Genomic DNA, 131,418 nt, shown 5'->3' on the forward strand with positions numbered 1-131,418 from the left:
GTCAAAATTACAAAAAAAAAAAATATAATACTATGAATTTTATTTAAAAATAGTTTTAAAATTTTATCATAGGTATAAACCTATATCACAAAAAATATATATATTTCATGTTTTAATTTATAAAAATTGATATTCTTTGAAAATTTTATTTTTAAAAAATATTTAATATTTAAAAGTGAGGGACATGGTGGGGATTTATGAAAATATAGAAGGCCGTTTTGAATAGTAAAATTTTAAAATAAGATATTTTTTAAAAAATTAGGATCACCTTAGCTTTTTAAAAACAGTTTATAAGTTGTCAAACAAATTATTTTGACCACTCATAAGTTTTTTCACCAAATATTATTGTCAAACAAATTAAAAAAGCTTATAAACTCAGTCAAACACCCTCTAATTTCATAAAATGAGATTAGGTTTATTGAATATAGCCTTCTGGTTGTGTTATTGTTATTATTTTTATTCAGTGAGTCTTACTTGAGGCGAGGCGTGAGATCGGTCGGTCCAACTTGTATTTACAATGAAAAGTAATACTTTTGGCATAAAAAATAATATTTTTCATGGGTCGAGTAAAATAGGATATCACTTTCACAAATTTGATTCGTGAAACCGTTTAACATTTGTTTGTTTTAGATTTTAGATATAATTTGTGTTTTGTTGTTGTATGTCGGGATTATTAATTATTTATTTGGAGGAAATGCTCACACACTCTCTCGTGTTGTTGGAAATGTGGAGACATATATGAAAATAGAGTTGGGATAGAGTCGGGACCCGTTTCGTAACCCTTCTACCCAATTTCCGTCCCGATAAGAATTGAAAAATTATTTTTCTCACGATCTCATATCCGAAAAGTATCGTGATCCGAATGTTCGGGTTCTCGAACATTCGGGATCCTGCCGGGTCGGGAAGCGAGATCCCAAATAAATATTTTTTCATAATTTTTTGAGATTCTCAAAAAAGTTATTGGTACAATACAAATAAATTAAAACAACTTATTGGTTCATAATCATTAAAAACTAAAACATCTTAGTACTTTACAAATAAACTAAACACAATTAATCCAAGCAAATCCAATCCAAAAAATAACATATCAAGTCATTGTATCATTAATGGTTAAACCATTACATCAACGAGTCATTCTTCCACCATGAAACCATTTGAGCTTACACTTGACGGTGATGCATTACTTGTACTTGTGCACAAAGGTACCTACAAAAAACAAATATCATTTAATCATAATATATAACAAAATTAAAATTTACAAATATATACCTGAATCAGAATCTGAAATTACATCCTTCATTCCTTCAATAGAAATTATCCACATTAAATTTTGAATTTTTTCCTTTGAATTGAACTCGACATTTTTTCTCTTCAGAACCAATTCATATATAGGTAAAGTAATGAGTTTCGTTCCAGATTCTTTTATAACAATACGTCAATTTATTTTTGAGTTGGGACTTAACTCCTAGAATACAACCCCATAAGGAATCCTTCCTCAAAATCATAACTAAAAAACCCGAAAGAAAATCAAATGACCCAAAAACTTACGACAACAGAAAGTATAAACAACAAGAAAACGACAGAGCCGCAGTATTCTCGGGTTGTTTTATGAGTAACTAGAAATGCAAGCATTACATAAAACTCAACAAATTCAACAAGAAATCAACTTAAAACTCAATCAATGTAGTAATCCAACCCGGATCCACTATTAATCAGAGTTTAAAGCTTAATTAAGCATGCAATTAATACTAATCAGAGAAAAGTTGCAGAAATTAAATAAATACTGGATCGGCGGAATACAACCGATTAAATAAATCCAATATACATCTCAATCGAATTAAAATACAACCTAACAACTAACCACGCTGCCTCTATGGTATCTGACTACTCCGAGTCTCTGGGCGCACTACCTGCACCTGCTTCGTCGAATGGGGTGTCCAGAAATACAGAAAATGCCGGACATGAGCGACTACGCTCAATACAGAAGCAATGATATATAAACAAATATGATGCATGCAAATGGATTTAAAATCCAGTAAAACAAGTCTGCTCAGGGGAGCCAACGAATATACAGTATCGTGCTGGATAGCTAGTCCGCGGGGTACTCGTATATTCCCCTATCACCGTAGCGTCAGTCTCCGCCGTCGCGGCGTCTCTTGGTGATAGACCAAACCATGGGGGCTGAGCCTCCCCACTTGACCCACATCTCACGAGATGCTGTCGGATATAAATTATGCATATGCTAAAGCAATAAAACATGGTATATACAAAGCACATACAAATGCAACATATAAGATCATATATCATGACGGCTATCTCGGTCAGTATTTACGTACCTTTCTAAGGCATTCCTAGAAGTATCCATCTAGGTTCCAAGCCTACCATCCAGTACTACAATTCTACAATGCAAAATACTCATGCATCACTAAACATGTTTAAAAAGCCTTAACTAAGCTAATAGATATTCTTTAATATTTTTAGAAAGTCAAAGCTATACCTGCATCCGTCGTCAGCCCGCTGATGGCGACTGCTCCACAACTTGGGCACAACTCCGCTACTTATGGTTTTCCAGTAGGATGCCTAAAAATCACTAAAAGCCTAAAATACTAGCTAGAATTGGAGAGGGAAAAGGGACTCGGTGCACTCCAAACTGAGTCTCTGCACCTCTATTTATAGAGCAAGTTCGGACAGTCCGATCCCACCTTTGGATCGTCCGATCTCTGCATGTGTGACATGTGTCACTGCCAGCACTTTGGACTATCCGAAGATGCACTTTGGATCGTCTGATCCCAATATTATGTCATCCATGACGTCACCAATTCGGACACCTGGCTTGACCCAGTTCAGATCGTCTGAACCCTTACTTCGGAGCGTCCGAACTCCCACACCTAGCCAATCAGATTTCATTTCGTATCTTATCTTATCCTATGGAGATCGTATCGTTCGATCCTATTCGGATCGTCCGAACCCTGCCCCTCCGAACTCTACCCCTTCGGACCGTCTGATCCTATAGTTCGGACTTTCCGATCTCTCCGAGAGCTTGGACTCTCCCGGCCATTTTTAAGTGTTCTAGATTCATTTTTCAAATCCTTAGACCCGTTTGGAAATTTTTTTAATCATGTTTTATCTAATCTAAACATGATTACTTAATTAATTACCACTTAATCGTAAATTTTGGATACGGGTCACTACAATCAAACCCATAAAAAAATCAAAGTTCTCGTTCAAGCATAGAAATCCATATTGAATACTCGAAAAACAGGACCTCAAACCCAAATTCTTAAAAAATAAATGAAAGAGTCGATGATGATGATGATTATTATTATTATTGTAGTGACCCGAATCCAAAATTAGTGATTGAATGGTAATTAATCAAGTAAACATGTTTAGAATTGACAAAACATGATTAAGGAGTTTCCAAATGGGAATAAGAAGTTTAAAATCAGATTCAAAACGTCTGAAAATGGCCCGAAAGGTTCCAAATAATCGGGTGGATCTAGGGGTGAGCAAAATATCGGTCAAACCGATAAAATCGAAAAAAAATTTAGAAATTCAATTCGGTTGATCGGTTAATGTTTTTAAAAATATCGGTTTAATCGGTTCGGTTTCGATTTTTATAAAAAAATATCAGTTGAATCGATTAAACCGAAATTCATTTATATAATTAAAAAAAATTGGGCTTTTCAAAAAATAAATATTGGGCATTAAATATTAACTATAATTATTTATTTATTTTTGAGTTTTAACTAATCCAACTATGTTTTAAGTCTAACCCACCCAACAAAAAAACATCTCATACTTTCAAAATATATAACCTAAAATTTATTTTTTAAAAAAGTAATAAGAAAACTTAAAAATTAAAAAAAAAACAAATAAAAATTGGTTAGTTCGATCGAAAACCGAAATAACCAATTTTTTTTCGTTTCGATTTAGTCGGCTTTATATACAAATTCAGTCGGTTTGGTTTTTACAAATATCGGTTCGGTCGGTTCGGTTTTGACCGATTGCACACCCCTAAGTGGATCGGAGGATTCGAACCCTAGGATCGGAGGATCCGAAGGGTAGAGTTCGGAGGCCCTGATCCAGTTCGAAAGTGCAGAGATCGGACGATCCGATTTGGGCTGGGATACCGAACCAAAATACCAACTTTTCGGGATACCGTGCCGAAATGTTTTTGATATATAGACATTTTTTGGGATGTCGAATTTTTTTTCGGTATCTCTACGATATCAATATGAATTTTTTTCATACCAAATTTCAGAATTTTGATATCGGTACCGGTATGAATTTTTTCATATTAATATTTTTGATACGGTATACTGAACCCACCTAGATCCGATCGTGAGTTTGGACGATCCGAACTATTGGGAGTTCGAAAACATTTGTTTGAAGATATGAGGGTTCGAGGAGATCGGATGATCCGAAGTCCAGGTTCAGAAGATCCAATCTCCATTGGATAAGATAAGATAAGGGACGAGATGTGATTGGCCAGCTATAAGAGTTCGGACGATCTGAAGTAGGAGATCGGACCATCTGAATTAAGCCAGCCAGGTGTCCAAGATGATGTCATCATAAGTGACGTCATAGATGACGTATTATTGAGATCGGACGATCCGAAGTCCAGTTCGGACCATCCGAAGTGCTGACAGGGACATGTGTCATGCATGCAAGTTCGGACGTTCCGACTGGGGAGATCGGACCATCCGAATTTCGGCTACAAATAAAAGGTCCGAGAGACTCATTTGATGCACCCCTCAAACTTCTTTCTCTCTTCTTTTACAGAGTATTTTAGGTGTTCTAGTCACCTAAGTGGGTCCAGGATTTGGCGGAATCGTCTCTGGAATAGTAGCGAAATTGTGCCCATGTAGTAACCCAGATTCCATTTTAAGATAATAATATGTTAAACATGATTTAGGGTTGATAATTAACCAATTCCGGGGCTTAATAGGACTTCAGAATCAAGAATTGGATTTTTTTTTCTGAGCCAGTTCGGATGGTCCGAAGAGGACTTCGGACGGCCCAAACTCAGCACACCGGGGGCTCCGAAGGTGAGCTTATTGACTTCGGAGTTAAGGCAAGTTCGGACGATCCGAATTAGGATCAGACGGCCCGAACTTCACCTGTGCCAAGTAGGCAGGATTACTCAGCCATGGTTTTTGACAAGTGTCGAATTTAGGACACTTCGGACGACCCGAAGTGGTGATCGGACGATCCGAACTCGACGTGTCTCGCATGTAGGCAGTGAGTTGGATCGGACGATCCGAACCCCAGTTCGGAGGGCCCGAACTCGACCAAAAATTTTCCTATAAATAGGACTCATTCGATTTCAATTTGAATTACAAATTTCCGAGTTTTCTTCTCCAGTTATATAGTGTGAGTTATACACTTGAGGGTCCTATCGGTTATAATCGAGGTTCTGAAATAACCAAGGTGTGGTTATAGTCATTCGGGACCAGCGACTCCAAAGGGATATCTACGGATGAAGGTATGGTTCGGGAATCTATTTAAGTTTTGGGAGTACTTATTAGCATAGTTAAGGCTTATAGAACTTATGTAGTGATACGGTGAACTTTTGAATATAGGCTTGGAACCTAGGATCTACTATACTTGAACTAGCCTAGAGGTACGTACACATTGACTGAGATTACCAGCGAGTATACATGTTTATATGTTGCATTTATTTGGCATTATTATATGGCATGATATATGATTTACCATTTTCCATATTCATATGTCATGTGCATATACGCGTTGAGTCTATACCTTGTTTTATGTGATTATAGAGCCGCTCAGCTCTATACTCGATAGTCTGTCACTGAGAGTACCACGACGGCGGGGACATGTATGTCTGACTACTCTGGTGTACTAGATGAGTGTGGTTGCACCCAGAGGTTGATCCGTGTGGTGGTAGCACTCATGTGGCACCGGTACTGAGCATGACTTTTCAGATGACCTTTTACTAGTCATCATGTTGCATGCATTATATACATATGTTTACTCATGTTTATGTACTGGGCGTTAGCGCTCACGTCCTAGTTGTTATATTGGGCACCCTATTCCACGGGGTAGGTCGCAGGATGGACAGAGCTGGTTGTTCAAGGCAGGACTAGGGATCAGGAGCCTTGAGGAGTTTATTATACAGCAGGATTCGATATAGCTGTATAATGTTTACTTTTAAGTTTTTCGATATGGTTGTATCACTACAGTATTAAGCCTGGATATATTTTACTAAGCTGATATGTAATTTATGGATTATGTTTCCGCACGTTTTACTCTGTTAAGTATTTTGCTGTATTAAGTTTAATGCATGCTATTAGTTGTCAGTTAGTAGGTGATTCCATGCAGGGTCACAACATTTTTTTGGTATTTCAACATGCATAGATTTTGGAAATTAGTACTTGGGATTTAGTTTAGTCTTTAGTAATTCTTGCGCATTTGGGATTTTAATGTGCAATTCTTTTCAGGATATGGCTAACGAGAGTCACGGTAGTGTTGGCCAGGGAGGTGGTCATCATCGTTATCATTGCCATCATGATAATCGATATCGTCCTCATGAGGGTAGACGTCGTTACTCTATCAATAAGCTCATGCAAGAAGGACTGAAACCCTTGTTGGGAGGTAAGAATCCTGAACAAGCAAGAGGCTGGATGTCTAAACTTGAGAGTGCTTTTCGAGCTTTCGATTGCACTGAAGAGCAGAAACTGAAAGTTCTAGAATTCGTTCTAGAGGATCGAGCACGCTTATGGTGGGATGCCAAAGCTACTCAAGCACGTACTGAGAGAGGACAGGTGACTTGGGGGGATTTCTGTCAGCAGTTTTAGAAACTGTATTTTCCTCCAGCAGTTCGACAAGCACGATCTATGGAGTTGCTGACTCTTAGGCAAGGATCAATGACTATTGATCAATATCAGCAACGATTTCTTGATCTGCTACCTTTTAGTTTTCATATCAATGGCAGTGATGCGTCCAAGTATGATATCTTTCTGCAAGGCCTGAATCAAGATATCTACTCACAAGTTGTCGTATGTGATAATCCGACATCTTATGAGACTTTGGTGAACCGTTGCCGTCAAGTGGAGAACAACAATAGGCGGGCACTGTTGATGATGCCAGGACAGCCTAGTGGATCTCTTGGGCCTAGGGCTCAATCTGTTGTGCAACCTGGACCTATGTCTGCTTCTACTACTACTTCGTCTGGTTCTCGTGGTTCACGAGGTACTTTCCGTTTTGGGAAGAAGAAGAAGAAGGAGGAGTTTTGCAGTCACTGTGGTGGGAAGCATCCTGCAGCTTCGTGTCGGAAAGCTACTGGTGCTTGTTATATTTGTGGTGAGCAGGGACATCTGCGTAGAGATTGTCCTCAGTGCATGGGTTCTGCTAGTGGATCGGGATCATAGGTTGGATCTCATGCTTCTACTTTTTCACGCGCCTCAGGCTCGATTTTTCCACCCCATTTTATGCGTTTTAGAGTCCTAAAAATCATGATTTTGATATTTTAATGTATTTAATTTTTTTTTTTTTCAGAATTTCAATGAAGAAGTTTAAAGTTTTCAAGGTCCGAAACGGACGAAATGCCTCACGTGGATCGGTCAAGTTATGTATTGCATGATTATGTGATTTTATCATGAAAGCTAATTTCTCATGAAATGTTTTGAAGGAATTTAAACATGTAGCATCACGAGAAATTTTATGAGCATGTTACGAGGGTTATGAAAATGATATGATATGATTTGATAAGATGAATGATATGATACATGAAAAATATTTTGATGAATTATGCGTCTTGTGGTGATTATATGGGGTATGCACTTCGGGATGAGCTCCGGAGCGGCTATCCAAACATGGCTCACGGGATGGTTATATGGGGTATGCACTTCGGGATGAGCGCCGAAGCGGCTATCCAAAGAATGAAAGTTTACGGGCATAATGCCATATGCTTGTTGATCAACAGGAAACCATGAATGACTCGTTATGACGGTTACCACACTACTCATACTTCATCACCTCAAATATTTTTATGTTATGTCTACATCAAGTTATGTTTATTGCATGAAAGTTTAAGTTAATGTTTTTCTTTTAAAGTAGAAAATCCTTTTTTTGCCTGTTCTTGCTGAGTCTTTCGACTCACTATACTTGAATGGTGCAGGTAACGATTTTGTGGATGCTTATATTGATGATTATGTGACCGGACATGAAGAAGAGGCCGGGGTCGGTCCAACGGGCAATGCATGAGTGTGAACGCTTTAGCTTGGGAAATGTTTTAAAAATATTTGTTTTATTTTTTTATTTGATGAGAGGCAAACAAGTTTAATTTTCTTTAGTTGTTGCTGTGTTATTTGTCAAGAAGAATGATGAATCGATGCGATTATGTATTGATTACAGGCAGCTGAATCGTGTTACCATCAAGAATAAGTATCCTTTGCCGCGGATTGATGATCTGTTCGATAAATTACAGGGTACTTCTGTTTACTCGAATATAAATCTGAGATCTGGATACCACCAGATGTGGGTACGAGACTCAGATATTTCTACGATTGCTTTCAGGACCAGATACGGCCATTATGAATTTCTGGTGATGCCATTCGGTTTAACGAATGCACCGGCAGTTTTTATGAATCTGATGAATCAGGTATTTCGATAATATCTGGATAGATTTGTCATGGTCTTCATTGATGATATTATTGTCTATTATCATGACAAGAATAAGCATGCACAGCATCTGAGAATTGTTTTACACACGTTACGAGATAAGCAGTTGTATGCGAAATTGAGCAAGTGTGAATTCTGGCTTGATCGGATAGTATTTCTCGGTCATGTGATTTCTAGTGATGGAATATCTGTTGATCCAAGTAAGATAGAGGCAGTGCTGAACTGGTCTCGTCCGACGACGGTTGCTGAGATTCGAAGTTTCTTGGGTCTAGCGGGTTATTACCATCGGTTCATCGAGAATTTTGCACAGTTGGCCAGGCCTTTGACACAGCTTTCACGAAAAGATATTGCCTTCATATGGTCCACGGATTGTGAGGAGTCGTTTCACGAGCTGCGTAGACGTCTTACTATTGCACCTGTGTTAGCTCTACCTTCTGGATCAGGAGGTTATGTTGTCTATACTGATGCCTCTGGTCAGGGGTTAGGATGTGTTTTTACACACCATGGACATGTTATTGCCTATGATTCTCGACAGTTGAAGATGCATGAAAATAATTATCCAGTACATGTCTTGAGTTAGCCGTCATTGTATTTGCACTCAAGATTTGGAGGCATTATCTTTATGGCGAGAAATTTGAGATATTCACGGATCACAAGAGTTTGAAGTATTTATTCTCTCAGGCGGAGTTGAATATGCGACAGAGACGCTGGATGGATCTTTTGAAGGATTATGATTGTGAAATCAAATATCATCCAGGTTATGCTAATCTTACTGCTGATGCCTTGAGTCGGAAGGTGAGACTTTCTGCACTTCAGACTAGTGAAATATCTCATTTGGTTCAAGAGTGTTGTTCATTGAGTTTTACACTCAAGCACAAGAAAAGAAGAAATGGAATTCGTTTGTATACTATATTATCTGAGCCAGCATTGTATTCTCGGATCAGAGATGCTCAGATATCTGATGTTAAGACTAAGCGTTTGGCACGTCTAGCCAATGGGGGTAATACATCTGGATTCCATTTTCAGGCAGATGGTTTATTGTGCTTATCAAATCGAGTGGTTGTACCTGATGTTACGAAGCTCAGGAATGATATTCTATCTCAAGTTCACATGAGTCGATTGTCTGTTCATCCTGAAAGCATGAAAATTTATAAGGACTTGCGAACCAGATTCTGGTGGAAAGGGATGAAGCGAAGTGTATATCAGTTTGTTTCAAGATGTTTGGTTTGTCAACAGGTCAAGGCTGAACACCGACGACCAGGTGGATTACTGCAGAATCTTGAGATTCCCGAATGGAAGTGGGAGCATGTGACTTCACCCACTTGCCTATGACTTCACGTCAGTGTGATGCTATCTGGGTCGTTGTTGACCGTTTGACGAAATCAACACATTTTATTCCTTACAATCGGGAGTATTCTTATGATCGCATGGCACACTTATATATCCAGGAGATAGTGCGATTACATGGGATTTTAGTGAGCATAGTTAGTGATAGAGATCCGCGATTTACCTCACGTTTCTGGGGTAGTTTTCAGCAGGCGTTGGGTACCATTATGAGTTTGAGCACTGCATATCATCCGGAGACTGACGGGCAGTCAGAGCAGACGATTCGTACGTTGGAAGATATGCTCCGTTCTTATGTCATGGATTTTAGCTTATCTTGGCAGGATCAGTTACCTTTGATCGAATTTGCCTACAATAACAGTTATCATTGTAGTATTGATATGACACCTTTCGAGGTATTATATGATCGACGGTGTCTTACTCTGTTATTTTGGGATGAAGTCGGGGAACGACAAGTCGAGGGTCCTGAGCTGGTGTAGCAGATTGTAGACAAGGTAGATTTGATCAAGCGAAGGATCAAAGCTGCTCAAGATAGACAAGCCAGTTATGCTAATATTCATCGCAGGCCATTGCAGTTTGAGCCTGGTGAGTATGTATTCTTACGAGTATCACCTTTCAGGAAGGTAATGAGATTCGGTGTGAAAGGCAAGTTGTCACCTCGTTTCATTGGGCCTTTCCAGATACTGGAGAAGATTGGAGATGTTGCATATCGTTTGGCGTTACCACCATCTCTTTCCAGTATACATAATGTTTTTCATGTATCGTTACTTCGACAGTACATAGCTGATGAATCTCATATTATCCAGCATACTGATATTCAGCTAGAACCAAATCTGTCTTTTGTTGAACGACCACTTCGTATCCTAGACATGAAGGAGAAAATTCTTCAGAACAAGACTATACCACTTGTGATGGTACAGTGGCAGCGCCGAGGCATTGAAGAAGCAACTTGGGAAACCGAGAGCTATATGCGGGCTGAATATCCTGAGTTGTTTGCTTTGTAATTTTGATTACCATGTAAAGATGTAATTACAGTTGTTGTAATAAAACATGGTTTGATGTTTCATATTGTTATCTTGATTTGTCTTTAGATTTTATTTCGCGGACGAAATATCTAAAGGTGGGGAGAATGTAGTAACCCGGATTTCATTTTAATATAATAATATATTAAACATGATTTAGGGTTGATAATTAACCAATTCCGGGGCTTAATCGAACTTCAGAATCAAGAATTGGATTTTCATTTCTGAGCCGGTTCGGACGGTCCGAAGAGGACTTCGGACGGCCCGAACTCAGCACACCGGAGGCTCCGAAGGTGAGCTTATTGACTTTGGAGTTAAGGCAAGTTCGGACGATCCGAAGTAGGATCGGACGGCCCGAACTTCACCTGTGCCAAGTAGGCAGGATTACTCAGCCATGGTTTTTGACAAGTGTCGAATTTAGGACACTTCGGACGACCCGAAGTGGTGATCGGACGGTCCGAACTTGACGTGTCTCGCATGCAGGCAGTGAGTTGGATCGGACGATCCGAACCCCAGTTCGGAGGGCCCGAACTCAACCAAAAATTTTCCTATAAATAGGACTCGTTCGATTTCAATTTGAATTACAAATTTCCGAGTTTCCTTCTCCAGTTATATAGTATGAGTTATACACTTGAGGGCCCTATCGGTTATAATCTAGGTTCTGGAATAACCAAGGTGTGGTTATAGTCATCCGGGACCAGCAACTCCAAAGGGATATCTACGGACGAAGGTATGGTCCGGGAATCTATTTAAGTTTTGGGAGTACTTATTAGCTTAGTTAAGACTTATAGAACTTATGTAGTGATACGGTGAACTTTTGAATATAGGCTTGAAACCTAGGATCTACTATACTTGAACTAGCCTAGAGGTACGTACACATTGACTGAGATTGCCAGCGAGTATACATGTTTATATGTTGCATTTATTTGGCATTATTATATGGCATGATATATGATTTACCGTTTTTCATATTCATATGTCATGTGCATATACACGTTGAGCCTATACCTTGTTATACCTGATTATAGAGCCGCTCAGCTCTATACTCGATAGTTTGTCACTGAGAGTACCGCGACAGCGGGAACATGTATGTCTGACTACTCTGGTGTACTAGACAAGTGTGGTTGCACTCAGAGGTTGATCCGTGCGGTGGCAGCACTCATGTGGCGCCGGTACTGAGCATGACGTGTCCGAGTAGATACTGTTACTTTCTCTCGAACCATAGTAATATTTTTTTTTGATTAAATTTGAATCATTTATTTCTCTTGTTTCTTTTAAAATTTATTGACTATTCATTTCCTACACACGTCTTTTTTTAGGAGGTCTACAGTTTCAGATGACCTTTTACTAGTCATCATGTTGCATTCATTATATACATATGTTTACTCATGTTTATATACTGGGCGTTAGCGCTCACGTCCTAGTTGTTATCTTGGACACCCTATTCCACGGGGTAGGTTGCAGGATGGACGGAGCTGGTAGTTCAAGGCAGGACTAGGGAGCAGGAGCCTTGAGGAGTTTATTATACAGCAGGATTCGATATAGCTGTATAATGTTTACTTTTAAGTGTTTTGACATGGTTGTATCTGTAACACCCGGAAATTTTAATACGTAAATTCGCATGCATAATTAGGGAAATTAATTATTTAAAAAAAAATTTATATTTGGGTAAAATGACATTTATGTGTTATTATGTGAATTATATGCATGATTTAAATTTATTTTATCATTTAACCCGCAGTTATTGTATTTTTAGATTTTTGAGAATTTTATTGAGTTGATCGCGTAGACGGGATCGAGGACGGACGAGATACCAACTTTTGAGCCAAAAATATTTTATGAGTTTTATGAGCCTTAAGATATTATTTTAAGGTATTTTTTCAAGAAAATTTTAGTATTTAGTTATATATTTATTTAATAATTGATTTTTTGCCAAAATAAGTTATTTTATTAACTTTTATTAATATTTAAAAATCCCTCAAGTCTTAATTTCGGGATAATGGTTTTAGTATCAGATTATTATTAATTTTAAGAGTTTTAAAGATTTTGTTTAAGGTATAATATATTTATTTTGAGTAATATCTGCTATTAATATATTATCTCATATAATTTAAACCTAAACCTACCCTACCCTATCCCCACTCAGCCGACAACTCCCTTCCCCCTCACCTCCATTCTCACGCTTCAACAGAAACAAGCAGCCACCATAGCCGATCAGTTTTTCTTTGAAGTTTTCGGTCCGTTCGTCGTCCCGGAGACCCGTACACGCGATATTCTTCGTCAATAATTTAAAAGGCATGTCTAAAACTTTTATTTGGCCACCTATGAGCTATTATTCATGCATGATATTTTTATTTCAGATTTTTATCATGAAAACTTTGAATTTATGCAAGCATGTACGGTTTTGTTGCATGGTTGATGGTTAATGGTCTCACTCACATTTTTCCTAGCATGGCTCGGTCCAGGGCTGGTGACTCACTGTTAAGGGGTGTCTTAGGGTCCCTAGGAGTCTAGTGTTCAAGGTGGCTTGGTTGTTAAGGGCTGGGAAATCCATGAACGATCGGTTTTGTGTTGGTTGCAAAGCAGATTACGGTGGTTTTTGGGATTCCGAAAATGGTTCGCTAGGGCTGTATAGGTATCGGGTTAAAGCAAGGGATGGCTCGTTGGAACCGTATTGACGTTGGCTAGGTCGAGGCTGTGGAGCTCCGGCCGGTGGGTGGCCGGAGCTGGCCGGCAGCAGGCCATAAAGGCCTGCTGCTACACGACCGAGACCTGCACAATTATGTGCAGGTCACATATGTGGGGAAGGGGGCTACGGGTTGGGGTTTTGGGTGGATCCGGGTCGGGTCAGGGTAGTGGGTCGGGTCTGTAGGGTATTGGGTCGGGTCAGGTGAGTCCGGGTCCGGGTTAGGTGGGCCGGGCTCGAGTGTTTTTAATGTTTAGGTGTTTAATGTTTTAATTGGTTTTTGGGCAAATTAATTAGAAATAAAATTATTTGGGCCTCCAAATAATTTTATTTGGTCAAAATTATTTTTAAGTTAGCCCGATGATTTTTATGGGCTTGTGGGCTCATAGGAATTTTTGGGCCAGTCAGTGATTTTATTGGGCCAGTCCAAGAATTTTTATAAATTAATTAGTTAATGGGCCTAAATATTTTTAATTAAGCCCAATAATATTTAAGTAATTTATTTTAGTTAAAATTATAATTTTTAAATTTATTTATTTAATCATGGGCTTTAAGTTATTTAATGGGTTTTAAGTCAGTTAAGAGGCTTAGTAGAGAGACCAGCAGTCTGGACCAACCCATGAAAAATAACTAAGTCCGGAATATATATTTAATTATTTTTATGCATGAAGTTTATTTTAAGTATAAATATATTTTATTATAAAAAAAATTAATTAAATATATATTACGGACATATTTTCAATGCATGCATACATGAAATAATTTTATGATGAATGTTATGTGAGCAGAAAAATATTTTTATGGAAATTGAAGTGATGTGACAGCATAGAAGTGGTTTTACCACTGACACATAGGTAGTTCTACTACCGGCATAGAAGTGGTTTTACCACTGGCACAGAGGTAGTTTACTACCAGCATAGAGATGGATTTATCCACCGCCACGTACGATGGTTCTTTAGACTGATCAGTCGGCACAGTTATTAGTCACATTCATGGATATGACCATACTCAGTTTTTATGTTTATGACATGCTCAATTATGTTATGTATGATGAAGAAAGTTATGTTATGTTTATGATTTATGATTCAGCATTTATGTTATGAAAAATGTTTCCATGCATGCTCATGTACATGTATATTTATTAGTATCTACGTGATGCATTATTTTTTAACCTTGTTATAAAGTATTAGACATGTTGAGCCCCTAGGCTCACTACGCTTATATGGTGCAGGTGAGCATGATGACATTTATGTAGCTCCTACCGGTGGTGAGGACGTATGAGCTCACGGAGCAGTGGACCCCGTGACCGTCGCAGTTATTTAGTCTATTATGATGGAATTTTGAAACATGTTTTATTTTATTATTATTCCGCATATGAGATTTTTCAGCAGCATTGTTTATCATTTTAAATTGATGCATGAAACATTTTTAAGGATTTATTTATTTATTTAATATTTTTCAGGTTATTTAAGAAATATATGTTATTTTTATATACATATATGTATGGGCGTATATGTATAGTATTATTTTTTTCGAAAAAAAAAATGGTTTTTCCGCATTTTATTTTATTAGTACTAGGCGTTTTAATTGGTATTAGAGCGCGGTTCTTGGAGGGTGTCTACTGTCACGTGAAGCTCAGAAATTCTGCTACCGGTCTGTAAGTTTTAAATGCTTTATTAAGATTTAGAAGGAGCTTATGTATTAATTTTAAGTATTTCATGTTCAGTAAGACTTTTGAAACCCTTAGTTATGCATTGCGATTTACGTAAAGAAATATGTGGTGGTACAGAATGCCTCCCAGACAGATGAATAGACGCGGAGGACCTCCACCTCCACCTCCACCTCCGCAGAACCCTCTCTCAGCATTGGAGCAGGCCAATTCTAACATGATGGCAGGGATCACTGCTTTGTTAGAGCAGCAAGCTACTCGTCCTAGGCTCACACACGATGAGGATGTAGTTGAGCGGTTCCAGAAGAAGGGACCAAAGGAGTTTACAGGCACCACTGATCCCCTCATTGCTGAGGGGTGGATTCGATCATTGGAGTCTATATTTGACTATATGGGGATTACAGATGCTGATAGGGTCAAGTGTGCGGTGTATATGATGAGAGGGGATGCAGCCTCTTGGTGGGAAGGCGCTGTTAGGGGCATGAACCTACCGACTTTGACGTGGATAGAGTTCAGACGTATGTTCTATGCCAAGTATTTTATTGAGGATGTGCGCAGACGCATGATCCGGGAGTTCATGAGTCTCCGCCAGGGGGACAAGTCTGTGGTGGAGTACATCACACAGTTCGAGAGAGGGTGTCGCTTTGTGCCCCTTATTGCTGACAGTGCACCGGATAAATTGAGACAGTTTGTTGATGGGTTACGGGCTGACATTAAGCATGACGTCCGCATGTTGGATGTCGCTACTTATGAGGCTGCAGTTAGTAGAGCATTGCGCTCTGAGGAGGGGAGAAGAGATATACAGAAGGAACAGCAGCGTAAGAGACAGTTCCAGCTGGAATCTTATCAACCATCTTCGCTACCACCCATAAAGAAACAGTTCACAGGGCCATCTAAGGACCTTAACCAGCAGAGTCAGCAGGGTCAGCAGCAGCAGCAACAAAGGGGCGGGGCCCCTAAGTCAGGAGGAGTACCACTTTGCCCGAAGTGTCAGAAACCACATTCGGGTCTGTGCCTGAGTGGGTTGAATGTGTGTTTCCATTGCAAGGAGCCGGAGCACATGTCCATGAATTGTCCCAGGAAGAAGAACACCACAGGGAGGGTGTTTGTCATGCAAGCAGCTGAGGCGGACCCAAACACCTCTTTGATCACCGGTATGCCATAACTTATTCTTTTAAGGGACCTTTGGTGAAGTTAAAAATATTTTGTTTATCAGAGTACGCAGCAGAAGCATGACTTTTGGAATACCGAAACTTGGGAACTAGCTAGATAGGCGTGGATTTAGTAAATAGGATTTTGAGAGACTCCGCTATGGATTTTGATCAGTCGAATTTCGAGGACGAAATTCAATTTAAGGGGGGGAGAATTGTAACACCCGGAAATTTTAATACGTAAATTCGCATGCATAATGAGGGAAATTAATTATTTTAAAAAAAATTTATATTTGGGTTAAATGACATTTATGTGTTATTATGTGAATTATATGCATGATTTAAATTTATTTTATCATTTAACCCGCAGTTATTGTATTTTTAGATTTTTGAGAATATTATTGAGTTGATCGCGTAGACGGGACCGAGGACGGACGAGATACCAACTTTTGAGCCAAAAATATTTTATGAGTTTTATGAGCCTTAAGATATTATTTTAAGGTATTTTGTCAAGAAAATTTTAGTATTTAGTTATATATTTATTTAATAATTGATTTTTGGCCAAAATAAGTTATTTTATTAACTTTTATTAATATTTAAAAATCCCTCAAGTCTTAATTTCTGGATAATGGTTTTAGTATCAGATTATTATTAATTTTAAGAGTTTTAAAGATTTTCTTTAAGGAATAATATATTTATTTTGAGTAATATCTATTATTAATATATTATCTCATATAATTTAAACCTAAACCTACCCTACCCTATCCCCACTCAGCCGACAACTCCCTTCCCCCTCACCTCCATTCTCACGCTTCAACAGAAACAAGCAGCCACCATAGCCGATCAATTTTTCTTTGAAGTTTTCGGTCCGTTCGTCGTCCCGGAGACCCGTACACGCGATATTCTTCGTCAATAATTTAAAAGGCATGTCTAAAACTTTTATTTGGCCACCATATGAGCTATTATTCATGCATGATATTTTTATTTCAGATTTTTATCATGAAAACTTTGAATTTATGCAAGCATGTACGGTTTTGTTGCATGGTTGATGGTTAATGGTCTCACTCACGTTTTTCCTAGCATGGCTCGGTCCAGGGCTGGTGACTCACTATCAAGGGGTGTCCTAGGGTCCCTAGGAGTCTAGTGTTCAAGGTGGCTTGGTTGTTAAGGGCTGGGAAATCCATGAACGATCGGTTTTGTGTTGATTGCAAAGCAGATTACGGTGGTTTTCGGGATTCCGAAAATGGTTCGCTAGGGCTGTATAGGTATCGGGTTAAAGCAAGGGATGGCTCGTTGAAACCGTATTGACGTTGGCTAGGTTGAGGCTGTGGAGCTCTGGCCGGTGGGTGGCCGGAGCTGGCCAGCAGCAGGCCATAAAGGCCTGCTGCTACACGGCCGAGACCTGCACAATTATGTGCAGGTCACGTATGTGGGGAGGGGGGCTACGGGTTGGGGTTTTGGGTGGATCCGGGTCGGGTCAGGGTAGTGGGTTGGGTCTGTAGGGTATTGGGTCGGGTCAGGTGAGTCCGGGTCCGGGTTAGGTGGGCTGGGCTCGAGTGTTTTTAATGTTTAGGTGTTTAATGTTTTAATTGGTTTTTGGGCAAATTAATTAGAAATAAAATTATTTGGGCCTCCAAATAATTTTATTTGGTCAAAATTATTTTTAAGTTAGCCCGATGATTTTTATGGGCTTGTGGGCTCATAGGAATTTTTGGGCCAGTCAGTGATTTTATTGGGCCAGTCCAAGAATTTTTATAAATTAATTAGTTAATGGGCCTAAATATTTTTAATTAAGCCCAATAATATTTAAGTAATTTATTTTAGTTAAAATTATAATTTTTAAATTTATTTATTTAATCATGGGCTTTAAGTTATTTAATGGGTTTTAAGTCAGTTAAGGGGCTTAGTAGAGAGACCAGCAGTCTGGACCAATATATTACGGACATATTTTCAATGCATGCATACATGAAATAATTTTATGATGAATGTTATGTGAGCAGAAAAATATTTTTATGGAAATTGAAGTGATGTGACAGCATAGAAGTGGTTTTACCACTGACACAGAGGTAGTTCTACTCCCGGCATAGAAGTGGTTTTACCACTGGCACAGAGGTAGTTTACTACCAGCATAGTGGTGGATTTATCCACCGCCACGTACGATGGTTCTTTAGACTGATCAGTCGGCACAGTTATTAGTCACATTCATGGATATGACCATACTTAGTTTTTATGTTTATGACATGCTCAATTATGTTATGTATGATGAAGAAAGTTATGTTATGTTTATGATTTATGATTCAGCATTTATGTTATGAAAAATGTTTCCATGCATGCTCATGTACATGTATATGTATTAATATCTACGTGATGCATTATTTTTTAACCTTGTTATAAAGTATTAGACATGTTGAGCCCCTAGGCTCACTACGCTTATATGGTGCAGGTGAGGATGATGACATTTATGTAGCTCCTACCGGTGGTGAGGACGTATGAGCTCACGGAGCAGTGGACCCCGTGACCATCGCAGTTATTTAGTCTATTATGATGGAATTTTGAAACATGTTTTATTTTATTATTATTCCGCATATGAGATTTTTCAGCAGCATTGTTTATCATTTTAAATTGATGCATGAAACATTTTTAAGGATTTATTTATTTATTTAATATTTTTCAGGTTATTTAAGAAATATATGTTATTTTTATATACATATATGTATGGGCGTATATGTATAGTATTATTTTTTTAGAAAAAAAAAAAAAGTTTTTCCGCATTTTTATTTTATTAGTACTAGGCGTTTCAGTATCACTACAGTATTAAGCCTGGATATATTTTACTAAGCTGATATGTAATTTATGGATTATGTTTCCGCACGTTTTACTTTGTTAAGTATTTTGCTGTATTAAGTTTAATGCATGCTATTAGTTGCGAGTTAGTAGGTGATTCCATGCAGGGTCACTACAGCCCAAGTTGTGGGGCAGTCGCTATCAGTGGGCTAAGGACGGACGCAGGTAAGGTCTGAGATCCCTAAAAATATTAGAGAGTATATATTAGTAGTTAAGGATTTTATAGCATGAATAGATAATACATGGGTATTTTGCATTGTGTGTTGGACTATAGAAGTAGAGACATATAGGATTGAGTTGATATACATAAGTACTGACTTAGATTGCCAGAGGCTATGCATGCTTATGTGTTGCATTTATGTGTCATGATTGCAAGTTATTGCTTTGAGATATTATACTGCATATGCATATCATATTGAGCATGTGTCTTTTTTAGATGAGCTAGTGTAGCACTCGAAATTTTTAATACGTAAATTCCGATGCATAATTATGGAAAATAATTATTTAAAAATTTATAAATATGGGTTAAATGATATTTATGTAATTTATGTGAATGGTTTAAAGTATTTTAGCTTTTAACCCGCAATTGCGTGATTTTTGGATTTTTGAGTAATTAATTGATTTTATCGTGTAAACGGGACCGTGGACGGACGAAATATTAGTTTTTCATCTAAAATATTTTATGAAATTTTTAGGAGCCTTAAAATATTATTTTAAGGTATTATTTCATTAAAATAGTAATATTAATATTTATAGATATATGTAAGCCTATTTCTTTCCAAGATAAACCATTTTAATGACTTCTTAACACTTTTAAAAATTTTATATTATAATATTTTGGGATTATATTCTTTATATCAGAATTATTAGTGTATTTAAGTTTTAATTATACTTTTTAAACTGTGATATTAATTTATTTAGTATCCTAAACAAAAATTATCTTAAAATCTCTACCCTAAACCATCCCCAAAACTCACGTTTCTCACCTAGCCGCCACTTTCATCACCTTCCTCACCTTCATCAGCCGTTTCCTCCATCAGAAGCAGCCCCCATACCGAAGCTTTGAATTTTTTAAGTCGGTTTCGTGATCCGTTCGTCCCGGAGCGTCGTACGCGCATCTAAAGCCCTGTTTTGATCAAAACTTGGTGAAAGGCATGTCGAATTCTATTTTTCAACGCCATATAAGCTATGTACATGTTTTTATGTCAGATCCATTACTTTTTGAACTGATATTTGTGAATTCATAAATGATCTTGAATGTGTTATTGAGCAGCTCACGTTTCTTTCATGTTCATCCTCACGTTTTCTTGGCATGGGATGCGTTGGCTGCTGTTCCGAGGTTCAGAGGGTGTGTTAGGGTCCTTAGACTCTGGTTGGCTCGGTTGTTAAGGGCTGTCAAAGTCATGACCGATCGGGTTATTTGTTGGGATGTAGCAGATCGCGGCAGTTCAGGTTTCCCGGAAGCGAGGTGCGGCCGGGCTGTGTGGTGATCGGTTGGGGTTGGGAGTGGTGTCGTTGGAACCGCCCAGACGTGGGCTACGTCTGGGCGGCGGAGCTCCGGCCGGTGGGTGGACGGAGCTGGCTGGCAGCAGACCACGACCATGACTTGCACGAGAGTGCAGGTCATGTTCGTTCATTTCGGCTAGGGGTATTTATATTTCGGATAAAACCGAAAAAACCGGAAATTCAAAATGAAAAAATCAAAAACCAAACCGAAAACCTTATTTTTTAATTTGGATATAAATATTAAAACCGAAGTTTATTTGGTTCGGTTTTGGATTATATATGTCAAAACCGAACCGACAGAAAAAACTGAAATTAAATTAAATTAATAATTTTATATAAATTTTTTATTTATATTATATATCTTATGAGATGATATTTAGTGAATAAATAATTATTTTGAATAATTTTTAGTTGATATTTGTTTATTAAATTCATTGTTGTTGTTTATGTACTTTATAGTTGATTAATTGATTGTTGTTTATGTAATTTTTAGTTGATTATTGTTTATGTAAGTCATTTAAAATTTATTTTTAAAGTTTTTACTAAGAAATCATGTAAAAAAAACATATTATATTTTACATTGTATTTATATTATTAATTTGTATCAAAATCGGAATAACCATATGTCCGTATCAAAATTTGTTTTGTTTTTTAAAAAATATTATAAGATTGTGGTTGGATGTTTGTTCTTGTATTGTTTGTTCTTTTTTTTTATTCATTATATGACTATAACTTCAAGTTGTATTTTGGGGTATTTAAATTACATGATTGATGAAATTTATGTTTATTTTATTGTGTTGTATATTATTAATGATAAAAACCGATCAAACCAAACCGTATAAACCTGTTTTTTTTAGTACAAAAACCAAACCGAACCGAAGTAGAACAGTTTGACTTTGGATTATATTTTTTATAAACCGAAAACCAGAAAACCGAACCGAAAATTAGACAAATTAAAACCGAACCGACCGATGAACACCCCTAATTTCGGCCCATTGAGTTTTCAATGGGCCGGGCTTGGTTTCGGGTACCGGGTCGGGTTAAAAGCATGTCGGGTTAAGTTAGTTGGGTCCGGGTTCGAGTTAGATTAGTTGGGCTCGGGTATTGTTATTTTTAAGTTATTTATTTGTTTAAGTGTTTTAATAGGCTAATTTAGTTATTTAAAAATTTATTGGGTTTTTAATTATTTTAGTAGACCTTAAAAATTAGTTAATTAAGTAAGCCTCATAATTTTCGTGGGTTTGGAAGCCCATGGAAATTATTGTGTCAGTCTGAAAATTTTTGGGCCATCAGTAAATATTATTGGACGGTATAAAGATTATTGGGCTTAAATATTTTTATTTGGGTCCAATAATGTTTAAGTAAATTATTTGAGTCATATTATGATGTTGAGGATTAGAATTAAGTTAATGGGTCAGTCTAGTAATTTATGAACTTAAGTCTAGGAGACCAACAGTCCGGAACATCCCATGAAAATTTATTAAGTCCGGAATATATATATATTTAATTTATTCTATGCATGAAGTTATTTTTAATTATATGTATATATATTAAAAAAATTAATTAAATATATATTTCGGACATATTTGAAATGCATGCATAAATCAAATGATTTATTTATGAGATCGTGATTAAGAGTTGAGCAAGAAAATATTTTTTTTATGATGAAAATTGAAGTGATATGACAGCACAGTTCAGAGGTGGTTTACCACCAGCATAGTTCAGGAGGTAGTTTACTACCGGCATAGAGGTGACTTGTCACCGGCACGTACGTTGGTTTAAGATACTGATCAGTCGGCACAGATTTAGTCACACTCACGGATATAACCATAGACCGTTTAGAAAATAATATGCTTAACTATGTTCAGTAAGTTCAGTATGTTTAGTTATGATTATGTTCAGTCAGATAACCATGATATCTTTATCATGCATGCATGTTCATGTACGTATATGTATTAATATGATTATGTGTTTTGCATGATTTTAAACCTTGTTATTATGGGATAAAACATGTTGGGCATCTAGGATCACTACGCTTATATGGTGCTGGTGAGTATGATGATTTTGTTGATGACATGGTTGCTCCGACCGGCGGTGAGGGCCTATCAGTTCACACGCAGAGACGACACCTGTGACCGATGCTATTAGTGTTTTTATGTCATGAGATTTTATCAGTTCTTTAAACAAGTTTTCCGCATTTACATATTTATGGTGATATGAAAATGTTATTATTATTTTTATTATGTATGCATGACATATGGATTATTGTTTTTTTGGGATTTTATTTTTTAGTACTGCATGTTGCAAGGGTTTTACTATATATTTTGACGGTTGTAAAATTTTCGTAATATTTATTTAAGTTAGTTGTCAAATTTTAAATTAAATGTTTATTTTAAATGTTGTGCATATATGTATTATTATTATAATTATTATTATTATTATTATTACAAAAAAAAATTCTAGTATTTTATTAGTTAGAGTCGTTTCAGCTAGTGTAGGGTTGCTCAACTCTTGTTAGGACGTTGTGACACTGAGAGTCCTGCTGACCGACGGGTTGCGCTGACTCTAGTGATCCATGGACATTCTCGATCCACGTCCAGTAGGAGTGAGTGGTTGAACCCAGTGGTTTGATTCCCCGAGGTTACAGCTCATGTCCTAGGCGCCAGTCTGAGCAGTTATATTTATATATCCCTGATATGGATACCCAGACATTGTATTTTGCATGCACCATATTTGTATGTTTATCCGCACTAGCGTATTGAGTTTTAGCGCTCACATCCAGTGTTTTCTGGACACCCCATTGTACGAGGCAGATACAAGTGTTCCTCCAGGACTTGAGATTAAGTTGGTGTCCAACCAAGAGCCGCATGAGTAGTAGCTAGATTATTGTATTATTTCAATTGAGTTGTATATTGGTTTTATCCGGTTGTATTCTGTCGGTTCAGTATTTATTTGGGTTTTCCGCAACTTATCTCTGATTATATTAATTGCATCTTAATTAAGCTTTAATCCCTGTTTAGTAGTGGATGCAGGTTGAATCGCTACAATTATTATTATTATTATTATTATTATTATTATTATTATTTAAAACTCAGCACCAAATGTAAGATTATAGGCCAATTATTATGGTTATTTAATTAATCCAAAACGTAATAAAGGAAAGACGAAGATATATAATTCAATTTCCGACGAATGAAAGGAACAAAATATTGTAAAACAGACTTTAAAAATGTTGATGCGGAACCAATTTGACAAATAGAGACAACCCTTAACCAAAAGAATAAAAATTATTTTGAAATCGTGATTATATTCAATTCCAGAAATTAAACAAGAAATTAAAACATTGCATCCATGGATCATTTGAACCAAAATTAAACAAAAAAAAACTTGAAATAAGCAAGAAATAGAAAATTCTAATCGATGGATTAGATGCAACGAGCATGGATTTTGCAATCGTGAGACTGAAAGCATTTTTCATGTACTCTGTAGATAGCGGCGAAAATGAAAAATGAAATCTGAAGGTAAACATTTACCCTATGTTGACTAATAAAAAATTACAAATAATATTATTAATATAAAAAATAATAATATTAATATAGTCTGGTCGGAATTCCCGTCGGGTAAAAATTATTTACCCGTTCTCTCTCCCGATATTGATCGGGACGGGAGAAATCCCCACGTTCCGGGACGAAAAAATTTCGGGTCGGGAAAATTTCGGGACGGGTTCGAGATGGAAAGCGGGAAAGGTCGGGATTTCGGATATTTTTTCCAGCCCTAAATGAAAACACGAGGAGCTGATAATTTCGATGATTAGTACTCCATTCATTCTGATTTTGGTTATTTTCAAGTAATTTGTGGCAATGATCACCTTGTTGATCGTGGTTAGGGGATGAGTAACAAAAGTAGGAATTGGTGTCTTAGAAGATGGTGGATCAATCTTGCTCATATTTATAATAAAAAAATTATATTTTTTGCATAAAAAAATAATATTGTATCACGAGTAACTCAATCAGAAGATCCGAATTACAAACCTTACCCATAAGATTGTCTCACAAATTTTTTGTACAAAAGTAATGATCAAATCAAACTTCGACTACCAGTTGAAAATTTCATTTATGCTCGTGGGAATTACATACCATTAACAACTTAGGATAATGGTTGGAATTACTTGCATGTGCATTTGAGCATTTCCTTCACAAAATTTGTGAAAAGAAAGCTCAAAAACACTTTTTGAAACAATCCAAACATTACATTAATCTATAATTAGTAGATAAATATTTAACAAAAAATGTTTAATTGAATTGATCATTTCAAATACAAGAAATATATGATGATAAATGGTTCTGAAGTCTTCTAAAAGAAATTGATTGTGATTCAAATAAATGTAAATTACCATGATCTTCTTGGCCCTATTGAGTCAGTTTGGATACATAAATATTTTGTTTTAAAATGTGTTTTTTTTAAGTACAAAAAATATAAGATGATACATGGTTCTGAAGTCTTCTAAAATAAATGAATTGTAATTCAAATAAATGTAAATTACCATGGTGATCTTCTCGACCCTATTCAGTTTAGATACATAAGCATTTTGCTTTAAAAGAAGTTTTTAAGCTTAAAAGCTTGGATACATAAGTATTTTGCTTTAAAACGTGTTTTTTAAGTTGAATTTAAAAGTATTTTTTTAAGTAAAAATTATAATAATTTTGTGTTTAAATAAATAAACTGAAAGCACTTTTTTTAATTTGAGTGATTAGAAAAATATTTGAAAAATTATAATATGGACTTTTAAAAAAGCGCTTAATCGGCTTAATCAAGTGATTTTAAAAGCATTATAAATTTATCCAAATACACATGAAACAACAAAAGCACATAAAAAACACAATTTTTTTCTTTTAATCTAAACGCACTCATTATTTTTCGACAAATGTAATCATAATTCTCAAATAATTTTTTACTGCTACCATTTATTGCAATGTCTCGTGCAAATACATGCATAATTCGTTCATATATTTGTGTAATGTGTTATGTGTTAAACATTTTCTTCATATTTGTGTAATGTGTTCAATGTTTATCACTAATAAAAAAGATTTGGCTGCATTTTATTGTTTGAAATAATATATTATTCAAAATACGTCTCAACTTTCAAGCTTAAAACATGTGGACTTTTCTATAGATCTCATGGTCATAATTGATCCAAAGATTTGGCTGCATTTTATTGTTTGAAATAATATATTATTCAAAATACGTCTCAACTTTCAAGCTTAAAACATGTAGACTTTTCTATAGATCCCATGGTCATAATTGATCCAAGTGTGTGATATACAAATTTAACCTCCACATATATTTTTTTTATTTTTTGAAACAATAATGACCACCATTGGATCTACCATTGGGGTCTGTGACGTTTGTCTATGTTAGTACATGGGCTGCTTCTAACGACCCTTATTTTTTGCATTTGAGATGTTCATGGGCAGTGCCCATATACTGCATCCAACGACCCTTGTTTTTTGCATTTGAGATGTTCATGGGCAGTGCCAATATACTGCATCCAACGACCCTTGTTTTTTGCATTTGAGATGTTCATGTGAACATCTAAAATGCAAAAAAAAAAAAAAAAAAAAAAAGGGACCATTGGATCCCATTCGGGTAGTGCCCACATGGGACAGCATAGACAAAACCCTACGATAGTTAGACAGAACTAAACCCAATTTTGAACAAATATTATAGGGTTGGTTTGGTTTGATGGATGATTTAAAATTACTAAAATTTTCAAATTAACAAATTTTAAATGGATTTTTTCAACTTCTCTTAAGCAATTTCAATAGTAATTATTGTCGGCTTCCTCAAATTAACACATTTTATCTTGAAATAATTCAAAAATTTATCCGAAAATTATTTCTTGGAAATATATTTCCGAAGATTAACTTAGAACCTAAAACGATATTATGATATACCGGTGAAATATCAAATTTTAAAACATGATTATACAAAGAAACGTTAAAGGAACATTTGAATATATTTTTTATGTTTAGAAAAGTCATTTTATTTCTTACTTCTTGCATCGTACCTTTGTAGTATTCGCTGATCCGCCATTTGAATATATTGAAATTCATGAATTTGATTCTTTCGTCCAAGCAGGACCAAGGTATTTTGTGATTGGTTCTTTTTTAAATATATATTAATATCAATATTAAAAAATTAAAGGAGCAACAATCAATTAGCACGAATTTAAAACGCTATAATTTCACATCAATGACTTCTTACAGTCTAATACTACATGCAAATTACATGTATGTCTCTTTCACCATACTATTTTAAATATAAAAAATGTGTAAGATGGTCATCAAGATCCTCAAAGAAATGAAAAATGTCTCTCTAGTGGATGATTAATATGCCGAGAAACTCGTATCAAGGCCGGCCAAGCATGCCATGCCGTGAAAATTAATAATGACGGGAGCCAGTGTCATACGCACGGCCCCTTGGGTATGGAACTCTAGGCTCAAAGCCATGATCCCTGGAGTTACCTTGAAATCTACCCCGCTCTCTCGATGAAGAATCATAGTAATCATTATTGTAAGCTCGGTGTGGCTCCCCAGTGGGCGTGTGCCCAGAGTTGTACCCACGAGGATCGCCAGGGCCCATCACGCTATTGGGATATTGCTCTGTAGCAATCTGGTCATACTGCAGTTTTCTAGCTTGAGATTCTTTTCGGAGAAACTCTTCTTTAAGATTGGCATGCTGGGCTCGAAGAGCAACAAGCTGCTCCTGATACTTCTCGTTGATGGCATTTAATCTCTGAGGTACAACATCACATGAGTAGATTAAGTGCATTTATAATAAATTATCAAAGAACATTTCGAATGCATCCAAAAACCGTATCATTAAATTGAAGGAGAAGAGCTCACGTGCAGCTGAGATAAAGACTGTGAGTGCAGAATTTAAGAGTGCCAAGAATGGTTCCTGAACTAGTGAAAAATGGTGTGCACATCAACCTTGAAGACACTACTCGTGATTGGGATTCTAGGAAAGAAACATATTTCTATCAGCCAACTATGAGTATCCAAATGGAGAGTGTCAAGAATAAATACTAATCTACACACCAAAAAGCCAACGCAACCAACTTCTAGTTGTGTAAATGTGGCATAGGTCCTTTAGTTATGAAATATTGACGCTGATAAGAAACTCGTTCATAGATGGAATAAACTCTAGATCCAAGATAGTCGACTTTTCAACAAAGAATACAGAATGTTTTCTTGTTGGCTGAGATTAGAATTGTGAAAACAACAAAAGTAAATTTGTAACAGGTATTAGATCACTGTATTGGGCGCAGAATCAACCCACTGTTAGATTATCCAGATGATCAATTTGAGAAGAGTTGTCATTAATCATTAAGAAAAATAAACTAACTACTTTGCCAGGTGGTAATCCTAAGAATCCAGTTCCATTCTTCATTGGCACCCAATTCATGGAAAATATGATAGGAGAAAGCATAGAAAAACAGGAAAAAACCAAGTCTAGTATTCCGTTCAGCCAGGATTAAAGGAATTTATTTGGAAATCACTCCAAAACAACGACTCAAGTGAAGAAAATCCAAAACAAACCTCTCTGTGCCTAGCATTTTCTGCATCCTCCGCATCATTTTGTTCCTTGCTCAGTTTCATGAAATCGTCCAAGAATATCTGCTCAAGACCATCAAAACTCTGTATCGTGCGATTATCTTCATAGCCTATGTCCATATCCTCTTCACGGGCCTGAGATCTGGGATCTCCACCACCTTGCTTCTCAAATGGCATTCGAGGATCTGACCTCTGACCCTGGTAATAGGTTCTAGGCGCTTCATGCTCACGACCTTTACCTAAAAAAAAAGGCACCAATGAAAACAATTTAGGAAAGAATGACTATTTGTTCTTGTGCCTCGGAGTAACAAGGTGGAGGAGGTGCAGGGTTTTCAAACTTGTCACGGGCAACAAGTGGATGTCGTAGGGCGTAAAGGAGAATGTAATTCCTAAGATAACTCATTTTTTCAAATATTTAAAGAATATATTATGGAGGTACGTCTAGAAGTTGATAGGAGCACATGAATAAACTAGTAGACGCGTCCACAGATTTCATTGACACCAAGAGAGGAAACCAGTTTACCAGTTTTCACATATCTATTACTATTAATAAAGCAAGAGCATGTTAGAATAACTAACTTTTGGTATTTTCAAGTGAACTTCCAAAAATAACCCTATCCAATAAATAAATATACTATTTAACAATTTCAATTTATTTTCATACAAATTTCCCATCATTTCATACTTCACGTGTGACATATTTTAATTTCAAAATTCAAAAACTAACTCACACATATATTACCTACATGACATAATTGATTTCTAACTTTTTTTTAAAAAATACAAATTTTATCATAAATTATTTTTTAATATGATAATTTGATAAACACACGCATTGTGTTTGCAAAGCGCTAGTTCGTTTAACATCAAGACCTGCCTTTTCTCCAGATTAGATACGCCACAGGATCAGACATAGGATATAATGGAGGAAGCCAAATCATAGTGATTCCAACAAGAAACTTGAATGAAATAATACAAGATAACAGAAGTTATGGTTCAAAATATCATTCTGTTGCACTTTCAGTAGAGAATGATAAGAAAAATCTCATTGGTCACGACATAATTATCAATAAAGTAATAAGCACAGCTTCATATAAAGGTATACCGCTAGACTTTCAGAGAAACCAACAATAGCAGCCCGAATTTTCCTATTTCCTGTAAAGTCAATCGTTCATTTGTAAAAAAGCCATCAAGTTGAACCCTCTCAAACCAAAGGGACTTCAGACATGACAGAACCGTTTGGTTAAACTTTTTAATCACAGTGGACCGAGAGGTACAATGCAATGTTTTGTATCATAACCCTTTTTGCACTGATGAACTTCAGGTTACCACAGAGCTAGATAGTTGCAGTTTTTCACTCACTGTTCAGTTTTATGGTTTCAGAACTCCTGTTTATTGAAGATTCAATTTATTCTGTGGGGCTTCACACACCTAAAATTTATCCTATACCACATCAGCTTCTCGAATATGGATACCCAACGAATACTTCATTGGATGTGTTTATACTAAAAATTACAAGAATACTGTAACTGACAAGGTCAAATATAACATTCTGGCAAGATAACGATCATTCTCCAAACTATATTGAATATCGTGGATGCTACTTTTCAGATTTTAAAGATTATCGATTTATCTTTGTTGAAAACAATAATAAAAAAATCATAAAATATGAAATTATACATATGAATCGAGTATTGGAATTCAATCCAATGGTAATATGGTATGAATAAATTGTTCTTAATTATATACAATCATATTTATGAGGATCTATAGATAAAGAAAAAGATCAAAACATCTCACTGTCATATCTTTTTTTTTAATTGCTACATATTTATATCCGAGTTGTCATATCAGTGTCCTCCATTTCATGCATCATAGGTTATGCCATAAATTCAACATGCTGGTTAATGAGGGACTTCGGAGTCTTACACTTCAGACAGTTTCTGTAAAAAGAAAGACAAAGAACGGAACATGTGAACATGTGCACACTTAGCAACTGTCAGTTACGAAGTGCACATGTCTGTAAGTTTTAAAAGCGAACATGTCTCTTTCAAAAAAACAAAAAGAAAAAGGAACATGCAGTATCATGCACCCACTGAACAGTATTAACGTACGCCGTTGTTCCATCTCCCTGAGACGAAAATCTTCAGTTGATTGGTTGATAAAGAAAGTGAAAAACCCAGGCTTCCAACCCAAGCAGCATTGATTGAAAAATTTAAGTACTGAAATTATCTAATGTCGTGTATTTTGTCAAGGTCTAAATGAGAATGTAGATTTGGCACATGTATGAAATACAAATGAAACCCATATTAAAAAGTTAAAACTGATGGTGCCTATGGTAGGGTGTAACAGGTTCTCTCTATCTCTCTCTCACACCAACATATACAGAAATAGGACCTTTGTAATCGAGCTCAGCAACTTCACTTGCCTCTATGGGAGACGCGGATGCTAGCAAATAAACTAATAAAATCCCGCATAGGATTTAGCTAATGATGATCTTAAGCAGACCAAGCAATTAAACTAACAAAATCCCTACTTATATTGGGACGACCAACTCTTTCATATATTTGAAAGAATTAACTTTGGCAAAAAAAGAACTTGCCTTCGGCGAAGGGTGCAGTGGGAGACATCGCAGTTTGAGGCAATTTAGGCTGGCCACCACCATCTCTTTCCCACCGCCATTGATTTTCATTTTGATGCCGCTGGCGACTCTCATTCTCTCCAAGAGACTGCTGATCTTGGTGACGCCCCTGGTAATATCCGGACTTGCTGTTTGGATGCTGCTGCTGATGCAATTGAGTGGCAGCAGCGCCGTATGTACGGTGGCCCCCGCCGCCCGGCTCACCGCCGTAATGGCCTTGCCTTCTCATCTCAATGATTCAGTATAATCAATCGAGGATTAGAAATCAGTTTCTATGAAAATCTAGGGCTAGAAATTGGGGTTTGTCCAAAATTCCTCATCGACGTGAAGCTTCGGGTGGGATGGATATGCAATTACAATAATTATCATTTTACCCCCAAATCTTAATGCCCTTGCACTATGACCCTCTAGAAATCCTAATTTCCAAACAAACTCAAAAAAAAAAATGAATTTATGGTCGAGATATATTGATCGGATCGGTTCCACCCAGATAGCAACGTGTCTGGATTGGCTGATCACACGAATTCATCGATTTTGGGTAACGAATTTTCTTACAGCATCACTTCAAAAACTTTCTCCGTAACTTTGTAGAGTTTTTATGTGATATTTTCATTTTTATCTTATATCAAGTTTTGTTTAGTATTTTTCTTTCAACTTTTACATCTTAGTAAATATCATTTCTTCTTCTATGTCAGTTCATTTAGATGGTGTTTGACTAAACTTATTAAAAAGAGCTTATAAGCTGTTTTACGAGCTTATAAGCTGTTAGAACTTATTTTAAAAATAAGCTGTTAAAGTGTTTAGGTAAACTTAAAGATGTTGATATGTTTGGTATTATAAGATCTTTTTATTGTCAAAATTATCAAAAAGGGTATAATTCTATGAAAATAATATTTTGAGTTATACACATACGAAAATAGTTTTAGAATAAACCTATATTAAAAAAATAAAATTGTTTTAATATTTTATTTTTAGAAAAATTTATGTGATTTGTAATTTTTTAAAAATAATATTTAATATTTAATAAGTGGATGATAAGATAGAGATTTATTAAAATATTCAAGGATATTTTAGAGATATGGAATATTAAAATGAGATCTTTTTTAAAAAAGTACCTCCCCCCTTACTTTTTTAAAAACAGCTTATAAGCTGTCAAACAGCTTATTTTGACAGCTTATAAGCTGTTTTTAAAAAATTTTACCAAACACATTTTCAGAGCTTAAAAGCTCTAAAACAGCTTATAACCTATTTGAAAGAGCTTTTAAGCTCTGTCAAACACCCTCTTAATCATTTTTAATTTGTAAATATGTTTACCGTCTGTCGTAGGATAAAATGAAATTTCATGTTTTTTCCAAAACAATTTTCCAACACTTTTCTTTGTTTCACTGTTTAGTTTTTTGCCTAGGATCTTGGCCTAACGGTAAGAGTAAAGCCCCGAGAACCAAATGGTGTTGGGTTTTAGAGTCAGTGCTAGTGCTACACCAAAATTTATGCCAAACATTGTTATCTACTCAATTTAAATATTTGAATAATTATTTTTAGTTAATTGGAAGTGAAGTAAAACATTTTCATCTCGATCGACCTTAAACGGGCAAGATCCTAAAAGCCCAACCCATCGCAATAAAATCAAGGCCCGATATCATTCGAACACATGGACTACAATTTTGCAACTTAATTTTGGGGTGAAATGTAAACATTTTGTCCTTTTGGTAATCTATTAAACCAAAACATATAATAATTACCCAACTTATTAATGAACAGCTTATCAAACTGACTATAGATATACATAAGTTGCGGAAATCAAAACCGAATTCAATCGAGTCTAATGTACTGTTTGCAAACTCTAAACTTAAGTTATTATCGATTTTTTCGTAACAAATTTTTTAAGAAATAAAATTCATAAACACTTATTTTTAGAGGTTGCAAATACTTCATAAATTATTAAAAACGAAATCGTGTTAATCGCATCAATTTGATAAAATGGAACATTTACAAATTAAGTGCCATGAATATATAGTGTTTAGCCCTGTTTATTACCTTTTGCTTTTATATAAGAAATGAGGAGAAAAAGATGAGAACATATGCAAATTAGTGATATTGGATAAGAACATAGTGAGTGGAGGTTTCTTGTGCTGGGCTGGATCCCAGTGTGAAGGAATCCAAATGGTTTCGCACTTGCAATAACTAAACAAAAGCCTAATTGTTGGCATTTGCCTTTATAAATAATTATGTATGATTTTTTTTAAAAAAAGTTTATGCTTATAATTGTTTTTTTGGTATATTGTATTTTTATCTTTATACCACAGCACAAGTGGTTATTTCTCTGTCAAGATTTTCAAGTGTACCGTGCATGTTTTTAACTTGATAACGCAAGTCGATATGTTTTAAGTTCGAAAAGTATCAAAAGAACATGATGTTTAGATTCCATAACTCAGCATACCAAACATTTTTACTCATCAATTGACAATTGATGAGGTGTTGAATGATAAATAATATAAAGATGACAAATTAATATGTTTGGATAATATAATGATGCATGATACGGATGTTGGATAAAATAAAGATGTGTAATTAATCAATGTCTTATCTTCCACACCAAACAGTTATACACTTATATATGTAATTTTTGTAGTGCTTTGTCCTTTCTGGAAGCAAAGTTAAAACTTATGGAGCCATGTTTGGCATAACTTAGGGAGGAATGCGAGTTTAACTCAACAGCGACTCGAGTAAAAATCAAATCAACACACACATACATACATACATATATATATATATATATATATAAAAGTTTTCAGCTGCCCAACAATTTCTCCTCACTTTATATTCGACAACTAAAATCCGGTGGTGGGTTTTAGTGGTGCAAAAAATCAAAAACAAAAACAACTAAAACTCATCACCGTGATTTAGTGGTCGGAAATGAAGTGTGAAGAATTATTGGTCATCTGAAAACTTTTATATATATATATATATATTATTTGCAAAATACGTAGATGATGTTACTAGATTAGTAGATTACACATGTATCACATATAACAAGTTTGTGCTAAAACGGTAGTAATCAGATGATTAAATCGAGTCAATATATATGTCTGAACTAGAAGCTCCTCTGCTAATGGCAACAATTCAAATATGTACTCATTTTGTTCGACCACGTGGTGGAACTTCATTCGTCAATTCTTGTCTCTAAATATATCATGTGCATTATTGCGAAAAGGAAAGGAAAGGGAAGATTCTTCCTCGCATACTCTAACATGAATTTACATCTTTCATTTTCCATGTCTATCTTTTTGTGCCAAAAGAATAGAATACATCATGCATCAAATCAAGTCATATATGTATTCGAAATGACGCCAACAATAATGCACCATTTAGTTATTTATGTGGACATATTTTGAACACCATGTTTCAATATTTTTACATGCCTTACATAAATTAGAAATATATTTCATAACATATTTACATTATAATATTATCAAACATGTCACTTACCTCTGATAATAATATTAAGCATAACATAGGTCAAATATATATATATATATATATATATATATAGTTTTGCTATCCTGCCCACCCACCGTGCCTACCTAATGTGCCCACCATGAGGTGGCACTCAACTATTGGATGCACAATTCATCACATCCAATAGTTGAGTGCCACCTCATGGTGGGCACATTAGGTGGGCACGGTGGGTGGGCAAGATAGCAAAATTGTATATATATATATATATATAGTATTTCTTTCAAGTGCCCACCTACTATGCCCACCACCATGCCCACCAATGATGTGGCACTATTCTATTGGATGTGATAAAGATGTGATAAACTGTAGGTCCAATAGAATAGTGCCACATCAGGCACTATCCTATTGGATGTGATAAAGATGTGATAAACTGTAGGTCCAATAGAATAGTGCCACATCATTGGTGGGCATGGTAGGTGGGCACTTGAAAGAAACTCTATATATATATATATATACATATATATATATATATATACACGTGCAACATAATATATATATATATATATATATACATAATTTTTTTTAAAGGTGGTTGAGTTTTTTTTAGTGGAAAAGTTATGTATAAATTTATATCAGAGAAGGGAAAAATACAAAAGAATTTTTGGTATATATATATATATATATATATATATATATATATATATATATAGTCTTGATCCCCCGCACGAATTCTCCGCACCCTAGGTTACCTTAGGGTGCGGTGGATCAAAACTGTTATTTGTATATATATATATATGTGTGTGTGTGTGTGTGTGTATATATATATATATATACATACATGTGTGTGTGTTTTAGATATCGTGGGTGATGCCAATGCAATTCAGATTACTTATTTAAGGGATACTTGCATTTTACCCTTATATAATTACAGGATTGCTACAAGATCATATGATTATTAACTCTTCGTCTTTTCGAATTTTGAGTACACATACCCCTCAAAACGTGTACAAACAAAAATATGTGTGCTTGAAATTTGAAAACATGGGGAATTAATATATCATTTATTTTTTATAGGATATTTTCAGTAATTTTAAAATTTCACAAGGTTGGTGTATGCAATTAATCTTTAATTTAAACAAAAAAAATCATATGAGACGATCTGAGAGTTCAATTTTGTGAAACTGATCTCATATTCAATCAAAGTCATTAAAAAATATTATTACTTTCATTATAAAAATTAATCGGGTCGATCCATCTCACAAATATAAATATATGAGACCGTCTGACAAGAGACATAACAATGTAATACAAACGCTGTATTTTGATTATTGCATCAATAGTATGTATCAATTAGTTATATACGCAATATAACTTTAAGTGAGTGCTAAGTTGAAAGACAATTCATAAAAGGGATCTTTGTTGAAGGGGGAATAAACTTCCCTTTTCCTCCAACTTTCTGTTGTCCCCTCTTTTCCCTATGATTTATTATTTTAACAAAATCCCACAAAAATGTTCTTCCTTTCCTAAATGGACTACTAGTATACTACATTCCGCGAATTATGATGACGTCTCGACTCGATGGCTCCAATAAACGCGGTCAAATTCTCTCTCTCTCTCACACATCTATATACACACATCTATATATATATATATATATATATATATATATAAACAAAACTCCTTATAGCAGCTAATATATTCAAAACCAAAAAATAGAAAGATTATAACAAAAACTCTTAAGATATCATGATCAAACACGTACAAATATGATTATAATTTGACGATCAATTATGTACCAATTACGTATATATGATTGATCAAAATTATTTTAGGTTGTGCTTAGATGAAAAAACTTCAAATCTACTTATTTCATGATGCGTAAGTCTCACGGATAAAACGGGTTAACCCGGCCCTACCCATATTTATAACAAAAAATAGTTTTTTTAGCTTGAAAAGTAGTTATTTTTAATGGGTAACCAAAACAGAATATCTGTCTCATAAAATTGATCCGCGAAACCATCTCATATGAATTTTTGTGTTTCATATTTATATAGTACTCCGTGTTATTTATGATGTATTTCAAATTCACCTAATAATTATGTCATTTGAAATATATTCTACTTTATATAACTAATGGGTAAATATTTAGTGATGAATTTATGATTAATTTGATCCATCGTTTTATTTTTACCAATAAAATTATAATCGAAATTCATTGATTTGGAATATTTTAATCCAAGTACAGTATTAATATTTATGAGCACTATTTTCCTTGCTTGTTGAGTTATTGAGTAACTCTATTTGCTCATCGTCTCTCGGCTCACACAAGATAATGATCAATATTGAAGGACAAATTGAGGAACCAAAACAAACTCAATTCTAGGGTTGGTGGATGATATTAGATGTTGATGATACTAGCTGTTTTAGTAGTAGATTTTATTCCGCAACGTTTGATACGTCATTATTGATGTTATTAAATTTTAGTTGTAAAAATGATATTTGCAATTTTATGAAATGAATGGATCATTTTTCTGAATTTTATTTCACCGATTGTTGTTTTCGAATGTTTAATTTGGAAACGTCTGTGTCACTCTCCGGGGCGTCACATATCCTATCTAGTCTACATGGACTACGAACACAAACATCGACAGTTTTCGATGAGTATTCGAAACTATGTTTGATCAAAAGCATAATGACCTAACATACCTATAAGTAATTTCCATTCCATTCATGATAAATATGAAAAAATTGAAGTACAAAATCCAAAATGATGTCCATGGTTAGAATGTGGTTTAAATCCCAAGCTTCATGGTTAGATTCTTTAATGCAATAAAATCAAGGCAAATAATCCATTTTCATCTAGAGAAAAATATCGTGTTGTTGATATGTTATTGTACGCTAAAAAATTATTAAATAAAATTTTAAATTTTAATATCATATCTGTTGATGTATAATGTATTCAACTTATATTTTATTAATATTGTTACAAATAATACTTGATTTCTTGAATCAAATTTGATTGGCAGTCAAAGTTATCCTACTGGTGACACTGTTTAACTTTATTAGCTCGTACGTGCTAAATTAGGTCATATTGTTGTTAGCTAGTAAATATATGGTTATAATAATTATAATTATTATAAATAAATGTATGATGAATGAATATATATTTTAAATAATATATAATAAATAAAAAGAATAGTGGTGGAAGACGGAAGCCATATGTGTAGAATTTCGATAGGGGATGAAAACAAAAATCTGTATATGATTGAAATCTTTTATAATTATGTATTATATTATTATTCATTATTACTTTTTATTATTAATATATTATTATTGTGTGTGGTGTGTTTATATGTAGCCAATTAGGGCTATGACATCCTGTCAATCATTGGGACTTGTAACGGTGATATTTTTCTTTAAAATAATTCATCACAATGGAAACTGTCCAACTTTGCTTGCGGACACACTTTGTGTAAATAAATAAAAATAATGCGGAAATCTTTTCAATCATTTAATTATATGTCCAGAACTCCAGATATTTATAGTGAATAATATATTGTTAAGCTATGTTTGGTAGCATTATTAATAATCTATGTACAAATTTATCATTTTTAATCTTATGTTTTTTTCATCATATTATTTATCTATCTATTAATTATAATTTTACATCAATCAAATCATTAATTATTTATCATACATCAATCAAATCATTGAATTTAGATTAATATATTACCCCTTATAAATAATATTATTTATATTTTATTTATTTTTTAAAAGGATAAAATAGTAATTTATAATTTTTATATAAAATTTAATCAATCAAATCAAATCAACTATAATCTATCAATCAAATCAAATATTTTATCAACTATCATTTTTTATTTATTTTTTATTGCAATACATTACTTATCTATATATTATTTATCTCATCATCCGTACCAAACATACCTTTAGAATATACCCATTAAATAACTAAGCGCAACCCAAAATGGAAGAATTGTCCTTGGAAAAAAAGATCAGTGATTATCACATCATAATATGGAATTTTTCAATGGTAATGTTTAAACCACTATCTATATATACTAATGCATCGACATGTGCGTTACTTGCTATATAATTAGTTTATTTTATATTCATATAAAATATAGGAGTAATATCATAGTTATAATTGTAACAACGAGAGATTTTGAAAAATGACCTTGGTCAACTAAATTTTTTGATTTATGACCTTCCTTCAAAAAAATATTTGCAAAATGACTTTCAAATACAAAGAAAATGCAAAAATAAAACAAAGAAAAAAATTGATAAGGTTATATTTCCAAATCATGGTCAAACAGAGCTTATTTAGTTAAATAAATCCTTGTAACAACTAACTATGATATGCAATTTAAATTGATTAAGTTATATGAGATCATACCATGCATAATTATAAATTTATAAGAATTAACGAAATATTAAATTACAATTTGAAATAATAAAATAAAATTAAAAAAGGTAAATACAAACTACCATGATATCAGTTTTTGCTATATTAGGCCTAGAATTAATAATAGTAACTTGATATATATATATATAATATGTGTGTGTGTGTGTGTAATAAAATCGATAAATAAATACAATAGCATACAAAAAATGAAAATAAAGAATTATAGAATAAATATAAATTTTTAAAATATATATTTACAACCATATATAGGATATTCTGTTTGGACGAGACATTAATTTTTTTTAGTTTTATATAATAAAAGCAAAATTATAATTTTTAAAGAAAAAAATTGAGATGTATTTTTTTATATATATTTTTGGATTGAAAAAACATGGGTCCGTCAAACGAGAATTAAAAAGGTTTTTTTCAGAATATTTGTTCAAATATCTGCTTAATAGTTTTTAACGATAAAATAGTTTTTTAAAATAGTTGTTCATACACATTTTCAACTGTAAAAACATATTTATAAAATAGTTATCAAAACATATATCTATTTTCTAAGACAATTTTTTTAATCTATAATAAAATTTTGTTTAAAACAGTACTTTATATATTTTAAAAAAAAGAATTAGACTTTGATTTATATTCCAATTACATTTGCAACTTTAATTAATAATTAATTTTGATTTATTTGCAACCCTAAATTTCAAATTACCACATGAAACTCGGAATCGAAAAATTTAATTCATACATGTCTTATTTTTCAACATATATAAACGCCAACAGAAATAGACAATAAAATCTTGTCGCATTCCTATGAGAGATGAACATAAATTGAGGGCACACGGTTTGCCAGGTCGTGGATCAAGTTCCATTTTATAATATCCAATATTCGATGTCACTATATAAATACAAATTATGGAAATAAAATGTAAAATCATGTTCAAATATAATTTTTTTTTATTACAAAACGTTATATTTTTTTTAGAATTTGAAATGGAAAGTAACAACTTGTAAAAAATTATCCCGTAAAAACCTTAATTTGTGTCTATATATTTGCATAAAACCCAAATAGTAATTGTTATTTAAAAATGAAAATTTTATCCATACCCAGTCAAGTTGATGCACCTCTGGTGCAAAGGGTATCACACAATAAAAAGGTGCATATTGGAGTTGAATCAATCTCCCATGTATGCTTGTATTTGTAGTGGACAAAACTTCATATACATTCATTATTTTTAAAAAAAAAAAAAAAAAAAACTAATAAATATGCTTTCCACAACATTTGGACTTGTTTCTTTCGGCAACTTTTTCTTTTTTTTTTTTTAGAAAAATAATATATTCGGGATTGGGATAAGACGGAAGTTTTCACTTTAAATGGAGTAGGATTTGTAAAATATAAGCTTAACGAATGGGGGAAAAAAAATGGGAAAATTAGCATTTTGGTCCTCTATGTTGGCTTCTTTTTGGTTTTTGTCCTGTATGTTGGCTTATTTTGGAAAAGATCCTGTAACTCAATTTTTTTTTTGAATTTAGTCCTATATGTTGGCTTATTTTGGTTTTGGTCCTGTAAGTTGGTTTGTTTTTTGATTTTCGTCCTGTATGTTATCATGTTTTGGAATTTAGAAATTGATCTCTAATTATTTTTGTAACAAATATTTTTTATTCTTTCATGTTTTATCTGCTTATTGTTTTGAGATAATTACAACTAACTAATAAAAAAATATTTTTTTACGCTTAAACTTTTTTTAATCTAAATAATTTAATAAAATCTAAAATATGTTAATTTAATGTATTAAATGTAACATACTTTTGTTTTTTTAAAAAGTAACAAGCAAACATTCATTTATATCGTTCTCAACTGTAACTTCGATTTTTTTTATTTATTTGACACTAAGTGTTCGCTCACTTAGTACCTATTAATGATCATATAAATAAGTTACAACCTAAATTAACAAAATTAGCTAAAAAACTAAAAAATATATTTAAAACATACTTTCGTTCTTTTAAAAAGTAACACTCTAATATATTTTTTATCGTTCTCAACTATGGTTGACTTTTTTTGTTCCGCTTTTCTCGAAAGCAGAGCTTTTTAGGTATGTTTCACTTTTATCACGCTTAATCGCCGCTTAAGCGTGCTTTTTAGAACACTGCAAATAAGAAAAATTTTGCTGCTCCCTCCAGTTTCGGCGACGGAGGAAAAATACAAAAAAAAAACCAAGTTATTGTACCTTTTAGAACATAATTATTATTTTAAAAAATAATTAGAACGTCAACATCTAAATTTTAAACCTAATTTATTTAATTATAAAATAATAAAAAAATATTTATTATAAAAGCTTAAGCGGTGAAGTTGAAAAGTCAACTTCTAAATTTTAAATTTAATTTATTATTTTTTTTAAAAAAAAACATAGGCGCTTATTCTAACTTAACCGAGCTTAATTTGGTCAAAACCGTATCTTTTCCATGACCAAAATAAAAAAAAACAAGTCAACTAATAGGACCAAATCCAAAAAAAATCCAAATTTCTGTATTTTTTTTCAAAACATAACTTTGTATAGGACCAAAATCAAAAAGTAAGTCAACTTATAGGACCAAAACCAAAACAATCAACATCATGTAGGACTAAATCCAAAATAAAAATAAAGTTACAGGATCTTTTCCAAAACAAGCCAATATGCAGGACCAAAACCAAAATAAAGCCAACATACAAAACTAAAATGCTAATTTTCCCAAAAAAAAATAAGCATCCACGAAGATTCAAATTCGAGAAATCAGAACCGTGGACACAAAACAACTAAAAGTCGACTTTGTACTCCGTGTATAGTTTACTTTGTTTTTTTTTAAAAATAGATTAAGAACATGTTTGAATATAGAAGGTGTAGTTTTGTAAAAATGACTTAAAAAGTTTGTTTTTGTTAAATCCTTTTTATTAAATAAATGACAACTGGATAAATGCTAAAAAAACATTTTTAAAAAATATATAATTGTAAGGAAAAAACTTTTGTGATCGAACACAATTTTTTTTAAGAATAATGTTTGTATTTTTTTTAAAACAAAAATATTTTTTATCCATTGACTCGTCCAACCAAATGAACTCTAAAGAATACTATCGAGAAAACAAAATAGACAGACAGATTTCTAATACACCTTTAACTGAGATATTGAGAAAACAAATTGAATGTTAGTATAAGTAGAAGAAGGGAGTAAAATGTATATCATGATCAAAGTTTAAAAAAAAATACTACAAGTGTAGTGGGATAAGGCAGTAGAATATGAGTGGCATTGCTTTATAGGGAAGGAGGTAGCTAGGCAGACAAGGAGCATATGCGTCCATTTACTTCCTTTGCTTTCCGCCATCTTCGGCAAAGCAACAATAGTTATTTATGTTGGATTTTTGGCTTCGACTCATCAAGAATCTATGTGCGTAGCCATTCAATCATAAAACACACACATAAATATATACATGATGTTCGTGTGCACCACGTGATGTTCGCGCGAACATCTAAAGAAATAAAAATTAGATGTTCGGCGAATATCACGCGGTGCACATGAAATTCCTGCACACTAGTGTGCAGTAGATCATTATTATTAGGGCTGATCAAAATTTTTCAATAACCGTACGTCCGAACCGACTGCACCGCACCATACAACATAGTTTTTTTTCATTTTTTTTAAATAACCGCAGTTTTTAAAAAAATATGAAACCGCAGCACCGCCTCCACGGTGCGGTTTTTTTTTACCCAAAATCCTCCGCACCGCACCACCTTGCTTATATAATTGTTTTAAATAATGTTATTAACGACATGCACCTTAATATATAATATATCTTTATTTCTAATTGTACTCCGTCACTTTCTCTCGCAACATTCCTTCAATATTTTATCTTCTTTTTTTCTTAGCACGACAAATCTTCTTCAAATTTATTTTATAATCATGACTAAAAATGAAACATATATAAAGGAACCATTTTAACATTATTTTGATGATTTATTTTTCTATGTTATATATTTTATCTAATTATGTTTTAAACTATTTGTGATTATATTATCTTTAAATATGCTATTTATTATTTTTTTCTATTATTGTTTTAAATAATTTGATAATTTTTTTTCATTCTACTTATCATTAAAAAAACCACAAACGACTGCAATTGCTTAAAACCGCTCAAAATTGCAAAACCAATTTCATATGTAAAACCGCAATTAAAAAAATAGTATAACCGAATCGTAAAGGGCAATTTGGTTTAATTTTTTTTAAAAAAACTGCAAAACCGCACAGTGATCATACATACATACATACATACATATTATATATATCTGTGTGTGTATTTGGTCATGCGAAAATCCCTCGTTAAAGTTTAATACTTTAGAAGAAACTTAAATGTATGCATTATAAAATAAAAAGAACATTTATTTAATAATGTATCACGCAAGTTGCAAGCGAGTTTACGAAAAGGTTGGGAAAATTAAACTGTATTATTTTTTTTGATACAAAAAGGTGGGAGAATCTCCTATCTATCTAAGACCGATATGGTGAGATTTGAACCAAAATAATTTGGTTCTTGGGACTCGGGGTGCAAATTGTAGAAATTAAAGGAGAGAAATTAGGTTTTTTATATCATGATAAATTGTGTATAAAAGTTAAACAACAAGATGTTTATATATTTAGATTAAATACAAGCAAACAATAAAAAAACAACTTTATCTTTATTAGCTAATAAATAGAAAAGCTTAATAATAATAATATAATCTAACACAAACGAATCGAATCGAGCCGAATAATGATAAAATTTTAAGGCTCGAATTCGGCTCGTTATACGTATATTCGAGTTCGATCTCGATTCGAAGCTCGATAAATTTCAAATTCGAAGATATACGTGATAAAGTTCAATAGTTCAAAGACATCACGTCTACTGTCAACCAGTGAATTACTATGCTTTCACAAGGGAAGGTTCAAGGGGTAATACCTACCTATCCTATGCAGGATTCAACAGTTGAACTTTATCACGTATATCTTCGTTTATCTTTAAATTTCCATTTATGTGGGGGATTGTTGGACTATTCATTCATTAATGTGAATGGAAATGGGCTATTATTTTACCCTACCCTCCATTTGCATTTATTAACGTCAGGCAGTGGGATGTCAACATAATTGGCTTGTTCCCTACGCATTTATTTGGCCAGTTGTTGTGAAGGCTCTTTGTCCGGCTGCTGTTTGACCTTTCATTTTCAAATTGCATGCAAAATGCTTGCATGATTGAGTTGTTGCTATAAACTCTCGGTCTTGGCTTCTACTGAGAATAATTCCATTACCTCTCACTTACGAGCCTCTTCATCTTCGCAGACAGAGCATCTTCATCTTCTAATACAGAGCCTCTTCATCTTCGCATACAGAGCTCTTCTTTCATGTCCTGAGCTCCAACTAATGTGTGCTCTTGTTCATGATGTCCCTGTGTTCATGCATGCTTATTTAGTGCATTTGTAGAGCTTCATCTACTACGTGATTCAGCTCCTGTGTCCCTCACAACTCGTTCATAATCTCGTGAATTTCAGTTTATACGTGATACCGTGAAGGTATATATTCAGTTCGCCAAAGTATTACCTTGGTGCCAGGTGACTACAGGGTTCTACCGTTGTATCCTGAGAAACAGACGTCCGTTGTGATCCTCCGAGCACATCCGGGAGGGGACGAATCTGTTTTAAGGAAACTGTAATTTTACATGCCTCGGTTGTCTGTTATATGTTAACAGTGGTTTCTGGTTTATTCAAAAGGTTCACGTGACTATATTCTTGATCTAAAGGAAAGTTCACGTAATAGTTTTTGTACTACAAACTTAAAACAGAGTCTTCGACGTTTCGTTACGTGAATCAACTTCAGTTATGGAAGCTTATTATACTCACTCAAATTCTACAAAGATGACTCTTCCTGCTGCTGCTACGGTGCCTCTAAGACATCTGACAGGCCGGAAATATTCGAGGGCTTGAATTTCAAAAGGTGGCAACAAAAGATGTTGTTTTAATTGACCACCTTGAATTTAGCAAAGTTCCTATCTGAGGATGCTCCCAAACTTGTTGAGGGAGATGTGCAGACTACTAGTGCAGTTGATGCATGGCACCATTCAGATTTCTTGTGTAGAAATTATATAATGAATGGTTTGGCTGATTCACTGTACAACGTGTATAGTGAGAAAAAGACGGCCCAAGAGTTATGGGAGTCTTTGGATCGGAAATATAAAACCAAAGATGTCGGGGCTAAAAAGTTTATTGTTGGTAAATTCTTGGACTACAAGATGATTGACTCTAAATCAGTGATCAGTCAAGTTCATGAACTACAAGTGCTCTTGCATGAGATACACGCGGAGGGCATGGTGCTTAGTGAAACTTTCCAAGTGGCTGCTATTATTGAGAAGTTGCCTCCGGCTTGGAATGATTTCAAGAATTATCTGAAGCACAAACGAAAGGAGATGAATGTTGAAGAGCTCATTGTTCGACTTCGTATCAAGGAAGAAAACAAGAGTTCTTAAAAACGAATGTATTCTTCAAGTGCTGCTAAATTTAATATTGTTGAGCAGAAGAAAAATTCAAAGGCAAAGAGGTTTGTTGGTGGAGGCTCCAAGTTGGGCCCAAAGAAAGACACGTTCAAAAAGAAGTTTTTTGGTAAGTGCTATAATTGTGGCAGTCTGGGCCACAAGTCTTCTGAATGCAAGAAACCGAAAAGAAACAGTGAGACAAATCTCTTGGAGGACATATCTAAAGAGGTTTCAAACATGGACCTCTGTGCTGCCATTTCTGAAGTAAATATGGTTGGATCAAATCCAAGGGAATGGTGGATCGACACTGGTGCCACCCATCATATTTGTTATGACAAGGACATATTTGCTACTCTTGATGAATCAGAGAATGGTGAAAAATTGTTTATGGGCAATTCTGCTACCTCTGATATCAAAGGACAAGGAAAAGTGATCTTAAATACGATGTCTGGGAAAGAGCTGACTCTCAACAATGTGTTGTATGTGCCGGAGATTCGAAAAAATTTAGTATCCGGTTCGCTTTTAAGCAAGCATGGTTTTCACATTGTCTTCGAGTCAGACAAAAATGTTTTGTCTAAAAATGTAATGTTTGTCGGAAAGGGTATGTTTGTAATGGCTTGTTTAAGCTCAATGTAATGTTTATTAAGCCGAAAATAAATAAAGTAAATGCTTCTATTTATTTGCTCGAGTATTTCAATTTGTGGCATGGTAGACTAGGACATGTTAATTATGATACAATTCGTAGATTAATTAACTTGAAAAACATACCCACATTTCATATTGATAAAAACCACAAATGTGAAATTTGTGTTGAGGCAAAACTAACAAGATCATCTTTCAAATCCATTGAAAGAAATAATGGACCCCTTGATTTAATTCACACTGATATATGTGATTTAAAAGGAGTGCAAATACGTGGTGGAAATAAATACTTCATTACTTTTATTGATGATAGCATAAAATGTTGTTATGTGTATCTTCTTAAAAGTAAAGATGAAGCTATTGGAAAATTTGTCCACTATAAAAGTGAAGTTGAAAACCAACTTGATAAGAAAATTAAAGTGCTAAGAAGTGATCGTGGAGGTGAGTATGAATTAACCTTTGCTGAGTTTTGTTCTCAACATGGTATTAGACACGAAAGAATTGCACCTTATTATCCTCAGCAAAATGGTGTTGCAGAGAGGAAAAATCGCACTTTGAAAGAAATGATGAATGCACTGTTATTGAGTTCTGGTTTATCACAGAACATGTGGGGGGAAGTTGTAATAACAACTAATTATCTTTTAAATAAGGTACCCCGAAAGAAGCAAGATAAAAGTCCATATGAACTATGGAAAGGAAGAACACCTTCATATCAATATTTGCGAGTGTGGGGTGTCTTGATAAAGTAGTTGTACCTACTCCGAAAAAGTTCAAGATTGGACCTAAAACTATTGATTGCATTTTCATTGGATATGCACACAATAGTAGTGCTTATCGTTTCCTTGTATATGAATCTTAAATACCTGATATTCATAAGAATATGATAATGGAATCGAGGAATGCTTCATTTTTTGAACATGTGTTCTCTTGCAAATCTAAGGAAGAACCAGGTTCATCCAAAAGATCTCACGAGACAATGGAACAAGAGGTTAACCATGAGGTTGAACCTAGACGTAGCAAGAGAGCTAGAATTGAGAAATCCTTTGGTCTGGATTTCATCACTTTCATGATGGAAAGTGAACCTCAAAGCTTCAATGAAGCTGTGAATTCATCTGAAGAACCTCAATGAAAAGAGACTATAAATTCTGAAATAGAATCTATTTTGCAAAATCATACATGGGAACTAGTGGACCTTCCTCCAGGAATTAAACCTCTATGTTCAAAATGGATTTTCAAAAGGAAGATGAAATCAGATGGAACAATAAATAAGTAAAACCAGATTGATAATCAAGGGTTACCATCAATGTGAAGGGCTTGATTACTTTGACAATTATTCTCCAGTAACAAGAATAACTTCAATCCGGGTGATACTTGAAATTGCCGCTTTGCGGAATCTTGAAGTACACCAAATGGATGTAAAGACTGCTTTTCTAAATGGAGATTTAGAAGAAGAAATTTACATGGAACAACCTGAGGGATTTTCTGCACGTGGGCAAGAAAATAAGGTTTGTAAATTAGTGAAGTCTTTGTACGGCTTAAAGCAAGCACCAAAACAATGACATGAAAAATTTGATAAAGTCATGCTAGGAAGTGGATTTAAAATCAATGAATGTGATAAATGTGTATACGTTAAAGACACTGAAAATGGATATGTCATTTTATATCTTTACGTAGATGACATGCTTATCATCGGTAGTAATGATAAGATGATTCAATCCACTAAGAAATTGTTGAACTCAAAATTCGACATGAAAGATTTGGGATTAGCCGAAGTCATCCTTGAAATTAAAATACATAGAACATCAGAAGGGATAATTCTAAGTCAGTCACATTATGTGCACAAAATACTTGAAAAATTCAGTAAGGATGACTCTGCTTTGGCTAGAACCCCGATAGATACAAGCCAACATCTATCGAAGAATCTGGGTGAGAGTATCTCCCAATTAGAATACTCTCGATTAATTGGAAGTCTGATGTACTTAATGAGTTGTACACGACCAGACATAGCCTATGTAGTAAGCAAATTGAGCAGATTCACGAGTAATCCAGGAGCTGACCATTGGAAAGCAATTATCAGATTGCTAAGGTATTTAAGATACACTCGTGACCATGGGCTGCACTATACAAGATATCCCGCTGCAATTGAAGGATACAGTGATGCAAACTGGATACCTGATATGAAAGATTCAAAATCTACAAGTGGATTTGTATTCACTTTAGGAGGTGCAACAATTGCATGGAAATCTTCTAAACAAACTGTAATAGCCAAATCCATGATAGAATCTGAGTTTATAGCACTTGATAAGTGTGCTGAAGAGGCTGAATGGTTGCGTCTATTCTTAGAAGATGTTCCAGGATGGGTAAAACCTGTTCCGGCTATTTGCATTCATTGTGATAGCCAATTTGCAATCGGAAGAGCACAAAGCAATATGTATAATAGTAAGTCTAGGCATATACGTCGTAGACACAATACCATTATACAACTATTCTCAACTGGAGTTATCTCTATTGATTATGTAAAATCAAAGGATAATATAGCGGATCCGTTAACCAAAGGGTTAAACAGAGAGTTAGTTTCAAAATCATCAAAAGGAATGGGACTGCAGCCTAAAGAATAAATTGGTGCGAAGGAAAACCCAACCTAAGCTGACTGGAGATCCCAAGAACTAGGTTCAATGGGAAAACCTAATTGCACTAGTTTGGTAGATCACTGTGGGGGTAATCCCTAGTTTATTACTATTATAAAACTGTGAGTATTGAGGATAAGCATATGAATTTTAATGATTCTAATGGAATTAAACATAGAATCACCTATGTGAGAGAGAAGTGGGGCCACTTTGAAGGAATTGCAAGACACAATTTTAGACCCTATCATAGAACCAGGCAAGTGTTCATGGCCAAAACGAACACAATCATGAGAACTAAATTGTATCAGGGAGATTCCAGTGTGAAGTATATCTTAATTTACTAAAACGGCTGTACAGTTCAAAGACATCGCGTCTACTGTCAACCAGTGAATTACTATGCTTTCACAAGGTAAGGTTCAAGGGGTAATACCTACCTATCCTATGCAGGATTCAACTGTTGAACTTTATCATGTATATCTTCGTTTATCTTTAAATTTCTATTCATGTGGGGGATTGTTGGACTATTCATTCATTAATGTGAATGAAAATGGGCTATTATTTTACCCTACCCTCCATTTGCATTTATTAACGTCAAGCAGTGGGATGTCAACATAATTGGCTTGTTCCCTACGCATTTATTTGGCCAGCTGTTGTGAAGGCTCTTTGTCCGGCTGCTTTTTGACCTTTCATTTTCAAATTGCATGCAAAATGCTTGCATGATTGAGTTGTTGCTATAAACTCTCGGTCTTGGCTTCTACTGAGAATAATTCCATTACCTCTCACTTACGAGCCTCTTCATCTTCGCAGACAGAGCATCTTCATCTTCTCATATAGAGCCTCTTCATCTTCGCATACTGTAGTGACCCTTACCGAGATCACCTACTAAATAGAACTTAGCCATGCAATTAACTTAATCAAACAGTAAACCAAAATAAGCTGCGGAAACAATAAACATTAAATACAATCCCAGGGAAAGAAATCTGTAAATACCCAAAGTTATACAACCAAATCGAATAGTGTATAAACCCAATCACAACATAAATAAAACCCTAGGCGAAGCTCCAGCTGGCCAACCACTGCCTAGCCCCTCTTGGATCCACCCGCCTCATCCAAACGCAAACCTGCCTCATGGAATAGGGTGTCCAGATACACAAAGTACGATACGTGAGCTTAAAATGCTCAGCACGAGAGTATGAGTATACATGCATGCAAGTGTACCTCCTACTGACTAGAGGCCAAGGATCAGATAACAAAGACAGACCGGGCCCTGATATGTAGCACGTTGTGCCGTCGCTTCAGGAGGTAGCTCATATACCGAAATATCAGTGGATACACGAGACCCAAATCGATGGAAGTCCATCCACTAACAGGATAGGGTAAAACCCAACTAACAGACATCTCAAAAGAGATAGCTCAAGATGCAAATGTATGCATCATAAAATCATGTCATATAAATCATGAAGTCAAATAATACATGCATAATCAGTCAGGATATCTCGAACAGTACTTTCGTACCTCAAATACTAGGCAAGCTCTACCAGCTCTAAGTCCACGCCTATAATCCGCACTACAATGCCAAATGATACTAATATCATTAAAGTGCTATAAAAGCCTTAACTAAGCTATTGCATACTCCTAAATATTTTTAGAAATCAAAAGCTATACCTGCGTCCGTCGTCATCCCTTTGATGTCGCTTGCCTCAAAACTAGGCCACAGCTCCGCTACGACGCCTGGACCGCTATGCCACTTCTGGATTCCCAACGGGACGCCTAGAATGCCCTAGATCTAAGCTGGAAGACCAAAGAATTGAGAGAAGAGAGGTGAATGGCGTGTCTGGAAATGAATCTCGGCACCTCTATTTATAGACGGAGTTCGGGCCGTCCGAACCCACTTCGGAGCCTCCGAACACGTTCGGACCATCCGAACTCGACTTCAGGGCGTCCGAAGTCCCATCAATGCATCAGCAATGATGTCATCTTGCTGACGTAAGCAATGACGTAATACAGGACTCCAATCGGGCCGTCCGAACCTGCCGACGGAGCGTCCGAAGACATTTGGAGCCTCCGATCCTGGCTTTGGACCGTCCGATTCCGTTCGGAGCCTCCGATCCTCCACTTCGGATCGTCCGAACTCAAGTTTAGCAAATGCGATTATTTCCCTTAATTACCTAATTTGGTTTTGGGCTACTAAATTCTCCCCCACTTAAGATATTTCGTCCTCGAAATCAGATCTTAAGTACTGAATGTAAAACAACGTGAAGAAACATTCTTTATTCAATTCAAATGTTTACAGAGTTCACAATTGAATACAACTTGAAAAAAAAAATTAAAACAACTCAGGATATTCTGTACGCATCCTGCTTTCGAGCTCCCAAGTGGCTTCTTCAGTGCCTCGACGCAGCCACTGAAATAATACCAGAGGAATGACTTTATTCCATAAGATCTTATCCTTATGATCCAAGATACGAATAGGTCTCTCAACGTAGGTCAAATCAGTATCCACCTAGACCTCAGAAGGCTGCAAAATATGAGACTGATCTGCCACATACCGTCGCAACAGAGATACGTGGAACACGTCATGAATATAGGACAGATACGGTGGCAAAGCTAGCCGATAAGCCAAATCGCCAATGCTCTCCAAGATCTGAAACGAAACGATAAATCTGGGAGACAACTTGCCCTTGAGGCCAAATATGAGAATCCTACGGAAAGGTGAAACTCTCAGAAACACTTTCTCCCCAACATCAAACTGCAAAGGTCTATACTTAGTATTAGCATAGCTGGCCTAACGATCCTGTGCAGTCTTAATCCGTTTCTTGATCTGATCAACAACATCTGCTATCTGCTGGACTAACTCCGGTCCCTCAGCCTATCTCTCCCCCACTTCTTCCTAGAAGAGTGGATTACGAAAACGTAGCCCGTAAAATGCCTCAAAAGGAGCCATCCCAATGCTAGTATGATAGCTGTTGTTGTACGCGAACTCAATCAATGGCAAATAATCCTGCCAGGCTGAACCAAAGTCCATAGTGCACGCTCGAAGCATATCCTCCAAAGTACGAATAGTACGCTCTGACTGTCAATCGGTCTTCGGATGATAGGCAGTACTCAAACTGAGAGTAGTGCCCATCGCACGCTAAATACTCCCCCAAAATTTAGAAGTAAACCTGGGGTCTCGATCGCTGACAATGCTCACAGGCACTCCATGAAGTCGAACGATCTCCTATATGTACAATCGAGCCATACGATCCACATAGTACTCTCGGTTATAGGCAATGAAATGTGCTGACTTGGTGAATCGGTCGACCACAACCTAGATAGCATCACAATTCCTCGAGGATATCGACAAATGGATCACAAAATCCATCGTGATAAGCTCTCATTTCCACTCAGGAATAGGCAGATTGTGAAACAAACCTCCAGGTCGTCGGTTTTCTGTCTTGACCTGCTGACACACCAAACATCTCGAAACATATTGATACACACTGCATTTCATTCCCTTCCACCAAAACCGAGTACGTAGATCCTTGTACATCTTGTTGCTCTCCGGATGAATACTCAACTTAGTGCGATGTGCCTGAGACAAGATCTCCTCTCGCAACTCTTCATCTTCCGGAATCACAAGCCTACCATACAAACACAGAAAACCATCTGATTGATAGTGAAATCCCGACGTGCTACCCTCGTTGGCTAGACGAGCCAAACACTGGGTCTTCGAGTCAGACATCTGAGCATCCCGAATCCGCGAATACAAGGCTGGCTCAGATAATATCGCAAACATCTGGATACGCTGCTTACCTTTATTGTGCTTGAAGGTATACCCCGAAGAACAACACTCATCAATCGCACTAGACATCGAACAAGTCTGAAGTGCGGATAGTCGCACCTTGCGACTCAATGCATCAGCGGTGAGATTAGCAGCTCCCGGATGACACTTAATCTCGCAATCATAGTCCTTAAGCAAGTCCATCCAACGTCTCTGCCTCATGTTCAACTCCGCCTGAGTGAACAAATACTTGAGACTCTTGTGGTCGGTGAAGATCTCAAATTTCTCGCCATACAGATAATGACGCGAGATCTTCAAGGCGAACACAATGGCTGCCAACTCCAAATCATGGACTGGATAATTGTCTTCGTGCAAATTCAACTGTCTAGAAGCGTATGCAATCACATGCCCATTCTCAGTTAGAACGCAACCTAACCCCTGAAGAGAAGCATCTGTGTAAACCACATACCCTCCAGATTCTGACGGTAATGCCAACACTGGCGTAGAAGTCAACCGTCGTCGAAGCTCACAGAAATCCTCCTCGCACTCTTAGGACCACTCTAAATCAACATCCTTGCGGGTAAGCTGCGTCAATGGTCGAGCTAACTGCGAGAAGTTCAGAATGAAGCGACAATAATATCCTGCTATACCCAGAAAACTACGGATCTCAGCAACCGTCGTCGGATGTGACCAATTAAGCACAGCCTCAATCTTGCTCGGATCAACAGAAATACCCTCTCTGGATATGATATGGCCTAAAAAGACCACTCGATCCATCCAAAACTCACACTTGCTCAGTTTGGCGTACAACTGCTCATCCCGAAGAGTCTGCAGTACCAACCACAAGTGAGAAACATGCTCGTCCGCATTACGCGAATACACCAGGATGTCGTCAATAAAGACCACGACTATACATGTCAAAACGGGCCGGCGGGGCGGGCCGGCCCGCAACCCGCCTCAACCCGCCTTTAGGCGGGGTGGGGCGGCCCTCCAAATGCTCAGCCCAACCCAACCCGCCTTGGGCCGCGGGTTGGGCGGGCCGGCCCGCCTAATTTTTTATTAATTTTTTTTATAAAATAAATGTTAATTTTTAAATTCAAAAAAAAATTAAAAACACTTGAAATGGTAAGAAAATGAAAAATAAAATTTAATCAAATAGTTTAATCAATATTAAAAAGTATTACTATTAAAATTTAATAATATATAAAATTAATTAGTAAAAAAAAATATGAAAAAAATTTAAAAATACTACATAGTTTATTATCATCAAAATTCATTCAAAATAAGTTCAATAAAACTAAAAAAATATGTATAAAAAACACTAAAAAAATACAATTTTGCAAAAATAAAAATAAAAAAATATTTGGCGGGCCAGCCCAACCCGCGGCGAGCCAGCCCGCCCTAAACCGCGGCCCGCGCGGGCTCAACCCGTTTGGCTCGCCTCCAAACGGGCTGAGATTTGGCCAATCCAACCCAACCCATTTCCATGGCGGGGCGGGCCGGCCCGACGGGCCTAGCCCAATTTGACAAGTCTAACCACGACAAACTTGTCCAAATACTCCCTGAAGAGACGATTCATCAGAACCATAAATATAGCCGGCGCATTAGTCAATCCAAATGGCATCACTAGAAACTCGTAATGCCCATAACGAGTACATAATTCAGTCTTGGCTACGTCCTGATCTCGAACTCTCATCTGATGATATCCGGATCTCAAGTCAATCTTGGAGTAAACCGAAGTACACTGCAACTGATCAAACAAGTCATCAATACGAGGCAAATGATACTTGTTCTTCAAAGTAACCCGATTCAGCTGCCGATAGTCAATGCACAACCGCATAGACCCATCATTCTTCTTCACAAAGAGAACAGGAGCTCCCCAAGAAGATATACTAGGACGAATGTACCCCTTGTCTAAAAGATCCTGTAACTGATTTTTCAACTCTCGCATCTCTGACGGAGCCAGACGATACGGTGCTCGATAAATAGGCGAAGTACCCGACATCAACTCTATGCCAAACTCGACTTCCCTAGCAGGAGGAAAACCAGGAATCTCATCAGGAAATACATCTAGGAATTCATCTACAACCGGAATACTCTCTATCCCAACGCTCTCAGCGGATAAATCAACTGCATAGATGAGATAACCTTCCCCGCCAGACTCTAGAGATCGACAGACTCTCAAAGCTGATACCAACGGCATCGGGGGTCGCGCTCCCTCACCATAGAAAAACCAGCTATCACTCACATCTGGATGAAAGCGTAATAATCTCTGATAGCAGTCCACTGAAGCTCGATAGGTAGTCAACATATCTATCCCCAGAATACAATCGAAGTCATCCATCGAAAGAACCATGAGATTCGCTATCAGAATGTTCCCTTCGAACTATAAAGGGCAACCCATCACTAGACGCTTAGCCAAAGCAGATTGACCCATCGGAGTAGAAACAGAAACTACTATGTCTAGTGCAATGCATGGTAACTTATGCCTCTTAACAAAACGTGCAGATATGAAGGAATGAGATGCACCAGTGTCAATAAGTACAAGAGCAGGTATACCATAAAATAGAAATGTACCTACGATGACTCTCTCGTTCACCTCCACTGCCTGGTCGTGTCTCAAGGCAAACATCTGGCCAGAAGCCCGCGGCTTCAAGTGAGAACTCCCAGCATACTGTCCCTGCGACCTATGCTGAACGGTGGCCTGAGAACCCGATCCAGAACCAAAACTGCCTCCCTAAGATAGTGGACAATTCCTCCGAAGATGACCAAACTCTCCACATCGGAAACATGCTCCAAAAGCTCTCTGGCACTTGTCTGACAGATGGTTCTTCCCGCAATGGTCGCACATGTCCTTATTCCCAAAACGAACAACACCAGCGGAACCAGAGGAAGAAGAAGTAGATCCGGACTTCTTGAAAGACTGAGCACGGGGACCCAAAGAACTCGCAGGCCTAGACTGAGAGAAAGACCTATTCCGCCGAATGCTATCGTCCGCCTGGTGACAACGGCTCACCAAACCCTCATAGGTCATATCATCATCGACCGCCACACGGTCATGAATCTCCAGGTTAAGGCCCTGAAGGAATAGATTGTACTTCATCTCAGAGCTGTCAGCAATATCGGGACAATATGATAACAGATCGAAGAAATTTTGCTGATACTCCTCAATAGACATGGCTCCCTGACGCAAGCTCAGTAACTCACCCGCCTTCATCTGACGGAGTGCAGGAGGAAAATACATCTTCTGAAAAGTTGTGCTGAACTAGGCCCAGGTAGCAACTCCTCTCGCCGCAACAAGGGTGTAGAAGTAAACCTCCACCACCTACGGGCTCGCCCATCCAGAAGATAACCAAGCGTCTCTATCTTCTGCTCCTCAGTACATTGGAATGTCCAAAAAATAGTCTCCATGCGGTCTAACCAGTTCTCCGCATCCTCCGGAGACTCGCCTCCAACCAAGGGCTTAGGACCCATAGATAAGAATGGGCGCACACTGATCATCATGGCGACGATGATGGCGTTCCCGACGACGCTCCCGGTCAGCATCTCCCCAACGTCAACCTATACTGCCATGACTACTCTGATCATCGCGGTCTGCCATCTACAAAAATGACCTCGCGGTTATCTTATGCAGAAGCTAAATCCCAAGAATACTATGCATGCTCTGATACCATAAATGTAGTGACCCTTACCGAGATCATCTACTAAACAGAACTTAGACATGCAATTAACTTAATTAAATAGTAAACCAGAATAAGCTGCGGAAACAATAAACATTAAATACAATCCATGGGAAAGGAATCTGTAAATACCCAAAGTTATACAACCAAATCGAATAGTGTATAAACCCAATCACAATAGAAATAAAATCCTAGACGAAGCTCCAGCTGGCCAACCACTGCCTAACCCCCTCTTGGATCCACCCGCCTCATCCAAACGCAAACCTGCCCCATGGAATAGGGTGTCCAGATACACAAAGTATGAGACGTGAGCATAAAATGCTCAACACGAGAGTATGAGTATACATGCATGCAAGTGTAACTCCTACTGACTAGAGGCCAAGGATCAGATAACAAAGACAGACCGGGCCCTGGTATGTAGCACGATGTGCCGTCGCTTCAGGAGGTGGCTCACATACCAAAATACCTGGATACGCGGGACCCAAATCGATGAAAGTCCATCCACTAACAGGATAGGGTAAAACCCTACTAACAGACATTTCAAAAGAGATAGCTCAAGATGCAAATGTATGCAGTATAAAATCATGTCATATAAATCATGCAGTCACATAATACATGCATACTCAGTCAGGATATCTCGAACAGTACTTTCGTACCTTAAATACTAGGCAAGCTCTACCAGCTCTAAGTCCACGCCTATAATCCGCACTACAATGCCAAATGATACTAATATCATTAAAGTGCTCTAAAAGCCTTAACTAAGTTATTGCATACTCCTAAATATTTTTAGGAAAAAAAGCTATATCTGCGTCCGTCGTCAGCCCTTTGATGTCGATTGCCTCAAAACTAGGCCATAGCTCCGCTACGACGCCTGTACCGCTATGCCACTTCCGGATTACCAACGGGACGCCTAAAATGCCCTAGATCTAAGCTGGAAGACCAAGGAATCGAGAGAAGAGAGGTGAATGATGTGTCTGGAAATGAATCTCGGCACCTCTATTTATAGACGGAGTTCGGGCCGTCCGAACCCACTTCAGAGCCTTCGAACACGTTCGCACCGTTCGAACTCGACTTCAGGGCATATGAAGTCCCATCAATGCGTCAGCAATGACGTCATCTTGCTGACGTAAGCAATGACGTAATACTGGACTCCGATCGTGCCGTCCGAACCTGCCGACGGAGCGTCCGAAGATGTTCGGAGCCTCCGATCCTGGCTTCGAACCGTCCGATCCCGTTCGGAGCCTCCGATCCTCCACTTCGGATCGTCCGAACTCAAGTTTAGCAAATGCGATTATTTCCCTTAATTACCTGATTTGGTTTCGGGCTACTACACATACAGAGCTCTTCTTTCATGTCCTGAGCTCCAACTGATGTGTGCTCTTGTTCGTGCTGTCCCTGTGTTCATGCATGCTTATTTAGTGAGTTTGTAGAGCTTCATCTACTACGTGCTTCAGCTCTTGTGTCCCTCACAACTCGTTCATAATCTTGTGAATTTCAGTTTATACGTGATACCGTGAATGTATATATTCAGTTCGCCAAAGTAGTACCTTGGTGCCAGGTGACTATAGGGTTCTACCGTTGTATCCTGGGAAACAGACGTCCGTCGTGATCCTCCGAGCACATCCGGGAGGGGACGAATCTGTTTTAAGAAAACTGTAATTTTACATGTCTCGGTTGTCTGTTATATGTTAACAGTGGTTTCTGGTTTATTCAAAATGTTCACGTGACTATATTTTCGATCTAAAGAAAAGTTCACAAAATAGTTTTTGTACTACAGTAAAATCTATTGCTTTCAGAAATGAAATAAAATTAACGATTTTTTTAAAATTTTATGCATATTTATTTCCCTTTTTCCAGCGGATATGTCAAGAGCAATGCCACAAGAGTGATGTGAAATTTTAATTTGATCGTTTATTCTAAATCACAAAGACATTTTATTCAAATAAATCAGAATCAAAAACTTTTGTTAATATCTATTCAACACGTATTATCTTGTACTAACATGTGGCATGCATCAAATCACACTAATAATAATAATAATAATAATAATAATAATAATATACAAAATATACCATCAAAATCTTGGGGCCTTTCCCCTCACACATTATAGAGAAATGAGGGTCCAAGTATTATTTAGGCGAGACTTCTTGGATGAATTTTGGCACATTATTTTTATTCTTATATTCATATAGATTGATACAGCTGATAAATTTTTGAGTAATATCATTTAAGCTTCATTTTGTTTTGTATATATCGAAATTGTAAATGAAATCATTCTTAATTTTCATCGTAACGTGTTGCGCTGATATAATTTTTTTTCCCTCGAAACATATGAGTAAAATTTTGAAAGCCGACGTCCATAAACTCTATCTCATAGATATACGTACATATATATAGTTTAAAAATTAGTTTTTTTTTAAATTTATTTTTTCGCATTCACATTCTATGTATTTAATGAATTCACGCTTAAATCTTTTGCATTTCATGATCATTTTGCACTTGATAAAGATCAATTGCCAATTTACATCCTATTTAAAAACTAGGCCAAATTTAATTGATTAGATATAAATTAAAGTGATAAAATGTTAATTCAATATTTATTTATTGGATAAAATAAAGAATATTGATCGATTGTGGCCTCTGAAAGTGAGATTCGTATGCTTTCTTCTTATACAACTTTTTTTTCCAAATATTATCCTCCTAAAATTTGTGCTTTTCCACAACCCTAAACCCGCAAAGGGATGATAACCTAGTGTGGTAGATTATCTTAATTGCTCTTATAAGCTCACTTTTTTAAATTTTTTAATGACAGAAAATCGATTTATATATATAAAAAATTGAATTGGAATTTCAATCACATGGACAACTACGTGAGCAACAGCTGACGTAGCAATCACTCATTGAATGTAAAAGGTGTCACGTAAGCTGTTACACACGTAATTGTCCATGGTGATTGCTATGTGATCGAAACTCTAATCAAAGGTGTTCACATAATCATGATTCATGTTTATATATATTTTAAAATGCATAAACCGTGAAGTACATGCAAGGAATTAATATCCCATGCATGTATCTAGAAATTGGTTGAATATGAAGCAATAAAAATCATCCAAGAATCAACACTCAAAAATATTTTCAATTTGACCCTTCTAAAACTCTGATTTCAAATTTTGAAACGATGTCTAACTTTCGAGACCGAAATGTAATAAATCCTTCTCAACTAAAAAAAATTATAAAAAACACTCCTACCAGTACAACATATATAATTTTAACAAATAATAATAATTATTATAGTAATATAAAAAGAATCTTAAGTGAGATGTTCGAACACCTCAAACCATCATATCGCAAAAAAATAAAAATAAAAAAATCGTGTTTCATCTCGAACTTTTTTGAAAAAGAGAGAATCTCAGGTAAAAACGCGAAAGGACAAACACGATTACAGTAAAAATAAAAATAAAAAAGAAAAGTTGAAATTAATCTCCAATCCAAAAAGCGCGCTAAAAATGTAGTACGGCAAATGTACAGTAGAGTGAAAAAAGGTGTTTTCATGGTGGCGTAGGGGTGTAGGGTCCATCGCCATAGATTCCCACAAGCTCCTACAAATACCCAATTCCCTCCCTTTGCATTTTGCAATCAAACCCAAATTTCTTACAGCCTCTCGCCTTTTCACCATCATCCCCAAATCGTATCCATTTTTTTCAATCTGTGCAACGACCCTTGGATGCTGTTCTTGGATTGATTGAGGTATGCTTGATTGTTTCAAGATTTTCTCGCCATTGGTACTGATTTTGGTTGAATTTGTGGTTGAAATGCTGATTTTTTATCAGGGATTTTGGTTTTATACACTTGTTTATATACTGATGATGATTTTGCAGGTGGGGAAGCAAGCAATCGGCGGTTTCGATCTTCGGTAGTGAAGATATGCCGATGAGGAACAAGAGTTTTCATTACCTTTCTTCTTCTTCGCCGATAAATGAACTCGAGGAGGAGTCACCGACGAAACATGGGATAGGAACAATTCTCGCCTCAGATTGCGAGAAAACCAAAAATTCCTCTTTGAGAAGAACTCTGTCCGCCGACATGTCTTCCAAGAAGTGGCTCGAACAGAATGGGTTTTTCTCCCCCGTCAGGAAGATTGCATCCTCCAAGGAGCTAGGTAATTCGGTAGAGTCTTCATCGGTTTCATCTTCGGAAGATGAACGAGGGTACGAAAAGTTTCCGGGGCAAGATGAAGTTTGGGAATCGATTTTGTCGCGTAAAGCGCGAAAGCCAGAGCAGATGGATGTTTGGGGTTCGATTCAGGTTCAAAAGAGTGAGGTTTGTTCTAATGTTTCGGCACCTTACGTCCATCCACTCGTGAAGAGATCAAGCATCGGTATGAGCGAACAAAGTCTAGAGATGTGCACGGAGTGTATTGGATCAGAAACCGGATCGGATGGATTTTGTTCGGAAATTGTGAGTGATGTAGGCCAAGAAGAGGTGAAAGAGTTGAACTCTGTTGGAGATTTCCATCTCCCAAGTTCGAGAAAATCAATGGCCACTCCTTTACCGCCCCCGCTCTCTTCCATTTCCGGCGGCGGTGCTTCGTTTTACATTCGATCCCACCGCAAGAACGGTAGGTTGATTCTTGAAGCCGTGTCTGTTCCTTCAAGAAACTGTTTCCAAGCTCAAAGGAGAGATGGGCGCCTTCTTTTATCGTTTGTGGAGGATAATGAAAGTTGGATTGATGAAGTGTTCGATGACACGAATGAAGCTCTTGATCAAGGAACGGAGGAGACCGCGGATAGTGGCGGTTGCGACGGTGGTGGGAAGGCAGAGGAAGAAGAATGGGTGGCAGAGGAGAAGTTTCAGGTCGAAAAAGTAGTGCATCATACCCCAATACCATCGCCAAGTATGGCAAGTGTGCAGCAATCATCCCTCGTGATGAAAAACATCATGGGATCAAGGAACAAAACAATGAACTCGGAGGCGGAGGTGCCGGTGGAGGAGCTGCAGATTCCCGAGCCCCTCCCACCGCGGCCTCGGGTTCCTCCTCGGTCCATCCCATCGCCGCAAATCCCGCCTTCCTCATTCAACACTTACGAGTACTTCTGGCGTAGCAAGGCCGCGGTTTGTGACGGTGTCGTCAACTCCATTGTCACCACAACACAGTCCACACCCCTCAAAACCAACTACAATTGCAAGGCAAAAGGCACAAGGAGTCAAGATTTGGTGCTGATGAGAGGAAGCAAGACACAGTATTCTGTTCCATATTGGAAGGGATGCAAGGAGTTTCCAAGGTCTTTGCTGATATGGGAGCCATGTAGCATTGCCACATCCTAGTTACCATATTTAGCCAAATGTTGATTAGTCATCATTAGTCCCTCTGTATTGGAATTCCCTATTTTAGTAATAAAAAAAAATCTTTTTTTTCAAAATTTATGAATATATATATTTTATTTACGGATAACAAAAAATATAATTTCAAAGTAAATGTGTCTACACTAGGTCAAGTAATAGTGTCCGGAGATTGCCTGATGATCATAAAATAATAATAATGATAAAAAATACTACATTGTCATTTTGCACACCCTTACATGCGTAGATTATGAATTTTTTCATGACAAATTTGTTAATAAGATAATTTGTTAATGGAAAAAAAATTCATAATCATTTGTGTTAAAGGTTGCAATTTGCAAACGCTATCTTAGTATTGAACTCTCAAATTTAAGATAAGTAACTTTCTTGTATGACAGTCTCACTTATCTATATCCATGAAATATATCGACTTGATCCATACTTACAGTTAAAAATAATACTTTCGATATAAAAAATTTGAGAGGTGAAGTTCCTTGATCCAGCTTAGAGCCTCGCGAATACCTAGAACTTCTGCAACAGCCGGGTTAAATTCTCCATGACAGCACCCTTGAATAGCAGCTATGACTCCACCAGAAGATTCACGGATAAGACAACCATACCCCATTCGCGGAGGGTCCATGAAGATAGGCTAGATAGCTGCATCCACATTCACATTTACTAGTACGTAAAACCTTAATTGGGGCAATTATTTATAATTTTAAAAATAATGATTTTTAACATAATATCAAATTTATGTATGAGATTTTTTTTTATTTTTTAAAAATTATTTTAGGGGAATAAATGCAATTTACCGTGAACAATTCAGCAAATCTTTTATCAACAACTTTCTCGGATTTGGGTCTCATCAGAAACTCAAGAGCCCAAATAGACTTCGATGTTAGTAGGGCTCTACGAGTTTAGTTTGGGCCTATCTCTGAAGTGTGAAAATCTAAGCCCAAATATAATACTTCTCCATAGTAGTTAGTTAGATTGGGTCATTTGTCCAAACCTCACAGGCAAGTAGGCCTATTTATCAAAGGCCTCTCACTGCCGTGGTTCAATATCTGGTGAACAAATTCCCGATGGGTGAGACCGCCACCTCCGCCGCTGCTCCGACGCCCGACGAAGATCTGCTGCTTAAAAATTTCCTCGCGGAGGTCAGCGAGGTTGAGCGTGACAATGAAGTTACCAGGTTATTTATAACGACTTATTAGTATCGATTGCGGAAAATTATTTTATTTTAATTTGTTTCCATTGCTTTTGTAGTCGTAGGTTTGTGTTTATTTAGATATGTATTGGTTTCAGGGCTATATAAATTGGTGTGCGGCTGTGTTACTGTGTATAATTGTTAGATTTTTTTTTTGGGTGATACACAAATAACACAATGATTAGGTATTGATGATTCGATCGAAAAATTGGGAATCATTGAATCCATTTATGCAATTAAAGGTAACTTGTAAGTAAGCACAAGCTTTAGGCTTTAAGACGCAGAGGTATAGGTGAGTGCCATTTGTTGCTGAAAATTCCTAATATATGCTGAAAAACTCGGATTGAGGAAAGATACTTATCACTCAATCCTGTTTGAGTGCAGGTATTCTTAATTTTCTTCATCATTTAGTCTATCGATCGACCATTTGTGTCGGGAATGGTGTTCAATGACAACTAAAAAAATAAAATTAAGCAACAGTGACTCTACTTGTAACTCCCTTTAAGCATAGAATATCGGGGAAAAACCTTATTGGTATCTTTAACTGGACTAAAATATGAGTTTTTCATCTGCTGCTGACCTGTCTTGTTGATTCTTGGCTTCTGTAGGATCCTTTCATGCTTCAAGTTAAATTCATTTGAATATCTTAACCTACCATTTGATTCATCACCAGATGATGTAAAAAGGCAATATCGTAAGGTGATATTTTGCATTTACCAATCTATTTAGCTATCTATTATTATCTTTGATTTTGATAAAGGGCGTTTTTAAGGTTACTTTCTTCTCTGACAGTTATCTCTGCTAGTTCATCCTGATAAATGCAAACATCCACAAGCAAAGGAGGCATTTGCTGGTAACGAACCCTGACTAAAATATGTAATTTTCTGCATGCAATATTTTAAACATTTATGTATTTGGTGGTGAGTGTGTTCTTGATTCTTATTCTAAAATTCATTGGTTTTAGCATTATTGCAATGGTAGTTTGTTAAGATGGTATCTATTTGAAATTGTAACTTGAATACTCTATGACGATAGGATCTTGTTAACCCATTTGCTTCATGTAACATTATATACCTAGTGCCTACTACTCTTTTGGGAAAACTATATCAACATCCCTGAGGTTTGGTCTTGTTCGATAACAATGATACTCCCTGATCCTTGAGGTATTATGGGTGTGTAGATAGCTATGGCAAGTAGTATTAGAACAGGACTTAAAAGATTATAGCGTTGAATCTTTTATTTCGAGAAAAAGTGAACGCTTTCAAAAGTTTTACATGCAATTTGAATTTTTATAGTTAACAGGATCGACTACATTTGCTCATTCTCCACTGGTTCTCCCTTGGTAGTCTGCATTTGGTCCTTTTGGTGGAAACAATTTTTGTTCTAATTATATGATTGTAATGGCACCACTTGAAAAATGTTCGTGTTTAGTATAAGTTCCCTCGTGTGAAATATGGTCGTGTTTAGTATTAGCTCCCTCGTGTTAGTAATTTACCATGTTGTTAAGTGGTCCAATCCTTCATCTTGTTTTGAGCCTAACGTGTATTTGAGGATTTCTAGATTTCAGTATGGAGGAAATTTATATTTCACACAAAGGGAATTTAATAGTGTATGGGGTTGGATTATCAATGCAGATTTATATGTTTCCACGGTTTCTTTTTCGATTGTGAAGCTTCCGCTGAAGGAGGCGGATAAAGTTACATTTTTCATGGGATTTGGCAATCATCTTTTAAGCAGAAATCAGTTTATATTAATTCTGCTATGATTTGTAAAACAACGTGTTGTGGAATTTGTGGGTTATAATTTTGACTAATAATTATTGCGTACGTGGAGCTTACTTGGTTTAACAAATGAAGTTTTGGTGTTGTGGTTAGCTTCATGCTTAGAATTGTGATTCATGTATTTATTTGAAATTATTTTACTTACCTTGTAGCCTTGGCTAAAGCTCAACAACTACTACATGACCCACAGGAGAGGGAGTATCTTTTGAACCAAGTTCATTCTGCAAAAGGTTTGTGTTTAAGCTTCATTTTTCTTGCTTTGATCACACAAAAAAAAATGTTGTTCGTATGTTAAAATTGCTTGTAGCTAGCTTCAAATAGAAAAAAATTTCTTGTAGCTTGATATTCGGTTCTACCTGCCTGTGGATCGACTACTAATTCACATGTTTCTCTCTCATATCTAATATTTTTCTGCATTCTTTCATGGAAGAACTTTTATGATAATAGTATAGAGCTATGAAGAATTTCTGTCATATGCTTATAATTATGAATTTTCTATAATATATCTGTAAAGCAGTTATCCGTTGTTAATGTATTGCAGAAGAACTTAGAGCAAAGAGGAAGAAACAGTTGAAAAAGGACACTGCTACCAAGTTAAAGTCATTAGTAGATGAGGTAAAAGTTATTTTTTTGGATCAACTTTCTTGATAATTCTTAGTGCATGTGTTGTTAATAATCAGTCCCCTGTCAGTTGAAATTTACAGAATAATATGCCATTTTTCTTTCTGTGGATGTCTTTTTCATTTTTTCACCTTCCATCCCATTATTAGTTTCTATTGATATGCAATATTTAATCTTTTGTTTGGTTTGACCTTATGTTTTTCCTGTGCATCCCACTGTTTGCTTCTACTAAAATGTGAATGAAAATACATTTATTCCCTTCATAATTGAATAAACTTAATATCAGTTGATATGCAGATGACGAACAAATTATAAGTTTCAACTTTTCAATAATCATGCAGGGAAAGTATGAACAGGAATATGAACGATCAGATGAATTCCAGCAGCAGCTCAAGTTGAAGGTCCGAGAACTCTTAACGGATCAAGAATGGAGGAGAAGGAAGATGCAAATAAGGGTACGCTGCATCACTTTTTCTGTTCTGATTGCTATAATATCTTTCTTCACATCCATGCTGTCTTTGAAATTTGTAGATATCAGAGGAGGAAGGTAGATTAAAGAAAGATGAGGAAGAATCTAAAGAGTTGTGGAAACGGAAGCGTGAACACGAGGAGCAGTGGGAAGACACAAGAGAGAATCGGGTTTGTTGTTTGTACTATTGTTTTAAGAAACGTAGCATCGGTCCGTACTCCGAAGCGTTTTGTCCTCTCATAGCACAGCTTAAATGGCACAGTGTCCGTCAATTATTTATTCTATTTAATTAAAAATTAGGAATATAATTTATGCAAGTAATAAGTGAGATAATTAGCCATGAAACCATAATAATTCATGCCAAAATAAGTCAATTCAAATAACCGAAAAAATCAGTTTAGAAAGTCTTACAACTATAACATCATAACCTGTATCATCCAACTCTACCTCACTATCATCATCAAGGCTGTCTATGGTAGGAAGTTTTTACTATCAAAGTTTGTTAGAGCTACCGTGCAATAAGTTTCAACATACATATTGTCCTCTTCTTTATCAACAAGACCCAACGTGGCTTGGACGTTTAATTTTGCTCAAATTTGCCAATGTATGGCCTAAATGGGGTTCACTATTTCTTAAATAACGTGATAGCGAACGCTATGTGCAGAAAGGCACGCCTCTTCGGCGAATAACATGCGCCTTTCGTGTAAAACACGAAGGGACGAGTGTTATCTAGTTCTCGCTCTCTAGAACATGCTATTATGTGCTATTTAGAACACTGGTTTATCCATAAGTCGACATTTGATATTAACTCGTTCTATTTTGCTACATCATTTCTTAGGTAGGGTTTGCAAATGCTTTAAAAAAAGTGATTATGAACTTTTTGTTATAAAATTTCGAAAGCTTTGTAATTAAGCATTTTGCAAACGCTACCTTAGTGCTGTGAGTCTTGCTGTATGATTATGATTTCTTGCATTCTTCATTCAAATGTTGTGTCATGTGTGGGAGTTTGGCATGTGGAAAGATGGATAGGACTCGAGAAAAATGAGAATGAGAACGTATTATAAATTCGGTGATTTGAAGTCATGAACGTCAAGCCTGTGACGAAAAGTCGAAGTCTCCAACTTTTTAGCTTATTGGTTTCATGATGCTAAGAATCTCGTTTTGTTGTACTGAACATTGCTAGTAGCTGAGTTGGGATCTTTTTATCATCAGGTTTCAAGCTGGAGGGACTTTATGAAGGGTGGAAAGAAGGCAAGATTCCCCTGTTTTATTTGCTACAGTAAGATGCATTTCTTTATAATTCCCCCAAAATGAAACACGACGCAATTTTTTTTTTCTATAATTATAGGTTAAGAAAGGCGAGCTTCGGCCTCCAAAGCTCAAGACAGAGGACCCGAACAAGTCCTACGTCCAAAGGCCGGTGCAACGATGAACCAAGGGCGCATTTCCGCAGGCTTTTATTGTGGATCAATCAACTATATTGTCGGCACAAAATCTGTCAAGACAACTCCTAAAAAAAAAAAAAAAAATCTGTCAAGACAAAGTTTGAGCAGGGTTGGTGTATGGCTTTGATTTGTATCTGTTATAGGCTTAAATTTATGTTAATACGATCAATCGCACCAGTAATTTTAAGTTATATATCTGAAGCTCAGAACAACGCTCGACTCGAAAAATGATCTCTTATCATAACAAATTAGTTTTACGACGAAGCGGAAACACAAAATTAATGGCATGAGGTAACGCCCTCCACTTCATCATACGTGAATGACCAAAGATCGTGTAATTTCAAAGGACCTTATGTACTTTCTAAAATCAGATTAAAAACGCAAATTTTACATTCGAAATATTAATAAAATAATTTCTGATATAAAATGAAATTTACTATGATAATTTTATTTTAAGAAAATAAAATAAACTATTGTTTCTTGTGATATGGAAATTCCCACAATAATATTTTGAAAAATAAAAAATTCCCACATATGCACACGTTCATTAGAACTAGTTAATATATGCACACGATGCGTGCATGTAAATTAAATTTTTGTTGCATATAACAAACTTTAACAAGAATTGAGTAATTTTATATTTAATAATGTTATGTTTTTTTGTTATTAATTTTTTATTATTTATTTATTTAAAAAGAATTGTGATATTTTAGAGTAAGGGTATTTTGGAGATCAAAAATAGCATGACATGACCTACCAAAAATAGTTACCGTGTAAATGTTGAGCATGTTACAATAACCAAGTCGGTAAACTAATGTAAGACCGAAATAGAGTTAAAATCATGGAAACATCTAGAAGGAAAATCTAGTCCGTAAGGTTTCGAATCGACGGTTCACATGGCCCCGATCAGCAATTCGAAAACCGACGGTCAAGATCTTATCACCACTCAATCTCTATCTTTTGCGATCTGTATTTATAAACCCTAATTACTCTAAAGTTTGCTCTCTTCGACCTTCTCGCAGTCGCTGGTTCTCTTCGTTGCCGCTCTCTCCAAATATCTCACGGAGGATTGATTGATTGATTCTCCTACCAATCGAATCTCTCGATTCTAAATTAGGGATATTCGAAGCAATTCAAGATGTTTGGGAGGGCGCCGAAGAAAAGTGATAACAACAAGTATTATGAGATACTCGGGGTGCCGAAATCGGCGTCGCAGGATGATTTGAAGAAGGCGTACAAGAAAGCAGCCATCAAGAATCATCCTGACAAGGGTGGAGATCCTGAGAAGGTACAATTCAGGAAATCAGGAAACTGTAATTTTTGGGGGTTTGATTTGTTTCGTGAAATTTTTAGGCATGTTTCCATGGACGTCTTGCGGATTATGTTCTATTGTCTGGTCTATTTTCATAAATGAGTGAGTGAAGTCATATAAGATCTGATGCCACTTTATGGGGAGCCTTCAGAGTCTTATAAATAATTTCTCCAAAGAAGAAACTCTTTAAAGTTGTAAAATTTGGGGTTTCTTTTGCCTATATAGCTATGGGAATAATGCTATCTGTTGAAGGAACAATTTTGTTATAATAATGATAACAATTGTAACTTTGGAAGATACGTAGAGTTTTCTCTGGTGAAAGGAAGCATGCGAACTAGAACAGTGTTATTGATTGGTGAAGAATGAAAAGAGAACATAATGTTGATTTTTTAAAATATATGGTGATTTCTCAGTTCTGATTGCTAAAATAATCCAAATTTTGATTTTAAACTCATTGCAACAGTTGTGGTTTGTAGTGGAGTAACCACTTACCACTGTCTTCCTTAGTTGTATCTGACATTTTGGAGCTATGTCATGATTGGATGAGTTTCAATCAGAATATCTGTTATAATTGCCGGTTTTTGAGTTGGATTATTCATGTTTAATCTGTAGTGTGCTCTTTACTCATAAATTTAATCAAGTGATACCTCATTTTGTTTTCAGGGGTTAGTGGTTGAAAACTTTAAGATCATGCAGTTTGATGCCGTAATGTTGTCATGTGTAATGATTATTAACTATTTTCTCATGTTGAGTTGGTGGTTTGTGGATGAAATTTTGGCAGTTGTTATAAATGAAATTTGCATTTATAACCTAAACATTGTCTAAGTTATATTGATTAGATAGGGTTCTTGATTGAGTGTTTTAGATTTCAGGTGCTGTTGATTGTTTCATGTGATGTGAAGTTGAGAAATTTTCGGAATGCTTTTACAGTTTTACTGATGTATATATATATGAATTACAAATACGACCATTTACGTGCACTGTATTTTGTTCAAGCATCCCCTGGTGATGCATTGTTTCTTTGAATAACTAAAAGCGTATGAACTGGTTGCTGCTGCAGTTTAAGGAACTTGCTCATGCTTATGAGGTTTTGAGTGATCCAGAAAAACGTGAAATATATGACCAGTATGGTGAAGATGCACTGAAGGAAGGAATGGGTGGAGGCGGTGGCATGCATGACCCATTTGACATCTTCTCATCCTTCTTTGGTGCAAGCCCATTTGGAAGTAGCTGCTTTATCTTTTAATTAACGTTTTTCATAATTTAGTTAACTTGCTTTTCTCTGTTGACCCTTGTTCATGACTTCATGGAATGTAATTTGATGGAGTTGTTTTGTTGATAACCAGGTGGTAGCAGCAGGGGACGAAGGCAGAGAAGGGGAGAAGATGTAGTTCACCCATTGAAGGCATCACTTGAGGATCTATATAGTGGGACTACGAAGAAACTGTCTCTGTCACGTAATGTAATTTGCTCGAAGTGTAATGGGTAGGTTCTCATCTGTGTCTTATGTTATGCGTAGTTGATAGCTTGTTCAACATTCCTCGGAGTTTTGAATTCTCGCTTAAGCATAATTTTCCTCATCTGTTTGGCTTGTATAACTTTTATTGGCAGTAAAGGATCAAAATCTGGAGCTCAGTCGAAGTGCTCAGGGTGTCAGGGATCTGGTATGAAAGTTTCGATCAGGCAGCTTGGCCCTGGTATGATCCAGCAAATGCAACACCCTTGCAACGAGTGCAAAGGGACAGGCGAGACGATCAATGATAGAGATCGCTGCCCACAATGCAAAGGCGAGAAGGTGGTTCAGGAAAAGAAAGTTTTGGAAGTCCATGTTGAAAAGGGCATGCAGCACGGGCAGAAAATCACATTCCCTGGGGAAGCTGATGAGGCGGTATGCCATGCCCTGACAAAGATGTAATTTACACCCTTTAAATGGATCAATATGTTTTTGATGTTACTGGTTATTCTGCAGCCTGACACTGTTACTGGAGACATAGTTTTTGTACTCCAGCAGAAGGAGCATCCGAAATTCAAGAGAAAGGGTGGTGATGACCTTTTTGTGGAACACACACTCTCACTCACCGAGGCATTATGTGGCTTCCAGTTCGTGTTAACTCATCTTGATGGCAGGCAGCTCCTTATCAAATCCCAACCTGGAGAAGTTGTGAAGCCTGGTCTGTAGTTTATAGTTTTACTGTCTTGAATCAATGACTGACCTATTTTTTGTGGTTCTCTAATGCCCACTTTCCTTTTGTGTAAAAAATATTAGATTCTAACAAGGCGATCAACGACGAAGGAATGCCCATGTACCAGAGACCATTCATGAAGGGTAAACTTTATATTCATTTCAATGTAGAGTTTCCAGATTCCTTGAGTTCAGCCCAAGCTGGAGCCTTGCTGAAAGTTCTTCCACCGAAGCCACAATCAAAGCTGAATGATATGGAACTTGAGGAGTGTGAGGAAACAACCCTGCATGATGTCAACATCGAGGAGGAGATGCGAAGGAGACAGGCTCAGCAGCAGGAAGCTTATGACGAGGATGAAGATATGCATGGTGGAGCTCAGAGGGTGCAATGTGCCCAACAGTGATTGATCAAGTCCGTTGTATCTTATTTGGGGTTGTTTGATTTGAAATATTGGGACAGTGGAAGATGCTATTTGTTTCTAGGGTGATGTTGCCTAATAATTTCATTTAGTTTTATGGAGTTATACTTGATACAAGCTTGTTTTGTTTTTGGAAATTGCATCGTCTAGTTTTGTGATATATCCAGCGTTTAGTTTTGTGCTTTTGAGTATTCTCTCATCTATCTATTATATAAAAATATCCTTTCATTTATCCCCAATCTTGTTTTGTATTCTTATACATTTCTCTTCTATTAATATTAAAATACTCTCATTTTAGCCCCCAAAATCTTTTCATCTGAGCGTATGATCAGCCAGCCATGTTAACAAACAAATATATAGCCTAAACGCAGCTTACATGATTGGAAATATAGTTGCATTTGTGCATATATATGTGGGTTGGTTTTTGGGTATGCATATGTAATTTACACAAGCAGCAACGCAATATCTAGCAACTATATCACCTGATACATCACAAAAAAGGTGCTGAATATCATGCTACAAGAATTCCCATAATCTACAGTTACCAGTTAAAACATTAACTAAATTATAGATGCTATCAGTGTCAAATGAGATTCTAGCAAAAAAATCCCATAAAATAAGGAAGGCTTAGTTACCTACAGCTGGTTTATCTGGAATTTCTGCTGCTTTTTTCTCCTCAGCATTATTCTGATTTACATGAATCTTTTCTGCACCATCAACCTTCTCATCCGGTGTTCCCTCTTCGGCATGGTATGCATCCTTGGATTCGTCACCATTTGCCCCCGCGAGCTCCTTAGATTCCTCAGTTTTTACGCCTATGACCTCAGCAGCTGCGTTCTTTGATCCCTCTACTTTAGCATCCGCAATCTCAGTAGCTGAATTTTTTGTCATTTCTAAATCTGGAGGTTCTTCCACTTTATCGTCTTCCTCAGTTTTCTCCTCTGTTATTTCAATATCAACCTCCTGTGGAAGAGCTTCATCGGTAATAACCTCTGCATTACCAGCATCTTCTGCGCATGCCATAGAAATTTCACCGCTTTCTTTAGCTTCTTCTGCAGCAGCATTGTTGCTATCAATGGCTTCATCTTCTACTTCCACATCATTATTCTTATCTTTAGCTTCTTTCTTTAGACTGGATTTTCTTTGCTTTTTTTTGGGAGTTTCACTTTCAGGTGCCCCTTCTGCCTTCAATTTCTCACTCAATCTAGCAGAACGCCTTGGACTGTCACCTGCAAAATACAAAGGCTGGTTCATGTCATATAGCTCCTTAAAACATTTGGATGACCAAGCAGGCAACGATTCACTAATACCGACTTCCTTCCTGTAATCCTAATTGAATACATGCATTTGTTTTCGCGTCACTTCACAATGAGAATTGTTGTGTGTGAGAGAGGAAATAACAGGCAAGTGAAAGTACCTAAACCCCAATCAAATTCAGAGAGAGTGGGTCCACCAGCATGAGATTTGAGGTATTGCTCCAACTGCCTCTTATGCCTGATCTCTTCTCCAGTTGGGGATATGAAAACAACGTCATTCCTTCGAGGTGTACCACCTTTCCTCGGAGTGAACTGGTTATTTTAGAAACGAGAAAAAAATGTACTCATGATAGATACATGAATTTCTTCAAATGAAAGTGTTTTTTTCCAACACCAAGTAGAACAAATTTCCGAACATTCAACCAAATTGAAGGACAGACGCTTTGGTGTCCAAATATTCAGTTTCACCATACGTACCACTCAACTTTTACACAACAATGGTCGTATAGATATAATCTGGTTAATTTAATTTTACGATTCAATTTTAATCTGCAGGAAGGGAACACCACGAAAACATCACTAAGGGACCAACAGCAAAGCTAAAAATATAATCGATCACACCCCATGACATCAATCTCGATGACATTCTCCTACATTAAAACAATTATTTCTGGATACATTGATTGAAAATAGCCTCAAACTTAATGCACTCAAGGAGACACAACAATCATCCCAAAATCACTAAGAAGTTGAAATTTTCAGCAACAAAAAACCTAGTCCATCATTAATCACCAATCTCGCACTCAAAATCCTCACAGCACCGACGACCAACATTTCAGGATTAAAACAGCAAAAACGATCAATCTCGTCCAAAATCACAACAACAATCCGAACGCAGAAAAACAAAATAGGAAGAACAATTAACGAAAAAACAAAAAGACGCAGACCTTCTTAATCCAGCCAGGCGGAGCAGAAAGCTCAATCACAACTTGCTCGTTCTCCCGAAGAGTCGCCATATTTGGAAGATTCCCGCTCTCTCTATGTCGCCATGTTTGATATTTCTCAACGAGTAGAAATGACGATTCGATTGAATGAATGTTTCTTTCGCCGGGGGAAAAGAAAAAGCGTGACAGGTGGACGTCACAGCTTTTATTAACTCATTTAATTTTTCCTTTTCGCGTCCGTATTTATTTTTTTTGTCGGCTTTGGTTGACAAGTTAATTTTAGTAAGTTCAGGACCTCCTGTTATTTAAAATTTAAAATAAATGTAATAATAATGTCAACTAATTCACTTCCATTTATATCTCACATTACCTATACGGTTGACCCATTTTATTGACGAACATCGACTTGAAGATTCATTTACTTGAATTTTCTTCAAAATGGTAGAGTTTCCTCAAAAAGGACACATTTATTTCTTGAACAATGAATTGCAATGTTTCAATTGAGATGTGTGACGTCAATACCTGATTATCTTAGTTCGCGTAAAAAAACATACAAAATCTATACGATAAGCGTTGATCCTTGACGTACTCCAAAAATGATTGGATGACACCACTTGATTTGAAGATGCATTTTATTCGAATTTCATTTGAAATTGTATATTGTGTTCTCGCGAACGATATTTTGTCTTGGACAATGTTTCGAATGAATGTGTGACTTATGCACTTGATGATCTTAATAAATTTGAAGGAGGCAATAAAATCTATACGTAAAAGATGATTGAACAAAATCACGTAACGAACTTCTTTGTAGTTTGTATTCATTGATATGTGGAAGATCAGTAAAATAGACTTTATATGATATTGGGGAAAAAAGGATTTAAAAAAAATTGTGATTAAAAAAAGAACCCACATGATAGAACATGTTCCCCTATTCAAATTATTGAAATCTTGCTTTTTTTTTTTTTAATATGTGACAAGATGCATATTTTTCGAGCTTAAAGTTGACCAAGTGTTTTTAAACATGATTTCGATAGGTTTTGACCCTCCAATAAATAAATAATAATAATAAATAAATAAATATCCAAAGGCCTTGAGTTTTGAAGATTAATTTATATCTACTCTATTTTGTTAAGCGTACGCCTCCTCGACTGACCATTTGGTCGGATGGTGTGGATTGGACTTCTTTCCTTATTTTTTTCCTTCTCTTCCTTGTTTTGTTTATTCCCCTTTTCTCATTTTATAATAATGATTTTTTAACCATGCATGCATTTAATTTCTTTAATTGTTTTTCTTTTTGTTACAAAAAATGACTCTACAAGCGGAGGTTAATAGTTCATATATAATTCAGGATCAAAGGAAAATCTTTGATTTTTTGGATTTTCCATCAAATGTTTTAACATCACTTGCATGTAAAATTACCCTTGATTTTCCAGGGTAGAACTGTATTTAAAACTGTACTTCAAAAACACATATATCATCAATCAATAATCAAATCAAATGTCCCAAAAATCAGTGAACAGACCCATCCTCTTTTCTTTTAAAAGAGATTAAAGCCACCACCTTTCTAATTTTCATCAGCTCCCCAAGCATCATCCCTCATACTTTGCCTTGAAAGAATCCGGTTTTTTCGAGCCTCTTCCTGTTTCCTCAGTTCATTTGACCCGAAATTCGAATGCAACTTTATTCCCATTCCCTGTGCTATCATTCTTTGTGCAGTTCTTGCAGATGTTTGAGGCCTCGGCCGTGGAGGCTCCAAATCTGAAACAAGATATAAACTCTAAGCATCAAACATGGATGTTTCCCTACACCTGGAATTCATCTTAATCATGGTTTAATGGAATATAATAAACATCATGGATCGTTTGACCGTCTCTACATGACAAGATTTCATCCCAACCATGGTTTAATAGTACTAAACAAGAAAAAACATTATGGATTGTATCTCCATATCAACATTTTCATCATTATCATCTTTAATCGAATATTTTACCATGGAAAGCATAGTAAATACGAAACAACATGATACATCGTATATCTCTTATCAAGATTTCATCCTAACCTAGAAAACAGAATAGGAATTTACCCAGATTTCATTCTAATTATGTTCTGTCCGAAGATCATTCGATGGAACTATTAGTGAACAAGGAAAAACATACAAATCAGTTCTGTCTATAACAGCTAATCAGGAAAAACAAACTTACCAAAGTAAAAGCCGTTGGATTCATTGGAACTAAGACTTATACCCGTTCGTTTGACTAATAAGGAAACCAAACCATTTGTCTTAAGTCTTAACTAGTTGCTACAAAAATTCTATGAGTGTATGCATATATATTGCACTAGGGATGTTCCATAGTTCATAACCATCTAGAAAAATAATCACCAACTGTTACCTTTTGGCTGTATTGAGCCCAGAAATTCGCTGCTCTGATCAAGTACGTTTACAGTGAACGAGCATTGGATTGAATTACTAGCCTCGAGAGCTACATCAAGAAATAAAAAGTATAACTCACCAATATAAACTTCCCACTATACTTTAAAATCCGGAATATGCTAATTTTAAAAATAAAAAAAATTTGAGTTCCTAGGGGCAATTATTTGTAAAGAGTATATTTTCTTGTATATATCCTCAAAGCAATAGCTGAAACAAAGGTTCATTTGAATTTTGAACACATTATGAACGAGGACAGCATGGGAAAATGGATTTAAAAGCTGAGGATCCAGCATGGGGTTAAACATATGCCTATTTTAAAAAATCTAAAAATTTAAAGTTCTTCTCCACCAAAAATCTCTTTTATATCCCTCCACTATCCCATCTCATGCTCTCTCCCTAATTCCCAGACCCGCTTCTAGAAAGCGAGATATCTAGAGAACATTAATAAGTAAATTGTATGTACTAAGTATGTCGTCAACATATGGTTACTAGTTTTGGTTGGTAATATATAACTACTGTACTAGGAAACTGAGACATGCAAAGCGAGTGAAATACATTCATAGGGATTCGGTAGGTCATAGCTAACTGCTGAAAATATGTACTTTTTTTGTAATTTGAAAGGCGAGGTTCGATTGAAGGATTGAAAATTCGAATGCTGATGACGACACTTTTGCTTTACATCAAAGTAAGTGTTTTTGTGGACGGGCATAATATAACACAAAATTTTACACTATAACACACAGTAAAGAGAGTGTGCAACAACAAAGTAAATACTCGAGCAAATGACATAATGCTTTTGGTTAATACATTTTAACAAAATGTAGGTGGATATCAGATCAAGTAACATCAAAGTTCACCAAAATAATACATACAAAAGCCCACTTCAAAATTCCCAGACGATTGTCCTCAAATAAATTAAATTTTTTCCTTGAATCCTAAACATTTTAGTCAATTGAATACCCACAAAACTGAAATAACTTAAGATGCACGAATGTCATTACCAGCAGATGGTGTTCCGAACACTGCAAGAGCTGTTGTATCGTTCACCCAACGAATCACAAAACGATCTTTGAATTTGTCCAAAGCTTTTTCTAAGTCAGTCGTCCTAGTGTTTGGAGAAATGCCAGCAAGAACTAGAACATGACGTGTACCATATATCACTGAAACAAAAAACCCCACATGGTGAGTTGAAACAAGAGGTTACAATAATTAAGATATATTAAGAAAATCATACCTAAAAAGCAGAACAAGAAACAAAAAAAAAACTCGTAAATGTTTACGAGTTGAGTGGGGTTTCCAAACCATTACAAATTTCATTGCTCAACCAAAGATTAATCATAGTTAAAATTCATGTTCAAGCTTTCCTTTTTCTCTTTCCCTCCTTTGTCACGTGCAACCCAACTTTCCCAAAAACACACAGTTCCCAAAAATATTTTAATTGGACTATAAATTTTGGATTCTCCATTAGTGCGCTGAGATATATTTGTTTCAGTTTCGTATTTCAGTAACTAAGCAAAGAGCTACTAGTAGAATGAATGAACTCATTCAAGCATCAATTATCATTAAAAATTATAATTTAAGCATCATGAAAGCAAACTGAAAAATTCGGTTCACATTTAATTAGTTTTATACACAAAACACCATTCAGTGAGACATAACATAAAGTAAATTGCTAAAGAAAAAGGGAAAAAGTAATCAAGGAAACAGAGAGTAATACACCAATGAAAAGTCAAATTTGATACCAAGCCACAAGCTCTAACAATTCACATCAATTAGCTTATACGACTAGCAATATCAATGCATAAACTCCCAGACGAGTATCATGGCATACCTAACAGAGAGAATAATGTTTCTGATTTCATGATTTGAATATGTATCCATGCCACACCCCATTTTTTCAGATTTTCCATTAATCATTCGAAAGAACTAACATTTCAATGGAAGAAATCAATCAGTCATGATTCAAAAGCAATGTATTATTGGAGAAAAATGCACTCATAAATGACAAACTGACGAACCATTTAACATATTTTGTAGAGATAAACCCAAGAAATGACGAATGGTGACGCTAAAATAGAAAGGACTTATGACAGCTTAGAGAGCATGAATTTTTAAGCACAACAAGTATGAAATTCCAATAGACGCACAATTTTGTTCTTCAAAGTCTGTGACAGGGTTTGAGGAGTTAGTCTCTGGGTCATCAGAAACAGTTTCATCAGATTGGTTATCACTATACAGTCCCTGTTTCTTGTATGAAAATGTTCCTCTTCCACGCCTCTTCGCAATTTGAACTTTCGAGTCTTCTAAAGAAAGTTCTGATACTCCGGGTAAACTTTCGGCGGTAAATAACTCCTCAGGAGCACGATCTGCAATAGCTTCCCAGTCTATAAGAAACCAAAGTATTAGGTGCAACTCCAAACTCACAAACACCTTTGAAAAAATAAAGAAACCTGATAGAATGTATTAAAAACACTCTTGATGCTCATCAAGCCCAGATGAGCATTGCAGGCACAAACAGCCAACAATAACCCATAACTTTTTATTTCTCAAGCAGAGCAACACAGAAAAGATAATAATCATCAATTTGATTTAAGGTGCATTGGGACTAAAGTATTTGAAATCTTTCAAATCTACATGATTGTCTGGATGGATTTATATTGGAAGGATTTCAAATCCATCTTTTACTAGTTTTGCTAAATGACAATTGAGATTGGTGGGTGTATTTCAAATATATTTTTCAAATCATTCCCCAAATCAAATCTTTCCATCTAAAGGCAAACTTAATGAATGGTCCGTATATTTGCAGCAAGTCAAATGTCTACTAATCAGTTTTGATGTTCATTGGCCACTCATTGTCCTTTAAGCAGAAACTAGTTGAGATCTACCAATCTCATATTCTCGTGTAACCATGTTGCTCAAGGACATATGGTATATGTAACCATTCTGACTTCATGTATATCTTATATGTTCGACAAAATTTTCAGTCCATAAAGAACGATAGGGCTAACATTCACCTAAATATGTTAGCTTGATGAATTAAAAATAAATAAGGATATGATCACCATCCAAACGACAACGCTGTGCGAATCAAAATTTGTAGCACAACGGGTTTGACTATGAAACGACAAATGAATGCATGATAAACACATAAACAAATGACTATCATAGCGTTAAGAAAGAAAACTTGCCACCTTCTGCAATTCCATCCGAAGCAATCTCCGCATTTGCAGAAACGCCAGCTTCTGAATTTTCATCAGCCACAGCCTCTTTTATCCTGGATAGCCAATACCAAAAGGTAAGTCCATCAATACAGCAATAAGTCCAAGAAACCAAAAGTTCTTACGTTATCAGTCATCTGTGACTGTGATCTAACACTCGCTATATGAAGATTCATAACACCTAAAACAAATCAATTAGAGGTGTACTTATTTCGATTGTGTTCCATTCAAATACTTGTACAACTACAAAAATGAAACAAATCCCACATCTTCTTCACTCACCCTGAACACACAAACTCAAAGAAATTAACTAATAAAAGCAGAAACATTCTTGAACCTCATCTAAAAAATTCCTCCAAATAAAATCCTAAATTGCATGAACAAAACAAAACATAGCAGCGCACCTCGTGCAACATCATCAGCGCATTTCTAAAATCCATCTAGTACCCTGCAATAACTACCTAACAAAAAAGGGACTGACCCTTTTCGTTGTTTGATTTGTAGAGCACGGGAGATTACTTGATCGGCCCTGAGAGAGAGGCCTTTGGCGGAATATAGCTTGTACAAGTCTTGCAACGCTGCGTACAACTGGTCGGCTCTGGAAGTAGATGAGCTGCCAAGAAAGTCCTGGGATTCATGCTTTTCGAATTCATTTTCAAGAGTAGCGACGATAGGTTCAAGAATCGAAATTGCTTGGTCGATTTCTCCTGCATGCACAAGATCCTCCACCGCCTCAGTCCAGTTGAGGGTGGCAGCTCCGCTGCTGTTGCTAGTTTCCATCACCTCTGAAAAGAGCACACGAGAAGGGAAATGGAAATGGGATTCGATTCGATAGATGATGACGGGACAACACGATTTATCATTTCTCGGGGCCCCCCTTATTTATACGCAATTGCATTGGCATCCCCAGTTAAATTGGAGATCAATCCCTAGTCATCTCATATCCAAGTACTTTTTTTTTTCTTAGAAAAATATATAAAAATATATACATCGAATTTTTTTGACAGTTCTGTGGGATACTTGTGTTAAAGTATGTGCAAGTGGATTATCGTGTGCGTAATTGTGATGTTCGGGGTTAATAAAAGTATGGCGAGTGATTGTTTGTGTCAAAAGTTTACTTGACAGTTTTTAAAAACATGATTGCCACTTTAGAATGAGAGATATTCTGGCTTGAAAATTTTGACATGTGCTATTATTATCAATAAGGTGACGACAAAGACAAAGACGATGAAAATAACGGGAAAGACTCGTGTTAATATAATGAGTATGATAAACTGCCGGTAACATGGAATAGACACAAGATAATGTTATGTGTACATAGATGGTTATACGCTAATGTTAAATTAGAAATTATTCCAAAACTTTCTAAAAATTGTTTCTTTTCAAATTACAATTGTTTGTCTTGCCGAAAAATTTTTTTATTAATTTTTTTATATATATTTTATATTAATTTTACGATATTCAAATTGAGTTTCTTAATTATATGATAGAATTTTCACTTTTCGAATAATATTTATGACTTTAGTTTTATAATATTTTTTCTTCGAACTTTTTTTTCCATGTACATGGTCAATCGAGTTGAGTTATTTGAAAAGAGTAAATTTTAATTTTTCAAGATTTGATGAGAAATATTGTGATCTCTTAATGATTGCATACATGATACAATGGTATGATTTTAGTTTAATATTTTTCTCTCGAAATTTTTTTCTGTACTTGGTCAATCAAGTTGAGCTATTTGAAAACAGCAGAATTCCTTTTTTTTAAAAAAAATAACATATATTGTTGTGTGCAATCGTTAAGAGATCACAATATTTCCAGTATTCTAAATGGTGATCTAGGCGGTAGGCGGCCCTCGACCGCCCCGCCTTAGCATCAGGCGGCCCCAAGCTGTCCAGCGGGCGGCAAGACGGGCGAGGCAGCGGTGGCGGGCGCTCGAGCGGGGGAGGCGGCCAAGGCGGTTAACAAATTTTAAATTTCAGTCAAAGGTCAGAGTCAACTAAATTTAAAAATCTAGTCAAAGTCTACCATTTTTAAAACCTTAGTTATTTGAAAACACTACGCACTTTCTTTTCTTTTCCATTTTTGCTTCAAGTCTTCTTACCATCAACCACTAGGCCCGCCGCCAGCAAACCTTTAGGTTAGGTTTTGTATATTTAACATAATTTTACACAATTTAAGTAAAGTCTAATGATATTGTTTGAGATTATGGGGTGTTAGTATACTAAAGAATATTAATATATGTGATTACATATAAAAAAAATGCTAAAAAAAATTCAACTGCCTAGGCAGCCGAGGCGGTAGGCGGTCTCAGAACGTCCCGCAACCGCCTCCCGCTATTTACAACACTGTGGCCAATCGAGTAGAGTTATTTGAAAAGAGTAAATTTTAATTTTTCAAGATTTGATGAGAAATATTGTGATCTCTTAGTGATTGCATAAAACGGTATGATTTTAATTAGTTTAATATTTTTTTCTCGAAATTTTTTTCTGTACTTGGTCAATCAAGTTGAGCTATTTGAAAACAGTAGAATTTCATTTTTTTTAAAAAAAATAACATATATTGTTGTGTGTAATCGTTAAAAGATCACAATATTTCTCATCAAATTTAAAAAATTAAAATTAAATAATATATACCGTTGTTTGAAATCCAGAAGAAAAAAATTATTTGAAAAAGGAAAATTGATATCATATAATTAAGAGATTCAATTTGAATATTGAAAAAAGATTCATTAAAGTACGTTTTACACGTGATTTGAATCTTGTAAAAAAAATCATTAAAGTAATTTTTTATTTTTTAACAAGATAAACAATTGTGATTTGAAAAGAAACCATTTTAGAAAATTTAAAGATAATTTACTAATTTAACATATACGGGTAACCCTGCGTATAAAAATAATTCTTCCGTGTCTACTGCAAAATGTGGACAATTCTTTTTCTAATGTATCACGCTGTTTCTGACGGCGTGAATCAAGCTAATCACGCCTATATTCTTTCAAATGCCCACCTACCATGCCCACCAATGATGTGGCATTATTCTATTGGACCTACAATTTATCACATCTTTATCACATCCAATATAATAGTGCCACATCATTGGTGGGCATGATAGGTGGGCACTTGAAAGAAACTCTATATATATATATATAATATTGGTAGGTTATTATCAAAAAAAAAAAAAAATTGTCCGCCTTGATTATCAAACCAATCACCTTTTCTAATTATTTCTTCTTATATATAAAGAATCTCCCCTTTAGACACCATCTTTTCATTTGACGAAATTGTCCTTATGTGATATAAATATTACATTTTTATTTTTATTTATTTTTTTTTAAATTTCAATATTTCAAATTTCCATATTTTTTTCAACTAAACATTATAGATAAAATAAATTGACAAATAAATTTTAAATTTATTTTTATATTATTTTATAAAAAAAATTTAAATATTATCGAAAAAATAATATTTATATATAACATACAATATTAAATATATTATATGATTTTATACCCACGCAACGCGTGTGTGCGATTATGCTAGTATGAATAATAATTAATATTTCAACATAACACAAATATTCAAAAATTAAATGCTTACTTAAGTTTTATATGAACTCATACCTCGAAGAAAGTTAACGCATAAAATTTATACAAAAATTGAAAATGTGATTTTTCTTCGTAGCTTCAAGTGAGAACAAAAAAAAAATTTAAGCTAAAAAGTTTGATGATGTTGTGAAAAAAGTATGGTAAAAAATAAAAACTTCAAAACTCAAAATATATCAAACTCTACATTTTATAAAATTTTTCTCTCTTAAATTGTGATTTTTTACACAAATGGAGAGACCTATTTATAGATCTTATTTGGAAATTAGTCCAAAAATTAATATATAATCATCTATATCATCATACAATAATTTTCAATATTCAACATTTAACATTCAACTTTAAATAATATATAATATATTTTCAACATGTGAAAATATAAAACGAAAGAGTTCATACTGAAATTTTTTTACTTGGATGTTCAACTTTTCAATGCATGAGATTCACCAACGTAAAAGCAAGAACAACAAAAAAATTTTCAAAAATTGAAAATGTGATTTTTATGCAAGCCTTCAAATTGGAAAAAAAAAATTAAATAATTTAGTGAAAATACAAAACAAACGATTATATATTGAAATGAAACTTTTTTATCTGAATATATAATTTTTGCATGTATGAATACCAACGTTGAAGTATGATCAATAAAAAAATTTCTCCAAAATTTTATGTAGTTTACTGATTTATCCAATGGTCCACATCTCAACACATATGCATAATTAATATTATAAAGTTGACATGACAAATAATGAGTTATTAGATCTCCTATTAAGATAATATCATTAAGGTAGGTTGAACTAAACCAACTTTGAGAGCAGCTTCTGACTGGTCTACCACGAACTTCGAGACGGAGAGAAAAATTATTTAAAAAAAAATATTAGTCACGCCTTCTAAGAAGATGTGACTTAATTTTTATTTAAAAAATAATTAGTCCCCGCCTTCTCAGAAGGGAGCTTCTATGATCCACCGGGTGAAATTCACCCGATGGATCTGGGCCGTTCATGGCCCGGGCCCCATGGATGGTGGATGCTGCACCGGGTGAAATTCACCCGGTGTAGCATAGAATGGCCCTTCTCATAAGGTATTGTTGAATCCGATATTTTGGTGATAACAAACAACAACTCATTGTATAGGAATGTGCTGCCAACCATTGTATTTCAGGAATCTACTACAACTTCTACCGGAAGCTTGTCAACCGCCTTTGCCCTCGACCGGCTGAAGTCACAAGCCTATCGACTGGCTATCAAAACCAGCAGAGGATAAATCTATCTACCGGAAGCTTGTCAACCGCCTTTATCTCTCGACCGATTGAAGTCACAAGCTTATCGACTGGTTATTCAAACCAGCAGAGGACAAATATCTCTACCGGTAGAATGCCAACTGCCTATCTAGATATCTCGAGACAAGTACCTGTGACAAGATGTTCTTTGCAGGATCCTTTATTAAAAGCAGAACCGGCGTTTCAGAAGATTTGTTGACTCCTGCAAATCAAGACAACAGGTTGTACCAAAATGGCAAAAACACAGAATGACTGCAGATAAAGCATTCGACCGTTTATTCCAGTTTTGGACCCTGGAAGTTGTCTGCAGTGTACGATCCTCATGCAGAATCATCAATGCATTTATGAGCATTAAATGTGCATTCAATGCAGCATCAGAACGTTCAAAATAAAGACGTTGGTGATTGACCTATATAAAGGGAAGATTGCTCAAAAAGACAACAACAACAAGAACAACAACAAGTGATACGAGACAACGAAGAGAGACAAGCAACTCAGAAAAATTTCAATCACTTGACTAATATCAAAAGTCCTCATCTGATATACTTGAGCACACTTACAAGATCATTCATCTGCTGCTCAAATAAACCCTCGCCTACAGTTCACATATCTGATCGTCAAGGATCATCCTAGGGTTTTCAAGCCTCTCGACCGCTCTGCAGTCTGAGAAGCTCAACTCAACTATACTCAGTGTTGAAGAGACTTGAAGCTGCTCTGAAAGCTTCCACCAGTCTGATAAGAACTGAGAATCTTATCTGTGTAAATCTAGGAGTTTCGGATTAGGCATTGGATAAGTCCTAAGTCTGAAGTGGGTGTATTACAAGACGTTGTAATAACCAAAGTCTTCTAGTGAATTCCTTCCTAAGTGGAAGAAGGGGAGACGTAGAAGGATTAAGCCTTCGAACTTCCATAAAATCGTGCTTTAGCATTTACTGCCATTTATCTTACATCCTGCTCATACACTGCATTATAAACTTTGCATCACTAAAACCTCTGAACTATTTCCGCACTATTTAAGTTGTTCAAAACGTTTTAGAAGTTGAGAAAACTGATTAAGTGAACTAAACCTCACTTGATCATTTTAAAGAAGAAGAAAAGTTTCAGAGTGTATTCACCCCCCTTCTACCCTCTGAACCGATCCCAACAAGTGGTATCAGAGCGGGTTCCTTTCTCAACTGCTGATCTGAAGTTTTCAAATCATGACTTCTTTCAACAGAATTCCTATGTTTTCTAAAGAAGAGTATGATGATTGGAAAATTCGCATGCAGGCACATCTTGCAGCACAGGATGATGACATGCTATATGTCATAACAGACGGTCCTATCAAAATTATGAAGGTCAACCCAGCTCTAGCCGATGGTGCTGGACAAATGATTGAGAAACCAAGAGCTGAGTGGACCACTGAGGACAAAAAGAAGGCCAATCTTGACAATGTGGCCCGGGACATCCTATACAAAACACTGGACAAGAATATGTTCAGCAAAATCAAGTCATGTTCCACAGCAAAGGAGATTTGGGAGAAGCTCACTCAGCTGTGTGAAGGGAATGACCAGACAAAGGAAAACAAGCTCACTCTGGCCATTAAAAAATATGACAACGCCAAAATGAAGCCAGGGGAAACCATGGCTGAATTTGATGAACGGTTCAGTAGTATCATCTGTGATCTTATTGCTTTAGGTAAAACTTATACTAACCGTGAAATTGCTGTGAAGGTTATGAGAGCTCTGCCCAAAGAATGGGAGATCAAGACAGTGGCCATGAGAGAGTCAAAAGACTTGAGCAAGGTTGAACTGCATGATCTCTTTGCAGATCTCAAAGCCTATGAGTTCGAGCTCAACATGAGAACAGAAGATGAACCATCTACTTCTCAACCAACCAAGGCCTTAACCTCAACCGTGATATGTCCACCGGTCGAGGTAGCTCCAAAGAGATCAGCTGAGCAAATCAGCAATGAAGCCATGACACTCTTTGTCAAGAAATTTGGTAAATTTATGCGTAAAAACAATTCTAAATTTAAAAATTATCATAAATCGGACCATACAAACGATGGTCCTACTTGTTTTAACTGTGGAAAGCCAGGCCACTTCATTGCAGACTGCACCAAGCCTAAGAACAATGATCAGAAGCAATTCTCCGAAAGAAGAAGGGTAAGGAGGATAAAAGGACGTTTAGAAAAGGAAGAGACCAAAGGGTTCTAGTAGCAGACGAAAGCAAAAGCAAGTGGGCTGAGTCTGACTCTGACAACTCCAATACCGGAAGCTCTTCAGATGACAGCGATGATGAAAAAGTGGAATGCCTTATGGCCGACATCGAAGAAGAAGCTGAGGAGGTATTTGACTTTGGCTCACCTGAATTTACTCACAGTGATTTAGTTACTGCTTTACACGAAATGGCTAATGAATACAAAGCATTATCCAAGGAGTTCGAGGAAGTAAAGGCAGAAAGAGCTGACCTAAAAGATAAGTCAAGCAAATCAAGCTGCATGCAGCAAAAAGAGCTTGATGGTCTTAAGGTCAAGCTAAGTCTGCTGGCTACTGAGAACGACACCTTGAAAAGAGTATTCCAAGCTACCTTGATTGAGAATAAAAAACTACTTGAAACCATTAAGGCTTGGAATAAATCTTCGGTAACCATTGACAAGATTCAAGAAATCCAAAGACCGGTACATGATAAAACCGGTCTAGGGTTTGGAACAAATGAACAGTCTATGGAATCCTGTATTCAGTCAAGCCTGGACAAAGGCAATCTTAACAAAATAAGATTTGTCAGGTCCAGCACGATATATGAACACGATAAGTGCAGCTTTGACAAAAATCAGAAAGTATCGAACGAACGAAGCTCTAAGCATAGAGGGCTGGGATATGTGGATCCCCAGACCTCTAATCAAAGAGGAACTTGGATCAAACCAAAACCTAATGAAAGAAGAAAGGGAAACCAATCTAATTTCAAAAGGCCATGGAATGAGTCTAACTACTCTAAGAAAAGATGGTCAAAGGAGAAGCCTTACCAGTACTTTAATTGCAGGCCAGTTCAAAAGAGGTACAGGCTAACTGATGAAAATAAAAAAGGCAAGCAGCACACAGCAACCTCACAAGCACACACATTTACTGCCTATCGACCGCACAGATTTCTGGACACACACACGGGCAAACCTGTAAGGGTGTTCCAGGTGTGGGTCCCGAAAGGGCTAATCCGACCTGGACCCTACTAGATATGGGTACCAAAAGTTCTTCACTCTTTGCAGGTACTAAAAGTCCAAACGGGCGAGAAAACCACTTCTATCAAGGACACTACCTGGTATTTAGATAGCGGTTGCTCACGACACATGACAGGGAATCCAGAACTTCTAACAGAAGTGGTGTTGTGCAAAGGACCAAAGATCAGCTTTGGAGACAACTCCAAAGGTAAAACCGTGGGTAAGGGTAAGATCATCCATGGTAACATCATTATTAAAGATGTGTTACTTGTTGACAAACTATGCTATAATTTGATAAGTATTAGTCAACTATGTGACAATGATCATTCGGTCGAGTTTCACAAACACACTTGCCTCATAAAAAATGACAAAGGTGAGACTCTTATGACCGGTGTACGAGACCTAAACACCTACAAGGTAAACTGGTCTTGCTCACATATTTCTTCACCTACTTGTCTTACTGCTCATCATGATAAACATTGGTTGTGGCATAAGCGGTTAAATCATCTAAATTTTAAGTCCATTTTTAACTTGAGGAAGCATGATTTGGTTTCTGGTCTGCCCGAAGGAGATTTTATAAAAGACAAAGTTTGTCCTGCTTGTCAACTAGGAAAGCAGGTGAGAGCAACTTTTAAAAATAAAGGGTGTATGTCTTCTTCCAAATGTTTAGACTTACTTCACATGGACCTATTTGGTCCTATACCAGTAAGAAGCATAGGGGGAATGAGATATGCTCTTGTTGTTATAGATGACTTTTCTCGATTTACTTGGGTCATCTTTCTCTCTTCAAAAGATCAAACTGCACCTCACCTGATTAAGCTTTTTAAACGCTTGCAAAATGAACAATCTACTGTGATAGATAGAATCAGGAGTGATAGAGGGACTGAATTTTTAAACACCACTCTTATGACTTATCTAGATGATCAGGGAATCAAGCATGAGTTGTCAGCTGCTAGATCCCCACAGCAAAATGGGGTGGCTGAAAGAAGGAACCGTACTTTAAAAGAAGCAGCCAGAACTATGATTGCTGATTCAAATGTTTCTCAAAGACTTTGGGCAGAAGCAGTTAACACAGCTTGCTATACTCAAAACAGATCTATGATTAATAAACGATTTAACAAAACTCCATATGAGATCTGGAATGGCACAAAACCTGATATTTCTTATTTCAAAATTTTTGGGTGCAAATGCTTTATCCACAACAATGGCAAAAACCATTTGACAGCCTTCGATGCCAAAGCAGACGAAGGAACTTTTATTGGTTACTCAGCTGTTAGCAGAGCTTATCGAGTGTTCAATCAAAGATCACTAACGGTCGAGGAAACCATTCATGTTGTTTTTGATGAATCTACTCTATGTACAGAACAAACTCAAGGGAGCATAAATGATCTGAGTCACAGACTGGAAAACACAAATCTACAGGAAGAGAGTGACAGTGATCTATATCCTCCAAAGAAGGATGATCCAGTTCCCTCTACCGGGTGTGATCAAACAAGGCCAGAAGTGGATCCACCGGTTGATAACAATCCTCCAGCCAATGATGATCCAGTAAACGAGGACGTTCATCAACCAATTGATGACAACCCTTTAGGGAATTATTTTAGGTGGAACAAAGATCATCCACCTGGGTTGGTCATAGGTGACCCTTCTGCTCCTCGAAAAACGCGTGGTCAAATGATTAATGAATTCTTGCATGCCGCTTTCATATCTCAGCTAGAACCCAAGAAAATAGATGAAGCTCTATCAGATGCCAGCTGGATTGAAGCTATGCAAGAAGAGTTGAATCAATTCACCCGCAACAATGTTTGGCATCTAGTTCCTCGACCGAAAAATCAAAATGTGATTGGAACTAGATGGGTGTTTCGTAACAAGCTCGATGAACATGGCACTGTTGTGCGTAACAAAGCTCGACTTGTTGCTCAAGGATTCAGACAAGAAGAAGGCATAGACTTTGAGGAATCTTTCGCGCCAGTTGCAAGACTAGAAGCAATCCGCATCTTTCTTGCTCATGCAGCCTTCAAGAATTTTAAAGTTTATCAAATGGATGTGAAGTCTGCATTCCTCAATGGTCTACTTCAAGAAGAGGTGTACGTTGAACAACCACCAGGTTTTGTCAATCCTACTCATCCTCAATATATCTATAAACTTGACAAAGCTCTCTATGGATTAAAACAAGCACCGCGTGCTTGGTATGACACTTTGCTAAAATTTTTACTGGAACATGATTTCCAAATTGGAACGGTCGATAAGACCCTGTTTAAATTTGTAAAAGGTGATCATGTGTTACTAGTACAAATTTATGTTGATGACATTATATTTGGGTCAACTAACCCCAAGTTGTGCTCAAAGTTCTCTAAACTGATGAAGGAGAAGTTTGAAATGAGCATGATGGGCGAGCTAAACTTCTTTCTTGGACTTCAAGTAAAGCAACTTGAAACTGGAATATTCATCAATCAGTCCAAGTATGCCAAGGAATTGGTAAAGAAGTTTGGAATGGAACAATGCTCAACTGTATCTACCCCCATGAGTACATCAATTAAGCTTGATAAAGATGAAGGGGGAATTCCGGTCGAGGTAACCATGTATCGAGGCCTTATTGGTTCACTGCTCTATTTGACTGCCAGTCGACCGGATATCATGTATTCAGTTTGTTTATGTGCTAGATTTCAAGCCGCACCTAAGCAATCTCATTTCATTGCTACCAAACGAATACTTAAATATATTAAAGGAACTACTAATGTGGGTCTTTGGTATCCCAAAGATTCAAATCTTAATCTTATTGGCTATTCAGATGCAGATTATGCAGGTTGTAGAATTGATCGCAAAAGTACAAGTGGCACATGTCAATTCCTTGGAGATAGACTAATTTCGTGGTCAAGTAAGAAGCAGACATCAATTGCTACCTCGACCGCCGAAGCAGAATACCTTGCTGCTGGCAGCTGTTGTGCTCAAATACTCTGGATTCAACAGCAGCTTAATGATTATGGGATTCGGTCGAGTGAAGCTCCAATCTACTGTGACAATACAAGTGCCATAGCCATCACTCACAATCCAGTGATGCACTCTCGGACAAAGCACATTGATGTCAGGCATCACTTTATCCGAGATCATGTCTTAAAGAAAGAAATCAGGCTGGAATACATCTCTACCGATCAGCAAGCAGCAGACATATTCACCAAGCCTCTACCGGACGCTAAGTTTTCATATTTTCGAAATATTCTTGGCTTAGTAGATTTAAGTTAGTATGCATGTGTTTAGGGGGAATGATTGTCAATATGACATTAATAGATTAGCTGTTACGTTGCCATTAATATTGGCATATCATCCGCCTTTAACTAGTCTCTGACAGGCTTCGTACTAGCAGCTTGGTGCTTTGAACCAAATGACATTAATTGGGCGCCGTGATTATGCTCTTCAAAACTTTTTGAATTTCAAAAATACTTTTCATGACATCACCCTATGGCCCATAGGTTCCTATATATACTTCTTTACACTCGTATATCAATCTTTCACCTTTGCTAAAAACTTTCATATTGTATTAAACGCTCCATCGAATTACTCTCAAGCTTTTGCTTACTCTTTGCTCGAGTTCTTATCTACAAATATCATGTCGATCCAGAAGACTTGCCTCGCCATCAACTTTGATTCCGTTGTTAAGGCAAACAACGCAGGAATAACTGAGGTCTTCACCATGCTTGAAGCCTCTGGACTGAAGAAATTTCTGGAATGCAGCGCCATCTGCCATTTGCCTGTTCTGAAGGAGTTCTTCGCAACCGCTCAAATCGAGCATGGGACTATCAAATGCTTGATCAAGACAGAGGTCTACTCCTTCAATCAGAAGTTCTTCGCCAGCACATTTGATCTGCCCTCCAGGGGTTTGACAAAATGCACGGATCTTCCAGATGGTAACTGCTCTTATTGGTTGAAGGAGTTCTCAACTACTGATGCTCCGATCAAACTGCCGGCCCAGAAGACATCTCTCAAAGCTCCATTCAGGCTACTGACTAATATCGTGGCCAAGAATCTTCTGGCCAAGGCTGGATCTTACGACAAGGTGACGCTGGAAAAATTTCAATACATGGCTTGTATTGCCTCCAAGATCAACATAAACTGGTCAGACATTCTGTTCAATATTCTATGTGAAATGATCAGGGCAAAGGGCAATCCGAGGGATTTGCTTTGCAAATCTGCCACATCTTGGGCGTCCTTGGAGTGGACTTTTCCAAGACTGAGCCTCTGCATCCCACCAAATGGCTCAACAAGTCTACGATTCTCAAATTCCTGAACAAGAAAGAGACTGCGGTCGACACCTTGCCCTCAACCGCAAAGGTTATTGCTATCCCTCAACCGCTTTCAACGGTTTCGGTCGTGGCCAAACCAGTCCATACCAAAAAGTCTGCCAAGCGTCAACTGATCATCGAATCTGACTCTGAAGATGAATCACGTGAGAATGTTCCACTGATTCAAGCTTTCAGCAGGTCATCCCCTTCGGTCTCCAAAGCAGCTGTATCATCCACGCCTGCAGGCGAGAAGAAGAGGCAGCACAAGAAGCTAAAGTCTCTTTCTGGACTTGCTCCTACCCTGCCAACGGTCGAGACTACTACCGTTGTTGCTTCTACTGCTCCTCGTCCTACAAAAGGTGTGATAATCCGGGAAGGTGCCTCATCAGCTCCTGAGGTCACTCTAGCTGATCCCAAAGACAAAGGGAAAGGTGTGATGATCTACACACCCAAGGCTCAACCAGCAGCTACGATAGAACTCAATATGATCATCTCTCACGTGCTCCGTACTGTCAAGCGTCATCTACAACGTTTTGACAGATGGCATCACTCCCGCACTCACTTGACACTCGCTCAAATATTTCCTAAATGGAAATCTCTAAACGTCATTGAGCAGAAGATGCTTCTATTTGCTGATACTGAAGACATCGTGGAGGCTCTGGGAAGAAGACATCTCATAGACTTGAAGCTTCGAGGAAGCCTGCTATCACTGCTAATTAATGAGCGTGTCAAGAATTTCAAATCCAAGAGTCCTACCGCTGCCGATGACTTTGTGATTTTGACTGGACTACAGGATAGTCTACGTCAAATCACTCAACTACTTCAGCACTTCCAAGCTCTCAACAATGTCAAAACACCAGCTTCAGCAGCCTGTTTGCAAGCTTATGTGCTGGAAGCACAAGTGATGATGAAAACCTTTCTCACTCAAGATCAGGGTGAAGAAGACGTCTATGCTCTCCCTTCTTCAGATGGGATTCTGACCGATCTCATCACTGCTGACCTCTTTCAATCATATGCTCTAAGATCGAGTGTAGCAGCATCTTCATCGGTCGACCCCTCCTCAACCGCAGTCCAAGCAGTTACTCAACCGGAAGCAGTTGTGATTGCTCACTCCTCTCCCGTGACGACCGCTCACACTTCTCCCGGTCATTCACAAGATGTTTTAGAAGTGGTTGCACAAGAGATACCTGTCACCTCTGTGACAGAGGCTCCTTGCAGTAGTGAAGCAACAGTGCCCCCAACGGAGATATCAAGCACTATTGTATCACCTGCATCTCCAGAACAGCAAGTGACTGATGCTGATCCAGCACTTCAACCGTCTCCATCTACTGAAAAGTTTATGGAAGATCTCATTATGGATGAACCAAGTGCTGATCCTGGTACTCCACCAACCATATTGGCTGCAGTCGAAACTATTACATCTCCAACTGTACCATTATTGGAAGGTCCATCGGGTAGCTCTCCAGCAAGTTCACCCGCACCACATCATCGTGAGTCTAGCCCGGTTTCACCAAGAAATGACTCAGAAGGGCAAATGATTCAGACTGATGATTCTTTAATTGAAGCCATGGCCGCAGCTCTAGATCATACCTTGATAAATCGGCTTCATGAGCTCATGCAAACGGTTAGGTCCTTCTCTCAAGACATAACAAACTCATCCTTATCGGTCGATAATTCACGCCAGACGATGATTCGGCATTTCGAGACCGTGTCTCGAGACCTTGCTCGTCTGTCCACAGAGATCACTAATCATCATCGCACTCAAATCAACACGCTCTCTACCGTCTCCGAACAAGTTATCTGATCCGAAAATCGCCTTCATAAGCAGTTGAATGATCGGATGGACACTATGCAAGCCACTCTACTTGCTCAAATCGATGCAAAAATAGACACTATGCAAGCCTGCCTTGGCACTCAACTCACTGAGGTCATCCTTCGGCTCAACCAAGGTGATGCCAAAAAGGGGGAAGAAGAGCAACGTAGAGCAGCAGAGGCAAGAAGACGTGAAGAAGAGTCCAGAAGAAAAGAAGAAGCCGACAGAAGAAGAAGAGAGCAGCAGAGGCAAGAAGACGTGAAGAAGAGTCCAGAAGAAAAGAAGAAGCCGACAGAAGAAGAAGAAAAGGCGATAGGTCAGGAGGAGCCAGTTGGTTCAAAAGATGAACAACTTATCTCTTCTTTACTTATCACAGCCGCATTTTTTTCTGTAGGTGTAATAAAAATGTTTATTGTACTTAATGAAATTCATTCTCTCAATGAAGTTCATTTTAATGCTTTCATATTGTTCTTGGAGCACTTAAGTTTTGTCATCACCAAAAAGGGGGAAATTGTTGAATCCGATATTTTGGTGATAACAAACAACAACTCATTGTATAGGAATGTGCTGCCAACCATTGTATTTCAGGAATCTACTACAACTTCTACCGGAAGCTTGTCAACCGCCTTTGCCCTCGACCGGCTGAAGTCACAAGCCTATCGACTGGCTATCAAAACCAGCAGAGGATAAATCTATCTACCGGAAGCTTGTCAACCGCCTTTATCTCTCGACCGATTGAAGTCACAAGCTTATCGACTGGTTATTCAAACCAGCAGAGGACAAATATCTCTACCGGTAGAATGCCAACTGCCTATCTAGATATCTCGAGACAAGTACCTGTGACAAGATGTTCTTTGCAGGATCCTTTATTAAAAGCAGAACCGGCGTTTCAGAAGATTTGTTGACTCCTGCAAATCAAGACAACAGGTTGTACCAAAATGGCAAAAACACAGAATGACTGCAGATAAAGCATTCGACCGTTTATTCCAGTTTTGGACCCTGGAAGTTGTCTGCAGTGTACGATCCTCATGCAGAATCATCAATGCATTTATGAGCATTAAATGTGCATTCAATGCAGCATCAGAACGTTCAAAATAAAGACGTTGATGATTGACCTATATAAAGGGAAGATTGCTCAAAAAGACAACAACAACAAGAACAACAACAAGTGATACGAGACAACGAAGAGAGACAAGCAACTCAGAAAAATTTCAATCACTTGACTAATATCAAAAGTCCTCATCTGATATACTTGAGCACACTTACAAGATCATTCATCTGCTGCTCAAATAAACCCTCGCCTACAGTTCACATATCTGATCGTCAAGGATCATCCTAGGGTTTTCAAGCCTCTCGACCGCTCTGCAGTCTGAGAAGCTCAACTCAACTATACTCAGTGTTGAAGAGACTTGAAGCTGCTCTGAAAGCTTCCACCAGTCTGATAAGAACTGAGAATCTTATCTGTGTAAATCTAGGAGTTTCGGATTAGGCATTGGATAAGTCCTAAGTCTGAAGTGGGTGTATTACAAGACGTTGTAATAACCAAAGTCTTCTAGTGAATTCCTTCCTAAGTGGAAGAAGGGGAGACGTAGAAGGATTAAGCCTTCGAACTTCCATAAAATCGTGCTTTAGCATTTACTGCCATTTATCTTACATCCTGCTCATACACTGCATTATAAACTTTGCATCACTAAAACCTCTGAACTATTTCCGCACTATTTAAGTTGTTCAAAACGTTTTAGAAGTTGAGAAAACTGATTAAGTGAACTAAACCTCACTTGATCATTTTAAAGAAGAAGAAGAAAAGTTTCAGAGTGTATTCACCCCCCCTCTACCCTCTGAACCGATCCCAACAGGTATTATTTTTAATAATTATTATTTTTAAATTATGTTATTGTTATGACAATTTTTCTTGTCACGCCTTCAGAGGAGGCGTGACTTGCTTTATAACACGCCAACCACAAGGGCGTGTTACGGTAAAAATAAAATAAGCAGATAAAAAACTCGGAAATCACGTAGTATTATCCAAAGATCCAAGACTTATTTTGACTAAAATTATTTTACTTTTTGGTTTCAAGATAATTAATTTATTGAAAAAAATGGATCAGATCATTTGCTGTGGGGAGAGAAACAGCATCAGATACTGTGCATTGAATTAGCTTTACTAATTCATATCACATGATTAAAAAATAATATATTTAATTAATTACACACATAAAATATTGCAAACCAAGTATTTTTCAACGAAATTTAAAAAAAAAAAAAAAAAGATAATTTTTGGTGTGCTTCAACAATAGCAGAAATGAACAATAGATTATGCAGCAGTAAGGAACTAAACCATGGCGGAATCGATTAACGTCTTCTGGCATGAGGGAATGCTGGCACATGATACGGGCGGTGGGGTTTTCGATTCCGGCCAGGATCCGGGTTTTCTCGATGTGCTGGAGAAGCACCCGGAGAATGCGGATCGGGTCAGGAATATGGTTTCGATTCTCAAACGGGGCCCCATCTCGCCATTCATCTCTTGGCATCAAGGCAGGCCAGCTCTCATCTCTGAATTGCTGTTGTTCCATACCCAAGGTACTGTTTTTTGTTTCGATTTTTCAGTTGAAATAATGTTTTGGTTCATTCAATTTTTTGATTCTGCTTTCCTGAAATTCATGTTACATAGTTCATGTAGGGGAAGAAAGTGAATTTTTAGCTATTGGAAGTTTTGAACTATACAATTGTTTTTATCATCAAAAGATATCTGGTTTTTGACAAAATTAGGGATGCTATGATTGGGCTGTGTCATTTGCTTACCGATATTAGACTAAGAATTCAATTTTGATGTTGGTTCTAGCATCGAACTTGGAGTGACTTTATGCCTCAAAATTTATGACATTCTGGATTTCTCAGAGTACATAAACGAGCTTGTTGAGGCAGACAGGAATGGGGACAATATCATCTGTCCTGGTACATTCTTGAACCCTGGATCATGGGATGCTGCGCTACTTGCTGCCGGAACCACTTTATCAGCAATGAAACACATACTTGACGGGCACGGAAAAATCTCTTACGCGTTGGTTCGGCCCCCCGGTCATCATGCTCAGCCTACCCGAGCTGATGGATATTGCTTTCTCAATAACGCAGGTCTAGCTATTCAACTAGCTCTCAGTTCGGATATTAAAAAGGTCGTAGTTCTTGATATTGATGTTCATTATGGAAATGGAACTGCTGAGGGTTTCTATTGTTCGGATAGAGTTCTTGCTATCTCACTTCACATGAATCATGGATCATGGGGGCCTTCGCACCCGCAAAAAGGAACCGTGGATGAGCTTGGTAAAAGGGAAGGCTTTGGGTATAATCTCAACATACCGCTGCCGAATGGAACTGGAGATAAAGGGTATGAGCACGCAATGAACGAGTTGGTCATCCCTGCTATTGAGAAATTTGAGCCTGAAATGATGGTTTTTGTCATTGGCCAGGACTCGAGTGCTGTAAGTGTATATTGCAATCACATACCTCCTTAAGTTTTGTTATTTTGTTGAAAATTCAATGAAGTGCTGTATTTTTTTCTTGAAATTCTGGCAATCTTAATTCAGTCCTATTTATGTCTCTTAGTTTGATCCGAATGGAAGACAATGTTTGACAATGGAAGGATATCGCAAAATCGGGAGTATAGTTCGTGGAATGGCTAGTAAGTACTGTGATGGTCGCGTCCTGATCGTGCAAGAAGGTGGTTACCATGTTACATATTCAGCGTATTGTCTGCATGCTACTCTTGAAGGTGTGCTTGATATTCCTACTCCTCTGTTGTCGGACCCGATCGCTTACTACCCAGAAGACGAAAGCTTCGCCATTCTAGCCATTGAATCCATGAAAAAATATCACCAGGAGTTCGTCCCCTTCTTGAAGTAGGTGCCACCATTGCACTGTTTTATGCACTTTAAATCTTTAGCAATATTTTTTGCTGAATGTGCCCTCAAAATAACCGAAATAGCTGATGTGCACCAGTTGCTGTACAATAGATTATTTTGTGTTGTCATTTGTATACTGTATGAACTAGTTTTAGGCGTGTATATTAACTCATCTCTAACCCTTTAAGTTATATATTTTTTTTTGAAAGGCTGCAAAAATTTCAATTACTATATTTTAGCACAATACTAACTTCAAAATAGTATTGATACCCTAATAAATTTAATTGTATAGATTATAAATAAAAAGTAATGTAATTATTAATTGAAAAAATAAATAAAAATTAAAATTTAATAAATAATGCAATGAGATTGCTGAAAACTACACTCAAAAGTACGATTAACAATTACAACTGTTAAAAAAAAGACATTTAAAAATTGGCATACACTGCCGATTTTGGTACACAATTTTGGTATAAACTATTAATTGAAAATTTTGTAAATGAATTATTATTATTATTATGACGTGAGAACCCCTGGTCACAATTTTTCTATGCGCACTTGGTAAGTAAACCTTCATATTAACGCAATAATTTGCAAATCACGCAACTCAAGTAAATCACACTAAGCAAGATCTGTGTGACGAGTTAGTCCAAAAAAGTGTTGGTAGAGGAACAAACAACGCTAGTCAGGTAAATCGCACTGAGCAACATCAATGCGACAAATTAGTCCAAGAAAGTGTTGGTAGATCATCTTATCACTTACCAAGTGCTCACCTACTCTACCAATGTGGATACCTCATACACAATTCAGCTAAAAATAATAATAAAGTTTACTCTTAATTTAAATTTTTTTATGTCCAATCACTCTCACAAAATTTATTTAGATACGCATTTTAAATTTCATGACAATTTTATCGATTAAATTTTTTTTAAAAAAATATTATACTTACTTAAAGCTTTAATTTGGATAAATAAGTATCATATTCTTTATATTAATCTAGATTTATTCATTAATATTAATACGTATTAAGTAGATATATTATATGTTAAACTATATTATGTTTTAAAAATATTTCAAAATATACAATAAATAATATATTTTTAGTTTTCTATATTATAATTATATATTAATTAAATTACATATAATAAATAAATCTTACATACAACTAAAAAATATTTTACTATTTTGATCAAATATAATAAAAAAATATCTCCTAGAAAAACCGGTTTCTCGTGATGACCGAAAATTTTTGCATCTGATTTATGCATTTCTAGTAAGCTTCATGGTTTAAGTCATTTACTTAAATTAAAATATAGATATTCAAAAAAAAAAATCAATATATCAAAATATATTTAGTTGTGTTTAAAATTATTGATTGAGTTGTATTTTTATTAATACATGTGTAATACATTATTATAACAAGATAGAGAAGAATTATTATTTTATTATATGGCTAAAAATATTTTAAAATATATTATATTTGAGAATATAATATATACTTCTATTGCAATATATATTTTTTAAAAATTTTAATCAATAAAATAATTTTTAAAATAAAAATATGTACGAACTTGAATGAAAGTAATTGAACGTAAAAGCAATTTATATTAAAAGTAAAACACAATCGTGTGCAAAAAAACATAGCAGAATCCCGTCGAGTTTATCATCTTTGGGTCCGACCGTCCAATTGAATCGTTTTTGAAAGAGTGATTGCTTCGATCATCGATTCGATTCGGTGACTAAAACAAAATAATGGGTCTTTTTGGTTGAGACTTTGTTCTACAAGATCAATGTCTTTCTACTCAAATGCCTTATCTCCACTTTTCAGCCACATTATGGTAAGAAAGAAAGAATCAAAAGTGTTTTCTATAAGCAATCCAAAACACTACCTTACTAATTTTCTAAAGTAATAGGGAATAATTAGGGATTGTATGTTTTAGTCATAGATTGATTCGGAAATCGGACGATGTTTTATTTTTTTTTTTCAGTCGTTACTTTAGTTTATGTCGATTTGATCAACAATGCATGCATTTCTTATACTATAACACTTTGAATTAAGAATTTATTTTTACCTAACAAAATAAATAAATAAGTGAAACATATTATCCTTTGCCATTCACTCGACCTACTTGTCTATATTGTTGTATGATCAGGAAATAACGAGTGCGTGATATATATATATATATATATATATATATATATATATATATATATATATATAAAATTATTATTTCCTTTGGTTATTGAAAAAAGTATTGGATTATAAACTTCACATTTATAAATTATTTTTTTTCCTAAAGTGATTGGTATAATATATTAAAATTTGATGTCTAAAACTACTACTTTAATACATATTATTTTATTATACACATAAAATTGTTCACAGGTTTAACGCGCATGTTCTACTTACTAACATATCACCTTAAAATAGAAATTATAAGAGTTGTGAATTATATTTTATATTTTAATTTATGATATATATATATATTTATTTATGAGAGTTGGTCCACTTCGTCTGAACTGAATGTTGCTAACCGAGTGGGAGTGTGGGACATTCAACTGAGAGTGACTGAATGCCTGGGTTGAAACTTGTTTGGACGACTGAAGCCAATAGAAAATTGAAACTGAAGAGACAAGCGCGACTCGAGACTCGACTGAGACTGTTAGGCAAGTCTCGATTGGAAGAGTCAAAATATTTCAACTGGAATGCTAGTCTCAGCTCGGCTGGATATCAGTAGTCGATTAAAAGCATCAGGAGACTGAGAGTATCAGTTTGGTTAAAAGTCAAAAGTATAGTTGAGCAGAAGTCAACGTTCAGGTCAACATCGGTTAAAGAGTCAGTTGGGGACCACGGAAGTGGTTATAACAGAATACCGGATTCTGTTATCGATTACTCCAATCCATCTATTAATAGGAGGGTTGAGACGAGATGAATAGGAGAGTGTTATGTGTTGTATTCTATTTGGTTATCTTTGTAATTGTGTAGTGGTTTTCTCTCAGTTGAGTAGAGAGGATTGTGAGCTTCCACTGTAATCGATCAGTTTGTAATTTTTGGTGATAGTGAATTGATCCTCGGGTCGAGTGGATGTGATATTGATTTAATCCAAACCACTATAATTTTTTTGTGTTTTTTTGTGTTGTTTGATCGCGTGAGTGTGGTGTGTTCATTTTTCAAATGTTTGTTTCTTTAATCTTATTGGTGAATCTCGATCCAATTCCACATAATTGTGTTTAAGTCACAACAATATTAATATTCATAACATTTATAAGTTAAGTTGTTTTTAGCTTTATTTTAATAAAACGACAATTATAATTCGAAACTCGACACACTTTTAAACGAAAGTCCATAACATGGCCGTGATTTGTTGATAAACCATTTGATTGTGTCTGCCATAAACATATTAATAATGCTTTTTTCTCGGGGAATGATTTGCGGTAATTAGTAAAAATCTTGAAAGTAACGAAGGAATTATGCGAATACTTATATAGTTATACTTCGTCGGTCTCTGAAAAGTTTTCCATTTTACTTGGAATATTTTTAAATAGTATAAAGAATATTGTTGAAACAGCTACTCTGTTTAATAAACAAAGATGAGTTATTTTCATCAAACAGCCATGTGAAATACTGAAAATGCACACTTCTTTCATGTGAAATTTTAATAGGCATCTTTAACACTGACCTTTTATAAAATTAGCATACTCGCCCCTTCAGATGAGTGATTGTTGCGCACGCGTCTCTCATGCGACTGGGCAAACATTTTGATATTTTTTTTGCACCAAATACCCATGTGAAATATTAAAAATACATATTTGATCCCTTTAGAATATAATTTTTAAATTTATTCAACCCATATTACACAATTTTTATTAAGATCCAATTATAAATATTTAGCAAACATTTTTTGTTTTATTAATTTTTATTTTTTATTTTAAATGTATTATCATTAATTAATTATTTTCTAAAAAAAATTATTACTTTATCTTGCTATTATTATTTTATCAAACCCACTTCGTATTTCCAACTTCTCCATTAAATATGCATTCATAAACAAGGATTTAAATAATTTAAAATACCAAATTATTGTAAAAAAAGGTTGACCCCGAAGGGGACCCCATTCCACATGAGTCAGAGGCCCATTGGCTCATGCGGAGGGTAAATCGAGGGATGTGCACGAGCGGCAGGGACCTGAAGGAGGGAGCACATGACCCAATCCCCAGAGCATACCCCCCACAATATTTCAGCAGGGAATATGCTCCACACGAGGATCGAACCCGCAACGCTGGGGAATTTCTTCCCAAGTCACCTCAGGCCTTACCAACTCGCCTATGCCCCTGTGGGCAAAAAATACCAAATTATTGAACTAAACTGATAAGTTCAAACATATTGCTTTTTCCATTTAGGACTATATATTATTGAACCAAAATTTAAATTTTCGAGAAGATGCATTGCACAATTTGTAATAAATAATAAAAAATAACATGGTTATATAATTCTAAATCGAAAAGGTAATATTCATGAACTTATCATTTTGGTTCAATATTTTGATACTTTTAGATATTTAAATCCTTATAAGTTTAATGGAGAATTTAAAAACACGGAGTGATTTGATAAAATAATGATAACGAGATAAAATAATAATATTTTTTAAAAACAAATTAATTAAGAATTATAAATTTAAAATAAAAAATAAAAAATTAATAAAATTAAAAATGTGTTTTATAATTTGATCTTAATAAATATTGTGTATTATTATTTAATGCAAATTCTACAATGTATTTTAAAAAATTTAGATTTTGGTTCAAAAATATATAGTCCTAAATTGAAAAGTAATATGCATGAACTTATTATTTTGATTTAATATTTTGGTACTTTTAGGTATTTAAATCTCGTTTATGAATGCATGTTTAATGGAGAAGTTGAAAACACGAAGTGAGTTTAATAAAATAATGATAGCAAGATAAAATAATAATATTTTTTTAAAAACAATTAATTAATCATAATAAATTTAAATTTAAAAAAATAAAAATTAATAAAATGAAAAGCGTTTGCTAAATATTTTATAATTGGATGTTAATAAAAATTGTGTATTATGGGTTGAATATATTTAAAAATTATACTCTCAGTGGGTCAAATATGCATTTTTTAATATTTCACAGGGGTATTTGGTGCAAAAAAAAATATCAAAATGTTTGCCCAGTCGCATGAGGGGCGCGTGCGCAACAATCACTCATCCGAAGGGGCGAGTGTGCTACTTTTATAAAGGTCAGGATTGAAGATGCCTATTAAAATTTCACATGGGAGAAATGTGTATTTTCAATATTTCACAAGGGTATTTGGTGCAAATAACTCAAACAAAGATAGACCAGTAAAGAGTGGTGATATGATACAAAATATAAATATTGAAATATATATTTGAGATCCATGAAAAAGAAGATTTAACACTATAACGCTCTGCTCTCGATTATTATTCTTTAAGTAATCACTGACTTGAGCGTCGGAGTGTCTTCGTCGGGAACCCTTCCGACTACTCTGGCTTTGTTTTGTGACGTAGGAACAACCATCGAAAATCTCAACTGAGAGTATACAAGAGACTATTGATACTCCGGATCTTGCGAAGGTAACCTATTGGGTATGAACATTTTTGGCAGCATCAAGTCCAATCTCAAAAACTCTACTATTTAAAATTGTATATTTGCTACGTTTATCATATAGAATAGGGGTGCAAACAAATCGAGCCGATTCGTGAGCTTTACGAGCCCGCTCGATAAATATTTAATTCGTATTCGAGCTTATCGATCTCGAGCCGAATTCGAACATGTTCGAACATTTTTTCGAGCTGAGCTCGCGCCAAAATTATTCTGTTCGATAGTTCGCGAATAGTTTGCGAGCTTTAATATTTAATTAATATAATATAATTATATAATAAATATATACATTTCGAACCTTTTCGAATATTTCGAGCTTTTCGAACCATAATATCCGAGCAATAGTTCACAAATAGGTTCGAATGTTTCGAGCTGAACTCGAACTTCATTTCGAGCCGAGCTCGAGCCAAAATATTTGAAATTATCGAGCTTCGAATCGAGTTCGAACTCGAATATACTCTTATCGAGACGAATTCAAACCTTAAAATTTTATCATTATTCGACTCAACTCGATTCGTTTGCACCCTTAATATAGAATAATAATAATTCGATAAGTTCCTGTGGCTTGCTATAATAATAAATAAACTAATAAAGTGCCGGAAAGCACCTGGATTTTGGTCCCATATCAACCGTAGGTCAAACCGAATTGCACGCTATTGTAGGACACATAACTGATAGGCTCTATGCTGCTCCAGGTGCATCAAAACCGTTGGATCATATGGAGCACACTCCCAACAAAAATATCCAATGACTATGATGCATCAAGTGCAGCGTAATGTGTACTCTATTTAGATGGTATCTAAGACAGCTTTCACTTATTTAGATGAGAAGTACTTCTTAAAAGATCTTCCAAACATTAAGACCAAATATGAAACATAACGTTTAGAGATTTCATACCATCTCATGAGGGGGGGAATGCTGAGTTTAAATCTAATCGATTGCATGAGATGTTTAGTTAGTTATACTAAATTTAGATAAACCTCACACCTCATGGTAGCGCTTAATCGTGTCACGCCCAAATTACCCAACTCAATCAGATAATCACTAAAAATGTAGTAGTGTGAGTAGGGATCATTCCCACAAGGAAAGGTAAACTTAATTATGTTCTTAAAATACTGGAAATAAATAAAAGGGGTTTTTGAGATTTGGATTAACTACTGAAAATTTTAAGCAATTAAAATTAATAAGATTACTAGCATGCAAGATTGAAAATTAAAATAAAGAAATCAATAAGAGACGAGACTTGGTATCAGTCAACTACACCCTTGATATTCATTATTCATTCATCGATTCCCTAAAAAATATAATTAATCCTATCAAGTATTCATCATTGGAAACCAAATTCCTGTTTCACCTTAGGTTTAGCTAATCAGAAAACAACATTCTAGATTAACCCTTATCAATAAATTAAACCGGATTTCAGCGATCTAGATTTAAATTTACGATAGCATTTAAACTAGTAAAACCGACGAACCTAGACAACACAAACACCAGCGGTTGTATTTAGCCTAGTCAATACTTGACCCTACGATTCAATAAATTCAACAGCAGAAAATATCAAACGTAGTTGTTTCGCAAATTAGTTAATTCAAACAATTACGGATTTGAACTCTAATTTAGCTATAGTTTGCAAAACAAAATCCTAAGATGATCAATCCTAAAATCTTGCATACAAGCATGAAATAAACCAGATCAAATATTGATACTTAACAAGAATTAAACACTGCAATTCGAATCTCATGAATAAATTATATCAAGGTTTCATCTCCCTCAACCAAGTAAAAAGGTTTAGCTACAACGATTCATCACCAAATCCATAAAAATTCAAAGAAGAGCAGAAAACTAGCGAGAAAAAATTGAAAGAATAAAACCTAGCCGCCTTTTAGGGTCTCCAAAATCTGATAATAATCCCCCAAAAACGGAATTAAAAGCCTAATAAAGTCTAGAGTCCAAAATAAAAGAGTTTCCAAAATTACAAAATCCTTACCGAAAAGCCTCGCACGCTCGAGCGCAGGAGTACGGCCGCTCGATCGCTCAATAATATGCAATTCTCTGTTTTTCAAAATTTTTGGCCGCTCGATCGCTCTTGTTCATCCGCTCGAGCGCTCGAAAATATGTGATTCTCTGTTTTGCCTCACCTGACGTGGCGCTCGATCGCTCGAGTTCATTCGCTCGAGCGCCCAATAATCTTCGATTTTCTGCCTTCCTTTTCTTCAACTTCGACACCTCCTACACATTAAACCCGGAAATATGTTATGAAGCTAAATGCATGCAAATTACAAAACTAAGATAAAACAAGAACAAAAGCAAATAAATGCATGCAAATTACTAACAAAATAACATCAAAATATGCAAACAAAACACAACTATCACTCACGTCTCTCTTAAACAAATATGTTATTTGTTTTATTTTTCTTAGAATAATCTTCATCATATCAAACATGAAACATGAGGTTTATCAATAATATATTTTAAAAAACAAAAAGAGTTGAACAATATAAGGCTAGCAAATCTCAAAAATAAATTTTATGAGACAGATCTATTAATTAGACTGAACATAAAAAAAAATACTATTTTATATGTTAAAAATATTATTTTAAATATGAATAAAATTGACTAAATATTTGTCAGACTGAAGATTTACTCGGTCAGTTACATAACACAGGCAAGACATTTTAGTATCTCCAGGATCTTTACTTGTTTTATAAAAAGTTGGTGTCCTAAAAATGTGCAGCACAATCATCACGCGTGTCCATTAAATATTAAAATAAATAAATAGAAATAGAAACAAAACAAAAAATTGGAGCCAAATCTAACAAACAAAACTGTTCCTTAAAATGGAGGAATATTTATAGGGACAGAAAACAGAAGCACAGAAAGTCTGGGAAAGGAGAGATACGATGGATGATGGAAGTTTTGTCATCGTTGAATTTTCTACTTGTCTTTAGGGTTTGATGGATTGAACCCTAAACCTAAGGCAGAGCAGAGCTTCCCCACTTTCCTCTTTCTCCTTCAATCCCCCCCCTCCACCCAACCCACCTTTTTCTTAATTTTTTTTTTTTAATATCCTGAATAAGATTATTATTCAGCCCATTCTTGAATTTTCACCACATTATATATCCTCGTGTTTCTTGGGTCGTTTTTGTTGGTACCCATGTTGTTTGAGGACGTGGGATTTGACTGGATTCTTGCCATAATGTGATGTGTGCATGGAACATGGAAGCTGATTCAAGGAGACTGAATCACGACGTTGTTGTTGTTTTTGTGTATATTTTCCTATTGGGAGGTGTTAATTGCGTCACAGATCCGAATGATTTCGAGATTCTGGACGATTTCAGAAATGGTTTGGAAAATCCCGAGCTTTTGAAATGGCCCGCCAATGGGAATGATGCATGCGGCCCTCCTTCGTGGCCTCATTTGTTCTGTTCTGATGGCAGAGTCACGCAGATTCAGGTTCGGGGGCTTGGATTACAAGGGCCCTTGCCTCATAATTTTAATCGATTGGATAAACTCCAAAATGTGGGATTTCAAATGAACAAGCTCAATGGGAAGTTGCCAACTTTCAGTGGATTAACCAACTTGCAGTTTGCGTTCTTGGATTTCAACGAATTCGATACGATCCCTTCGGATTTTTTCCACGGGCTCGACAACATTCGTGTCTTGAATTTGGATGACAACCCCTTCAACCAGAGTTCTGGATGGAGTATACCTAGTGACTTGGCAGAGTCTTCCCAGTTGGTGAATTTCTCTTGCTCAGGTTGCAATATAGTGGGGCCTGTGCCTGATTTTTTTGGGAAATTACCTTCCTTGAGTATGTTGAGATTGTCGTATAATCGGTTAACTGGTAATATACCATCGAGTTTTCGTGATTCGGGGCTGGAAGTGTTGTGGTTGAACAACCAAGATGAAGGTGGAATGAGTGGTTCTCTTGATGTCATTGGATCTATGGTCGGGCTAACTCAGTTATGGCTACATGGGAATCAATTTACAGGACCGTTACCGGATAATATTGGCGATTTAGCATCGCTAAAAGACCTCAATCTCAATAGGAATCGTCTTGTTGGCATGATTCCCCCAAGTTTAGCAAATATGAACCTCCAGGTCTTGGATTTGAGCAATAATATGTTTATGGGTCCGATACCGGAATTTAAAGCTTCCAATGTTGATTATGCTTCGAATTCATTCTGCCAAAATGATCCTGGCGATCAATGTGCTTCCCAAGTGAACTCCCTTTTAGATTTTCTTCATGATCTGAACTATCCCGAAAAACTTGCTTCACAATGGATCGGGAACGATCCATGTAAAGGGCGTTGGTGGGGGATCACTTGTAATTCAAGGAATGAGGTTTCGGTAATAAATTTACAAAAGCTCGGGCTAACCGGTACGCTTAGTCCTTCGATCTCAAACCTACCATCACTACTAGAAGTTCACTTAGAAGGCAACCATATACATGGCACAATTCCTGCGAGTTTAACTCCGTTGAGTTTTTTGCGGCTGTTGGATGTGAGTGGGAATGACTTTGAACCACCGTGGCCAAGGTTCCGCGATGGTGTGAAGGTGATAACCGATGGTAATCCAAAATTTATAGGCGATGGATCCAATAAGTCGCCATTACCATCCGACGGCAATCCTTCATCCAGTGATCAGCCACCGGCATCAGATGTAGATGGTACAGGTTCGACGCCTAATGCACATGTGACCGAAAATTCCACAAAATCTGGAATAGCGGCTGTTGTTGCTGCAGCTGCGGGCTTTACGTTTTTTATAATCCTCGCAGCAGTAATAGCTGTCTATTGTTTTAGGAAAAGGAAAAAGACAAAACAGGCTACTACAAGTGTTGTAATCCATCCTAAAGATTCCTTAGACCATGATAACATGGTGAAGATTTCTGTGGTAGATGGCTCGGGTTCGGAGACTCATAGTGGTAGTGTTTCCGAGAATAAAGAACTTGGAATTTCTCTACAGGTTCTTCGTAATGTGACCAACAATTTCTCACAGGAAAACGAGGTTGGACGTGGAGGTTTTGGGGTGGTTTACAAAGGTGAGCTCGAAAATGGAACCAGAGTAGCAGTTAAGAGAATGGAATCAGGGGTGATTAGTGCCAAAGCATTGGATGAATTCCGAGCAGAAATCGAAGTGCTTTCAAGGGTTAGCCATCGTCATCTTGTGTCCCTTTTGGGGTTCTCTACTGAAGGAAACGAGAGGCTTTTGGTTTACGAATATATGCCCCATAGAGCTCTTAGTCGACACCTTTTTCGTTGGAAAAGTGTTGATTTAAAGCCTTTATCTTGGGCAAAGAGGCTTGTTATTGCTCTCGACGTTGCAAGAGGAGTCGAATATCTTCATACTTTGACACACCAGACGTTTATACACCGTGATCTTAAATCAGCCAACATTCTTTTGGATGATAACTTTCGAGCTAAAGTTTCAGACTTTGGCCTAGTGAAATTGGCTCCAGATGCCGAGAGGTCCATTGCCACTAGGTTGGCTGGAACTTTTGGATATCTTGCGCCGGAATATGCTGGTAAATGCTGTTTGTTTTTGTTAAATAAACTTATTTTGTGATGTTAGTCGATGAAGCTCCTAGACGGCTCGAAAAACAGCATAATAGCTAGCTCTCCGGTGGAGCGGATTCCTTATGGTTAACTCATTCCTTCTGAAATGGTGCTTAGCTTGGTTCTCAATCGTTTTGTTTCATCTTCAGTGACAGGAAAAGTAACAACGAAAGTCGACGTCTACAGCTTTGGAGTTGTACTGATGGAACTTTTGACGGGCTTGGCAGCACTGGATGAACAACGCCCTGAAGAGCAACGATACTTAGCCGAATGGTTTTGGCGGATAAAATCCGAAAAAGAGAAGCTTATTGCCAGCATCGACCCTGCTCTCGATGCCAAGGAAGACATTTATGAAAGTGTTTACACTATAGCTGAGCTGGCCGGGCATTGCACGACACGAGATCCGTCTCAGCGCCCTGACATGGGGTATGTCGTGAATGTGCTAGCTCGATTAGTCGACGAATGGAAACCATATGAAGAGGATGATACAGATGAAGATTCGGGGATCAACGCAGGATTACCCCTTGCACAGATGTTGGAGGGCTGGAAAGAAAATGAAGTTACTCGCGATTATAGCGAGTCGTGTACTGATCAGGGCAGCAAAGACAGCATTGGTGCTGAGCCTTCAGGATTTGCTGATACGTTTGCTTCGACTGATGCTCGTTAATGGTTATGGGACGTGTTTTTGGTTGAAATTATCATTGGTTTTGTTCATGTAAGAAATCGCTTGTGTTTTCCATCAATCAACAAAGAAAAGAAACGAATGTTTTCACATGAAGTTTAAGTTCATATGTATTTATATTTACTCGTTTATCTTGAAACACAACCTCTTGAATGAGTCCATTATATATGACACTGAATTGAGTTTCAAAATAATTAATCTTCTATTTCTTGTAAATACAATGTCAAAGGTGAGGGAGTGATTAGCATGTAGTAAATTGATTATAACCTTCAATGAGCATACATTTATTTTTCATTACTATTTAAAACTCTATTTTATTAGGGCACCTGCATTGATCCCGATTAATACACATTGCCCACAGGGGTATAGGCAAGTTGGTAAGACCCGAGGTGACGTGAGAAGAGATTTCTCAGCGTTGTGAGTTCGATCCTCGTGTGGAGCATATTCTCTGCTGAAATATTGTGGGAGTATGCTCTGGGGTTGGGTCATGTTGCTCCCTCCCTCAGGTACCTGCCGCTCGTGCACATCCCTCGATTTAACCTCTGCATGAGTCAATGAGTCTCTGACTCATGTGGAATGGGGTCCCCCCTTTGAGATCAATCTTTTTTTGATTAATACACATTATTCTACCTTTCACATCCTCAAAAAGCGTGGGATCCACATGTTACATACTCATCATATTAACAATTTCTTATTATTAATACACACTCACATCCATTTAATATCAACATTCATTATTTATAGGTCTCACGATCTACTTACATATTATTTTATACTAAAAAATACATTTAATTCCAAACAAACGACTACAATTCCTTTGTTGTTTAATTTTTTTAATTAAAAAATTGATGGCACGTGCTTTCATGCCGCCTATTCCTCTATTTTTTTTAAAATTTATTGTGTATAACGAGATTAATATGTATGAATTTTTGGGTTGAAGATTAATAATTCATGCACCCACATTGGTACATGAACATTAATTGGTGTTATTAATCACCAAATAATGCACCAATATGGGTGCTCTTAAACAATATACATTCGAGGAGTTGATGCTAGCTATGTAAACAAATGTTAGTGACTTACATGATTTGCGGACTATTATGTTAGCTCGAAGAGTTACCGAAAGACAATGAAAGCAGTTTGGATACAAAAGTTATTGGCTTAAAAAAACACTTAAATAAGTCCAGCTTTTTAAAGTTCTTTTATTAAAAAAAGCAAAAACAGTTTTTGCGTTTGGATAAATGTTAAAAAAAGATTTTTTTTAAATAGAAACAGAAGCAGAAATAAAAAAAATAAAATTTTTGGCTTTTAAAAAAGCACTTTTTGCATTTAAATATGTGCTTTTTTAAAAACTACTGTTGTAAACAAACGCCTGAGTTTTTAAGAAAAACGTTTTTTTTAAAAAAATAAGTGTTTTACTTTGGTTGGCTTCCGTAACCAAACTCACTTGGATGGGGAAAAATATTTATTATAAAAAATGAGATTATGAGGGTGTTTGGGAGAGCTTAAAAGCTTTTGCAAACAGCTTATAAGTTGTTTTAGAGCTTTTAAGCTCTCAAATTTTGTTTGGCAAAAATTTTTAAAAACAGCTTATAAGCTGTCAAAATAAGCTGTTTGACAGCTTATAAGCCGTTTTTAAAAAAAGTAAGGAAACATGTACTTTTTTCAAAAAATTCTTATTTTAATATTCTATCTCTCTAAAATATCTTTGAATATTTTTATAAATCTCCATCATATCCTCCACCCATTAAATATTAAATATTATTTTTAAAAAAATTAAAAATCACATAAGTTTTTCTAAAATAAAATATTAAAATAATTTTATTTTTTAATATATGTTTATTCTAAAACTATTTTCGTATGTGTATAACTCAAAATTTTATGTTCATAGAATTATACCCTTTTTGATAATTTTGACAATAAAAAGATCTTAAAATATCAAACATATCAACATCTTAAAGTTGTTTAAAATAAGTTTACTCAAACACTTTAACAGCTTATTTTTAAATTAAGTTCTAACAGCTTATAAGCTCGTAAAACAGCTTTTAAGCACTAGGAGCTTATAAGCTCTTTTTAATAAGTTTAGCAAAACACCCTCTATATCAAATTTCTATGGTATGAAATGAAAAAACAAGTACTAAAGATGTATCCATCTTTGTGACAATTACGACGTGTAGGGATGACAATGGGGCAGGTTTTCAAACCCGCCCCGACGGGGCGGGTCTACACCCGCCAAAGCGGGTCCGGTGCGGGTCTCGGGTTTGGCCAAACCCGCCCCGGACCCGTATTATATATATCATTTAAAAATATTCATGTATATATATAAATATATATGTAATATTAATAATATATTATTATATTATTATACTAAATAATTAATATTTTATCCATAATTTGAAAGTATAATATTATTGAATTGAAATAAATTTATTTTATTATGATATGTATAATATAAAAATAAATCATTATAATGTTTTTTAGCTAATAAATATTAATTAATTACAAGTTAATAAATTTAAACTTTTGAGAATAAATTTTTTTTGTTTTAAATATTAAAAATCTATATTTGAAATTAAATTTAATGATATTTGTTAATTTTTAAACTTTTTATTTTTTATTTTAATAAATTTAAAATTATTTAATATATGACGGATCCAACGAATCTAACCCAGATTGGACCGCCAGGTTCGCGGGGCGGGGCGGGTCCAAAGGGAGGCGAAAAGAATGTTTTTCCCTTTGAAAAGAATGTTTTATTAAAAACATAAATCCGGAGTTTATTTAGGTAGCGTCTAATATTCCATAAATTTCTTGTTAGAATATTTTGTCGGACCATAAAATCCCTAGTTATCTTGTATTTTGAAAATTGTACTTGATTATTCCGATCAAAAAAAAAATTGTACTTAATTACTCTGGATTTGGATTGGATAACGTTAGGGTCAAAGTAGTCATTTGACCTCCACAGCTCTCCGCATTCAAGCCTCTTCTCCCGCACAAACGCAACCACTGTGTGTGTCAGTTTCCATGGAGGACCCCAGTAGACCCGTCACAGGCTATCCCGCCCCAAACCTTTACCTTCACCCCAATGGCTATCCCCCCGCCGGCACCGCCTATCCTTGCACCACCACCGCCGCTGGTCCGCCCTATAACTATTACCAATACAACCCCTACTACCAGCAAAGCTCTGAACACGACGCCATCCGCCGCGCCGCTTGTGTCCGCCGGATGTTCGCCTTCTTTATCGGCGTCATTTTCTTCTTCGGCACCGTTACGTTCATCACCTGGCTCGTCCTCCGCCCCCAGCTCCCTGAGTTCCGAGTCGACTCGTTCTCCGTCTCCAATTTCACCCTCACCGATTCTTCTCTCGTCTCCTTCACGTCCGAAATCCACCTCACCGTTCGGAACCCTAACAAGAAAATGACCCTCTCGTACGATGAGATCAGAGCCATAATATTCTACAAATCCACCTCCCTCTCAGAAAACACCATGGCTCCGTTTTCCCAACACACGAAAACCGACTCCGCTTTGACTGCCAATTTCGTGGCGATTGAGCGTTCGGTGGATGAATCAGCTGCACATCGTATCAACACTGGCAGGCTCAAGAACGGCAATGTGGGTTTCAATTTCAGGTTGGTTTCGAGGATTCAATTCGAGGCGAAGGCGTGGAGGACTACAAGGTCTTTGATGGTGTATTGCGGCGATTTTTCGGTTTCCATTCCCAGCAATGGCAGCTCGGGGATGTTAACCAGTGGACCGAGCCAGTGCCGAGTCGGAATTTGAGGTGAATCGATGAATTTAAGGATCTTGATTGATGTTCTCTATATTTGATTGAATAATGCTGGACTCGATTTGTTTCTTGCTTCTTCCATGTATAGGAAATTTAGATTCCTAGCTGCTATGTATTTGCTGTACAGCTACAATCATGATCCCATTTTCAGATTTTTCCCCTGTGGATAGCTCTATTGCTTAATGTGCATACATTTAGGCTTGTGCAATAAGAGATTCAATTCTTTGGATTATAGAGTAGAAAAAGTTCGAGGCTTTTTCATTTAGGCTTGCTATATCGGTTGAAGTTTCCATGTGTTGGTTTAAGAGGAAATGAGTTTGATTAGTGTGTTTAGATGCTAGAACGATTTATCCATGGTTCATAGCTTGCTTTCTGCCGTTGTAAATGTGTTTCTGATGCATAGAAGGTGCTCCGGGGGGTCGCCGCCTATGACTACTGCTCTCCAACAAGAAACCGGATTCCCAACTAAGGCACCTGATCCACTCTTGTCATTTCCTGGGCGTTACAAGCCCACTTTTGTGTATGAGCCACATTTCCTTCTATCCAGTTTTCATTTGTGGAGTAGATACCTTGGTGTGTGTGTGGACTGTAGATGGTGTGAAGTTTGGAGTGAAATGTGTTGGCCATTGGTTTTAGCTTCTAAACTGAGGAATGTTACTTTAATCTATGATGCTATTATGACTTCGTCTGGCAAAGCATTATATGTTGAGTTCTACATTTTGGTTCTCAACGGCAATTGAATCCTGGGTGTTTCTATAGGCCAGATTTTATTATTACTTTTTAATTTCAGTTATTTTTTTAATCTCAAAAAGAATTCAATTATTTTTATAACGTGATCCATGATGTTACATATATAATATTGTCTCAAATTTCGGTTTAAAATTTGAAATTTGGTCGGATTGATATCATCATTTTTAAATTTCTGTCAATTTTTTGTGTCCAAGTATATGTGAAAATTTTCATAAATGGTATATACATATACATATATATATATATATATATGATAATATGTTAATTTTTAATTTAAATTTTGAAAATAAAACGGATGTTATCACTATTTTTTTAATTTCAATTTTTTTTTGTATTCATACATATATGAAAGTTAATTTTCATAAACATGAAAAATAAATTTATATATTATAATGTACCAGTTTTCAATTAAAATTTGAAATTTGGTAGCATGACATCAATATTTTTTAATTTCAATTATTTTTTGTTCATATATGTAAAAAGTTTCATAAACTTAAAAATAAATGTATTAATTGGATGTTATCACTATTTTTTAATTTTAAGTAATTTTTTTATCATCATATATATGTGAAAATTTTCATAATTGATATATATAATAATGTATCAAATTTCGGTTCAAAATTTGAAATTTGATTTGCCAATATCACTACTTTTTTATTTCAGTCAATTTTTTGGGTTCACGTATATGTGAAAATTTTCATAAATTTATTATAAAATAATGTATTAAATTTTGGTTTAAAATTGAAATTTGATCGAATGTTATTACTAAATTTTCATTTCAGTTAATTTTTTTGTTTATGTATATGTGAAAATTTTCATAAATTATATATATGTTAATTTAACTTCAGTTTCAAATTTGAAATTTGATTGGATGCATCATTACTTTTTCATTTGAATTATTTTTTTGTGTACACACAAGTGTGAAAATTTCTACAAACATGAAAGAAAAATTATATATATTATAATGTACTAATTTTCAGTTCAAAATTTTAAATTTGATAATATGTTATCGATATTTGTTAATTTCAATAAATTTTTTGTGGTCATATGTATGTGAAATTTTTGTAAATGTTATATATGATAATGTACCAAATTTCAACATAAAATTTTCAATTTTATTGGATTTATGACTACTTATTAATTTCACTTATTTTTTTGTGTACATATACGTATGTTAGATTTCTAAGTGATATACATATTAAATGGAATAAAATTAGCAATTTTCAATTCCAAATTTATGTGTCGTTGACATAATTTAGAAATTATAATTTGTTTAAAAAATAATAATGTAATAAAAGGAAAAAAGATAAATATCAACTCTATACACATTTTTTATGAAGTAATAATAAATGCCTGAAAATTTGTTCCTGTTCAAATTTTGTAGATTTATGATGGCATTTTATTCAAAATTTGAAATTTAATCGGATATTATCGTTATTTTGAATTCCAATTAGTTGTTTTGTGTATAAAAATATCCATAAATACTATATATGATAATATATGAATTTTTAGTTCAAAATTTGATAAAATGTTGTAATTACTAGACAACAAATTATCCATAAATACTATATATGATAATACATAAAAGCACAGTTTTTGTTAAATATGAAAAGTTTCGGCCCAAATTATTGGTTAAAAAAGGAAATAATAGTTGTAATTACTAGACAACAAATTATCATCAATTTAAATAAGGCAGCTGTATACTATGTACATTAAATTACCATCAATTTAAGCAAAGCTATCGTATATTGTGTACAAATTGTCTACAATGTTTTAAATCTTTTGAGTTACCTTCTTAATTTTTTTTGAAATTTAAATCAGTTTTGTGGATTGTCTTATTATTTGAATTCAAATAAGAAAGCCCAACAGATTGAAATTTAATGATATAACCGAGAAAGAGCTATAAATAATCCAACAATGCACAAATTCAGTACTACACGTTCGGTCAAATTTCATCTCCCAAATCTCAAATCACATCACAAATTAGAAAATGCCTCCACTATTTATACTAGAAATGCTATTTTTTTTACTTTGGAATCGAGAGTGTGTGTGACTTATAGGGAAGACATAACTCGATTTGAGGGTCGATGAAGAAGTTTTTGAAATTGTATATATATATATATATATATATAAATAGAGTTTTGATCACATGAGCAACCACCATGTGCAACTACGTGAGCAACAGCTGACGTGACAATCACTCATTGGATGTACAAGGTTCCACGTAAGCTGTTGCTCACGTAGTTGCCCATGGTGGTTGCCAATGTGATCAAAACTATATATATATATATATATATATATATATATATATAGTTTTGTTATGCTGCCCAACAACTATACCCATCTTCGTGCCCACCATGTACAAGTCAACTCATTTATTGTACTGGTCAACTCACTTATTGTACATGGTGGGCACGGAGTTGGGTATAGTTGTTGGGCAACATAATAAAACTCTATATATATATATTACTTATGTTTTCTTACATATCATAAGTTATGCTAAATATTTTTTATAATTCAGGTTACAACTTCGAAAAAAAAATTCCCAAGAAAATCGAAGATTTGGTTGATCGCAAAGTTCTGTTTAAAGTACAAGTACGACCGAACCAGATTCATGGATTCTTTGACACATATACTATAATGAAATTACTTAAAAATCTTAAAAGGTAATCTTATCTGGAAAATTTTAAAGTTTATTCACAACACAATCATTAAATTTTATTTAGAGTTTCAATACATTGAAGCAAAAAATAAACATAACCCAACGTCTACCAGATTTAGGCCCCGTTTGGTATCAAAAGCCAGACCATAAAGCACTTTTTTTAAAAAAAAAAAAAAGTGTTTTTTCGTTAATAAAGTGTTTAGATGACCAAATAAGTACTTAAAAAACACTTTTTAAGTCAAAATTAGAGTTTTTTCAAAAGCAAAAAATTATAGCTTAAAAAAGCACTTTTTTAAAAAAATATCTACAAAATCCAAACGGGTTCTTACACAACCCAACCATATTTGCACAACTCAAGTATCAAGGGTTAATCTTTATCTCATGTTGGACTTCTTTAGAAAAACCTGTTTTTAGTCATTGTCAATGTTAGGATCGAAAATATGTGTAGAGGGGGTGAATACACTATTTTAAAATTTAAAGAGTCTTCGATCTGATTTGTTAAAATCAGACAGAAGTTTTTGTTGCTTAAAACTTTTGATCTGCTCGAAATATCTGAGAGATAATCAGGCGGAAGAAATTTTTCTCGCAGATTGAATATATGAATAACTGAGGCAGATAAGGTAAAGTAAGTGCAGTAAATAAATAGATAGAATTGTTTCTGGATGTTCGGAGATGAATTCTCCTACGTCATCCCTTCTTCTGTTTTCAGAAGGATTCCACTAGAAGACTTTGATTTATACAAGGCTTTGTACAAATCCAATCCAATCTAGGACTTATCCAATGTCTAAACAAGAACTCCTAGCAATACTTCCTCTCGAAGCAGATCGAACTTTCTGCTTTGAGTTATACAAAACAACTATAGAATGTGTTTCTGTGTTTTGATCTGGTTGGCTATGAATGACTTTGATCTGGATCGATCTCGTATATGCTTCCTTTGAAGTTTGATCGATCTGGAGATATTATCTAACTCAGAATGTCGAGGCTTTCATCTGATAAAATGAGTATCTGAGTTATATTGAGTGAAAGACTTTTTGAATGAACTTCGATTTTGATAGCTTGTGTTTTTCACTCTTGGTCTCTTGTTTGAATCTTCAAAGTATTTGAGTATTTATAATCATCATAGGTAGCCGTTGAGCCACCAACAGCTTCTGAAGATGAGCCGCCAACAGATCTGTGATAAATAGCCGCCAATATATCTTTAAAAGATAGCACACAAATCATGAATTTGATGGAGGCAGATCATCGTTCTAAGATATCATTAAATGATTTTGTCTTTTCTTCAACAAACTCAGCAACAGTTACTTTGAAGTCAAGCTTTTGATCTGGTTGATTGATCTGTAAAAATCCGTTGAGAGTCTTCTTGATTGATCTGAATACCGGGCACTTTGTTCTGGCTATTTATACTCCAACGATTTGGCATAATACTTGATTAGCTTGAATTCTCGGATATTTGATCTGGAAAAGTCCGAATGGTTTTAGCCCTTAATTTATTTTATTACTTGGTTTTGTTTTGACTTGCTATCACCGAAACTATTTGGGTTTGATCTCCAACAGTCAATTGTATGTCGCTGTATCCAGAGTTATAAATCCTAAAGGTCTAAAATTTTTATGTGATAGTGATAGTAACAACAAAAATTAGACGACCAATGTTGTATTTAAGGATGTTTTTCAAAATATGTGAAATAAAAATTTGTTTGTTGATTGCATGATTTATAATGTTTTTATTTGTATTTTAAATATCTATAAAATTTTGCATAGTAATTATTTTTTGATAATATCATCTCGTACATCGCACGGGTGAAATACTAGTATATATATAAACAAAAAAATCCCCTAAATAGAAATATAACAACTTTTCCCGCCCAAAGACATTTCCGAATATAGTAAAGATATCATAAAATTAAAACATACAAATAATATATTATTTAATTCAAAATTATAGATAGAGTTAATATTGAATATTCAAAAAATAATATGATATTATAAATGATAAAATATTTGATATAAAATTTTAAAATATAGATAAAAAATTCTATTTAATTTTAAAATATTAAAATATTTTTTATCATGATCAAACAAAATTTAATTTTTGCTTTTAGTGTTGGTTGTTTTGCCCAATACAACGAAATTTGTACACCAAATTTTACAACTTAAAAATTCAATACAAAAATTTAATATATTAAAATATAATGATACATTATGTATCTGTATTTTATTTTATTTATTTTTATATTTATTTTTTTCTATTTTGATTTTTCAACTTTAAAATTTTTAAAATTTAAAAAATTTCTATTTTATTTTTGCATAGAATACAAATATTGCATGCATCAAATTTATAATTATTGGATAAATAAATTCCTTAAGAAATATAAAATTTTAAATATAAAAAAGATAATATAAAGAAGTAAAATATTAGAATAAGACATTTCTAAATAAATAGGGGTGTATAAAATTTTTTTATAAAAACATCTTAGAGGATGTCAAATAGCTTATCTCAACCGTTTAAAACTGTTTTCTAATAGTTTTTCAAACGAATTTACAAAACTTATAAACTAGCTGTCAAATATTTTTCCAACGACAATGAATTTAAATTGATTCCAATATACTAAGAATTTGAAATCCGTTGTGATGATCTCAACTATAATGTAATAAATATCAATATGGATTTTATTTTATTTTTTAAAGTTATATAAACAATGAAGGTACATTTATATTGGTAGATTTCAAATTATTTAATCTAATTCAACCTTAATTTATTGTATTTTTTTTATTATTTATTAAAAACATTCATATTTACTAATTTTGCCAAAAATTACATAAAAATAACAATATGTACATCGCACAAGTGAAATACTAGTAAAAACTTAAAATGACAAAAGTTAAGTACCGTATACCGATTAACTCAAACTAAAAAATATATTTAAATTAATTATGAGTATTTTAACTTAATAGAGCATTTATATATATAGAACTAAAATGTATCAAATATATTTATACTAAATATCTAACTAGTAAAAACAAAAGAAATCAAATTAAAGTCTCATTGAAAAATTTTCTTTTTTGAAAAATAAAAAATTCCTGCTATTATTTGTAGTGACTATTAGATTTCCTGTGAGAAATTCTCTTCGTTTTCTCCTCAAAGAAATCAACAAGTTGCTCCTATTATTTGTTTGTGATTTGGGTATGTAATTAATTCTATTCATATATATATATATATATATATATATATATATATATATATGAAATCCATATCAATTACTTGTGTATATAATTTTTTTTATTGATCTTTTAGTTCCACATATCACAATAATTTTTCTCCAATACTTTATACAAAAAATTTTAAAAAAAAATCCAAATTCGTTGGTTCATATGACATCGATCACGGCTATGAATTTTCAAATATTGATTTGTCATTAGTTTTCATTGTTCATTGTTTAGTGTAATAGCTCCGTAATGAATCAACCGTATATTATTTTTATTAGAGATTGAACTTTGCAGACAATGAAAAAAAATATTATCTTGATCAGCGAATCTTACATTTCGTAAGTTGAATTTTGAGCCAGAAAATATTATGTCACATTATCATTATGAAGATCAAAATATCCATGAAAAAGTTTGTGAAATTTCAATAATGATTATCATGATAATATTTCGAATATACAATTATTCCGCAAGTTGCTATGGAATTTGAGAGTGAAGAAGATAACTTCTATAACAATTATGCAAAGGCGGTTGGTTTTAGTATTAGAAGACGTGCATGTCACAAGGACAAATATGGAAATATTCTCGACAAATCATTTTGTAGTTCGTGTCAAAGGTCAAAGAGAAAAAGGATAAACGAGTTATTCGTATTAAATCTCATCGTCCTGAAACAAGAAATGGTTGTTGCGCGGAGTTGAAAGTTAATAATCGTGAGACAGATAGATTTAAACATGTGAGATTTATTGCTGCTCATAGTGGACACGAATTGGTTAGTCCAAATAAATCTTATATATTGAGATCCCAAAGAAAAATATATAACTACTGAACAAACAACACAAATATCTAATATAGACAAATCAAGGATACCGCCAAAGGCAGGATTGGACTATATGGCTACTCAAGTTGATGGACGTGAAAATGTTGGGTTTTTTCTTGACGATTACAAAAATTATTTATGTTCACAAAGAACGATAGATATTATTCAGATGGGAGATACTGGAGGTGTACTTGAATATTTTACAACAAATGTAATCAGATGATGCAAATTTTTTTTATGTGATTCCAGTTGATAGCAGTGATGTGGACTTTTGATACTTTTGCTAAAATTATGCATGGAAAAACACATGACTATTCTCAAAGATCATGATGCAATGGCAAAAGCTTTGGCAGAAAAATGGCCTGATATCATCGTTTGTGCATTTGACATATTTATCAAAACACGGTTATCCATCTTAGCAATGTATTCTCAAATTCCAACATGTTTGAAAAAGATTTTAGTTATTGAGTATATGATTTAGAAGAAGAAGATGATTTTCTTGTAGCATGCAAAGAATTATTGAATAAGTATAATCTTCAGAGCAATCAATGGAGGGAGAGGTTGTTTAAGATTAATGAGAAATGGTCTCTTGTGTGTGAAAGACAAACCTTTTGTGCAGATATGACTACCACGCAACGAATCGAGAGCATGAATAGTGTTTTGAAAAAATATGTAACTTATAAGAACAATCTATTAGAGTTTTTTCAACATTTTTGGGAGTTAGTTGACGATCTGCATTATGAAGAGTTGAAAGCTGATTTGAGGACAAATCATAACATTCCAGTTCTATCTTTTCTTGTTGAAATTCTTAAGCATGTAACAAGTATTTTGTAGGACAGAGCATTTGCCGTTTTATCAAAAGTTATAGCTGATGGTAACGGTGTAACTCAAATCTTTTAAACCGTACAACAACACAAGTGTCATGGTTCGATCGCTCTACCCAGTAGGGACAATTATTGCACCCCAACAATCTCCCTCCCAATAATTGCACTCCTTACAATCAATGAGAATCGAACTCATGACCTTGTCTCTGATACACTTGTTAGGATCGAGATGTGTTTAGAGGAGAGAGGGTGAATACACACTTAAAAATATTTTTCAAAACTCGTTTACAATTAAGCTAAGTTACCAGCTTGATTGTTAAAATTTTGCTTAACAAAATTTTCTTGTGAAAACTGACCCGATCAGGCGAAAAAAATCTCACTTACTAATTTAAACTGGATAGCTACTGACAGACTGGATATAAATAGTGCAGCAAGTAAGAGTAAATAACACAAAATTTTTTATGGAAGTTCTAAAATCGTCATGGTTCGATCGCTCTACCCAGCAGAGACACTTATTGCAACCCCAACAATCTTCCTCCCAATAAATGCACTCCTTGAAATCAATGAAAATCAAAATCATGACCTTGTCTCTGATACCACTTGTTAGGATCGAGATGTGTTTAGAGAAGGGAGGGTGAATACACACTTAAAAATATTTTTCAAAACTCGTTTACAGTTAAGGTGAGTTACCAGCTCGATTGTTAAAATTTTGCTTAACAAAATTTTCTTGTGAGAACTGACCCGGTCAGACGAAAAAAATCTCACTTACTAATTTAAACTGGATAGCTACTGAAAGACTGAATATAAATAGTGCAGCAAGTAAGAGTAAATAACACGAGATTTTTTATGGAAGTTAGAAGTTAAAACTTATACGTCTCCACTTCTTCTGTTTCCAGAAGGATTTCACTAGAAGAATTTGATTTATACAACGACTTGTACAAATCCGATCCAATCAACCCTTGAAATGAAATCCTAGTAATACAGTCTCAATTCATATCAATTTTTGATTGAGTTACAATGAACACAAAATTTCAGTAGTACTTCTAAAAAACTTGTCTGCTTGAACACTCTGATCGATCTGTTGTCTTGGATGTGGATGTATCATCGATTTTTTTTAGAGCTTTAGTGGATTGTGAAATGGCTGGTTCGTCTTCAATTCTAGCACCCAGCTCGAACTCATATGCTTTGAGGTATGCAAATAGATCATGCAGTTCGATCTTGTTGAGATCCTTTGATTCTTTCATAGCAATAGTCTTTACGTCCCATTCTCTTGGTAATGCCCTCATGACTTTCAGGGAAATATCTCTGTTTGTGTAGCTCTTTCCCAGTGCAAGTAGTTCTATAATGATTTTGTTGGATCATTCATCAAATTCGTTCATATTTTCTCCAGGTTTCATCTTGATGCTATCAAAATTTTGAATGACCACCATGAGTTTGTTTTCTTTTGTCTGATCATTCCCTTCACACAGTCGTGTGAGTTTCTCCCAGATCTCCTTGGCAGTAGTGCATGTTTGATTTTTTTGAACATACAGTATATCTTTTGCCATATTGTCAAGATTGATCTTCTTTTTGTCTTCAGTCGTCCATTCTGGTCTGGATTTTTCCATCATCTAGGGTGCACCTTCAGTTCTGGCCACTTCAGTGTTGGCTTTCATGATCTTCATTGGTACATCAGTGATGATGTACCAGATATCATTGTCTTGTGCAGATAAGTGTGCCTGCACGCGGATTTTCCCGTCATTATTTCTTCCTAAGAAAGCATAAGAATTTTGTTTAAAAAGATGTCATAGCTATTGATAAATGTGTTTTGTATGCATATTTTAATGTCATTTTATTGTTGTTTGTCAACATTCATGTGTCATTGTTTATGTTTTTATTTAAGTTTTGCTTATATTTCATGCATCATATCTACATAGCATTGGTCCGGGTTTTTGTGTAGGAAATGACACTTTAAGGAAAAGTTGGATCAGAAGTGTGTTCGCTCGAGCTGCGTATTTCTACCGCTCGAGCGAGAGATGAGTGAAGTGCCAAACAGAATTTTGTTCGCTGGAACGGGGCTTTATTACCGCTCAAGCGAGAGAGAAAAAAATTGCGGATAAAAAGAACTCCCGCTCGAGCGGGAGTTTTATACCGATCGAGCGGCGCGGGCATGCATAGTTTGTATTTTTGGAAATTCTTGTTTGAGATGGATGCTATCTTTTAGAGATCTTTGGGCATATAAATAGTTAATGTATCATCAGATTGAGGGTTCTATGTGCGTTCTACCTTATAGTTGGCGGCTACAACGTTCGGAGTGAAGATTTTCCTCATTCTTCTTCGTCTTTTCTTATTTTTTTGATTTTTGTCTTATGTTTTTTTGGATTCAATACTTTGAGTTTGAGACTATGTTCAATCTAGAGTAGTTTTTTTTTTTCGATCAAGGCCACGTGATTAGGCCGAACAAGTTCATGTAGAAAACTTGATTGTTATTTGGAATTTTTCAGATTTAGTTTTATATTATTGATTTTTGGATTTAAATTTGTCTTGTGAATGATCAGACCAGTTGTTTGCATGCATGTTAATCAATTTCAAGTCGGCAGAGAAGGAATTGATTTAGATCACTTCATTAATCAACACGATGTTAAATTGACTAGAAATAGTATTTGATTTCATTGTGCGGTTTTAGGTGCAAACTGAAATCTCACAATTCTAAATGCATTTGAAGTTGATTTGAATTATGAAAGATTGATCCGTCAACATTTGAATACGTTTATTTGTTCTAGAAATAGAACTTTAAACAAGTTAGGAGAATTTACCGTAATTTAAGATTTAAATGTTAATTCCAAATTGGCGTCTTGTTACATGAATTGTTAGGTACCTACGCAAGCTTAGAAGTTTTTGTTGAATCAGAAACCATATCTTAGTACAAATCAAACCTTTCAATTAACAGTACCAACATACTATTGCATATGAATCTTTTGCTGATAAAGTTTCTTGTTGTTGGAAAAATTTGAATTTGCTAGATTTTTGTGTTCTCATGCACTCAAATTTTATGCTTTTAAAAATGTTAAAATTCCTGAGTTTTATACTTTTGTATTAAAAAAAAGTGGAAGAAACACACAAAAAAGAAAAAAAATTGGATTGTTGATGCTTCTAAGAGACTTTTTGAAGCAAAGGGATCTTTGGATAAAAAGAAAAAAAAGATGAAAAGTAAAGACCGGGATGCATTACAAATATTTATGTCTATTACATTATCAATTGGTAACACGTGCTACCAGGGATGGATCCAGGAATTAGAGTTGGAGTGAGCTTGAATTTAATTCGATAAATTATATATTATTACAAGAAAATGTAATATATATATATATATATATAACAAAAAAATTGTTACATTATATTATTAAATAAATATAAAATTTATTTTTGAGCACATATGTTTGTCTCTTTGTGATTTTTGGTTATCTATGTTGTCATATTTCAATTTTAGTCTATCGGCTTTGTATTTTGCAATTTTGGTTCTTTTTTGACTTTAAAATGACATGAAAACAATGCAATTTTTATGTGTATAGTGTCACACCAGCACTTCCCATAAAAAGATACTAGAATTGCCAAAAATTAAAAAATAATTAGAGAAAAAAGTGAAATTTGATAACATGAGGTTGTGCGCTAGAATTAAGATCATGAGCTGGGCTTCGAGTGTGGAAAATATGAGTTTTAGTGGGCTAAGTAAAAACCATACATAGTTAATAACAAAAATTTGGGGTGAGTTACAGCCTAGGACTGACCTAAGCTAGATCCGTCCTTGCGTGCTACGTTGACAAAAGAAACATATGAGCTTGCAAAGGGTCTTGTTCTTAAGGTGATTGAGAAAGTTGATAAAAGTTTAGGAAGAAGAGGAATTTCTAAGGAATCTGCACGTTTCAATGTAAGCCAGAAAAAACAAAGTTTGAAAAATGAATGCACTGAAATCACAGTGAAATGGATTAAAGTTAAACAAAATGCAAGATTGAAATCTGTAAAACGTCCAAAATATGCTTTGAAAAGAGCCAAAAGATGGAGAAAGACAAATCTTAGAAAAAAAGCCATTTCAAATGATACAATGTTATGAATCAAGTTCTTTTTAATTAGTTAATGTATATATTTATTTAATTATTTTTTTCAAACCATATCGCTAACATTCTCTTTGTCTTTGTCACTTCTTTCTTTCTTTCCTTTTTCTTCTTCCTTTTTAAAAAAATAAAATCCACAAATGGAGAGTACATATTTGACACAATCTTTTCAGGCAATTCATTGATTATAAGTGCTAGTTTTATCAAACAAAAATTAATAATCTAACATGCTTGTTTATGTTATATGTATACATGTAGCGGCAAGATTCTATATTTTTCGATTTAAATATTGTACCAGTTAAAAGCCAACATGATGCTAGCAACCAAGACGAACAATAAAAGTGGCCCGAAAAATGACCGAGAACTTATATGTTAAAATAATTGAACATGATGGTTTTTAGTTATTATTATTAATTTAACTTGATTTAGCTGATTGGATTATTATTAATAGATTTAATAATTGGTGACTGGATCTATGATATTTATTTTGATTTAATAATTGGTGACTATATCTATGATATTTATTTTTCTATTTTTATTTTTATTTGTATTTTTGTTTTTGATTTATGGATTTATTATTTGGTGCTCGTGTGTACATAAATTTAAAATTTTACATAAAAAAAATCTTATTTTGGTTTAATATAAATTAATTTGAAAGATTTCCTTATATTGTTCAAAATATAATAAGGAAATAATTGAATTATAGAAGATGGGAAGATGTTGTCAATCTAAATAAGGTGTGTAGCATAATGTGATGCATAGAGTGGAGTAGAGGGTCCGGATCCCTTTGTAGCACTGATGTGGAGTGGCATGTATTGTGCCACATTAGTATTTTCAATGAAAAATGACTTAAATTGTCAAAAATTGGAACATGCAGGGACTAAATCTGAAATATAAAAAATAAAGAGGACCAAAATCACAATGTGCCAAAAATTTCGAACCAAAATTGTAACTTTTCGTTTTAAATATGTAATATTTAAAAGTTTTGGCCCGAATCTAGTGAATTAGAGCTCGAGTTTGATTCGAAAGATTTGAGCTTGATTATGATACTCAACAAAATCGAAATACGTTTTCTAAAATGCTTGAAATATATTTATTTAATATATAATTATAATATACTAGTACATAAAATATTAAAGCTTGTGAGCGGCTCGTGAATTATCAAACAAAATAATCTGAGCTTGAGTTGGCTTAAAAAAAATCGAACATGTTCAAGTGCGAGTCAAATTCGATAACTTGGAAAAAAATCAAATATTTGAGCAGGTGTGCCTAAATTTTAGACGATTTAGTCGGTTAGATGTGTCAAAATAAGTTAGGTGCGTCGAGTTTACCCACTCTGGATCCGCCTAACAGTGGTTGTTGCGGGTCGGGTTGTTCGTCCTATCAACTAAAATAGATGGGTTAGGTTGATGCTTTTCCAACCGCCTAAAAGATAGGTCGCCCGCCCCACCTAATGATGAATTGTGGGGGTTGTGGGCTGCTCCGCCCTGCTAATATGCATTCCGCATTGACACCTCTATAGTCGGTATTATAAAAGATAGGTATGTGGTGCATTGGCTTTATTTATGTTCGGAATGATCCTCTCTTATTATTATTATTATTATTATTATTATTATTATTATTATTATTATTTTTGTTGTTGTTGTTGTTGTTGTTGTTGAAAATATATTATTATTATATAATGTTGAATGTTGAAAATTGAGTTGTAAAATTTGGAAAATTAGTGTGTGATGATGTAGATGATGATGTTTTAATTTTTGGAATAATTTTCAAATGAGATCTATAAATAGATCTCTCTATTTGTGTAAAAAATCACAATTGAATTGAGAGAAAAAAATTTGTGAATTGTAGAGTTTGATATATTTTGAGTTTTGGAGTTTTTATTTTTTACCGTAAATTTTTATTTTTTCACAACACGTTATCAGCACAATCGCACGAAGGTTCTGTATAATTTCCAAAGCTCCCAAACACAAGAAAAAGACAAAAATATTCAACAAGTAAGAATATTTATTTTAATGTTTATATATTTTTATTGTGTATATATTAATATATAATTTCATGTTATTATATAAAAGGATGTTTATGACACCGACCTTATAATAACGTGATATGATATATATTTATTATGTATATATACTAACTATATTAATATATAATTTAATGTTATTATATAAAAGGATGTCTATGACACCGACCTTATAATAAGGTGATATGATATATATTTTGTACTTATATACTAACCATATTCATATAATTTCATGTTATTATATAAAAGGATGTCTATGAACACCGATCTTACAATAATGTGATATGATATACTATACCTGACTTTATACTAACTATATTTGTATAATTTCACAATATTATATAAAAGGATGCCTACGACACCGGCTTTATAATAATGTGATATGATATACATAATTATTTAATTATGATTATCATTATATGCATCACATGATTATCACAAATTTTTATTCAACACATAATCGATTTTCTTTGCTCCCAACGGTCACAAACGGTCATAAACGGCTAGTTTTTTTGCCTATAAATATGATCACTTAAACATATTTCAATCACACCAAAATTCACTCTTTCTCTCAAAATATTTTCACCTCGGTTTTTTTGAAGAATAAGATGATGACATTTTTAAGGCTATTTTTTATAACTATTATGGTTATCATACTCACAAGTCTTATATTTATCGTTGTTTATCCACCGCGTACTTTTTCTCTATTTTTAAACATACTTGTACTCGTCGTTTATCCATTGTTTTGTATTTTCATAATTATGAAAATTAACTGATAAAATGCATTGTTATTTTTCTAGTACCACCATGTCAAATTTGGCAAAGTTTGAATTCGTTGCGCTCGATATCATTGGAAAGAATTATATGACATGGACTCTTGATGTAGAAATGCATCTTGAGTCATTGGGTCTAAGTGATACCATCAAAGAAAATAATATATCATCCTCACAAGATAAAGCAAAGGCTATGATTTTCTTACACCGACATCTTGACGAATGATTGAAATGTGAGTATCTCACAGAAAAAGACCCAATGATTTTATGGAAAGGGTTGAAAGAAATATTTGAGAATATAAGAAAAGTTATACTTCCGACCGTCCGTGATGAATGGAATACATTGAGATTCCAAGACTTTAAAAAAGTCAATGATAACAATTCTGCGATGTATCGAATAGTCTCGCAGTAAAAATTTTGTGGACATATTGTTACTGAAATGAAAATGCTTGAAAAAACATTTTCCACATTCCACGCATCAAATATAATTCTACAACAACAGTATAGAGTGCGTGGATTTTTTAGATATTCTGAACTCATCGCATGTCTTCTTGTGGCGGAAAAGAACAACGAATATTTAATGAGAAATCATCAATCTCGATCCACTGGATAAAAGGCATTTCCAGAAGAAAATGTCGTAATAAAAAATGAAAACCAAAATCAAAGGCATAGACAAGATTTTGGTCGAGGACGAGGTCGAGGACGTGGGCGTGGACGTAAAAATGATCGCGGTCGTGGTCGCGACCGTGGATATGAAAATAATCGAGATAGTTATTTCAATAGCTCATCTCAAACGAACGTCACGAACCACCTTCTAAAAAGGCAGCATGAAAACACGAGTGAAAATAAAAATCACTCAAAAAGATCTGAGAGTGTTTGTTATATATGTGGCACTCCAGGACATTGATCACATATTTGTCGAGCCCCTGAGCACCTATGTAAGCTCTATAAAGAATCGATAAAGGAAAAAGGAAAAAAGACCAATTTTGTTGAAAACAGTAACCATTTAAGTGGTTCATCTCATTTCGATGCTGCTGATTTTTTGAATGATTTCGAAAATATTGATTAATATATTGGTGGGACTAGAATGTAATATATTGTACTTTTCATGTATTTTTATGTTATATAATTATGAAACATGTTATATTTTGTATATGTGTTTTCATTAATTTTTCTTTATTGCATATTCTTTTTGGAAGTTTGATATGAAAAATGCTATGAGAAAAGATAAACACAGAAATAATCCCATGGATGTTTGCATACCGGATAGTGGTACAACGCACACTATTTTCCGAGATGAAAGATATTTTTTGGAACTAAAACCAACAAAAACAATAGTGAATACAATATCAAGTCCTGTAGACTTGATTGAAAGTTGTGGTAAAGCACAATTTTTATTACCTAATGATACAAAATTTATGATAAATGATGTTTTATATTCACCAAAATTGAAAAGAAATTTGTTGAGTTTTAATGACATATTCTCATGGGTATGATACTGAGACGATAATTGATGGAAATCAGAAATATATTTGTCTTACCACATATAAATCAAGAAATAAATATGTAGTTGAAAAACTACCAATGCTCCCTACTGGATTGCATTATACACATATAAGTCCAATCGAATCAAATATGGTGGTTAATAGTTCTTCAATATTAACCAATTGACATGATCGATTGGGACATCCTGGTTCAACAATGATGCGAAGAATTATTAAAAATACACATGTTCATCCACTGAAAGACCAGAAGATCTTTCAGAATAATAAGTTTCAATGTAAAACATGTTTTCTTGAAAAACTTATTATAAGACCATCATCAGCTAAAATCCAAACAGAATCACTCATATTTCTTGAACGTATTCAGGGTGATACTTGTGGGCCAATTCATCCACCATGTGGACCATTTCGATACTTTACGGTATTGATCGATGTCTCTAGCAGATGGTCACATGTATGCTTATTGTCAACTCGAAATGTGACATTTGCAAGATTAATGACTCAAATAATAAAATTGCGGAATCAATTTCCCGATTATACAATCAAGAAAATAAGACTTGATAATTAATGCTGGAGAATTTATTTCCCAGACTTTCAACGACTATTGTTTGTCGATGGGAATCACTGTTGAACATCATGTAGCTCATGTTCATACACAAAATGGATTAGCTGAATCATTGATTAAACGTCTACAACTGATTTCTAGACCAATGATTATGAGAACAAAACTCCCTATTTCTATATGAGGACATGAAATTTTACATGCTGCTGCATTGATTCGCATCAGACCAAGTCATATCATAAATTCTCCCCATTGCAGCTTGGATTTGGCAAAGAACCAGATATTTCTCATCTGAGAATTTTTGGATGTAAGGTGTATGTGCCTATTGCACCACCTCAACGATAAAAAATGGGTCCTCAAAGAAAGATCGCTATTTATATCGGTTAGCCCATCAATCATTCGATATCTTGAGCCTCAGACAGGCGATGTGTTTACAACACATTTCGGTGCATTTTTCCTGATGATGTTAGTGTGTGAAAATTATTTGTTCATCGATATTTTGATATAGTGGTGTGTAAGGAATAGTTTAGAGTCTTCCATTACCTTGGGTGAAGTGTGGTCAATAAAACATAGTTCTCCAATAAATTTGAGTTTTCTTTTCTGATTCAGTTTTAAGAATGAGAGATTAAGGTTCGATTTTTTGTTCTTTGCAAAATTTGAGAACAAAATATGTAGGTGTTTTGTTTTTTTCTCTTCCTAGTGAACTTGTTAATATACTTAGGGGTGGTTCGATACGGTATACCGCATACCGTACCGAACACCGCATAGCAATACCGTGTATACCGATTTTTTTCCGGTATACCGAAATATCAAAAATTCAAAAATCTTATACCGATACCGATACCAAAAATTTCGGTACGGTATGATATACCAAAATTTTCGATATATTCGGTTTTTTTTCGGTACGGTAAAAGCGGTATGACGACATTTCGATATTTTTTGCCAGCTCTAAATATAATACCCTTTACACAAATTCACAGGTTGAAACACCCCTCTTTTCCCCTCATGGATTAGTTACATCCAAGTATTCCCCCATGTGGGCTGGCTTGTACTCTGGTTTTTCCCCGAATAACAAGGTGAATTTTCTCTTATACTATTATTTTTTTTAGCTCTGGACTTGATAAAATTATGAGCGAGCATCGTCTCCACAAAATATTTAATAACTTTGTAAATAGAGATCAGGTGAGAACTTTTGGAAAGAGATGCAATATATGTTGAAAATGCGAAGGAAAGAGATGCAACCAAGGAGGAGCTGGTGTTTTTGGTCGATGCTTCACCCAAAATGTTCTTTGCTACTTGCTCTTCAGTTCGTCTCTTTTTCTTTATATTTTTCATCCCATTTTTTCTGCTTCTACTATACTATTTTTTAAATCTGAATTTTTATGTTTGGATTAGTTTTGTTTTTTTATGGGATTTTGTGTATTAGTTGTTTATTACAGATTATTTTTCAAAATTTTGGTGTCTGGTTATGCCTTTGTTTCACTGGCCTGCTAAATTTTTCATGTGCTTGTTTTCTCTTGGATTCTTCTAAAAAATTCTTCTTTTCTGGAATGTGAGATACATGGAAGCACAATGCATTCCCTTGATGCCAAAAACAATTTTTCT

General features: G+C 35.2%; 9 protein-coding genes across 11 annotated transcripts; 6 read left to right on the plus strand and 3 right to left on the minus strand.

Annotated features, from left to right (window-relative positions):
* Positions 1-27,081: 27,081 nt before the first annotated feature.
* Positions 27,082-31,643, minus strand: LOC140881842 (uncharacterized). Its single transcript, XM_073287454.1, has 3 exons — positions 31,087-31,643; positions 28,470-28,723; positions 27,082-27,663 (listed from the first exon to the last, which is right to left on the minus strand). Exons 1-3 carry the CDS (start codon positions 31,352-31,354, stop codon positions 27,310-27,312), a joined length of 876 nt encoding a protein of 291 aa, XP_073143555.1. The 5' UTR covers positions 31,355-31,643; the 3' UTR covers positions 27,082-27,309.
* Positions 31,644-59,897: 28,254 nt separating this feature from the next.
* LOC140884149 (uncharacterized) lies at positions 59,898-61,632 on the plus strand. The gene is made up of 2 exons (XM_073290817.1): positions 59,898-60,001; positions 60,133-61,632. The coding sequence occupies exon 2, from the start codon at positions 60,179-60,181 to the stop codon at positions 61,577-61,579; it is 1,401 nt and encodes a 466-aa protein (XP_073146918.1). The 5' UTR covers positions 59,898-60,001; positions 60,133-60,178; the 3' UTR covers positions 61,580-61,632.
* A 971-nt stretch (positions 61,633-62,603) lies between these two features.
* Positions 62,604-67,329, plus strand: LOC140882807 (J domain-containing protein spf31). Its single transcript, XM_073289012.1, has 9 exons — positions 62,604-62,786; positions 63,410-63,500; positions 63,594-63,654; positions 64,735-64,812; positions 65,124-65,197; positions 65,545-65,658; positions 65,735-65,842; positions 66,885-66,923; positions 67,021-67,329. Exons 1-9 carry the CDS (start codon positions 62,677-62,679, stop codon positions 67,102-67,104), a joined length of 759 nt encoding a protein of 252 aa, XP_073145113.1. The 5' UTR covers positions 62,604-62,676; the 3' UTR covers positions 67,105-67,329.
* A 785-nt stretch (positions 67,330-68,114) lies between these two features.
* LOC140879839 (dnaJ protein homolog) lies at positions 68,115-71,190 on the plus strand. The gene is made up of 6 exons (XM_073283763.1): positions 68,115-68,405; positions 69,490-69,655; positions 69,776-69,914; positions 70,041-70,317; positions 70,399-70,600; positions 70,696-71,190. Exons 1-6 carry the CDS (start codon positions 68,256-68,258, stop codon positions 71,013-71,015), a joined length of 1,254 nt encoding a protein of 417 aa, XP_073139864.1. The 5' UTR covers positions 68,115-68,255; the 3' UTR covers positions 71,016-71,190.
* Positions 71,191-71,518: 328 nt separating this feature from the next.
* On the minus strand, positions 71,519-73,401 carry LOC140883918 (uncharacterized). Its single transcript, XM_073290540.1, has 3 exons — positions 73,234-73,401; positions 72,448-72,598; positions 71,519-72,259 (listed from the first exon to the last, which is right to left on the minus strand). Exons 1-3 carry the CDS (start codon positions 73,300-73,302, stop codon positions 71,658-71,660), a joined length of 822 nt encoding a protein of 273 aa, XP_073146641.1. The 5' UTR covers positions 73,303-73,401; the 3' UTR covers positions 71,519-71,657.
* A 1,162-nt stretch (positions 73,402-74,563) lies between these two features.
* Positions 74,564-79,777, minus strand: LOC140883548 (uncharacterized). 2 transcript variants are annotated; one of them, XM_073290066.1, is made up of 6 exons: positions 79,361-79,773; positions 78,853-78,935; positions 77,809-78,045; positions 76,663-76,821; positions 75,621-75,710; positions 74,564-74,988 (listed from the first exon to the last, which is right to left on the minus strand). In XM_073290066.1, the coding sequence occupies exons 1-6, from the start codon at positions 79,657-79,659 to the stop codon at positions 74,795-74,797; spliced, it is 1,062 nt and encodes a 353-aa protein (XP_073146167.1). In that variant the 5' UTR covers positions 79,660-79,773; the 3' UTR covers positions 74,564-74,794. The 2 variants fall into 2 exon arrangements, with proteins under 2 accessions (XP_073146167.1, XP_073146168.1); XM_073290067.1 differs by lacking the exon at positions 75,621-75,710 and having other exon boundaries at positions 79,361-79,777.
* Positions 79,778-95,312: 15,535 nt separating this feature from the next.
* LOC140883949 (histone deacetylase 8) lies at positions 95,313-97,148 on the plus strand. The gene is made up of 3 exons (XM_073290575.1): positions 95,313-95,622; positions 95,941-96,521; positions 96,646-97,148. The coding sequence occupies exons 1-3, from the start codon at positions 95,382-95,384 to the stop codon at positions 96,940-96,942; spliced, it is 1,119 nt and encodes a 372-aa protein (XP_073146676.1). The 5' UTR covers positions 95,313-95,381; the 3' UTR covers positions 96,943-97,148.
* Positions 97,149-105,460: 8,312 nt separating this feature from the next.
* LOC140883126 (receptor-like kinase TMK3) lies at positions 105,461-108,935 on the plus strand. The gene is made up of 2 exons (XM_073289470.1): positions 105,461-108,111; positions 108,292-108,935. Exons 1-2 carry the CDS (start codon positions 105,789-105,791, stop codon positions 108,807-108,809), a joined length of 2,841 nt encoding a protein of 946 aa, XP_073145571.1. The 5' UTR covers positions 105,461-105,788; the 3' UTR covers positions 108,810-108,935.
* Positions 108,936-111,819: 2,884 nt separating this feature from the next.
* Positions 111,820-113,147, plus strand: LOC140884775 (NDR1/HIN1-like protein 26). 2 transcript variants are annotated; one of them, XM_073291623.1, is made up of 2 exons: positions 111,820-112,602; positions 113,012-113,147. In XM_073291623.1, exon 1 carries the CDS (start codon positions 111,846-111,848, stop codon positions 112,599-112,601), a length of 756 nt encoding a protein of 251 aa, XP_073147724.1. In that variant the 5' UTR covers positions 111,820-111,845; the 3' UTR covers position 112,602; positions 113,012-113,147. The 2 variants fall into 2 exon arrangements, with proteins under 2 accessions (XP_073147724.1, XP_073147723.1); XM_073291622.1 differs by having other exon boundaries at positions 112,943-113,013.
* Positions 113,148-131,418: the final 18,271 nt, after the last annotated feature.

The sequence above is a fragment of the Henckelia pumila genome, chromosome 2, assembly GCF_033568475.1.
Source record: "Henckelia pumila isolate YLH828 chromosome 2, ASM3356847v2, whole genome shotgun sequence".
In the NCBI taxonomy this organism is placed as follows: Eukaryota; Viridiplantae; Streptophyta; class Magnoliopsida; order Lamiales; family Gesneriaceae; genus Henckelia; species Henckelia pumila.

Excerpts from the sequence above, each read along its gene's own strand:
- LOC140882807 (XM_073289012.1), top strand. The coding sequence starts at position 62,677 with ATGGGTGAGACCGCCACCTCCGCCGCTGCTCCGACGCCCGACGAAGAT. Across the intron at positions 63,501-63,593 it reads TAAAAAGGCAATATCGTAAG|TTATCTCTGCTAGTTCATCC; the intron begins GTGATATTTTGC and ends CTTCTCTGACAG. Across the intron at positions 63,655-64,734 it reads AGCAAAGGAGGCATTTGCTG|CCTTGGCTAAAGCTCAACAA; the intron begins GTAACGAACCCT and ends CTTACCTTGTAG.
- LOC140883918 (XM_073290540.1), bottom strand. The coding sequence starts at position 73,302 with ATGGCGACTCTTCGGGAGAACGAGCAAGTTGTGATTGAGCTTTCTGCT. Across the intron at positions 72,599-73,233 it reads CGCCTGGCTGGATTAAGAAG|TTCACTCCGAGGAAAGGTGG; the intron begins GTCTGCGTCTTT and ends TAAAATAACCAG. Across the intron at positions 72,260-72,447 it reads TGAATTTGATTGGGGTTTAG|GTGACAGTCCAAGGCGTTCT; the intron begins GTACTTTCACTT and ends TGTATTTTGCAG.
- LOC140881842 (XM_073287454.1), bottom strand. The coding sequence starts at position 31,354 with ATGAGAAGGCAAGGCCATTACGGCGGTGAGCCGGGCGGCGGGGGCCAC. Across the intron at positions 28,724-31,086 it reads CACTGCACCCTTCGCCGAAG|GTAAAGGTCGTGAGCATGAA; the intron begins GCAAGTTCTTTT and ends CTTTTTTTTTAG. Across the intron at positions 27,664-28,469 it reads AAAATGCTAGGCACAGAGAG|AGATTAAATGCCATCAACGA; the intron begins GTTTGTTTTGGA and ends GTTGTACCTCAG.
- LOC140883548 (XM_073290066.1), bottom strand. The coding sequence starts at position 79,659 with ATGGAAACTAGCAACAGCAGCGGAGCTGCCACCCTCAACTGGACTGAG. Across the intron at positions 78,046-78,852 it reads TTCGGATGGAATTGCAGAAG|ACTGGGAAGCTATTGCAGAT; the intron begins GTGGCAAGTTTT and ends GGTTTCTTATAG. Across the intron at positions 76,822-77,808 it reads AGACTTTGAAGAACAAAATT|TGATATATGGTACACGTCAT; the intron begins GTGCGTCTATTG and ends TTTTTGTTTCAG.
- LOC140884775 (XM_073291623.1), top strand. The coding sequence starts at position 111,846 with ATGGAGGACCCCAGTAGACCCGTCACAGGCTATCCCGCCCCAAACCTT.
- LOC140879839 (XM_073283763.1), top strand. The coding sequence starts at position 68,256 with ATGTTTGGGAGGGCGCCGAAGAAAAGTGATAACAACAAGTATTATGAG. Across the intron at positions 69,915-70,040 it reads ATTTGCTCGAAGTGTAATGG|TAAAGGATCAAAATCTGGAG; the intron begins GTAGGTTCTCAT and ends TTTTATTGGCAG. Across the intron at positions 70,601-70,695 it reads TGGAGAAGTTGTGAAGCCTG|ATTCTAACAAGGCGATCAAC; the intron begins GTCTGTAGTTTA and ends AAAAAATATTAG.
- LOC140884149 (XM_073290817.1), top strand. The coding sequence starts at position 60,179 with ATGCCGATGAGGAACAAGAGTTTTCATTACCTTTCTTCTTCTTCGCCG.
- LOC140883126 (XM_073289470.1), top strand. The coding sequence starts at position 105,789 with ATGTGTGCATGGAACATGGAAGCTGATTCAAGGAGACTGAATCACGAC. Across the intron at positions 108,112-108,291 it reads TCTTGCGCCGGAATATGCTG|TGACAGGAAAAGTAACAACG; the intron begins GTAAATGCTGTT and ends TTTCATCTTCAG.
- LOC140883949 (XM_073290575.1), top strand. The coding sequence starts at position 95,382 with ATGGCGGAATCGATTAACGTCTTCTGGCATGAGGGAATGCTGGCACAT. Across the intron at positions 95,623-95,940 it reads GCTGTTGTTCCATACCCAAG|AGTACATAAACGAGCTTGTT; the intron begins GTACTGTTTTTT and ends TGGATTTCTCAG. Across the intron at positions 96,522-96,645 it reads TTGGCCAGGACTCGAGTGCT|TTTGATCCGAATGGAAGACA; the intron begins GTAAGTGTATAT and ends TATGTCTCTTAG.